The sequence below is a fragment of the Hirsutella rhossiliensis genome, assembly GCF_020360975.1.
Source record: "Hirsutella rhossiliensis strain HR02 chromosome Unknown scaffold00001, whole genome shotgun sequence".
Taxonomy (NCBI): domain Eukaryota; kingdom Fungi; phylum Ascomycota; class Sordariomycetes; order Hypocreales; family Ophiocordycipitaceae; genus Hirsutella; species Hirsutella rhossiliensis.
The window spans coordinates 4,936,499-5,078,196 of NW_025408667.1; the positions used below are offsets into that span (position 1 = coordinate 4,936,499).

Sequence of the window (141,698 nt, forward strand, 5' to 3'; positions counted from 1 at the left end):
ATTGCCCTTTAAAGATTTAAATAACTTTACCCTACTTATCCGACCCCTTACTTCTAAGCTTACCTTTATGCAATTTATATATACTTCTTATATCTCTCTTCGCGAGAGTTCTAGCGTCATTCCTCGCGTCTAACTCGTCGATTGCCACGGGCTGGTTGGTTATAGCCCCACCTTCACCAGAGTCGCCGCTTCAGACTCTGCTATGGCGCTGATTCGGGCACCGGCCAGGTATGTCGCTATTCCGCATACGAATTCAACCAAGCTACTTAGACTGACAACCCCCTTCCACTTCCCTTTAAACATGATTACGCATAGCTAGAAATCCTTACCAGGGCATAGTGCGATTAGTGCGGGTTACTGCGCTAGACTACGGTAGACTACTAGTTTACGCCCTAAACAGACCTGGAAGATCGACCGTGGAGATATGTCTGTCATATCTGACCACTGCACCATGCAGGCAAGACTGGAATGAGCATTCCAGCAATCAGAGCTGCAAATGGCGCACATAGCCTCAGTTCGACATAAATGCCGGTGTACGTTCCAAGCAAACCCGTTTCGCATTCAAACGCATCTTAGCATGTTCAGCCCTACGTAGTGCGCTGGTGCGATGACAAGCGAATAGTGGCCAGGTCGGCATGGTGTCAGATGACCCGTGAGCTTGAGTTGTTATGCATCAGTGTCTCGAATGACCATCATTATCATTCGTTGTTTCTCTTTTTTTCCTTTAAAGGGAAGGGGGGGGGGGGGTGGGCAAGCTTTCGGCAGAGTACACGATCCAGCAAAATGGGTTCTAGAAGTGTACTCATACTCATGGTGCATGTATCAAGGAATGCGATACTGGGTGAGATCGGCAGCTCGCTTAGTAGCTGGCCGTTATAAGGAACGTTATAATTTTGAAAAAAAATTAATATATGCTTACCAGTTATACCTACATAGATCAAGGAGTCAGCTCGAGGAATATGATAGCTCGGAACTAAGAAAATAGTTAAAACATATTTATTACCTACCGGAATCTTAGAAAGGTTTACGGAGCACACCGGCGGATTTATCTAATATAAACACTATTCTCCGGTACATCGCTGACCCCTTAATAAATCAGAACTCTCTCTCTTTAACGGGATTTAATTTCCTCTATATATTATAGGCAAAAAAGCTACTATTCTCACTTCGATCATCTTTGCAATGCAGTCGAAGACTTTAACCTTTCTTTTAGCTATTGCAGCTGCTATTATCGTCCAGGGCCAACCTAGAATATTAAGCACAGTTGGCAAATCGAAATTATACGGCTGCTACGAAGATCATCGTGATAAGCGGACATTCCGTTATCTGAAATATGGGTTTCATTATAATACCATGACACCGGATAAATGCGTTAATATGTGTAGTAGCGTTGGTTACCAGTATGCTGGCTTAGAGGCTAGCCATGAGTGTTTTTGCGGCAACAAACATGATTTTGAGAAGTCCGGTGCGAAGAAGCTTGACCAGTCAAAATGCCTAGGTGAATGCCCTAAGGATAAGTCAATTAGTTGTGGCGCTGGTAATTCCTTGCTAGTATATATATCTGGGTAGTTAAGGGCAGTCTATAGAGTATAAAATCCTATATATGTCGCGAAACGTGGCCTGATTTCGCAGTTCTCGGAGATATCCCTTAGTAAGAGGGACCTAGGAAGCTAAAAAACCGGTTTAGAAGAAGGAGCTAAAAGGAGGTATAGATAGGAGGGTAGGGGCAAGAGGGGAAGCAGAAGTAGCGATAGCTTCTTATAGAGGTAGTAAGAGATAAGACGGATATACTAGCAACGGCTAGAAAGGAGGGGAAAAGCAAGTAAAAAGCTCGGTAGTTAAGAGGATATTAGTAGCTTCTTTAAGTAGGATCTTCTTTATTAACTAAAATACTAGATAGGTATAAAGAGGGGCGTTAGATAAAAGAAAGAAGGAAAATAAAGGTAATATAATAATTACTCCCTTACTATAATTGCTGCCCCTATAAGAATTAAATATCTCTGCCTTACTTATCCGACCCCTTAGTTTTAATTTTACCTTTATATATTTTATATATACTTCCTATATCTCTCTTTATAAGAGTTATAAGCCTAGGAGGAATATAATTCCTATACCTTCCGGCTACTATAAAAAGGCACCTTTCTTATATCCCTTATAGCCCCTTCCTTTATACCTCTTACTAGAAATGCCGATTTTTAACCGAATTTTCTACCTTTCTTTTATAATAATATCGAAAAACGTTTCCTTTACTACCCCTACGATCTATAGGACGATTCTTATAAAGCCTTAAGATTAGGATAAGTAGGTAAAGGAGCTATAGGCTTATATAGATAGAACTATTTATAATTTAGTCTTCTTTAATAAGTAGGACCCTCTTAAGCCCCCTTTTTATCTTAAGGTAATAGAATTTATAAAGGGAGCTTCCCTCTTCTTTAAGCTAACCTCTATATAGTAGAGAGCTTTTTTTACTACCTTAGGTAACTACGAGGGTTACTATAAGGAATACCTTTATAAGATAAAGCTACTAACCGCTATATATATAGCGATAACGGAATCCGTTAATACTATAAAGCTAATCTCTCTTTAAGAAAAAAAGACTCTTAGGTAGTAGCCTTTAAAGCTTAAGACCTTAATAGCTCCCTTAAGGGGCTATATAACTAACTATATTAAGAAGACTTATATAATATACTTAGGAGCCTTTTCTACTAAGAACTTACTAGCTTTTTTATAGCTAGCTAAGTAGGAAGAAATACTTAAGGAAGCTAACTAATACTTCTTAATAAAAGCTCTTTCTAGCTAGTAGCTATAAGATATATCTCTACTAATAAAGCCTATTAGTAACGGTTACTTAACTATCTTTTAAGAAGCTAGCTAAGAACTAAATAAAGAAGCTACTAAAGTATAATAATAAGTAGTCTTATTCCTTTATAGCTAGCACTTAACCTAGATAGCTCGACCTACTACCCCTATAGCTAATATAGCCCCTCTTACTATAGCCCCCGCTGCTGCTGTTACTACTGCCCCTCTGGATCCTCCTCCCTCGAGAGCGTTAATACTATCTTTAACGGCTGCTCTAGTCCCGGCCCCGGCTCCGCTTACTGCTCCGGGCCCGGTCCTATTAGTCCGTCCGACCTAACTAGTCCCCTAATAGACCTTTTAGTCCGTTAGTTAAAAAATTAAGGAACTAGTTAAAATTATACCTCCTTATTAAAATTAGTAATAAGGGGTAAAAAAGAAGGGTTTTTAAGTAAACCTTTTAGACTAAGACAAGGATTCCTCGAAGAAATAAAAGACTAAATAAAACAGCTGCCTAGCCTATAAATCCCTAGGCTATAAGTTATTATAATACTAGTAGGTCTTTAAGGAAAACCGACCTAAAGGATTTAACCCTTTAAAGAGGCTATAAGAAACGATATAATAGTCTCTTAAGGAGGACCCCTTATTATAAAAGAAGATAGATAAGATTTAGGTTACTAAGAAATAATAACTAGCGCCGCTACTAGTATTTAAGCCGTATATTTAAGGAAATATTATTAGTATAGTAAATCCGGCCTTTATCTTCCCTATAGATTAGTAAGACCGCCCGTTAGGACCCTCCGATTATCCCCTACGAAAATTAAGTATCCTTAATTCCGGTACTTCTCTTAATATCTATAATATACTCTTATAATTCCGGTCCTTTAAGAAGGTATAAAAGGAATACCTTATTACTAGGGAATTAACCGTATAGATAGAGGGATATTAAAGGGTAAATTTTACGATAAAATTACCTAATAAGTTTATATAAATTCTTCGACGAAAAAGGGTAGTTTTTTACCCTTAATTCTTAATAAGTTTAATTTCCTTCTACTTTCTTTAAGAGGAAGGAATCTTTTAAGATACGACTTCTAAGCCTATAAGGCTAGTTTAGAAGAATTAAACAACTAAGCTTATCGAGGAAAAATTCGGTTAATTTATTCTTAAATTCTAACCTATCCTTAGGAAGGAACTACTTAAAAAGTTAGCGTTCCTTACTTAAAGGAGGGTAGGTTTAAAGGACCCTCTTTTAGTAGCCTAAAGAGATAGTCTTCTTTAGTACGTATAACTTAGTAACCTAGGCCCCCTAGCTTTATATAAGCTAAGCTAATAATAGGGCGTATAAATAAGGGGCCTAAAGACTATAGAATATAAATACTATAGGTAAGGAAAGGCTAAGAGACGAATTTCTAGACGAACTACTTTATAGCTAGACTAGCTATATAAGGAAATTTAAGTCGACTAAACTAACGTCTTAAAGGACTAAGAAAGCTTCGTTAGGGTAATGTTTTTTATAGACGCTTTTTTAGGGATAGTTTTCCCTTATTTCTTATAGACCTACCTAAGTAAGTATAACTAATCTACCCTTTAATACTTTATTACCTAAATAAAATCCTATTTTAGCTATAAGGTAAAGAAGATATAGTTTAATAGAGAGCTATTTATAAAGGATGTCTTAAATTAGCTTTAAAAAAGAGGTATTTTACCCTTCTTATTAGCACTAAATACCTAGGCTTAAAATAAAGGGGTAGAAAGATTAAGGGGTGCTATAATAGAAAGGGCCTATATAATAAGACTTACTATAAGGCTTCTATATAACCTTAAGAGGAAAGTTATTAAGACCGCCTATTACCTTTAGAACCGGACCCCTAGGGACCTTATAGACCCTAGGGAACTAAACTAAGAAATAAACTAAAAATCCCCCCTCGATCTCTTTATAAAGAAGAGGGCCTTACTAGCTTACCTTCGTAGCTATAGCTATAAGGCATACGCTATAACTACTAATATATAGCTAAAAAGGAAGAAGAAAAGAAAGCTTAATCTTAGAGCCTTTATTAGTTACCTTATTAGTTATAATTCTATAAATGTCTTTTAGATCTAGATTCCTCTTTTATAAAAGGTTATTTTAACTAAGGATATAATTTTAGAAAAATCTAACTTTTTCGATAGAAAGAGTAATAAATAGCCCCTCTTACTCTTATAACGTTAGCTAATTTAAAAGATCTAGATCCTTATAAGGGAATATATATTATAGTACGATTAGTTCGGTAGTAGAGATAGCTAGAGGTACTATACTATATATATTATATTCTCCTCGTTATAAGACTAAAGCTTACTAGAAGATAGATTTTTCCTCTTTAGTTAAAGTAGTAAGTAATTTATAACTTATAAGTAAGGTATATATAATTCCCTACTAATACCCTACTAATATATTAGTACTATATACCTAAATATTGATTAGCCTATACCTCTTAGTAGCGCTCTTATAATCCCCTTATCTTAATAGTCTTAAGAAGAGGTCTTAGATAAGGAAATAGAAGAAGAACCTAACGTTAAAGTAGTTAAGGATAATACTAACTTTAAAGAAAAAGAGGAAGCTACTAGATTAAATAATATAAATAAAGAAGGAGACTATAAGAAAGCGGTAGAGCTAGAATACGCCTACCTCCCTATGCCTCCTCTTATATAATAAGAAGATCTAAAAGTAGCTTTTTCTATTAGTCTTCCTATCTTAACCCCTAAGGGGGTAGGAAAGGCACCTCTTTTAAAGGATTACCTAGCTGCCTTTTTATCCTTACTTTAAGAAGTAAAGGAAGGTATAGGGCCCGATACGGTTACTAAAAAAGATTAACTACTCCCTTATTTTGATCGTTTTTCTAACTTCTATCTAACGCTTATAAAAGATAGTTCCTACGGAGTATTTATAGTAGGCTAGGTTTTTAAGCCTCTATTAGTAAGAAAGGTATATAAAAGAGTCCTCCTAGACCTACTAGTAAACTAAAAGTAGCTAGAAAAACACTCCTTTAAAAACTAGTTTTTCTAGGCCTAGAAAGACTACCTAGCCTTATATAAATAGATAAGGTCTTTTAAAGAGGTCCTTAAGAATAAAGTAAGAGGAAAATAGGTCCTTAGCTATAAGTAGGTCTTTATCTATAAGACTAATAAATATAGCTTCCTTTAAAAGTATAAAGCCTAGCTAGTTATTTATTAGAATTAATAGGAAAAAGGGGATCTACCTATTAAGGCAACTACCTTAGTAGAGATATCTTTTTAGACCCTTATAGCTATAGTAGTAGAATTTAACCTCGAACTTAATTAAATAGATACTATTAATACCTTTATTAACTACCCCTTAATAGAAAAAGAAGTTATTTATATACGCCTTCTACTTAGTTTCTAATAACTAAGAAAGATTCTATAGCTTAGGAAAGCTCTATATAGATTATAAAGATTACGTATTTTTTAGTAATAGTATTTAATAGGTTCTCTTAAAGCCCTAAGCTTTAAGAAAGTACCTTAGTAACTATATATAATATAAAAGGGTAAAATTATAGTCTTTTTCTACGTCGATAATATTTTCTAGGCCTACCTAAAAGAGGAAGAAGTAACTACTAAGGAGGCTATAAAAGGCCTATAATAAAGATATAAGATAACTAAGCTAGGGGAGCTAAAGTAGTTTCTAAGGATATAAATCCTTTAAAATAGGTCCTAATAGACTATTTAACTTACTTAGGACGCCTATATTAAAAAGGTCGCTTATAAATTCCTCCTTAATTCCCTTAATAAGAAGCTTCCTTCTACGCTTATATTAAATAAAGAGCTTTTACTTAATCCGTCCTTTTAAGCTAAGGAGTAAAAGAAACACTAATATTAATAGAAGGTAAGCTCCTTACTCTTTTTAGCTATTTTTACTAAACTAAATATCTCTTTTACGGTCTCTTAGCTAGCTAAGTATAACTAGAATCCTAGCCCTAGGCACTAAGAAGTAATAAACTAAGCTATCCTTTATCTTTATTTAACGAGATTATATAGTCTATGTCTAGGAAGGTATAGAAGGAAAATAGCTACTAAAATCTTCCTTTATTTAAGCGATTTATCCTTTATAGATAATTCCTTAAATAGAAAGAGCTTATAGGGGTATATAATATCCTTTTTTAAAGGAACTATTACTTAAAGAGCTTTAAAGTAAGCTACTATTATAACTTTAAGTATAGAGGTAGAGCTACTAGCTCTTTTAAAAGCGTTAAAAGAAGCGATTTTCCTTACCTAGCTACTTATATCTTTATAACTATAAATTCCGTCCCTATTAGTAATAGAATATAATACTATATAGACTATATAGATTCTTATAAAGGAAAATAGTAAGCTATTAACCTAGCTATAGTATATTAATATCTATTAGTATTAGCTATACTAAGAGGTTTAAAGGGGACTTATTTTTATTTAATAGGTTTTAATAGTAATAATAAAAGCTAACGGTCTTATAAAGCCCTTATTAAAGTAGAAGCTAGCTATCTTTTTATAGTAAATTATCTTAAGGTATATAAGTAAAAGCGGAATTTTAGGAAATTAAGGAATTATATAAGACTATATAATAAAGGGGAAGAAGGAGTATAAGGTAGGATTTTCAACGGAATTTATTAGTAGTATATTAGTATATAGAAGAGGTATTAAAGTTAATAATTCTCTCTCTATCTACTAGCGGACATACTATCTTATATAGATAATTATAGCTAAACGGAAGAACCTTTTAGGACTAGATTTAGGCTGCCGTATAGCCCTAAGACTAGGGAATTACGTAATACCTCGAGTAAATCTAGAAGTATCTTAGTTCCTTTAATATTTATATTTAAAGGAGGTTAGTCGTGCCGGTATTCTTAAGAGGTATAAGGGAATACGTATTATAGTACGATTAGTTAGGTAGTAGAGATAGCTAGAGGTACTACGCTATATATATTATATTCTCCTCGTTATAAGACTAAAGCTTATAAGAAGAGGGATTTTTCCTCTTTATTTAGAGTAGTAAGTAGTCTATAATATATAAGCGGGGTAGGCACGATTCCCTACTAATACCCTACTAATATATTAGTACTATATACCTAAGTGCTTTATTAGCCTATACCTCTTAGTAGCGCTCTTATAATTATCTCCCCTCCTATATAAACGTCTTAGCTATATCTTTAATATATATTACTTTTACTACGCTATATATATTTAGTTAAGAAGAGAGGTAGTTTCGGTTATATATCGCGTATATATACCTATATAAGTATACGTTAGTCTACGCTCTATAACGTTAATAGTTATTATACTAGCGGTTGCCGCTAAGTAATTATTATAGTATTACTTATATATCGGCCGTATAACTATAATATAAAGAGCGTGCGTATATATCTCTTACTTCTTTTATTTTCTTTTCTTCTTTAACTCTTCCGCTTACGATTACTATAAAGTTTTATACCTTTTTTTATTAATCCCTTATACCCTTTTTTATTATTTTTTATTAACGATTTATTAATAATAATACCTTCTATACTAAAGAAGATAAAGAACTATAACGCCGATTTCCTACGCTATATATAGGAGTAGGTAGCGGCGGGTTTACCCTTAAAGCGTAAGCGATCGGCTTAGAAGTCTTATAGTAACGCTAGTTCCCCCTTAGCGAAGAAAGCTAAGAAAGGTATAGGGGAATCTTAGTCCTAAGAGACTTTTAGTCTAGGACTTAACGTTAGCGAGGGTCGTGCCCCTATTACTCTACTAAATACCTTAACTCTAACTACTAATAAGCCTACCTCTATAGGCCTAGAAACTTATAAGTCTATTACCCCCGTTAGTAATATTAATACTAGCGAGGAGATCGTGCCTAGGCGCTCTTAAGTAAGTGCCGATAACCTAGCTACTCCGCCTCGATAGGGCGGCTCTAGCTAATAGGAGGTCGTCGCCTAGGCCGCTCCTTAGAATAAGTAGGCCGATATTAACGACGAGGCTTAGCTAAATAAGGGCTAAAACGATCTTAATACCTAGCTAAACGAGGGCTAAGATAACGATAACGGTAATAATAAAGACGGCCGCGATCTAACTCCTCCTACCGATAAACCTAAGAATAGCGGTACTAGAGATAAGGGCACCTAAGCGGCGGTATAAGGCGGTCGCGCTCCTACGAAGAAGCGTACCTAATCTAAGGCTAAAGCCCGCCTAGTTAGGGCCTATAAGGTTATCCCTTATAAGCTTTAGTATATATATTATTTTAGGATAGTCGTTAAGGAGTATAGTATAACTAAGCCTAAACCTATTAAGGTACTCTTAATTAGCTATATTTTCTTAAGGGTTTCCTTAACGTGCTATAAGTAGTACTATAGACGTGCTATAACCTATAACTAGGTAAGTTTCCCCTTAACTTTAAATATTACGATTAATAAGCTAATCTTTCTTAAGGCCGCTACTCTTATATCTAGTAACCGGGCCGATATAGTCGCTATCGTTAAGTACCTATATAAGCTTAATAAGCTAAAAACTAGTAATAAGGATACTAAGGACGATAGCTTAGATATAGGCGTGCTTGTTTTTAAGGAGGCTAATTAGCGCTATCTTACTATTATAGTATAGTATTTAGCTAAGGCTTTCGACGCCGCTAAGATAGCCTATCGTAAGTCCTTTAAGACTATAAGTATATAGAAGTCTACTATTATAAGTTTTATCTAACCCTTTTATTAGCGACCGCTTAACGATATACTAGGTCGAGCGTACTAACTACTATACGCTAATTAATAAGCGCCGCGAGCTTATTATTCGCCTTAACCCTACGCCCTTATTCGATATCGCCTATATAAGCCTAGAGTACTAGGCCTAGGAATCCTAGTTAAAACTCTGCCTTATCGACGGCGATATAGGCTATACTTTATAGTAATACGCCTTACTATTTACTAAGGCCGAGGTAAGTACTATACTAATAAAGATAGGTCTTAATATAGAGGATAAGGAAGGAGCGGAGGATAGGGTAGTTTTAGTATTTCTAGAGGTATTTAGTATAGTAAAAGGGGCGCCTTAATTAGTTCCCGCTACGCTAGTAAAGAAAAAGGGTAGTTAGAAGTAATAGATAGGTTTTATCTTTCTTTTATTTAGCTATAACTATCCTTCTCTCTTTTATTATTAGGGCCTTAATAGAGTTATAGTTTAGTTTTATTTTCCTTAATAATATTTAATAGGTAGTATAGATAGTTTTTCCTTATTCTCTTATTTTACTATTTTATATATAGTTATAGGACGTTTAGGCGTGCTAATACGTTAATAAGTCGGTAGTAATTTAGTAGGGATTCGTTACTAATTCGGTAGCGTCTCCCTACGCTAGTAGGTTTCCTTACCTTACTTAGTCTTATGCCTTTTTTTCCTAGTTAAGTAAGTAGTATATTCTTTAATAAGGTCTTAGCTATTCGCTATATCTTTAGTATCGACCTATTAGTTATACTTAGCTAGCTATCCTTTCTATTTAATAAGGAAAAAGGTATTGCCCTTAGATCTCTTTTAGTCTTTAATCTCTTAGACTTCCTATTCGCCTTCGTTATCCTTTAAGTCTTATATTAATAGGGTTTCGCTATCTTTATAAGTGCCTTTACGCTCTTTCTAAGGCTTTAAGAGACTAATATAGAAAACGTTATACAGGTATAAGTACTTCTTAGGGAGTATAAAACGATATACTTACTTTCTAATAGCTTATAGGACCTAAAATAGTCTAATATACTTAAGTAAGAGTTTTCTTTTTTCGTCCTTAAGGCATAAGTTCTTTATCGATAATACTATAAGGTCTCTTACTTTTAGTATAAGCGGTTCGTGCCTTAAATCGTAGTATTTCGCTTACGATTTAATAGCCTTTCCCTAGTATTCCTTAAGCCTCTTTTATAGCTCCTATAGCCTAGTAACTCTTACTCTTACTTTAGGTACCCCCCTTTAAATAATATCGTCCTTAGTATTAATATAGAAGTTTAGTTAATAACCTATTAACGCTTCGTTAAGTAATAACCTAGTTATCGCGTTCTTTATATTATTATATATAAATTAAGTAATACGTAGGAGTAATACCTAGTTAGTTTATTCTAAGTTAGTAAAGTATCTTAAGTAGTACTATATAGCTTAGTTTATTTATTCCGTTTACCCGTTAGTTTATAGGTAAAATACTATCGATAGCCTATATTTTACTTATAAGATAAAATAGAGATCTAACTAAAACTTACTTATAAATAGGGACCCTTTATCTAAGATAATGCCTTTCGGAGGTCTATATACTAATTTAACTTAGTAATAGAATAATTCTACTAGCTCTAAGGCTATTATTATCTTAAAGATAGGAAAGAAGAGGTAATACTTAGTATATCGGTCTATAATTACTAAGATCGTATTAACGTCTTATCTATTATACTATACTTTAGGTAGACCTATAGTAAAGTCTATTAATAATTCTTCCTATAGTTATATAGGATATAGTAACGATTATATAGTACTATAGGGGCGATGCCTCTTAGATACTATACCTTAATATACTAAGTATAACTAGATATATTTATTTACGTCTTTTATTATTCTATCCTAGTAGAAGTTCCTTACTAATAGTTCGCTAGTATATAAGGAGCTAAAGTATCCTACTAACGGATTATTATAGAAGAGCTATATTAGCTCTTACCGTAAGGCTACTTTTAAAGGTACTATAATATAACCCTTTTATAGTAGTAGTCTATCTAAGCGCACTAACTAGAAACCCTTCCCTTTTAAGAAGTCTTCGGTCTCCTTTAGCCTACTAATTACTACGTTAACTAACTAAGTACGTTTTAGTAACTCTAATAATAGTTCTAGAACTTCTACTATATAAACCTTTATATAGTAGGCCGCTTCTTTAGCGGTCTTCCTTAAGAGTAACTATTTATAACTAGCTCTCTCTTTAGCCTAATCGGCTAATCGTTTAAGTCTCGCGCTTAAATTATTATAGTTTCGCTATAGATAAGCTTATATATTTTCCTTATATAAAGGCACTTTACTATACTTATATTAACTCGAGGTTAAGTATCTCTTTACCTATAAAAACGCCTTATTATTTCTCTATATAGATATAGTATTAATAGTAGCTAGCTTTACTTATAGCTCCGGTAATAGTTTTATAGACGGGGGCTTCTCGCCCTTATATCTAAGTATTCTCGATAGCGCGTCCGCTAGGTTTAATTTACCTATATAATACTTAATTATAAAGTTAAATAGTACTAAATATATATATTATCTTACTTACCTCCTATTTAAGGAGGTCTAGTATATAAACGTTTAAAGGTTATAGTAGTCTAATAATACCTTTACTTTATACGCTGCCCCTTTAATATAATATCGCTAGTATTTAAATAACTTAACGATAGAGAATAGTTCTTAGTTTAAAATACTATAATTAAGTTCGGCTCTAGTAAACTTCCTTAACTAAAATATAATCGGATAGTAACGTCCTTTATTATTAAGTTAAGAGATAATCCCTACTATCGCGAATTACGATATATTTATTTCGATATAAATATATCTTTCTAGATTATAATATCGGAGAAGTAGGGCTTTTTAAAAAGCATCCTTAAGAGCCTAAAACGCTACCTTTTTAGTAAGGTTTAGCTCTATACTCCCTAGCTTCTTCCTATTCTTACTCCCCTTTAATAATATAGTTAGGGGCGCTATAACTCTTAAGTACCTATATATAAATCGTCGGTAAAAATTATAGAACCTAAGGAAAACCTAAATATTATAGTAGGTTATAGGTTTAGGCTATTAGGCTATTGCCTTTACCCGTTAAAGGTCTATTAATACCCTATCGATAGATAATATAAACCTAAGGAACTTAACTAACTATTAATAGAAGATATACTTTAATAGTTTTATATAGAGCTCTATAGCCCTTAGCCTTTCTATTACTTATCCTAAGTATTTAGTATATTCTTCTCTTATTTTAAAGTATATAAAGATATTATTAAGGTAGACTACGTAGATTATATCTATAAGCCCCTTAAGCGCTTAATAGATATAGCTTTAAAACATAGCTAGTACGTTAGTAAGTCTAAAGGGTATTACTAGGTATTCGAAATATCTATAATACGTTCGGAAAGCGGTCTTTTATTTATCTCCTTCCTAAATTCGAATATATTAATATATATTCTATATATTAATCTTAGAAAAATACTTAGCTCCTTAATAGCGGTTAATAATCTCTAAAATAAGGGGTAAAGGGTACCGATTCTTTTATATAACTTAGTTAAGTCCTTAGTAGTCTATATATAGCTATAAGGTGCTATCCTTTTTTAGAATAAAAAGGATAAGCGCTCTAGCTAGGCTCTTTAACTCCTAGATTATTTTCCTTTTTATTGCGTCTTAGATTTAGTCGCGTAATACTTAGAGTTCCCTTTATAATAGAGGGTAAATCGGTCTATAAGGAGGTTCTATATTAAGGATTAAATTAATTAAGTAATCCGTTCCTTTTCTAGCTAGGAATAAATCGGATTTATTAGCTAAGAAGGTATCTTTAAACTAGTAAAGAGTTAGTAGGATTTTAGCCTATTCTTCCTATAAAATCCCTTTATCCTTATCTTTATCTAGTAATAAGATTAGCTTAGGATTAAGCGCTATTATATATACCCTTACCTTATTTTTATATTCTTAAAGGAATCTATAGGGATTTTATAGGGTTTTACTACCTAGTTAATACTTAAACTACTACTATCGTTTCTATAAGATAATATAAATACGTTTATCCTTTAAGGTAGTAACTAATAAAAGGATTAGTACCTAATCGTTTAGCGTTAACTTATTAGTACTAATATAAAAATAAGTAATTATCTTTTCGGTGCCCTTTATATCTATTATTTAGAGCGGCACTAACTATACTCTATACTCCCTTACCTTACTATTATTAAGCCCTAATAACTTAGGGTATAATAGCGCTACTTATAATAATCCCTACTATTAAGTAAAGTATATATTTATAAGGTTAACGGTACCGTAAGTATCTAGGTATATAGGGACTTTAGTAGGGTTTCGCCTTAATATTATTATAGGAGTTTTAAGTAACTATCCTATAGGTATTAAGTTTATTAAGGGAGAGGCGTTTACCTTAATATCTTACCTTTTCCTTATTTTATAGTATTAAGTCTAAGAGTCTTTACTAGGGTTTCTACCTTTAAAGAATTAGTATATTCTATAAATAGGAATCCCGGCTTATTATATTAGAAATATATAATTCCCGATTAAGTAAAAGATCCTCTTCCTTAATAACGTCCTTTAGTTTAGCCCTTAGTAGGTATATCGCTAGCTTACTAGTTATTAGTCGAATCGGTAGTATTTCCTTAACGATTTAGCCTAGCTTATCGACCTCTTTAATTCCTTCCCTTATATATACCGCCTTAAGGTATAGCACTACTTTTATTCCTAGTTCCTTTAGGGGTAAAAGTAGTATTAATACGTTGCCTCTTATTAGTAGTAGTATCTTAATATCGTTAGGCGACTTATATAAGCTCTTCCCGTTAGTAGGTATAAATAGGTATTAAATAGAGGTTAATTTAGTCTCGAAGTTATAGCTCTAGCTTAGCGAAAAACGTAAGAGTACGCGCCTTTTCCGATAGGCGTTTAAAATACCTCTCTAAGGAGTTAAGGTATAAGCTAAACTTTAAGGGGAACTAGCCTTCTCGTTAGCGAGCCTCCTTTAATTATATTGCTAATAGTATCTCCCTATTTATAGTATCCTTAATTAGGATAAGTATCTATTCCTTAAAGTATACTTAATCCATGCTATATTTAGTTCGGTTAATTAGCGTCTATTCTTTAAGGTATCGGCGCTATCTCGCTTTATAGTCGCTATATATATAATCTACTACGTAAAGGATCTTTATTTCGTCGCAACGAAAGCGTCTAGGCGCTGCCCTAAAGGCGTCCTTTAGATCGTAAGTCTAGTCTAGACGTTTCTATGTATTAATAAGTTAGGATAATTAAGCGATATTTTTAATCTTAACCTCGCTACCGCGACTACCGTCTAATTTAGGGGAGTAGGACCGTCGACGCTTTCTTAAACGGATAGTAATAGCGCCGGCACGTTTAATAATTTCCTCCTCTAATTATATAACGCGGTCTTATAGGCGTTTTATCTCCTCTAGCTCTTTAATACGCGCTTATAGGGCTATAAGCTTTTCTTTATAAGTCGATAGTCTTACGCTTATAGGTAGCGATATCTTTAATATAGTTAGAATATCGTCTATAATAAGGGTCTATTCTAAGGATATATCTTTTAGTTCTTCGTCTCCTAAGTAGATACCTAATATATATAATAAAGAGGCCTCGACTAGTTAACTACTATATCGCGCTATAGGAGCGTTATATAGTCTTCTCTAAGTAGCTATCTTTACTAGGTAACTAAAAAGGGAAGCTTTAGAAATTATAAGGGAATACGTATTACGGTACGATTAGTTAGGTAGTAGAGATAGCTAGAGGTACTACGCTATATATATTATATTCTCCTCGTTATAAGACTAAAGCTTACGGGAAGAGGGATTTTTCCTCTTTATTTAGAGTAGCGAGTAGTCTATAATATACGAGCGGGGTAGGCACGATTCCCTACCGATACCCTACCGATATATTAGTGCTACGTACCCGAGTGCTTTATTAGCCCGTACCTCCTAGTAGCGCTCTTATAAGAGGTCTTAGCTAGTATTCTAAGCTAGCTCTGTTCCTTCGATTCCCGATTATACGATAACCGGCAACCCGTTTAATATATAATAACATATAAAATAACGAGCGATTCTTGCTCTATAGGATAAGATTTTGTCTATAATTAATATACTACTTATTAGCTTATATAATCGGGAGAGTATATTATAGCTGCTTTATTTATAGTAGGAACACCGTTCCTTATTCCTTATAAATTAAGCTAGAAAACGTTCGAGAGAAACTATCCTTAAAAGCCCGCCTTAAGAGTCTATAAGAGGAGCTAATAGTATATATAAGGAAGGAGACGTCTATAGCTAAAGAGAAGAACTAGGACTTATCTTAAAGGAGGGCCCTTAGCTTAATTAAGACTTATTTGTTTTAAAAAAGGAAGACCCCCTTTCTTATAAGACTTAATTCCTCCTTAGGCCCCTTTTCCTAAAGTAGGTCTAAAAGAGCCTAGGGCTAAAACCCGGATTTCTAAAGTAAGGGATAAGTATAAACTAAGACCTCCTTTATACGCTTACCGGCCTAATTATTTAGCTTTACCTTTTTTATAAGGGCAGGCTATAGCTAAGGGGGTATATTACGAAGCGTAGCTTAATTTTATAGTTCTTAGAGATATCCCTTAGTAAGAGGGACCTAGGAAGCTAAAAACCCGGTTTAAAAGAAAGAGCTAAAAGGGGGTATAAAGAGGAGGGTAGGGGTAAGAGGGGAAGTAAATATAGCGATAGCTTCTTATAAAGGTAGCGAGTAATAAGATAGATATACTAATAACGGCTAGAAAGGAGGGGAAAAACTAGTAAAAATCTTAGTAGCTAAGAGGATATTAGTAGCTTCTTTAAGTAGGATCTTCTTTATTAATTAAGATACTAGATAAGTATAAAGAGGGGTGTTAGATAGACGATAGAAGGAAAATTAAGGTAATATAATAATTACTCCCTTACTATAATTACTGCCCTTATAAGAATTAAATATCTCTACCTTACTTATCTAACGCCTTACTTTTACTTTTACCTTTATATATTTTATATATACTTCTTATATCTCTCTTTATAAGAATTATATCCCCTAAGTTTAATCTCTTCTTAGACTATATAGCCTTATTTAAAAAGAGCTTTAAATATATTAAGAGCTAGTATATACTTAGTATAATAATATAGGGCCGAATAATTATTTATTTAAAGCTTAGGAGAATAGAAGAAAACTCTATCTTAATCGCGCTAACTATTTATCTTCCTTAGTCTTTAGCTCGACCTATATTTAGGTGCTATTTAGCCTAAGTTTAGGTTAAGCTTTACCTATATATAGGTCTACTATAGGTTAACTTTAGCGCGGTTACTATTATATAACCTTAGCCCTTTATAAGCATTACCTATAATAATAATAAAGCTAAAAATAATTAAATACTTAAAGAGGTACTACTATACTTATTAAGTATAAAGAAGCTTATAATAGCTATAGATAAGCTTAACTTTATCTTAAATAATAAAAAGTATAAGAATAAAAAGTTAGTAAGAAAAGAGGTTAAGAAGATCTTATCTTTAAATAAAAAATAATAATATAATTAATTAGTACTAGACTTTTAGTTCTTTAATCTCTATAAATTTACTTAACTAAAAGTAACTTTAAATAGTAATCTACTAAGTTATTTTAGGCTAGTCTAGGTACCTAGCTTTACTTAAAGTATATACTAATAACCTATAAGTAATTATAGCCTTTTATCTTAAAATCTATTTCTACCTATAGACTAGACTAAAAGAATTAGGCGGCCTATAGGTAGCTACGGGCGCCTACTTTTAAAGTCTACTCCCGAGACGGTTAGACAGCTGCCGGGGTACCGGCAGCTATACTGTCTTCTAAGAACGGCCGCATAGCTGCCCAGACATAGCCTAGGCTTTCCGGCTCGAAGTGCTGTATAAGCTGAGCTTACGCTCTGCGCAGTAGATGCTGCATGGGGCCCGGACCACTGACGAGCGCGGCGATGCATTCGTTGGAAGCGGCATTGCTGGTAGGTTTGAAACTCTTCAAAGGGGAAGATAGTCAATAGATCGACTGCAAACGGCGCGGTGCGCAATCAGCTATCGTCGTCCCCATTTGCTGACGCCGCTTTTATAACCTTTCGACTGGAGGAGGCTCGCAAGGGTTTTCTGGCCCTGCGACGCTCTGGCAAGTGTCGACTGGTCCGTGATGGATTCAAAGTAGGTCTTCTGCGACGACATGGCTTCGGCGGGGTATGAGCTTGGGAGCTGAAGGGCTGATGGCTGGGGACTTTGGAGTGAAAGATGCAAGTCGAGTTGCGGGCCAGAGGCACAGGGGGTGGCCCGCCTAGCTTTTAAGCGAAGCTGTAAGCTGCTGAAATCCTCATCTGTCCGATTCGGCCAGATCCGAGATAATTACGTATCAATGTCCTTTGTTGTGGGCAAGTTCTGCAGTGTTGACTTGACTCGTTAAAGAAGGTAGGCCGCCCGTGGCACCGCAGGCAAACTGCAGGCAACAGTCCTCACAGGCACCCCTTGGAAATCACCTGTCCCTCTTAGGAGGATGAAACGGTTTGTCGCCAGCCAGATGGCCTCACAGCCACCTCACAGCCGCGCGCCAGTTGTGCATATGCAGGACGCGGTAAAAGTGTCTGTAGGGGCCCGCAGTCGAGGAGACCCAGCATTGTCGCGTCGATGCTTATTTGGCCAGTCAATCACCGCCACTTCCCGGCCTTCTGAGTTCTGCAGTCTCTGTGGGGGTTGGCGTCAGGCGAGCGTCGTGGCCCAGCAGGCTGCCCTTGTAGGCTTCTGCCACCGAGAGCAGAGCCGCTGGGGGCGTTCGCCGCGGCTGGCCCCGGAGCCCACCCACACTCACACGGCGCGCCCGGTGTCCAGGTCGCGCAACGAGATGCCCACGCCCTCCTTGACCAGGTCAAACGCCAGCTGGCCCGACGCGTCTCGGAAAGTGTCACCACCATGCTCTAGAAATGTCTTCCCGTTGTAAGGCTGCTGGACAATCTACTCATAATTTAGCTGTCTTCATATGAGCGTTACTTGCTATATACCAATATTTGCTGTTATGACTTTCTCTAAAAGCGAACTCGTTTTGCCATCGAAAGTGTTTGCTTCAAGCTCAAGGATATAGCACCCACCAACCTCTTCTGAAAGATTTGGAAATCGGTCAGCGTTCCCCATGAGCTTCAGAAACAATGACGGAATGGCTTTCCGTCGTTCGTTGATTGCCTCTTGAGCTTAATAGCCGAACGAGCACATAAAATCCGGTTCGCTTGCTATGACCGAATGAAGGGGAGGCTACAAATGTTCGGCACTCATACTGCCAGTCCCCTAATAGTTAACTAAACGGGCTCCCTGTAAGGATTGGCTTGGGGCTCCCAGGAGAATTTCTCACTGGCCCCATTTGACCAAAATCTTGATCGAGTTGCCCGCCCGGCAGTATTCCTGTTCCTGCTCGCCGTTTGCTTGCTCTTTCTCTGCTTAATCTTCGGGTTCGATATTCACCTACTTTTCCTCCTCTTTCCTGCTACATCGCTCGCATGCTTAGCGGCTGGCTTCAAAGGGGCAGGATTTGGTGTAAGTGGAACGTCGGGTTTTCCGCCTTCAGCATCATCCGCATGGGCCCGGCTGCGCTTTGCGGTCCTGCAGGCACTATCAGGGGATACGACCAAGCTTGAAGGCTTCAGGTCTTTGCGAGTGCTCTCACTGATCTGCATGAAGTTAGTCTGCAGGAAACCCCAAGGGCCGCAAGATTCCCCCGGGCTGACTTGTCAGATGATTCGCTCGGGCAATTCGGTTCTGCGATTGCTGGCCAAGTTGCGTCCTGAGAGGACTCCCTTGTTCTCCGACGTCTTCGCGCCGAGTAACGAATGATCGCCGGGGGTGCGCGGTGACTCTGTTCTCTAAGTAGGTGTGCGGACCTGGTGACAACACCAGACCAGACGCCGCGGGGATGCCTGCGTTTTGCCTTGCATGGGTTCGAGACAACGGATGAAAGAGGATGCCTGTACGGAGAAGTTCAGCTCATGCCTCGACCACAGCGGCAACGACCGGCTGCTGCTCCCTGGGGGTACTTTATTTGCCCGGGTGCTTGTTAGCTTGTTTCGGACTCCCGGTACTCAGCACTCAAACTTGGAAATACAAACCCATCAGTGGCAACCTTAACTATTGACAGGTCTAACTAGGTCTATGTAGAAGAGTCGGTCACTGGGGCAAGCCGTCTGTGGATTCGATATCGTTAAGAAAATTGGCCAGCTCATGCCCACCTATTATCGACATGGCAACCCCAACGGCACCGATGGCACCAACGCATGCTTTGCATCTTGCATTTCTATTGCTGTAGCGGATCCGTCCCTTGATGACAAGGTCTTTGATCGACATCACCCCTGCATCGGTCAACTAAGAATGTCTTGCTGTCTTACAATTAGGGTGAAAATCTAAGGCATCACGCCGATCACGCCAAGGAAAAGGTGGCTGTGCCATATCCCCATTTATCCCGGTCTGTCCAATTGATTTCTCATCCAAGACAGCCGTTGATTCGGTTACGCGCCCATGATGGAAAAAAGCAAAATTGAAGAAAGAAGAAATCTCACGGCCTGGCCTCGGGGCCCGTCAACCTGTGCCCGTTTCCGCCTGCCTCGACATGGGAGTTCTATAGACGAGACACTTTTTGCTCTAGGTTATTGACTGATGCTGGCTTCTTGGCCTAGCAGTCGCATCTCATGTCGGTGCGACCCCGAGTCTGGCTACGAATAGTATCGTAGTGAGGCCCTTGTCGAACACTTCCCCTCCTACACGCAACTTGGACTTTGCAGCCCCTTGAATCTCGCACATAGAAGCTATCTGGCCGCCGCATCCATGAAATATCAGGCTGTGACCCGAGGAACCTTGATTTTTGCAAACATGGCCGCGTCTCGTCTGACGCCGAGCGGACCAGCTTCTGTGAAACTTGCCTCCGCCGTCTTACGGTTGGCTGCCCCTTGAGGGTATCATGAGTACGGGCAGCCCCTGATCTGTTATCACTGCCGCCATGTTCCAGTAACTGGCACCAGCCAGGCTTTCAATACAAAAGATGGACTCTTCGCCATCCGGTCGACACTATGGGAGGAGGCATTCCCCATTGCCTACAAGAGCTGCGTCCGCTGGTCCCGGCTGCTATCCGTTTCGCCCAGACGAACTTCCTTCCGTTCCCTTCTCTTTCATCTCTTTTTCTATTCGAACTCTTCACAATGGTGATTTTGCGCTTTGCCGTGGTCGGCATCATGGCCCAGGCTACTATGGCTGGTACCATAGCGGTCAGGCGAGAACACACTTGCGCTACTAGAGACCCCAGCCCGGAGGAGCAGGGCCTCTGGAAGCGGCAGCAGAATGAGGTGGATAACGGCCGGAGCATCGAATTAGGTGCAGCTTTTCACTTTTGCTGTGTTTCAGAAACAGACTGCCCATCTGTAAGAGATGCCACCAAAAGACATTGCCCACCTCGCCCGCGAGTAACCGCCAGTTCTGACTTGACATCGTGTAGGACGGAATCGCCAAGAATGAAATCAACGTCATGAATGAATTCTACGCCCCAGCCCAGATCAACTTCAAACTGCAGAACACGAGTCGCATCATTGATGCCAGCTGTGGCCAGACGGATGTGACGGACCAGGCGACCATGGACAACTTGAAGATGAAGAGCCACCAAGGAGATGTGGGAACGCTCAACATCGTCTACGTGCCAACCAACGAAGGCCCTGGTGCCAAAGGTTATTGTGTTATCCCCCCTCCTTCCGACAACATCGGTCAGATATTCGGCCGCAAGGATGGCTGTGTCGTCGCCACAAGCACCCTCCCTGGTCAATCGAGATTCGGCGGCGATGATAAAGACGTGACTTCGGTCCATGAAGCTGGTCACTGGCTTGGACTTCAGCACTGGAATGAGGGGAACGGCGGTCCTGGGTTCAATCGCAGACAGACCGGCGGCACACGCAACATCATGGTCCCTTTTCAAATGTATGTCTTATCCTCACTTGGCATGCTTGGTGCAGTATGGTCAATGTCAATTTCTCCTAACATGTCGATATCAGTACGGGGCAAGGCATAAAGTACCAGTTCGACCAGAGCCAGATACCCAGTATGCGACAGATGGCGCTGAGACGCAAAAGCCAAGGTAACTCCGGTAGTCAGATTCCCAAAGGGGATGATGGCCAGGAACCCGGCCCTGGGGGTTCCGCCAATTTCCCGGGGGGTCCGAGATTTTCACAAGGTCCTACGGGCTCTGGAAATGGGCAAGATCCTACAGGCTTTGGCAACACGGGGGATCCTACTGGCTCTAGCAATAAGCAAGGTCGCCCTGCATCGCGATTCCCTCAAGACCCTGAAGACTTCGACAGCACGGGGGTTCTAGCCGGCTCGGGTAACGGGTATGGAGGCCCGGGGTTAATCGTCTCACAAGGTTCTACGGGCTCAAGCCCCCAACCACTAGGGGAAGACCCGAGTCTGGTTACTTCGCCCCAGCCCGCAGATGAAGATGCGAGTCTTGACACTGGGCTAGTCGATGAAGGGCTATCTAACCGGGACCTCGAGACGGGATTCGCCAAACGCGACGCATATTCTCTAGAGCCAGGTACTGCCGACAGCATGATGGGGCTGGTTCAAGGTGCTCGCCGCGGCACTGAGGCTGCTTCCCAATAGGCGGGTCTTGAAGACAAGGCAGCGAAGCTCTGACTTATGAGTCTCAGGCACCGCCACTACTCGAGATATGTACCGACTTGGTCTTGCCTTTTGTAGTTCGACTTATTCCCATGGTCTCGAAAAATGACCCGCCGGTGTACCCGGTTAGGCTATGTTTCGATGCTTGACTTTATTGGAGACGCTACTCATGGGCATGGCCATTGTTTCGTCAGTCAAGATGTCAGTTAGGAAGAGCGACATGTGTAGGAAAGTTCTATTATTATTTAGACGCTAACAATCGATTCTGCCGTCATCACATAAAGACACAACTCGAACGATATAACCATCTTCGTACTACTTCGGCGTTTATTTAGTCTCGGGATATATATCGTGATAGCCAAAGCTTGGCGTCTCTATATCCTACGTGGCTTTCCTAAACTTATTTGCTACTAGTTCTTTGGCCCCTTTAAGCCTTTACCTCCTCAGAGGTCTTCGACCGTTGCCTACATTGGTGCCTATAATGACTTATATTTGATTGACCTATTAGATTCTCGTCCTACATTTATTTCCCGTAGACGCTCGTATTTCTGCCTACCATAAGCTACATGGTTTCGATATTCGCCGTAGCATAACCGGCTATGCGGTCACAGATCACATGAGTCGATATAGTACGATAGCAAGCTGAAAAGAAGATCATCCCCTGTCATATGCGTCTGTGGATAAGTATCTAAAGAAAGTAATAGATGCAGTGGTGATAGAAGCCCGACAATGGTCGGCCGAGCTTTAACTCCAGTAAGAGAGAACTCTATACAAATAAAGCTCTATCTACTTTGGCTGTCGTCTATATGCTCGCTAAAGACTATAAGACAGAAATTTCGACTAAGAACCAATCCCAAGGCCGGCAAACCGATTTTTGGTGTCATCAGTAAGGTCGAAGTCATCCTTAACCGTCCCAGCCGCTTTCTTAATAGCATCCTCTTTAAAAAGACCCTCCTCGCCCTCAAACGTGAAATCCCCAAAACGTGGATCACCCTTGAACTGGTCCGGGTTAAAACGATCATTAGCATTCTGGAGTCACCCGTGGTATCAGCGCCCCGCTCCAACAACCTGGTTGTCTGTCAATGTTGGAAAGAAACCACTTACTCCTGGGCCGTGACCTTCATCAAACGCCGGAAGAAATTGTCCTCGGGAATTCTGTTCATCTGCCAGCGGACTAGCCATAGCCAGTCCGGTGAAAACAATGAGGACAGTTGTTGAGTCCTGCATTTTAGAAATAAGAGGCTGGCGAAGGACAAGTGAATAACAGGTGGACGAAGAATAGGTCAACAAGGTGCACTGCACTGATGAAATCAAGGTCGGATTGGATATCTAGGTGCCGTGGCACACGGCTCTTAAATATTTTAGTTCAATATATAAGAGAGACTTGAGCACGTGCAAGGATAAGGCTGCCTCTTCGAGCTTCTAAGAAAATCCCAAGGCTACGCGAGTCATCACTTCGACGATCGCAACTCCCCATAGTTACATAAGTCAGATAACTTTCTCTACAACGTGTTTTACGCCCAATGATAAAACTTAAATCTCCTACTTGGGATCATCCATCATCGTCCGTTCTTTTCGGCATTTGCTTTACCGGCCTGGGTCTGGTAAACTGTCCCGTCTGCTTTAAGAGCTAACAAGCTCCAAGACGAAAACAAGAAACAGAACCGAGACTGACAAAGCTAATGCCATCCGCCAGGCTACCTCGGAACAGCACACCGCCAAAGTTAATAAATCTATTTGGCCCTTGGTCAAGTACTTGGCAGATCAAAGTGCTTCCTTCACCAACGGCTATGTTGAAGACTCGAGTTCTTTATTAATGTCAGAATATTATAGGCAACAACCGTTGACCACTACGTATAACAATGACTCAACTTTGCTAGATGACACGATGACATCTGACCTGGCACCTCCTTCCGGGCATGTAGCTGTTGAGTGATTCAAGTGCATTACAAACGTTTGAATGACCTATCGTAAATATGGTGCGACACATCACCCCGAGGCGGTCATGCTGTAGGAAGCCGCAGGTGACTGTATCCACAATGCAGCTGGCTTGGCGTGTCACAGGGGGGGCGCACAAGGATAACACGGCTCGGGCCTCTATCCCCCGAGCGGATATAAGCAAGTGACTCGGCAGGCCTGCACCTCTTTGAGGCCTTCGGGCTGTCATAAGATGGCTCATATTTAGACGTGTGTTTGCGAAGCTATGGTCCCTATTGGATTTTACCACCATGTTTCCAGGAGCTTCCATCATGCACCATCGTGGAGATTGCTACAGGACTGAATGCATCTTTGAGGAAGACATAGACGGAATCCTTAAACTTGATCGCGCCGATCCTCGTTCCAGGGTACCAAGCCATGAGTTCCGTGACGCTCTCGTCGAATTCCACGATCACGAACTTATCTTGAGAATTCTTCGTCGCGTAGAATATATGCGGCTTTGCCCCGTTCGGCCATTGGCAAGCGGCAATGGGAGAATTGATAGCAACCTGATGGTTCGTCCGGACGACCTTCTTGTCTGTGACCGTGGTTAGGCCTTCACTACTCTTCGGCAAGGCAGGGAAATAGTACTCACTGCTCCATTTTTCGTAGCTCCCATCGTATCGTACAATGTTGCCTTCGTGATCTTGGAAGAACAGATAGGTGGTGATGTCCGTGAGACTCGCGGCAAGGCTCGTCCCCGGGAGCGCATCTGCTGGGCTTTCGGGCAGTACCTTTCGATAAACCCATTTCCATTTGTTTTCGTTGTGTTCATCTTTTTCACCCTTCCTAATCTCTGCCACGACCGTTTGGCCTTTATCGCCTAGCCTAGTTTCCCATACGATTAGCAACCGAGAACAAGAAAAGATGCCTGGGGCAAATTGGCTCACTGCGCGAAGAAAACCCATTGATGAGATTTGTCTTTAGTGTTATCGTGGCAGATGCCACTGGAAAGTCTCGAGGTTTGAATTGGTGCCGTGCTGATGTCGTCTGGGAACTTCATTGGCGTCCATGCGTCCTTCGAGATAATTCGAACCCGCTCTCGGAGTGTCTTTTTCTTGTCAAGGTAGACAACGTGGATCTTGGATTCGACGTGTTAGCGAGTGCGACCATCTAATATCTTGCACCGGGTCTTACAGTCGATTCCCAACCGCGCCCGCTGTCGAACTCGCCGTCATGGCGGATAAAGAAAGCTGTTATAGGCGATCCATTTCCATCCAGCTCATCGTTAGCGACCACTGGGCCCGACTTCCAAGTTTTTGCGTCTTTGGTAAAGGCCTCGTGGATGCTAGTGCCGTCTTGATAGTAGACATAGATCGTATCATCGGTGGCTATCGCAGCAAGATCGGTGCTAGTGATGGAAGGCATGGCTTCTGCGTGGGGTTCTCGTAGACTGTGAAGAGAAATGTCTTCTTTATCTCAACTTGGAAACATTCTAAAGGTGCGGCCTGCCAATTCTTATAGCTTTCCCGCCCAGTACTGCGCCACCTATTCCTCCAATGTCGAAGCTTCGGTGATTCTACGTGCGAGCCGAGAACATCGGTGTTAGAGCCAGCGTTCGCCTCCAGCATCCTGTGATACCAGTTCCTCATCTCAAGGTCTCCCGCCCTCACGCCACTTTGGGAGACCCGGGCTGCTCCTCGGCGCTATTGATGCATGACGTGCTTTTTGCAGTTACAGAAGCTCAGTCAGCAATCCAAGTTGCATTATGTGGCAAGGCTGATTGGGTTGTGTAATGTTTCGACTTCTGGCTTCGCCGAGAGTCAAGACTTGAAGCCGGTAGAGCGAACTCAGGCCACCACGGCTACGGGCTGACTGCTTGTTCAGCGGTGAGCGAACGTGGAAGTAGGTATGTGCATTTACGAGCTGAATATGCACAAGGCTGGCTGTATGTGTAACTTAAGCGCATAAGCTGGTACGGAGATGGTGACTCGAGCTGTGGGTCCGCGTTAATGGAACGCATAAGCGCATGCTGAATCGCCCAAGGTCTGCAGAGCGTGTCCCGATGCATTGCCCTATTATAGATCGGATCGACAGTACGAGGCGGCTGGTGATGGGGCGAGTGGGGCTTCAACGTCCTTCAGGTTGCCTTGTGATAAATCATATCGACAATTTACTGTACGAGCAGTCGGTCCGAATTGCTAGGGTACAGTACAGTACACTCAAACTCAAGGAACATGCTCAAACCCTCTCCATAACATGGTCATATTTCCCCCAGTTGATCAAACACGAGAGGATTGCCATCGTTCTCGCATCCTTGGCACGTCATGCTTCACTCGCCATTGGCAAGCAGCTATACAGACAAAACTCAGGCTGTTGGATACCTGGAAGCTGCCTCTGTTGATCGAACAGGACAGACTTCGAGCCGCAGCCGGATGATGGATATATTAGGCCGTAAGACTTCTCGCATGGCTTCCTGTTAGGTTCTCTCTAGGCTGATAGATGGGAGGCTTCTCTTCTCATCTGTATTAAAGAAGCAGGTCACCGGCTGACCACCTCTTTTACAAAGAGAGGAAGATAACAACCAACCGCCCGATTCACTTATTCTATGAGGCTTCCTCTCCGTGAGATTACTGCCCGTATTGCTGACAGTAGGGCAAAACAAAAAGGGGGCTTTCTGGGTGTTGAAGCCGAACGGGAAGAATCTGCAAACAGCTTAGTGTGGCGGCCCAGGGGATCACTCTTGGCGAGATGAAGTTGCATTGTGTTGCATTGACCCCCGGCCACATGACAGCCCGCCGATGTATCCGGCGATCCAGGAGCATCGGAGAATATATTGCGTAACTGCTCCACGTTTCGGCGCTATGCGGCACGCACGGGCATAGTCAGCCGCGGTACGATGCGTTTGGCCCCGGGCCAAAGGGATCTGTCACATATTGGCGTCACATCAGGGTTGTTTCCACGACGATCAAGACGGATGCGGCACTATGAGGCCGGCAACTGATTGATAGTCTTCGTATACCGCACCGATACTACAGTACAATTCCTAGAGCGCGTTCCACTTCCTGACGGTTCAGTGGGATTTTACCATCCGATAGTGAGAGTTCATGTAGTAACTAACCATACGGAGAATAAGAATTGCAACTTAAACGTATACAGACCTAATATTGCAGCATGCCGCCATCTATCCTTGCTCCTCGAGAATAAAGAGAGGAAAAACCGTGGCAAGTTCCAGGGGGCATTCTAGTAAGACGACACGCTCGGACTTGCCTTTGAAAAAAGAACATGAACATTAATAATGTCTTCTGGTGAACTGACTCTCTCCATGCAGGGGGGAGGGGGGGGCGAGAATTCAATAAACAATGTTTTCTACATGCTTGCCCATATGGCTTTGACGAAGGCAACAGTGTTACTCACCACCGCCATCAGGCTCCCGCTCGTAAATCCCGCTGCCTGGCTAGACTGCTTGGGTCCACAGTAGGAAGACAGCTGAGCATGCAACTAAAAATCGATAATTTTCTTTTCTTGCATTACCATGCAGCTTGAACTTGAACCCCTGGAGTAATTCGCCCAGCAAAGGTTAGTCCCGATGCTTCTACGAGAGGCGCTCTCTACTGGCTTCTCTTGGCGACCAGACAGCCCCAACATCACACTAATAAGCGAAGACTGCATTTGTTATCAGATGTAACGATCCTTCCAGATTCTAATCAGACAATTTGCTCAAGGTCTCTTCTTTGGGTCTCCTGACGCCAGCCATGTTGTAAGAGGCTCGCCTGTGGTTTATTCAAGCCGCAGGTGCCTTCACATTCTCTTCTCTAGAACAAAAGAAGGCAGAGGGTTGCAAACCTAGATCGGTTGGCTCTTGTCCATGGTTTTCAACGTTGTGGACCGTAGCCAAGGGCAACCGCTGTGCTGAAGCTGATACCCATCATTATTGAGCCCAGCCCGTGACATATGACACATGGGATCTTGTCGATGTACGCTTTCTGTTTCAGCCAGCCGTCTTATGTGGCGGTGGCAAGGCCCGCTCACCCGACGTCGCTGCCAAGCGATAAGAAAACATCACCGACAAGGGCTATAATAGGGGCGGATGTGACATGCACGACGAATCGCCGAGCATGTTCAGCTGGGACCCATCTCGGAAACGCCGAACGCTGTCGTCATGATCAAGTGCTCAGGGGTTTGCGAAGGCATAAATAGAGACCTGATTCTGCATGAACTGAGATGGAAGCCAGCAATCTTCACTCCTCTATCCAAAGCCAGAAGAAAGAAGAAGAAGAACAGCAACCATGCGATTCACAAGCGGCCTTGCGCTTTTTGCCTCCCTTTCCTCTGTGCTCTCTGCGACTGACACTCCACCTGATTCAATTGTGAGTGGGCATACTTGCATTTTGCTTCAAGAATCATATTGCTGACTTCTGGCAGACGCAAATCTGCAAGAAAAGAGGTACGCATGATAGCCAACATGATGCCATTGGGATATCATGCTCACAAAAATGCAGGTCAAGTCCCTCAGAAAGTAGGGAAGAGCTGGGGCTGCGCCTCGTCTTCGAGCATTTGCGACCCTGAACAGGATCAGAGCACCCTGCATGAGGACCGCAAGACAGGCGAATGGGCTTGTTGTCCTAGGGGACAGCCTTTGGTCGGCAGCTCTTGTGAGCAGCCCAAGCCTGATGGAAAGCCTGACCAAAGTGAGTACAATGTACAGTCAGTTTTGGCGACAAATGCTAAGACGCTGCAGCACCTATCAAGCGACCTGGAACCTGTGGAGCTCTCGTCAATGATGCCGGGCTGGAAAACCTCCTCCGAGTTCTTTTGCAGCAGTGTTACCCTCACGACCAGGTTTCTTTGAATGTCCTCATCAAGTACTTCATCACCATTCTTCACCAGAGTATCGATCTCATCGATATCTTCTACAAAAAGGACTGCGATACTCCCACTCCTGGCCCCGGGCCGAACCCCAAACCGAGCCCCGGACCTCATCATGATTGGTACGATTGCTCGTCGGGCTCGACTTGCAAATGGCTTCCATTGGAGAACAACAAGACCCCCAAGAACCTAGCGGTAGCCAACGAGCCCACGCTTTTGCCAAACCCCAACGCGGCCGTGGCGAGCTACAAGTATCCTTTTGATACATGGGTGACAAAGTTCGAAGGGGATGATTTGGACATTTACATCCAGGGTCGGAAGCTCCCTGTGCAGGAATCCGGGACGAGTTATTTGATTCCTGCTGGTACGTATTTATACACGAGGACCTGTCTAGAGAACACTTCTGATCGGTCAAAGGAACATCGGCCAGCGAGGTGTACTACAAATCCTCCAAGGGTGCTAAAATCCAGTTCTACGGGGCTTGTTCCGCGGATACACCATGCGTGAGCGAGGAGGTGAAAGACTGGGTGCAAGGCCCGGCGGTCCTAATAGCCCAGCCAGATGCGGATATCGACGTTAGCGGCTACGACTTCGATCTTGTTTTCACCATTGCGGATACGTCAGTCACCACGGAGCAGTACACAGTCCTCGCAGATGGCAAGGAAGTTGGTAAGACGCACGGCCGACTGTCCCTTGGTTGCGACAAATACAACACGAAGTACATCGCCAATGTTGATGTTGGTGTTGGTCCTTATGGCGCCCTCAGGAGCATCGCCAATGACGGGTTCTGGGGCTCATTCAAGATTCCTAAGGGTAAGTGACTCGACTGCAACGTTATTGAAGCGCCAGAGGTTCTAATATGATATACAGAAACCAAGAAAGTGACAGTTCATATGAACTATGAGAGCCCGAGCTACCCATACTTTCTCTTCGAGTATCGGATGGATAAGCTCTGTCAATGCTAGGTTATAAATCACTGGAAGAGCAACGTTGTGGCAGTCAATCGGATTCACGCAAGTGTCAGAAATAGCGACTGTTCCCTACCCAGCCGGAAGTCACAATTGAGCTGCAACACCATAGCCGACACGGTTATGTCGCGCCTGACCTAGTATAGCACCTTGGTTTCCATCGATTGAGTCTTCTTTTGAAGCCCAAAGCTAGATAGATAACGTCGGCATTTAAATCTGCAGTCTTACGCTAAACTGTCCTATCCTAGCCAACCCTTCATCGTCAAGGGTGAGAATGATTCAGTGTGCCCATGCTCCAAGTAAAGCTCTTAAGACCCTTGCTTTGATTAACTTGGTTTACTTGTCAAGAGAGGCTTGCTTTATGACTTGCTTGGTCCATGTTGCTCGGCTGGGCCGTGGCATTGCTGCTTCGGTTGTTCATGGTATTTACGTACCTACTCTCACTGTGCTAACATGCCCGATCGAAGAAGGTGCTTCTGGCACTCTATTTCCGCCACCGTATCCGAATTAATGCGGTTCTGTTCGTCCACGATGGCTTTTCGGTCGGCGGGGAAAAAGTCCACATTCAGCACTCATCGCCGGGCAGCGGAATAAATCGAAGGCCATCATCTTATATAGGACAGGGTAGTCAGATGCATGACGATCCCACCACTCCAGAGGATCCACAACTTCTAGATCGGCCTTGTTAGTCCTATTCGAAATTTATCTATAGGGGGCGAAGCGCGAGTACTGCTCGATAAACAGGTATTATGTCGGAATTGACGTGGTAGTCTTTAAGTTTCGCTTACCTATAGTCAATTCCCGACTTACAACAGAAGGCCTCCTTACATAGCGTTATCTCTGCGACCTACTTAAATTTTGGTAAACCGGTGCTTATAGTCTGCACCATCTCTTGAATAGTTCCTCTCAAGCAGGGGCTTGAGAGCACAGTGGAAGAAATAGGGGCACAGAAAGGTGAATTTAGTGATGCATGTCTTCGTCTATCTATTAGGACAAGGGAGGGGCTTATATAGGTACAGTGACCATATATAGCTAGCTAAAAGAGGGCATTAGGATGTTCCTATACCTAAGTTAGGCCTATATAATGTCCTTAGGCTAGGGGAGTTATATTAGTTAGGCAGGCTTCCTTGTGTATGACTATTGGGTCTACTAGGCATAACTATGGCCTCTTATGCCTACTCTCCTTAACACACCCCCTTACCACCCTAGCTTCTAGATAGTAGGGCAATAGGTAGAGGAGGGTTCGGTCTAATAAATATAAGGCTATTCCGATATTAAATTCGGCTACTTTACTATCTATTTAAGGAGGTTGTCTAAAAATAGGGGAGGCTCCTAATTATATCCTATAAAAAGGGAAGGTAAATATAGTAAAAGGCAAAAGCCGGGACCCGAGAGGATAGGATATAAGGAGAACCCTCCTCTATATATCCTATCTCCTCGGGCCCCTAAGTTCGTTAACCGCGCCCCCCCTAGGGCGTGGTTATATAACCTACTCTTCCGCCCTAGGGGGAGTCGAACTTACGATTAATAAGATTATATAACCTACTCTTACCGTTTAACTAGTAGTTATAAGTTATATTTATAACCTTCCTTATAAGGAGGGGTATAGCGGGGCATCCCTTTAGGTAGCCTAGGTACTATAGTACCTTTGCCGGCGACGTTATTATTTAGGATAAAAGTAATCTTAAAGGTAGGCTTTCTAATAATATATTCCTTATATTAATTAGTCTTAATTTAGTAAAGCTATTATAATTATTATAAGTTTAAGCGCTATAGTATTATACTAATTAAGGGGTAGTCTAGTAATAGCTTTACTTCTTAGTAGTAAATAGGGCTAACTTCTATCCCCTAGATCTTTATAGTTTCTTAACTAAATTAAGATCTAACTACGCTATTAAAATCCCTAAATCTTAGTATATATAGTAGTGCTTTTATTATTAGGATCTAGCGATTATTAAGTTCGCTATAGTAGGGAGATATTATACCTTAATATAGTAGTTAGGTATATTATCTCTTAATATATCTTCCGGCTATATTACTAGTCTTAGTTACTTAATAAAGCTCTAATACTTCTAGTATATAAGCGCCTTTATTATACTATTAGCTAGGTTATCTACTAATACGATCTAGCTAACTTATATCCGATCTTACTATACCTCCTAACGAAGCTAGTATCTATAAACGTTAACGTACTTAAGGTTCGTCTTAAGCTTCGCGCTTAATTTAGTTAAAAGCCTAATAGTCTAAAGGTTATTATACTAGAGCTCTATAGTCCCTTTAATACTAATGCTAAGCGCCTTAATTAGTCGGCTAAATACTACCTATTCCTTAGCTATCTATAAGAGTGCTAATAATTTAGCTTCTATAAAGGATATTATTATAGTAGCTTACTTAGTAGCTTTTTAGTTAATTAGCTTACTAAGGAGTAGGAATATATATCCTTATAAGGACTTCCTAGTCTCTAGGTTATCGGCGTATAAAGAGTTAGATATATATATTAGCCGCCTTATTAGGTTTATCGCCGTAAAGTAGATATAGCGGTTTCTTATATAATAGAGGTAAGCTAGGCACTTACGTGCTTCGTGCCTATAGCGCGGCCCGGGGTTATAATTATATTAGACTAGCTTTCTAGCTATAAATACGATATCTAGCTTAGTATAAATTGCTAGATAAATAAGCGACCTAATTAAAGAGATATATTTATATATCTCTTCCTTTAAGGCCTACTTTTTATAGGGGACGAGCTCTTCTATTATTAGCGGGATCTTAGGCTTACGAAGGATATTATTATTAAGGATATAATATTTCTTCGCGGTCTTAGAGATATAGGAAGCTTACGAGAGCTATATCTTCTTAAGATCCCTATCCTTAATAATCTCGATACTAAGGAACTAGCGTAGCTCTCCTATATATATAATAGTATATTTCTTCGTAATAGCCTTATATAGCTCTTCCTAATCTTATTTTTACCCTTAAGGATATATTATAACGATATTATTTACGAAGATAAAGATAATAACGCCCTTATAGACTAGTACGTAGGCGTCTTTTACTAGCTACTAGGCTCTAAGTTTAGTAAAGAAACTAGATATCTCTTTAAACTATAGCTTTAAGGAGATATAGAGCCTATATAGTACTTTTAATAGCTTTAGGCATAGCCTAGGTATTAAGAATCCTAGTAGAGGCTAGTAATAGACTTCTTAGCGTAGGATTATATATAGAAATATTATTTTTACGTTATATTATTCTATCTTAAAGTCCTTAAGGTAGTAGAAGGCTATTAGTAGTTAAAATATTTATACTTATAATATAGCTATATATATATCCTCGTTACCTTTAGGTTATAGGTCTCTACGAACTATAATATATACTTTAAAGCGTATAATATACCCTTATTTATCGGTCTTATATATAAAGACCTAATATAAGGGGATTAGGAAGTAACCTTTCTATTTAATAATAGCTTTTAGGATAGTCTTCTACGTGCCCCTTACTAGGTTTTCCTTTATTTCGTAGTCTATAGCTTCCTTTTACTTATATACGAATTCTAAAGCTATTACCGCGTTAAAGGAGGTAGGGGGAGGCGGTATATTTTTAATATAAAGCTTATACTTACTTACCTTTACGATAATATTATTAATAAGGGATTTCTTAGGCCTATAAGCCCGTTTTCCTTTAATAACGTTACTTAGGTTAATCCCTTATAACGTATCCTTTTATCTACGTTATTCTTATATTTATAATATTCTTAAGCCGGCCCTACTAACCGCTAGGTTAAGGGTATAGGGTTCGGACTAAGGGTTATCTTCTTAAACCAATACTATAATTGTTCCTTTACCCCCTAGGTTAAGAGGTATATTATTACGTTTATCTTAAGGAGACGAGTTAATTAATATAGGTATTATATCTTTAAGCTATCTCCTTAACGAGATATAGGAGGGGTTGCTAGCTATAGTATCTATTACGGGTATAGGAGGCATAGAGCTTAGTAACTCTATATTAAATATAGTATTAAGTAGAAGGGGTAATATTAAAATCTCTATCCCTAGGCCTACTATTTCTAGAGGGGAAAGATATATATATTTATATAATCCCTATAAGGGCGTCTTTAATCCCTAATCTTCTAGAGTATATAGGGGTAATAGGTCCTATAGGAGGGTAATTACTTCTTCTAGCGTCTAACCGTTATCTATATTATCGTCGGATAAACTTAGTACCCTAAAGGTTTTAGGTTCCCTACTATCTATAACGTCGGTTACGGCTATATCTCTAAGGATATCGAAGCTATATATTTAGACTAGCTAGGCTTACGCTTCTCTTTTTATATTATAGCTTATAGACTCGTTAAACTATATATTAGCTAATACTATTAGTTTATTCTATCTAATTAACGGTATCTATATAACGTATTATTAAGTAGACCTATAGCCTACTAGGTAGCCGATATAAGCTCTCTACTTAAGGGGTAATTACGTCTTATATAACTTAATATATTCTAATACTATAATTATTATTAGGAACGCTATATAGCTAAATACCCTTAAATATATAATATCTAGTTTAATATCTTTAATATAGTAATATAGTAGATTATTTTCTTTTATCTAGGTCTAGTAACGCTTATATAGGCTCTACTAGCTATAATTATATAATTCGAAGGGTATTATATTAAGTAGGTATACCGCTATATAGTATATCTCTAGCTATAGCTCTTCTAGAAGTTTTAAGTTAAGCCTTATAACCCTTACTTTTTCCTTTACTATTGCCCTTAATCTCTCTACGTAACTATTTTATATAGGCGTTAAAGGGGCTAACTATATAACTTATATCCCTTTATTAGTTATATAATCTATTTATTCTATTATTAAAAGAGCCCTTTCCCTATTAATAACTAATATAGTTATTTTAACTCTATATTAGGTCTTAAGTAACGCTATAAAGTTATTAAAGATATCCTTAATACCCGTTTTTCTTTTTATTAGGTAATAGAACCTTATAGATATATCTATATAGGTAAATAGGGCGAAGTTCTTTTCCCCGTTATATACTATTATAGGGCTAGGGTAAAGGTCGAAGCTAACTTATACCCCCGGACCTTTAGGCCTTAGGGATAGTGTTTTTCTCGAGACTTCCCTCTTAGCTTTCCCTATTACGTATATCTAATAGCTATATATTATAGGGCCTTAAAGCTTAGTGCCTAGGTAGGCTTCTAATAGCTTCTCTAGTAATCTTAGACTAGGATACCTAAGGCGGCGATACTATAAGTTACCTACCCCCCTAGTTAGCGGCTTAGGCGCTTATATAACTACGAATACCCGCTTATACTACGGGAGTATTCCTATTACGAATTAACCTTCGAAGTCGGTTAGTTTAATATAAACCTCCTTCGTAGGTTCCGAATAGAGGTATCCTAGGAGCTAGTTCTAGAATATCCCTACTATTATCCCTAGCCTAGCTAAGAAGATACTAATTAGTATTTCTAGGATAAAGTAGGCATTTAATAGGGTTATCTTTCTATAGTTAATTATAGGGATAATTGCTATTCCTATTCCTTATACCCTAAAGGCTTAGTCTCTAACCTAGACTTTATTATTAGAACCCTACTTAAAGGTTCCTTCCTAGAACTAACCTAGGTTATTAAAGAGGTTAATATCGGCCCTTAAGTCGTATATTAATTTATTAGTAAGTAACGGCGTTCCCTTAATAGCCGTGTTTACCCTAGATAGAGTGACCGTATTAATAGTCTTTCCTAGCCCGTTATTACTAATAATAATATCTACTAGTTCTCTTCCTTTAGGGTAGGAATTAAGGGTCTAGGCTATATATTTTACTTTCTTATCTAGATAGTCCTTTAGCCGTTTTTCGATATTCTATTTAGCTAGATTACTATATTTCTAGCCTAATAGGGGCTTCTTATTATATATTACCTATAGTAAGTAGTAATTTTCCTACTAGCTTATTAAGCTATTAACGTGCTACTTATAGCTAGCGTATTTAACTTAGGTATTTAATTTCCTAGAGATTTAATTAGCGCTTCCCCTTTTTATAGGTAGTTACGACTTCTTCCTATAGGTATATTCTTATTTAAAGTTAGCGATTAAGTTCCTTAAGGGAAGTTAATCTTTACTATATCTTTCGTTATAGAGGTTAAGAGTACTTATTATTATAGACTAATATAGGTCCTACTCGTCTACCGCTATAAGAAAATCCTATCTAATTCTTATATTATTAAGTATATCGACCTTAAGGTCTCGTAAATCTATAATAATTTAGTCGAGCTATTCTACCTATACTTTCTAGTCTCGCGTGCGTTTTTTATTAATAGAGGTCGTATATCTCTCGTAAATTAGCTTTTTCTCCTTTACCCCTAAAGGCAGGGCTTACTTCTTTAATTCCCTAATTTTCTCTCTTAGGCTATTATATATTAAGGTTATCCCCTAAAGCCCTTTACTAATTGTTTTCTTAATTAATTCTTCGAGTACAATTAGGGCTTTCTACTAGACCTTATAGCGATCGAATTATAGCTAGAACCTTTTCTCGAGGTTATAAAAGGAGTCCTTTATATCCTAGTATCGTTCGTTATAGCCTATTCGCCTCGCTAGGAACGTAGCCTTAGTTTTATCTTCTTATTAGGAAGGTCTCCCTCTAAGGTTAATAATAAATTGCTCCTAGTCCGGCTATTAGGGTTATTTAAGCTCCTTTATACTATCTAGGTTAGTATATTCCTAAATCTTATAAGTCTAGGCCTATAATTTAATCCCCCTAATCTATAGGGTCTAATCGAGGCTTTCCTTTAGTCTTACGATATAATTATCCCCTCTTACTTCCTTTAACGTTATCTTAGGAAAATAAAGGGTTCTAGCTTAATACGTAATATCCTTTTTTAAGGGATATATAATTATAATTTATATAATTTATATATTTCTAGTAGTGCCCCTTAGTATAGCTAGGTTCCTTGCCTTAATACCACGATTTAAGCGTTATAACGGCGTTAATAGCTCGTAAATAGCTTTAAAGGTAATATCGGCGGGCAAAAGATAATCTAGCCGTGCAGGCCGAGCTTATAACTCTTAAGTAGGGGCTTAAGAGCATAGTAGAAGAAATAGGGGCATAGAAAGGTAAATTTAGTAATGCATATCTTCGTCTATCTATTAGGACAAGGGAGGGGCTTATATAGGTATAGTGACTATATATAGCTAGCTAAAAGAGGGCATTGGGATGTTCCTATACCTAAGTTAGGCCTACATAATGTCCTTAGGCTAGGGGAGTCATGTTAGTCAGGCAGGCTTCCTTGTGCATGACTATTGGGTCCACTGGGCATGACTGTGGCCTCTTATGCCCACTCTCCTCAACAGTTCCATAGCTACCCTCTATACTCGTCTTATTGGCGTTACCTTCTATCGTCTTTATTTAGACGTGAAACGGCTTTAGAACGTCAAAACGGCGTTCTAGTTCGGCCGAACCCTGAGACCAATTGGGTTACCTCGGCACCCAACAACCAACCACCCCTTTTCCCTCCACGTCCTCGCATCCATCATGCGCTCACTCCGACCGTTCTTCTCGTCGGAGCACCGCAGCTGTCCACCCCAGCCTCACTGATATGGTGCTATCCTATGAGCTCTACAATGAGGAGGCCTGGGACCACGGCTCGGCGATTTTCGGAGCCATAAAGGAAAAGCTCTACAACAAGGACCTTTGCTATGAGATCGCTAGGTTCGTCACTAAGCACCGAAGAGGCGGAAGTCTCATGAAGTTCTTCCCTCTTAGAAAGGGAGGTTTCAACTTCTACTACCGCATTTAGTATTCCGACGGACGCTTAGTTATTATCTGCTTCCCCCTTCCGAGCTTTTTCCAGGTGGCTGAGGAGGAGCTACGTGCCGAGGTTGCTGCAATGCGGCATAATCACTGATAATACGATTATCCCAGTACCTTTTCATCCTCCGTTACGGCATGGCAGACAAGAGCAATATACTAAGCGGTTTTACTACTTGAGTACAAGCATGAGCTTTATTTATATTAGTCTTGAGTGACGAGGCAGCCTCAGGGTGTTATGATATTAGCCATCGAGGCGATTCGGAGATATGCATCAAGCTCACCGAAACGGTATGAAACGTAATTGACCCATTTACCGCAACCACTCTCTTCATTATACGTCATGACAGCTTCAACTCGGTGGATTAGTGTCCATCCACTCCACTGCGCCGCCAGTGGACTTAGTGGACTGAGTTGCCACCCTGCCGGCTTGTGCTGAGCGTGGGCTATCGGACAAGGAGTCCATGCATGGACCCCTCGCGTCGCCAACGCTCCAGCACCTCCTCATACTCGATGATGCCCTGAGGGTAGTATGCGCCGCGGGCGCTCTTGGTCTGCTCCTCGGGCGAACTCTGGGCCGGGTCGCTCTCGTTGTTGAAGTAGCTGGGGCCACAGATGCCGAGCGGGGCCATCCAGGCGCTGCGGGTGAGAATACGCTCCGTCCACTCGGCCTCGCCCTGCTCAGTGGCCTCGACGACGGCGCGGGCCTGGTCAGGGGCGCGAGCGAGAGCCTCGGAGAGGACGTAGGCGACGTGCTTGGCGAGGTTGTCGAGGCCGTAGACGAAGTTGGCCGAGACGCCAACCTGGGCGGGCCCCATGAGGATGAGGTTGGGGAAGCCGTGGGTAAGAATGCCGTGGAGGGTGGTGGCGCCCTGGTACAGCCACTTGCTGGCGAGCTGGGCCCCGGCGCATCCCGTGATGGTGGCGTTGGACACGCCGCTTGGTTCGCCCATGTCGGTCGACGGGGAACGGTAGCCGGTGGCGAGAACGACGATGTCGAGTTCATGCTCTTGACCACCGACGACGACGCCGGTGCGGGTGAAGCGCTCGACACCCTTAGCCGCCGTGTCGACGAGGGTCACGTTGGAGCGGTTGAAGGTGGCAAGATAGTCGTCGTGGAAGCAGGGCCTCTTGCACCACGAGGGATACCACGCCTTGAGCGCCTCGGCCGTCGCGGCGTCCTTGGTGACGATGTCGTCGACGCGCCGGCGCAGGCGCTCCATGCGCGGGGCGTCAATGGCCAGGGCTCGCTGGATGAGGCCGACGACGCCCTGTAGACCGACGGGCTGCTCATGGGGCCCGCCGACGAGGTGTTTATAGGCGCCGATGGCGGACCAGGCGTCGTTGACTAGGTTGTCCTCGGCCGGGTAGCCGCAGATAATGCTGTTCCAGTTGTTATTGCGCGCCCTCCACCAGCCAGGCGAGGCCGTCATGGCCTGCCAGGCCTCTGGGTCTGTCTCGCGCTGGCCGCGCTCGTCGACGGCCGACGGGGTCCGCTGGAACACAAGGACGTGGCCGGCCCATTTGGCCAGCTCGGGCACGCACTGCACGGCCGTGGCGCCGGTGCCGATAATGCCAACGCGCTTGCCCTTAAAACCCATCAGGGAGGCATTATCAGGCGAGCCGCCGCTAATGCCATAGTCCCACCGGCCTGTATGCATCATGGGGCCGGCAAAGTCACCGATTCCGGGGATCTTAGGCGCCTTGGGGTGGTTAAGGACGCCATTGGCGAGGACAACAAACTGGGCGCATACATTCATGTTGACAACATCGCTCTTGGCCAGACCGCGGGCTTGGGCCAAGCAGACGCGCCACCGGCTGGCATCTTCATCCCACGCCAGAGAGCGGGCGTGGGTGCGGAAGACGGCCTTGTCGGCGAGACGCCAGTGGACGGCGATGGCCTCGGCATGACGCCTGATCTCGGGGCCATAGGAGAAGCGGTGCTTGGGCGTGTAGCCCATCTCCTCGAGCAGGGGCAGGTATATAGAGCTCTCGACGTCACACATAAGGCCCGGGTAGCGGTTCCAGTACCAAGTGCCGCCAAAGCCGCCGGCCGTGTCGACGATGCGCACGTCGCCGGGGGCGAAGCCGGCCTCAACGAGGCGGACGGCATGGAGCAGGCCGCCAAACCCGGCGCCGAGGATGAGGAGCTTGATGTCGTCGCCATCGGCAAGATTGGGCGCCTGCGCGTTGAGGGTCTCATGGTCGACCCATGGATCCTGGGCCAGGTTGCTGAGGGGACCCGCCGGCTCGAGCTCGAGGTCGATATACTGGGCGCTTCCATCCGCCCGCAGTCGCTTCTTCTTCTCTTCCTCGTACTTGCCCATGATGCAACCCAGATCAGGCATCTCGTGGCCATCGCTGGCACTGACTGCCATGGCGGTCGTCGGTCAGGGACGGAGGAAAGACGGCGGTGGTATGAGTCTCGCAAGAGAAGAGTAGCTGACGATAACGATCAAGTCAAAGCAAGGGTATGTCTGAGTGCAAGTCAATCAAGTCGAGGGGGGTTACAATGTATTTACAACAGAGAGATGGGCCTATTCGGCCGGAAAAGGAAAAAAAAGACTCCATTAACTCTGTCGAAAGTGACCTAAGATACGGATATTAAATTGGCGATGGAGTCAACCAGGCCTAACATCAAGGTTACGGCCCTGCTAGCGACTTTACAAGGCTCTCTCTAAGTCTAGGAGACTATGTATCCGTATATAAGCTTAGACCGGACGAAACTAAACGCTGCTTTCAAAATGCCGCTTAGGGATACAACAAAAGTGGCAAAATGTGGCAATAATTCTCTTCATGTCTCCAGATTAACGCAACATACAATTCCAACCGCTATGAAATGCCTTTGGTCACCGCTAGAAATACCGGTATCCTCAGAGACGACATCTATGTCTATCTGTTACGGTCTTCCCAGCAACAAATAAATTAGTACTGTTACGTGGATCCTTAGAAAGGTATCTAGATTCCAACCAGCAGGGGGGACATTAGCTCCTGTCATGCTGGTAAAATACCGCTACACCATGCAAAATAGGGGCACCCCCATTGGAGGTGTTATTAACGCGTATTATAAGTCCTTCTTTGCTCTGACAGCTCCCTAAGTGGCATTATCACGGATAAGCTCATGCAGTCGCACGCTGCAATACGGCCGATCTCTCCAATGCATAACTTTAGCAATATATATTTTATAACGATTTGGCACAAGCGATCCGATCATCTATTAAATGATGTTATAGTAGCCTGGTGTTGAGACTAGCTCCTGAGTGATACATGGCTGTCTCTGTTGACGCCGCGAATGTAGGTAGACGGGCCGAGAATCTTAAGCTTTTTTTTGGGGGGGAGGGGGGCGGGGGGGAGGAGGGCGTGTCTGGAACGTTCAATGGCAAGTACGGTACTTGGAGTTAAACACCCCCCCCCCCTTTCCCTCATGACCGCGCGTTTCCTTGAACCCCCCTGTTTATTCGAGAATGAAATTCCCGTCAAGCTGGGATGGAGATATATACGTTTCATAAGGGCGAAGGCGGAAGGCAGTAGGGTTTCATCGTCAGGCGGACGCACTCCGTAGACAGAAGCTCAAGAATATTCGGCTTGGATGAGGTTGTATGGAGGCGTGAAAAGGGGTTAGTTAGTGATGCCCTTGCCGGCGCTGGGTGTCTTCAGTGTATCTTCCTGCTGAGGACGTCTTTTCCTGTGTCTCAAGGGTCGCACGTAACCGGAACAGCCGTTGCCAATTAGCTTTGAACACGACCGACGCAAGATTAGGCTATAGTATTAGGGATATCCATTTTGCATACACATCGAGGCATATAGCGTCTGGGATAGGCTATATACCAAGAACAGTCACTTTATATACCATTATCACTAAGTATATTAAAATATTAAGCAGTAAGGAGTATACTGCGGCTAATATCGCCATTATAGTGGCTAGTCTTACGCGGAATTAAGTATGTAGTTAGATGTACTACTGGCATTTAAGAGGCAAACTAGTCGCAGTCCGCGCGGCGCTAAGTGTCGATAGTATCTCCTCGCTGCCGGAGATGTCTATTTCCTATGTCTCAAGGGCTGCAGGTTGCCGCAACAGCCGTTTCCAATTAGCCTTTGACACGACAGACGTAGTATTAGCCTATAGTGCTCCGGATCTGCATTTTGAGACTCAATGATAAATAAATACATACGGATAGTTTTAACATCTTCATGTATGTTGTTCAGTATATCCTCATCCATATCTCTTAATTTTATCAGTAATTACTAAATATAATCATAGCGAGTCAAGATGTCGTCGCCGTCTCTTGCCATATTATCATCTTGTCATCTACTGCAACGCAGATGTGTGCGGCTTAAGTCAAGCTTCATCTAGTTGCTCAGGCATTACAGCTTCTAGGGAGTCTCAAGATAGTCTCAACCGAAAGTCGTGCTCTGTCCCCAGAAATTGTGCGCCTTGCGATGACGACCCAGACGCGGTCGGTCGCTCTGCAGTCTAGTCGGACTGTACAGACGGTGTTTGTTAGCCACACTAGGCCGAACAAATAAGACCTCCCTCCACGGCTGATGCTTTGGTCTGCGCCCTGCCGTCAAAAAACCCATTCACCACGAAGCCATATCTTCAAGCCCCTGCAAATCTTCATAATGGCAAAGCACCTTCATTGCCTACCTCTCGCTAGACAGCCTTTTCGTGGTTCACGTTTGGGCAGGCAAGTGAACTCGCCTTGTTAGCCTTGGCAGTTGTTATGGTCCGAACGGGCCGCACAATTGTCAGGGCAGTTCTCCGGACTGGTAGGGAAGGCGTCTAAATTTTTCCCACCGGTTCCCGGTTCTGCTGACAGAGCCCGAATAAGGCAGATAGAGTCGATGACAACCTGGCAGCCAAAGGCAACAAGCGGAATCCAAAAAGCAACTGCACCGTTCCACGCCATAGGGCCGGTCTTGACGCAGTGCACGGCGGCGGCTAGCACATAGATAAAGGGGGCGACGATGTTGAGTATCGCCGTGGGCTTTGGGAAAAGAGGCTTGGGTCGTGAGTCTATGATAATAGCATAGGCAATTGTGAAACTCTGGGCCATAAAGGTCGGCCAGGGCAACAAGAAGGTGATCCAGAACATATCGTTGAGGGTTTGCGTGATTTCGACAGGACGGTCGAGGCGGTAGTTTGCGACGGCTAGCATCAAACCCGGCAATAGGAATGCAAATCCGCCGGCAGTGCCCAAGGCCAGCTGGAGAGCACTCACAGCGTAGTGCAGGTTGGGGATGCATTGCATCTGGGCCGAGATGGCCACCGTCAGGAGGATGTAGAACATGCCTGAAACGACTATTAGGGCCGCACCGGCCTGGATGCCCTTCTCGTGGTTGCGATAGTGTCTGGCGGTTTGTTCGGCATCTAATAAAGGTGAAATGGGAGGAAGGAATCCCGATACAATAAACGCCACGAGGGCAAGAACTAGGCCGAGAATTCCGCCAACTGCACACGTAAACTGGAAGTTCCGAGGGGACATGATGGGAGATCGTCCCCAGCGGTCGAGAAGACGATCTAACATGAGTGACATGCTTTGACGTTTTTCAAGAAAGCTTTAGGGATGTATAAAACAGGAGCATCTATTAACTATTTAAAACCTAATGGACGAAGCACCTAATTTATAGCTGTTGGCTGGGATGCGGGGCACTCAGCAAACGGAGTGGAACTACGGATGCAAAATTCTAGGGCAGCCAAAAAAAGGAAAGGGTCGGTTGAGGTAGCATTTCGTGCTGGTTTCTTCGTGGCCCTGGCTGTAGCGAAGTCTGGTTGTTGCCGCCCTGTTAGGCCTGCCAGTAGAGCAGCTGGAAAGCTTTCCCCAGCTGGTAGGGGGAGCAAGTTTCAACTCTTCAACCTGACAGAAAGTGCAGGGCCCTCAAGGCTTCTACCACCACGTCATCCCCCTCTTTGCAGAGTTATATAAAGGGGTGTATTGTAAACCAGCCTGTGTTACAGACTAATGTATAGGAATTACACGCAGGCTTAACACTATGGGGTGTGCTTACTAGTAAAGGAAGTAGACGAGGGCGTCAGGGATGCTTCTAGAGGCACTAAATGCAGTAGTCACCATGTAAGACATACAGGAAGTCACATATATAGTTCTAGATATCTGTTTTCAGCTTGTTTAGTAAGGAATCCTGTTGGTCCCTGTACATTATACATATTACACATAGTTACACCTGCAGACCCCTTCATTCAGGAAGGACAGCGCGACCTACGCACTCTCTCCTAATGCAAGGACTTAATTACTAGTAATAACAGAGAAATTGGTCTACGCATATTCTTAGGTTAACTTCCCTCCCTTCCCCACCCTTAAACGAAAGCTTAACATTCTCAGCCAACAGAGAAGAGCCACGTATTGATGCATTGTTTCTGCGCCTTGTCGATCGTTAACTTGCCTGGCATGGCTACGCGAATTTGAGTGGGATTAATGGGCACATGTTCCCAGTTAAGGCTCTAGCCAAGCGTGATCTATGGCGCAAATGGTACCCACAGCCACTGCAGAGGCAAAAATGTACCATAGGGCAAAAGAGAACAGAATTGGCTAATAAGCGGCAAGGCTTGCTATGGACGGAAGAACATAATACACGTAGTATTATACCCCCTAACGTCGTTCCTACCTGACTGATCGTACCATAATATGTATTTATATAAAAAAGCTAAGGAAAAAAACCCTAGCTATTTAAGAGCTAATATATATATATATATAATTACAATTTTTTACGCTATATTATATAAGTATATAGAGCTATTTTAATATATAATATATATTTTGCTTTTTACTTCCCTACCGGCTTAGGCTTTTACTAGGTTACTATAGCCCTATAATAATTGAGTAAAGCTATTTGTACAACGCCCTTTTACTATTAGTACAACAGATCCATTTTTTCGGTACGTACACCCGCTAGGCCGCCCCGCCTAAGATACCGCGCCCGGCCTAGTAAGTATCCGTATCTTTTAAATGCCCTCGTCCACACACATATACATTGCGCCCACCTACACCTACCTACTTATCTATACACATAAATTTAAAGCTATCCGGCAGCGGCGGCGGCAGCGGCGGCAGCTGTAGCCGGGTCAATTAGTGGGCTATTGCAATATCAACTTGAGGCTAGAAATGCGTTATTTGAGCGAATTGAGCGGACGCGTTGTGCGGCCGCAGCTGCGCCGGCGGAAGGGGCGCAAAGTGTGTGTGTATGTGTGGACGAGGGCATTTAGAAGGTACGGGTACTTGCCAGGGCGGACGCGGTACAAGTGGTGCGGGGGCCTGGCGCGGGTACGTACCGAAAAAATGGATCTATTGTACTAATAGTAAAAGGGCGTTGTACAAATAGCTTTACTCTAATAATTTACTAGCCTATAATAATAAGTTTTACTATTTCGCTAAGTAGAAATCTCTATTCGGCTAACACTAGCTATAAGGCAGGGTACCTTAATATCCCGTATTAGTACTATCCTTTTGCTATTCCTTTTAGCGAAAAATGTTTAAAATTTTCTAGATACCCGTTGATCTTGGTGTGGGGCCACAGCAGCCCAACTAAGTGTCTTCGCCACTTAGTTGGCCCAAAAAATCCGGCACAGCCCAAAAAATCCGGCACAGCAGGGTCCTCAATTTGGGGTGCAAAATCAAGGGAAATTCTACGCTTCGCTTCATGGTGCCGTCAATGCGACTTCAAATAGCTAAAATATACATGTGATCAATAGCTGCGGATCACCTAAAGACGCAAGTAACAACGAAAAGTGAAAAAATCACGTCTTTGGGCCTATTTAGGAGCTGCCGCCTTCCAGTCGAAGAGATAGGAAGACCGCGTTTGTGAGTCCAAATAGACGTATTATGTAGTAATTTCGCCTGTTGTGCGTCTCTGAGAGCTATTTTATCCATACCTGTGTTCCTGGAGCGTCTGCTGTATCTTGTTGGACGATCGGGTGCGCGGTCGAGGGCATGGTGTATCGACTACCGCTTCAACCGCTGCTAACGGCGGCGATGAGGGTATATTCTCTTGCGTGTCGAGTAAATTGTCCTCGTCTTCATCGTCGGCGCCATCCTCACTATGTTTGTCAAGATCGAGGCCTGTGAAATAGACGGTATCGTCACTGCCGGGCAACGACGACATATCTGTAAGTGGGCGAGGTCGGGTCGCTGCGCGCGCCCTGACATCTCTGGCGGAGTTATTTCTCTTCGTGGTATCATAGAAAAGGATTCCTTGGATGGCTCTTTGAGCTCCCGCATGAGGGTATCGCAACTTTGCTCCAGAGTGTAGAACTCAACGTCTCGTCCCGTAAACTCTAGCCAGGGCTTAAAGTTCAATGTCTTGACTCTGCCATTGACTAACTGCTTCTTCCCGACTTTATAGTCTTCTCGGATCTTCTGCATCTCTCCACGAACTCGTTTAAGATGCATCCTTATCTCCTGGCGCGTTTGAAGCCGGGTTTGCTTTGCCTGGAGCTCCTCATACTCCCGGGTGATGTCGGCCATGCTGGAGCTCGTGATAAACTCTCCGCGCGGCCTGACAATCTTGCCTCTCTTCATTCGATTCGCATACGCCTGGGTTCGGCTATTCTTATCGCTGACTATGCCCTGGGAATGTGACGCCATCGCGATAGACTCGGTGTTCACTTTCGCAAGAACCCGCAAGTTTTCTCGTGATGGCGAGCTCATGAGGGGCCCATACCGTTGCCGGATATCATTGAGGGCATCCGCGGCGACTTGGAAACGCGTCTCCGAGGGTAGGAGCGAGGCGTATGCAGGATTGATCGGCTGCTGTTGTCGTAGCTGCTCGTGGAGGATCTTGGTGATCACCGGCGCTGGGTCGACAGGAAAGAGGCCTGTTTTTCAAATGCCGCCATAATGTTATGCCGCGTGAAGCCAGCCTCATATACGTCCTGAAAAGCTGTGAGGAAGTTGACCCGCGAAAATGATATGTTGCCTTCTGCGAGCGACTTCCGAAGCGCTTTCTGATGTGCTGACTTTAGTGGCTGGAATACCCCAACATCAAGCGGCTGCATGAGGTGGGTGGAATGTGGAGGAAAATAGCAATGATGATATCAAACTTGATACAATACTCAGCAAAGTCAAGGGTGGTATGCCCTGTAAAGCCATCCACAACAAGCAATCGGTAGATCTTCTCGTCGTCAGGCCGTTGGTTTGGCGGCGCCTCCACGCGACTCATCCCCATGTTGGGGCGCCGAAGATGCTCGTCACAGCCGAACCACTCTTCCAGCGAATTTCCTGACTGTTTTGCTTGCGCTGACGATGCCCAAGACCAGCAGTTGAAATGCCTTGCCCACTCAAGGTGTATCTCTGCGTTGGAAAAGCCAGTTGGCGACTGGGCAAACCGTACGCCTGTCATGATGTCGATGCCGGCCCAGTTGGTGGTAGGGTAATGTTGGAAAACAAGCCAGGGTGGAAGAGAGTCCCCCACTGCGTTAACTGAGGCAATTACCGTGCAGGATTCTCGGTTTGCTGGGTCTAAAACTCGGGGCCGGGTGCTCTTGACTCTAGTGGTGCGCGTGATGAGAACTTGGATGCGTTCTCGCAGGCACCCAATGCGTATTCCGGCCTCGTCTTCATTCCAGATCTCTGAACTGCCAATACGGTAGCTGGTGATGATTTCTCGAAGCTTTGAGTAGAAAAATTCGACTTCTTCTACCCCGTGGGCTTCAAAGGACTTCCGGGCTCGTTCAACTGCTTTGAGATACGTCTTCGCGATCGCAGGATGACTTCCACGCCAATTGTCAAGCCAACTTGACGAGACCGGGCGGGCATTGGGATCTCGACGCATTCTTATTGCATTTGCAACAGCTTCAAGTTGCTCTCTCGTGGCGGGCATGCCGGTGCGTTCCATCCACTGTACATACGCAACCAGGGCGTCGTCTTCGTCCTCCGTCAGCGCCAATGGACGCCCTGGAGCACGGGAAAAGGGGTTTCTTATGAAATTAATGGCTCTCTGTACGGATGAGCTCTTCACATTGTAACGGATGGCCGCATCTCGCACGGAAAGAGGCGTTCTTTTTGGTGTTGTTGAGCGACGAACATCGGCTCTGGGGTCGCGACGAGACGCCAGAACGGCTTTGCTGCCTCCAGGGTAGCCATGTTATCTGTCATAATGTATTCCGGCAAAAAGATACGTAAATAAAGTCAAGTTGCGCGAGAAAACGCGGTTGAGATGCATAGGGTTGACGTTTTGGAGGTGGGCTGCTGTGCCGGATTTTTTGGGCTGTGCCGGATTTTTTGGGCCAACTAAGTGGCGAAGACACTTAGTTGGGCTGCTGTGGCCCCACACCAAGATCAACGGGTAGCTCTAACTACAAAGTAGCGTACTCGAGCGCCCGAGCTAGTAGGGGAGGGGTCCCCCTTAGGGAGGGGCCCTACTATGGGGGTTTACCCTCGCGCGAGGTGAGCGCGACGTATAAGACGAGTACTTTAAGATACTTAAGATTTTTCTTTAATAACTAAGGCGTATTTTAGCTAATTAAAAGAGGGGATTTTAAAAGACTCTTAGCTAAATAGCAATACTTATAATGATTTCTTATAATCTTTATTCCTTTATTAATAAACTAACTAATGTTTTTTCTACTTATGCTTAATATTTAGTTTAAAAGATAGTATAAGTAATTACTAGAAAGGAAACTACCTATTTTATTACCCTTTTAAATTAACTAAGGCATAATATAAAGGTTTTTAATATAGTATTTAGTTTTTATTTATATAGCTGCTTCCTTGCTTCTATTATAGCAAAATATATTAGCAATTGCTTTTAAGACCATCTTAGGACCCTAATTATTTCCTATAAGCTACTAGAGCTTAGCTCTGCATATAAGTATCGCTCTCTATTTAAGACGTAGCTACTTATTATACTGGTTCTAAACGAGACGTTCTATACTGCTTTTTTGCGCGCTGATGGTCAAGACGGAAGACACGTCACGTTATCCGGTACATGACGGGTGCTAGTCTACAAACAAATGCTCTTCCCGCAGCACTACCCGTACCACTTTCTACTTTACTAGATCGCAGACGCAAAAAGCGGTGTGAACAGCGTGTTTAAAACCACCATACTATAAGCAGCTATCTATCAAAGAGAGAAAGCCACCTGCAAATAGTGCAGGTCTCTTCTGGGACGGCAAGCAGATCTTACCACTTGTGTATAAGTATAATCAAAATTCCCGTTCACTTGCTAGACTGTCCAGCGGCTCTTCACATCCAGTCTCCTAGTACGTGTAGGAGAGTCATATTCACTGGTGTCTATAGGCCTCTCTTGTTCGCTCCTATCAAGGTAAACACCATGACTTCCAGTGCCTCCCGGATGCGAAATACTGTTTGCGTCGTTGGAACTGGCGTACTTGGTCTGGTTGCTATGAAGAATCTTAACGAGCAAGGTTTGAAAGTAACGGCATTTGAACAAAATGATCACATAGGCGGGCTGTGGAATTTCACCTTGGACAAAGCGCAACTTTCCGTTATGCCTGGAACAAGATCGAATAGCTCAAAACAAGTGGTGACTCGAATCCATCCCGCGCGCAGTGCAAATATTTGACTCATAGAGCTAATAATACTTGAATAGAACTCGTTTACGGACTTCCCAATGGCAAATAGTGAGTTATGCTATAACCTACCTTTGAGGACGTGAGAGTAACGACGAAACAGCGTTTCCAAACCATCCGTCAGCCACTGATCTAAAAGAATATCTTGAAGATTACGCAAAGCATTTCGGCCTCCATCAGTATATCGTTTATTCCACAAGAGTCCTCAAGCTCACATACAACGACGAAAGCAAGTCTTGGCGTGTATTTACTAAAAACGTCAAGGCAGATGAAGAAGCAATTAGCGTCTATGACCGTGTCGTCGTTGCCAAAGGCATGCTCAGCATCATTAAACAACCACAGTTCCGAGGAATCGAGAAATTCGCCGGAAACGCCCTTCACTCTTGTGAATTTAAAGACCCAAGCGAATTTTTGGGGAAAAATGTCCTTGTGGTGGGTGTTGGCTCAACAGGATCTGATGCATCTTGCTACTTAAAGGAGGCAGGTGCTAAGAAGGTCTATCTCAGCCATAGAAAGCAGTTCAATGTGGTAAGTCTGCCTTGGATGCTTGGAGATGATATTGTTAAGTGCCACAGCTTCCTCGAGAGCTTCATAGCCACGTGGTGGATCATTATGCTACTCGCCGGATTCGCATACTCATTCGTCACATTGCCAAAATTTCCCCACGTTTCGCTGGGTTCCTCCTCAATAAGGCTTATCGACTCATGCAAAATATCGCTTTCCCATTCCTCAAAGCGCACCCATCTTTCAATAAACCCCGTGCTATAGATAGCGCGCTCCATCGCTTTCCCCTTATTTCCGATGAATTACCACGTTATTTACGACACGGTGCCATTGAAACCGTGCATGGAGTTCAAGAAATTACTGGCCCCGACTCTGTTACCCTTACCGATGGAAGAGAACTGACGAACATCGACGCTATCATTACCTGCTCGGGCTACTGCTATGACTTTTCCCTCATTCAGGGATCTGGTAACCCAACCGATCCCATGTACGCAGACGACCGGTTTGAGAAATTAGACAGTGCACCATTTCGCGACCGCTCTGAACCATTTGCCCGGTTATACCACGGTATACTGTCCGAGAGTCACCCAGAGTCCCTCGCAGTGTTAGGTCACCTGTTCATTTTTATGCCACTGTTTCCACAATATGATCTGGCTACAATGGCAATTGCTAGCCTATGGTCTGGCGGCCACCCGTTGCCTTCTAAAGTGGAAATGAAGACGGCTATTGACGCGCACTACAACTATGTGGTTGATACGCTGCAACACGGCCCAATGCCAACGATGGGTTTCCGGCTAAAAGATGTGGCGGAGTACGAGTGGATGAATCGGGTGGCAGGCACAGGTGTCGCCGAGAGGGTTGGGAGTTGGGGCTGGGAAGGTTGGAAGTTTTGGTGGAATGAGAAGCGATTGTACAAGATGCTAATGGATGGGCCCGATTTACCGGCCATATATCGTCTGTTTGAGACCGGAGGGCCTCGGAAACAGTGGAAAGAGGCACTGGAATATATCGAAAAGGTGAACAGGGAGACCACCGTTAGTAAAACGCATGCATAAGTTAGTATTTAAGGAGAGGAAATGTCGTTAATGAATCACGATGGTCATAGTATATTAAAATACTTCGGAAAACCGTTGAGCTCCAAGGCAAGGGACCTAACGGCTAAGTATCTGGCCTAGAGGGTAAATACCATATGTCTAGAATCTAGCTCCCCTAGAGCCTGCTACCTATAGAGGGCAATGGCAGTGTATATGTATCTAGACGTCTTAAGGAACTCGTCGGCGAAGCAAAACCCCAGCACCTAAATAGCGTTCCGAATTAAAGGGCGTGGCGGCTGTTATGGTAGAAAAAGGGCCCTGACTAGCTAGTATACCGCTCTGCCTAGCCTGTATACCGAAAGCGGGGCAGCTATGGCGCTTAAAGTAGAGAGTACCTAGCAGTCTTACTATTTAGGGCCTAACTAACGCGCCTACTACTCTGACTATTTAGCCTACTAAAAAGTAGGTTAATGTAGCTAGTTAATGCGCAGCGCCGATACCGCATAATTAGGTGCGTATATTCCCCGCCTTAACTGCGCGGCAGCAGTAGCAGCTATAGCGCCGCCGCCGGCAGTATAACGAGGTTTATTTAAACGAAAGAACTATAGTATTAAAAGAACTATAGGAGCGATAGGATAGAGATAATTAAGCGATGAAACGGGCTGCTAGTAAGCTTGGGAGTGGACATGTACACGCCGGAGTTGCATAGAGAAGTTCGGATAGCGGCCCGACTGGAAGTCGCCGTCGGCCGAGAGTGGGGCCGATTTATGGGGTTCGGGCAGTGGATTGAGTGCGGAACGGGGGCCGGTGAATTAAGGCGCCTGTAGGGGTCAACCCCCGATCGACTCCGGAGCGCATATTTAGGAGAGCAGCCCAAGGGCAGCAGTAAAGAGAGCGAGCAGCTGCAGAAAGGTAGACATAAGGTGAGATAATCGAAGAGCGCATCAATGCATCATGTTTCCGTCACCATGGATAGATTCCTGAATACACGGTAGTGATATGCTAGTTATGCAGGTTTGAGTAGTAAATCGGCCATTTTACGAAACACGACCCCTTCTACGCCAAATCCCCCAGCGCAAAAGGTGAACCGGGGCGTGTTTTCTTTACACCGCATGCCCTCCTATTCACCTTTCTCCCGTCCAGATCTGTGACGTATTGCTGGGTACGAGTGGTCAAGAAAAGACGTGCCCTTTTATTTCTCTCTAAAACGGCGTGGTCCTAGGACTGTTACGTCTGACGATCCTGATGCCGTCCATGCATCGGACACTAAGCACAGCCATTAACAATGCCTTGAGGAACGAGGAACGACGTGACGAAAGGATCTTTCTTCCGCCTCTTTCCCCCGCAAACCTTCCACCCCCCCTACGCACGGACCGCATGCCGCTCCGTGCCCACCAGCCACTTTCACCGCCACCTGCGGCCCGCTCCGGGCCCACCTTCTTCCTGCTGCCCGCTCCGGTCCATATCTTCCTCGCCGGATTCTTACTCCCGGCCGGCCGCCGGTAACTGCTCCTTTTTTTTTGTCCCCGTGCACGATGCCGCGAGAACAGCCAGTCACGGTTTCGCCCGAAGAGGTTCGGCGCACCTTGGGGGATCTTGAATCGCACAGGTCCCGTCGGCGCCGTTCACCGCTTGTCAGAGTTCCCCACGACGAGATCCTCCGCGTCTTGCAAGATATCGACCGCCAGCGCGCTAAAGACCGAACCCGCCACCGTGAAGCTCAATACAAATATACCGCTCAAGCGCAACCGCCAACTAATCCATCCCCGAGACGACTCGGAGAAGAGCAAGCACCTTCCACTCCACCCCGAACGCAGCCAAGGCGCCCCCCTAAAAGACACACGCAGCCGCCGCCCACTCCATCACCGAAACGACCTAGAGAAGAGCAAGCACCTCCTACTCCGCCTCCGACGCAGCCAAGGCGGTCCCTCGAAAGGCACCCGCAGCAGCCAGCCTCCCCGTCGCCGAGTAGACCTAGAGCGGAGCAAACGGTTCGTTCTCCGCCGCCCACGCGGCCTAGGCGCCCCCCCACGAGGCCCCGACCCACGCGAGAATCCGTTCAAGATCAACGAGACTCTGTTAGGTCTACTCTATATTACTATAACGCCGCTTTCCGCGCTAAAGAGCAGGCGTCATTAATAAGATCCTAGTGCGACGAAGTTCCACTTGCCCTTTAGGTAGCGGCTACTAAATCGTTCTACTAAGCGTTCACGGACGAGAGGACGTTGCCGATTTCCTACTACGTCTTCTGCTATAGGAAGACCCCGCCTTGCGAGCTCTCGATTATGCCGTGGAGGGGTCGATTATCGCCCTCCCTGCTATAGGCGACCAGGACTATCTAGACGTATAACGCTTGCCTTCCGCCGCACGAGCGCGTAGGAGTTAACGTTTACCGCGAGTATCGCGTTAGCTTCGACCGTAGACGCCTGCCTAAGGCCTGCTCGGTCAACAATATAGCTATCGGTTGTAAGCATCGGTACCCCGACGAGCTTAATAACCTCTCTCCCGTCGAAGAGAGACTAATTGCCCTATATACGCCTTTTAGCTATATCACTAAGTTCACGGTCGATAATAAGACCTATTCGGGAATTAGTTACCGTAAGCACGTAAAGGGATATATCGTCGTCTTTCCGAATAAGGTTAACGATCTAGTAGCCACGGTTCTACCTTATCCCTTGCTATAGGCTATTAAGAACATCCACGTCTCTTAGAGCGGTTCGGGTAGGCCTAGCTCCGCAGACGTCAGACACCTGCTTTAGGTGCGTAAATCTCGAGTAGCAGCTGCCCTAGCATAGCTATAAAGGAATAACCCGCTTTACGAGGATATCGCAATTAACTAAGCAGAGATAGACGGCTAGTAGTATGCCGACGGCTTTACTATTCCGACCATTATTATAGACCGTATACGAAGGGAGGAACCGTCGACCGTTAAGAAGATATAAACAAACTATATAGTCCTAGACACTAATCGAGGCTTAGAGGAAAATAACTTTAGAAGTATCGATAAACTAGTAAACTCGATTAATCCTACTCTTACGGCTAAATCTTACGATTTAGACTATACTCTATCTACTAAGCAGACTTAACTATCCCCTAGTAAGCCGGCGACTCTTATCCCCGACTCGGCTATTATTGGCCTAGAAGTTAACACCGTCTATAAGACGTCTACGTCCGGTATATTTCCCCTCGACGGACCGGCTGCCTTCGCGGATACCGATAAGCTATCGTTTCTAGCTAATATCGTTAACGCTAATCCGGTTCGATATAGCAACTTTATACCGTGCGTTATATAGGTCTAAACTATGGGAGATTAGCTATTTATCCGAGTAGAGCGTAGTGCGGATTTCGTAGATAACCTATACGAAGATTTCTTCCCTCGAATATTTCTAAAGCTTTTTCCGTAGGGAAGGGGCGGCCCGAAATCGAAGTACGACTCGAGTTATAGCCGATAAAGCGATAGTGTCGACCGTCACCTAAATCACTCTCTTAATTACTAGGCTAGATATATATTATAACGGTATAGAGGCCGATTCGCTACCTATCCTATCTTTTATTTCTTAGTATTTAACACCCTCCTTCGCTCCTCTAACCGCCGTATTAGCATAGCCTATATCGCTAAAGATTCCTTTTATAGACTTAAGTAAGCCTATGCGAACTTAACCGAGGACCGACTAAAGAGAGCCGAGGCGGAGATATAGGAGACGAGGACTACGTTAGACCCCGACGTATCGGTCTTACTTCGCGAGCTATCGATTTTTGGCTATATATAGCCGCTCTCGAACGAATCCCGTTTACTTATACGGAGGAAGATATAAGCTCTAGATATCCGCGCCGGTATGCCTATAATCTAAATTACTATTAATCCTAACGATATTAATAATCCGGTAAAGATAAGGCTCGCTATTTATAGGCTCTACGATTATAAGTCTATAAAGGGACTTTTAGCCGATCTCCGTAAAAGGTATAATAGAATCGCCCTTAGCACTATAGATCCGGTTAGCTCGGCTATTTTCTTCTACTAAGAAATATCTCTATTCTTTAATAAATACGTAAACATAGGCTAGGAATCGATCTTCGGGAAGATTAGCTACTACTACGCTACGGTAGAAACGAACGAGCGAGGCAGCCTCTACTTATATAGACTCCTCTAGCTAGACGGCAATATACGACTGCCGAACCTAATAGACGACATAGCTAACCCCGCGGAAGAAGTATATCGTGCCTAAGTAATCCGATATATAGACTCTATATTTCACGAGTATCTAGATAAAGATGCCGGAAAAGCCGTGCGATAATAGAGGAAGCCTATCTATCCTATAAGGGAGGTCATAACCAGCACCTCGGCTCTTACTACGGCCTTCGAAGACGAATCTAACTTCGTCGCGTACTATTGCTAAGTGCACTCCTATACGTATACCTACCTTAAGTATTCTCTAAAGGGGGTTGCCGAATAGGGTGCGGATCTATAGGGACGGACGGCCTGCCGCTTTAAAGCACCGTAGAAGATCGTCGACGAGATAGGGTTTATAGAGGATAGCTTACTTTAGATCCGGCGCAACTATCCGCTCGTTAACCGGTATAATAAGTTACTAGCGGTCGGCCTTCGTTATAATCACGACGTCTCGATAATCTTAACTAAAACTAAGGGCCTAGCTATAGTATACTATATTACGAACTACGCTACTAAACTAGATACGCCGATATAGAAGCGCATTGCTCTTACCACCGAGGTTGCCCGCTAACTCCGCGAAGCCGGTAGTGCGAGGTATCGCGCGCTAGGTCCTACCCTGCCCGACGATAGGTAGTAGGGAGTTTTAAATAAGAGCCGTTAGTTCTTAATAAGAACGGTAAATCGTATCTTGTCCGAGCGATAACTCTTAGCCGTCGAGGTCTATTACTACCTCCTTAGATATAACACCGACTTTACTAACGTGCCGTATTAGTCGTTCCTAAACTTAACGGCCCTCTATTAGACAATCTTTCGGCTATAGGCATATCTCCGCTACTAGGCCGGCGAGCTAACGGACGCTAAATAGCCCCCGGAGACCATCCCTCTAAGGCAAGGAGGGCGAACGCTTCTATGCTTAGATGCGTACGCCTACCGGGGCCATGTTCTATGGGACTTATACCTATATAACTATATATTAATAGTTTACTTAGTGCGTCGAAAGGGTTAGAGTAAAGATAAATCTTATATTTTTCTCGATAGGTAGGATTCCGATTATAACGGCTAGATATAAAAGCTTCGACGGCCCGACTAGTACGCTGTCCCGATCTTTTAAGGATATATTAGCGACGACTATAACGACGATTACCTAGTATATATTAAGCGGTACTCTCTAACCCCCTAGTACCGTTTTAGCTCCGTCTAACGGCCTATATAGAAATTCTATCCTATATTTAGCGTTATTCGTCCCTTAGGAAAACTTTATTTCTAAGAGCTTAGGCGATATAACCGATATATAGACGACGCATCGAGCGCGGCTTTATCCCTGCCTCCGTTTCTATGTCTCTAATATTTATCTTTTAAGAAAGTCTACTAAGGATACGCGTAAAGACGCGAAGCTCTAGGCTAGTCGATCGGAGGGTAACGATATAATTAACGTCGAGTACCTACTTAACGATAGCCGCTACGAGGAGGAGCCTCTAGCGATAGCTTATCGTTAGGCCTATAGAGCTCTACTCTAGATTTTGCGAAATGCCGTATAGCACACGGACGCTACGAAAGACTTACCCGTCCTTAGAGGCTTAATACGCGATCTATGCGAGGAGAACCCGGCGGAAGAGGAGCAACCTTTAGTATAACGTTAGGAGGATTTATACCGGAATATACCCTATAATTAAGGTAATACCTTATGCTAATTTCTAATATCTCGAGACGATATCTAAGCAGCGGCTAAGGCCTAATAGCTAATATATCTTCGGATACTTAACGATATTAAGAGTAGTTCTTAGGGGACTATGCTTTCCGCGGATAGCGCCGACGTCGACGATACCCTAGCTCGCTACGGCGATACGGAGTCCGCTACTGCGCTCCCGGGCAGCGACCTTAATAAATAAGGCCCTCGGATACTTATCGATGTTAGTCTGGCAACTAGCTTCGCGGAGATAGGACACACTACCGCGGCTAGCTTTACACTAAACTATTTATAGACTATAGCCCTTTAACTCGTTTGCCTATTTCTAGATAAGTATACTACTAACCTAGACTTAGCCGGTTAGTATCTTTAATATACTAGCGGGCCGGGTAGCACGGGAAAGTCGAGGATTATCGATGCCCTAAAGGACGTATTCGCGGCGAGGAACTAGCTATATCTTCTATAGATAACCGGCATATCGGGCAGTTCGGCGGCCTAGATTAGCGGCACGACGATCTACTCGGCCTATAGGTTAGATTCCTATCGCGATCTAAATAAGCCGCCTCCCCCCTTCTCGGAGGCGAAGAAGTAGGTATAGAGATAGAAGCTAGTGCTCGTGATTGACGAGGTTAGTATGCTAGGAGGAGCTACTCTACACAACGTTAGTCGCCACCTATAGGCGCTCCGTGACTATCCGGACGAACCGTTTAGTGGCATGCCTATCGTTCTACTAATAGGAGACTTCTACCAGTTCGCCCCCGTGCGGGAGATAAGCCTACTAATTATTAGACCGCCGGACCGAACAGAGATATCCCTCCGATAAGCCACCATCTCTCACCACAGCGGCTATAGATTGTAGCATCTATTTAAAATCGTGGTGCTCCTCGAAGACTAAGTCCGCGCACGCAACGATCCCTAACTCCGTGCACTCCTAGATCGAGTTCGTAACGGGCGCCAGACCCATAAAGATCTAAGCTTACTCAATGCCAATATTATAGGACGCTCGCAAATCACCTTCCACGATGGTTTGCGCGCTATAACGCCGCTAAACCGCACCCGCTAGGCCCTTAATATAGAAGCTGTTGTGGGCTAGGCGCGCTTTAACTAGCGGCATATCCGTATCTTTATCTCGACTTATACCTAGCGTAGCGGCGCGCTTTCTCTAGACATCGTAGCGCGAACTATCGGACAAGGCGACGACTCTGCCTGCAAAGTCCCCGGCGTCTTCTTCTACGCCTAGGGCATGCCCGTGGTTGTGAACAAGAATATCTATACTGGCCTAAAGGTTGTGAATAGGGCCGACTTTACCGCCGTAGACGTAATAATCGATCCCAATTACCCGGGATACTGCTTAGCAGATAACGTGACCATCTACTTCGGGCCACCGCTCGGCATTCTTCTATAGTCCGAGGAGACGAAGACCTTGGCGATACTATCCCTCCCGGTCGGGACAGTGCTTATCCGACCTATGTCGCATACGCTCGATTCGACTAGCTCTTACTTTAAATTCTTATCGGCAAGATGCACACGACGTAGATTACCCGTTGCGCTAGCGTTCGTCCTTACTAACTATAAATCTTAGGGTAAAACGTTTATAGAAGTACTCTTAGAGCTGCGTAGAAATCGTCTAACTAATAGCGAACCCTCTAAATACGATTTTACGAGCCTCTATATTTAACTATCTAGGTATACTACGCTCTATAGCATTAAACTCCTTAGTCCCGTGAGATACTAGGATTTTATTAATAATACGCTAGATCGAGCTATGCTTAATAGAATGCGTAGACTTATAAACTTAGCGGCGTAAACGAGACGGGCATATAAGGGTAGCGATTTAGAAAAGCAGTAACACTAGTTAATCCGATCGTTTATATACGCTTTTTCGTGCGTAGAAGAGTTATACCTAATAAGGTAACCGGGCCGCACGCTAATTATCCGGATCTCGCTCCCCTCCCTTCCTAGGATATAAGCGCTTTTACTCCTTATAATAATTTACCTACTATTTCTCGAATGCCTAGTGGCTATAAAGCCATCTCGGCGGCCCTTCTCCTTCCCCGAATAGGTCGAGGATATAGTCGCAGAACATCCACACTCCTTTAAGATACTGCGGATAAAATGGCCTCCTGTCCTTGCGCGCGACCACGACGGTGCCAACTTATGACTGCCATTCTAGAGGTGCAAACCCGGAGTCGGCATCAATATTAAGGTACGTAGCAATCTGGTTATCGAGGTCTGCCTCGTTAACGGACTGAGTCCCCGTCCGATAGAGGACCAGCGGGACCTCGATGAGCGCTGGGACGGAGGGCACCGACTGCGAAAACATATTATGATTCGCAGGGATTATAGTGGCAGACCAGAGGGGAAACTTGCGTTTCTCGGCCTCGCATCGGACAATGACAGCTTCGACATGCCCCGACTTGCTGTGCGTTTCCCTCAAACCTGACGTACCCATCGGCGGCGAGGCATGCGTGGCCGGCGGGGTGGGTTTTGCCGCTGGCGCTTGCTGGGGCGATGTCTCTGGCTCCGAATCGGTGTCGATGTTGTCCCACTTTGAGTAATCAATCGGAGGCATTGGGTCGATTCTTGACAAATTGTTACCCTTCACTGCATAATTCGCAACGGTTCGGACTCCTTCGACCTTCAAGATGATGGCTCCTGAAAAGGCTCCATTACGTCCTTACCCCGCCCTAAGCCTATCGTGTTGTGGCGGGTAAAACGGCGTCAAGCAGCCACACTATCGGGAGCAAGCCTCATCTTTCCTTTCAACAGACTTGTCAGTGTCAAACCAAGCCGAATGCTTCAGTCCCGTTCCTCAAGGCATTGGCGGACCCTGCAAGGGGCCGGTCTCCTGTTTTGGGGTGGGCCATAGTCCTTTCATTGATTTAGCTCATTGTAACCTGGAATGGCGGTGTGGCAGGAAGCCACACCAGCCTTTAGCACATGGTGATCGACAGATATAGCGGCCGTCGAATCAAGGCAGCCACTGTGTTATACTCGTTTTTCTTTCCGGCTCGGGGGGTCGTGGGAGCAAACTCCGTAGGCACGACTTTGACCATCCGGATATAACTAGGCTTCTAACAGTTAGATACGCGGTACTCCGTACATACTTCAAACATACGGCTGTAAGCGAGCAGCACTTTTTCAGGGCCGCGATGGTCGTCGTACACTTAATGGCATGCAGGTTTGCACAATCATCACAAGCCTGCTACATTTCGGGTTTACAATCTCTTAACTCATCATTTGGGATCTAGGTCGGCTCGGCCGGATGGAAGCCATTCGTAAACGAGATATCAAATTTAGCGACTCCTCGGACACCATGATAACCTGAGGCTGGGTATTGGAGGGCGTAGGGTGAGAAAGTTTCCCACCCAAAAGTAGCTGCCAGAAACACGAGCGAGAATATCACGGAGAACGGGGTCTATGTTCGGGTGAGCAGTTATTGTCATGCTTTTCAAAAGTGACAGTCTGCTTCTTTAATAAGCGTGAGAAGAGAAGTCTCTTACCTGTGGGCTTGGCTGAGGGTCTAACAGAAAGTATTGCGAGAAGCCTTGTTACGCAATCTACTCAAGATCATCCAGAAAGCGGTTTTATGTCCGCCTTATTCGATCAACAGAGACAGCTTCTAGGTGACTAACAGCATGCTACAGTCCATCAGGAAGACGCATAATCAAGAGGATCAAGCAATAGAATTATTAATTCCGGCCTCATTATCTGCTATACTGACCCCACCGTGCATTTAAAATACATATCGCGTTATACAACAAAAGCCTACACCGCTATTCTCTGGCGAAATAACGACACCCAACCGCAGGTCTGACCTTAAGCCCGAAAGGGTTTGTATCATTAAGCTCTTTCATTAAAGGAAGCAACTAGAACATCCTCGTATTGCGTTAGAATGCTCTTACGCCGTGGCTGAGACTTGTGTCACGCGCCGAATGGACCTAAAATACGGCATCTAGACCCGCATGGCAATATTTAGAATAGAAACAGCACATCATGCAGATATCTTCTAGCTATGTAGCCCTCTTGCGAACGTGGTAAACTCTAATTGGAACCGCGGAGCCAGACCGAAGTGGGGATCGCAATGCACTAGCAGGAGCTATCTTTATGTTATTGGGTAAAGAAGTAGGGATAACTACGATCTCCGGAAGAGTCCTTTCGAGATTAATGATTAAATCGTTGGCTCCCCTGCTTGGTACTCTCTAGTTTATTGTGCTTGAGCTTCTTCCGCTCTACTTCCAGGCTCGTCCGATTTCTATCGTCCAGGAAACTCTGGCTCGCAACGCCTACAGAGCGAACATCTCAAATGGATACGAAAATCTTCAAACACCAGTACGAGGGTATCCTTCGGCACTATCTTCATGACATCTCATTTCAGATACCACCCTCCGCGTACGACCTGTCCATAGAGAATGCCGTTATCAAGTACTTTCACACACGAGCCTTTGCCGCCGATTTCCTCCGGCGCACTATGCCGATTATCCAAGCCGGTGCTTGGATAGCCACAAGTACCTACCCTTTCACGCCACCAAAAGTCCAGGAGGCAATTGCAATATATACCGCCCTAGCAGTTATGATAGAAGATACGAGTAAAGAAAATCTTGATGAACTCAAAGCCTTTCAGCGTCGACTGTTTCGCCGGGAGTCGCAGCCTAACCAACTCCTGGAGGCCATGGCTCATTTTACTGGTACTTTATATGAAATCTACGGACCCTTTATTTGCGATATGATTGCGAAATCGACCGCGGAATTTATTAGCGTATGCGCCTTTGAGCAAGAATATGAGGGAAAGCTAGCTCTCACGCCGAGCACTCCCGACTTCCCGTACTATCTACGACTCAAAACAGGAATAGGGGAAGTGTACTCCTTTTTCGCCTTCCCGCAAATCCTATACCCTGAGGACTCTTTCTTACATATATACCTTCCGGTCATCCCTGACCTGGTTCGATATTTCAATTTCGGAAACGACTTCTTATCCTTCTATAAAGAATCTGTGGTCTCGAATGAGCGTCTAAATTATATATATAACCACTCACGAACCAATAACATTACACCGCTCCAGTCATTACAGCATACACGCTTATCTTTGGTTAATTGTGTTCGAAACGTTCGAAAAACTCTTTCGATCAATCCACAGATACGGCATGATCTTGACCAGCTCTTTAATGGTTATGCGATGTATCACTTCGGTGCATCAAGATATAGGCTCTCAGATCTAGGTATTCAAGAAGTTGACGAAGTAAGGGCAAGAGTCTGCTGTCCGATTACGATTGACAGCGCAGTCGATATCAGTGAGTATTACATGTTAGCGCCAACTGTTTTCAGATTGATTAAGACGCCTAGATCCTCCTGCTTTTCCAGACAATAAAAGCCAACATTCGGTGGACGTTGAAGGCTTCGCGTGAGGCTCGCGTAAGATGAAGTCGGATTCTACAGTAGATATTTACTTGATATTTATCAATATCACTCATTTAACTACCCATTTTAACGTCTTCGAGGCACAGGCAAAGGACACTTGGCCGCCTCCATCAACTCCCCGGACCAAAGATTCCCTAATCATTGCCGCCACCACGGCAAGCTCTACTGCTAAACCCTCTACGGCAACTGCTACGCCTACCTGGCAGGCCCTCCAATGTTACAAGGACCTCCTCCTGGTCAACGACCACACACACTCAAGGACGTCAAGGAGGGAGGAAACGGTAACTGTGAAGCTGATTAGATACCGCTACGCCAGGAAAAGTAGGGGCACCCCCGTTAGAGGTGTTATTAGCGCGTATTATAAGTCCCTTCTCTGCTCTGACAGTAACCTAGCCATCACGGGCTGACAGGCAACAGGAACAAGTCCAGTTATATAACCGTGTAACTGCTCCCGGTGGGAGAGATTATTCCTACCGCTCAAGTCTCATATGGTAAAGTCCCGTCCCCTGCTGTGAGGGATCGACTCCACGTCGAGCCCAGATGAAGGATTCATCGTGACGGCTTGCCCGAGTTTCGGGAAAGCAGCGTCGTCTTTCCGTAGGCGTCGATGCCAACTAGCATCCCTTATGATCCTCCTCGTCCCGAAGCAGCAACCGATTTCTTTTCCCGTATCTCAATACCTGCAAACGGCAAAGTCGGAGGCGGTAAGCAGGGTTGGACTATCGCTTCGTAGCCTTCGTCCAGAAAACATCTACTTGCAGTAGAAAGCGAAGCTACTTCTGATAGACAGAAACTTCACTTATCTTTAAACTGATGACCATAAATATGCTCGGCTAGAGCAGTGATATGAAACGTGGCTCTTCCCATAACAGTTGGTGCTTGCACTGCTTGGACACTACCCCATGCAACTTCCCCTCACTTTTATGGTGGTGACGAGGGGCTTGGAACTGGCAGTGTCTATTCCCCGATTTAAAGTTATTGCTTCTCTCGAACCTGGGCTCTTGGCTGTGTTTGCTAGCTTTGAGCATGCATCTTTGGTCCAAAGCGACTCCAGAATATTTACCAACTACACTCTTCGACCACAGCATGCAGTTACGCAGAAACACCACGACAATGTGGGTGTAAAAATTCCAACTATAGCAGTGAGGCGCTTTAAACATGTAGATGCTTGGAACCCTCAAGGTGTATACTGTGAAGTACGGTCGTGAAGAGTCACCAAGTCAGGTATCTCTTTGGTTCCATGGATGATGGCGTTAATACTTGCAAGCGACAAGTCCAATCAGGATAAGGGATAATGGGTCAGCGGTGACATTGTCTGCCTGGCACTTGCCAAATCTACCCACTTCTTTCCCCAGGACCCAGGCCAGGTTTTCGTACTCACCTTACCCTTTTCGGACTAGAGGGAGAATCCAGACTGCCCGTATCTCTCCGCACCAGTGCAGTGGCTCGGTACTTCAATCCGCCGGGCAACCACCCCACAATCCATAGCCTCGAGAAAGCGATCTTCCAACCTCACCTCTTGCACCTCTGCCTCCTCCCTCTGGCACCCACGCCTCCCTGGCCGCATGTAGCCCAGGACGCTCGCCCGGCGCAGCCATGGCTTCTCAACAGGCCGACAACACCCCGCCGGCCGACGCTGCCGCCGCCGCCCCTCCGCCGCAAGCGTCGTCCGAGGTCCGCAGCGAGGTGCGCAAGCCCAAGAAGAAAAAGGTGCTGCTCATGGGCAAGTCGGGCTCGGGAAAGTCGAGCATGCGCAGCATCATCTTTAGCAACTACATTGCCCGCGACACTCGCCGCCTGTGGGTGCTCCTTCCTCCCGTCGTCGCCTGTGCGGTGCTAACCTGGGCATAGAGGCGCCACCATCGACATTGACCTCTCCCACGTCAAATTCCTTGGAAACCTTACCCTCAACCTCTGGGACTGCGGCGGCCAGGAAGCCTTTATGGAAAACTACCTGTCCCAGCAGCGTGTACACGTCTTCTCAAACGTCGGCGTCCTCATCTACGTCTTTGACATTGAGTCGCGCGACGTCGACCGCGACCTCGCCACCTACGTTTCCATCCTCTCCGCCCTGTTGCAGTTCTCCCCTGCCGCAAACATCTACATCCTCATCCACAAGATGGACCTCGTCGTCCCTACCGCCCGCGAGTCCGTCTACGACGAGCGCGTCCGCCTCGTCCGCCAAAAGACGGTCGAGTACGCGGCTTCTGTCACTGGCGATGCGGCCTCGGTCGACTTGACGCCCTTTGCCACCTCCATCTGGGATCAGAGCCTCTACAAGGCCTGGGCCTCCATCATCCACGACCTGGTTCCCAACCTCGCAGTCATTGAGCGCAATCTTGCCAACCTCGGCCTGGCCATCGAGGCCGAGGAGCTGCTCCTGTTTGAGCGAACGTCCTTCCTCGCCGTCTCCTCCTGGACTTCTCAAGAAGGCCACCGGAACCCCACAGAGGACCGCCTCGAGCGCATGTCCAACATCATGAAGCACTTCAAGCAGAGCATCTCGCGCTTCACCGGCACGCCCCGCAACGCCGAGCAATTCATCCGCATGGAGCACAAGGCAGGCATGCGTTTCAATCTCTTTATCCTCAAGTTCACCACAAACACCTACCTCATGGTCGTCCTCCCTCCGGGAGAGGCTCGCTTCAACGCCGCCATGCTCAACTGCCAGATTGCCATTGAGCACTTCAAGTTCTTGGACGGGCCGGCCGGGTAGGCGGGCGTCGCTTTGTGTCGGCAGCAAACCCCGCAGTGCATCAGAGCGGCTTCGCATCGCCTGCTTCGAGTTACGTGTCATGTTGCGCTTGGGCGTTTGTCGTTTCACGATACCATTCTTGGTCGGAGTCTGCGGCGTTGAGAATGATCAAGATGACATTGGCAAGGCTAAGGTTTGGCAGCTTTCTGTGGTTTCAGCTACCTGCTCGTTTCCTTGGTGCAAACTGGTCTAGCCATGGTTGTCCTCGAGGTGCGATTGGCCCGCCTGCCAGAGTCAACCTAATCTACTGATTACATGGCAGTATCTATGGCGTCGCCGCCCGACTCCGCCGATTCCCTCTGCCTTCAAAGTCGTGTCATGGCTACGGTCTACGCCCACTTGACCACAGCAGTCCCTCCCTTTTTGAACTCGGGCATCTCGCCCAAGACTAGGTTCTTATCCGTGTGCTCTTTGTTCGGGAATGTCGTTACCAAGACCCACGCCCGGCTGCGCGTCTCCGGCGACGCGCCCTGGACGAATCCGTAGACCTCTCCGACCGTGTTTGTAGTGTTGAAACGGGCGGGCAGCCGCGTTCCGTCGGGCATCTGAATCCGCAGCATGATTGTAGGCTGAGAAGTGTCGATCGACGGTTCGGCGTTCGACGATGACGAGGCAGCCGCTGTTGAGGTGGTTCCAGCTGCCGGCGTAGTTGTAGCGGAAGTGCTGGCGCTTGTTCCTGCACCCGCACCAGGTACAGGACTGCCGAGGCGGTGACCAGCGCCGGAGAAGGGCTTGTACGACTTTGGCGGAGGCGCGTACGGGGTGTCGTGTTGGTGCAGCTTGACGTCGATGGGCTGGTCGTGCTGCACGTTCATAAGGTGCAGCGGAGCTCGTCCTGAGCGAATCATCTGCAGATCGGCCTGGTTGGCCGGGTCGTCGAAGCGGCGCAGCTCGCCGTCGTCGATGCTGAATCCATCTTGCCAGATGTGCAACACGCGCTCTTGAGGCTGCGAGCTGGCGGGCCGGGCTAGGCCCAGAGGATCGGGGATGGCGCGGCTTTCTACTCCCTCCCCACCCAGTGTCATGCCAGTGCCACGGAAGCGGGACAAACGGGATGGGCCGGCGTCCGATGCAGTGTCTGGCCGAGAGGCGTTGCTACTGTCGGTTAGTGTGCGATGTCAAAGAATGACGCGCAAGATGGGAACTCACGCTCGGGCCTTGGCCAGGATGTCGTTGATTATGCCTTTTGATCCGCCCTCCTTTTGCGGATCCTGCACAGCGAGGCCCGACTTTTCTCCTCCAGCAAACAGGTTGCCACGACCGTCATCAGCTCCGTCGCCATCAAAGTCGTCGTCCTCGTCATCATCGCCGTCACCGTGCTGGTGCGAGCCTGCCCCGAGGGAGCCCAGGGTGGCAACACCCTTCTTCTTCGGCTGCGATGCCGGAGCGCGGTTCCGGCGGTAGACCTGGGGAGCTGGCCGGCCGTCGAGGGTGCGGGGGCCAGTGTAGGGCTCGTCTGGGTTGAGGCTGGGAAGCGTGCCGTCGGCGGTATCGTCCTCATCTGCGAAGTAGCTGTTGCATGCGGCCACCAGGTCCCAATCGTGGGCCTCGAGATACTGCAGGGCCTGTGATTTCGGGCACGTCAGCGCTTTGAAGCCGGCGACGAGAAGCGAACAGGAGGCGCGGGCCGACGTACCATCTCTTCGCTAGCCGAGCACATTTCGCAAAAGTCCCTGAGCCGCTTCTCTCGGTCCTGGGGCTCTTGGTCGGCCATGGTGAATGCCGCGTGAGGGGCGAGCGGAGAACGCAGCCTGATTCGGGGGGGGTTGGGTACGTAAACGAGAGAAGAAGCTGTTGGGATGATGGACCAGGGCCGGAAGTCGGGGGTTAGGAGCTTTGGAGATGGTTCTGTAGCTTCTCGAGATGGCAGCTTGTCGACGGTCCAAGTGCAGGCAGCGACGCCCACCTCGTCATGAGGCCCCTGCAAGTGGTCCTGCAAGTGGTAAGCGGTGGAGGCCGACCCCACCGGAACAGCGATTCACCGATGCCGTGCGGACCTCGAATGCTTACGTAACTCGAGCTCACGCGCTCCCTCGTCAACCCCAGCTTGCCGGGTCCACCAGCGATGCGCAACCAGAGATGCGCTGCACATTGGCCCTGCCGCGACGCAAGACACTGCCCCTCGACTCAAGCGCCGTGTAGGGATCCGACGAGGCCTCTCTCTGCGGGCGGGCTGCGGCCATGGCATCCGAAGACTCGACCAACCACGGCCTCGCCGAGTCGGGCATCACGATGCACTCTGACAGCGAGCAATACTCGCCGCGCGAGGATCTGTCCACGTCGCCGCCGTCATCCTCCAACTCGCCCGTCATCCTGTACAAGCCCCCCACGGTGTGGTCGTTGATACGCGGCGCCGCCATCAACCTGCTCCTGCCATTTATTAACGGCATGATGCTGGGTTTCGGAGAACTCTTTGCCCACGAAGCGGCTTTCAGGTTAGGATGGGGCGGCACAAAGGTTCGTTCTCTCCAAATGCCGGAACTTCTTCTCGTGACTGCTGCTCTGAAGAAACCCCTCACGGCAAAGAGCCCGGCCATGGGTGGATGATTGCTGACACGCGGCAGGTCTTCCCGCTCTCTCGGCGGAGAGCGCATCCCATCGGCCCCGGCATCGAAGTTCGTGAGCGGCGTCGAACTCCCGGCGTGTCACTAGAAGACTACGCGAGCTTGGAGTAGTCGAACGGAGAGACGTGAGTACGTACGACGTGTCTGGGAGGCATGAGCTGCATTGCACGGGGATATAGAACGCCACACATTCAGCCTGGGTCAAGAGAAGGGGAGGGGGAAGGGCGGTAACAGTTGGTGCGGCTTGGACTCCGGCTTCGGATCACGAGGCCTTGTGGATATGGTAAACACATGATACAAAGGGTTTTGAGTGAATAGGATCTCGGCTTAGACGGTTCCTGCAAAGTGACTCCATGTCCGACCGCATGGCCTGTACCGTATTCGGAAGAGACAGGTTCACCATCCCCAACTCTCCACTACACTCCCAGCCCAGTCCAAAAGGCCTCGGAGTCCGAAGACTGGACCCTGATGACCAGGTCCCGGAACCGATGTTTACCCGGTGCCTGACCGCAGCTCCAGTGAGCAAACAAAAAAAAAAGGTCGAAGAAAGCTTCTGGAGCATTGAGCAACGAGCTTTCTCTATTCCTCCGCGTGCGCAACTCCCCTATCGCAACCGGCCGCCATGCTCCCAAGCAGGGGATTCGCGCGCTCCCTACCCTCTGCCGGGGTCGGGCGGCGACTCCAAGGCCGACGGGCCACGACGGTGAGAACCATTTCTCTCGCGCCCGGCATGCGCTCAACTGAAAATGCTCGGCTGGTACTGACGCTCCATATGCGCAGGGCCCTGCCCCTTCGAGTGTCCTTTCCGCGCGACATGGGTCTGGTCGCCAGTTCGGTACCTTGCTTCGGAGCGCCAACGGCGGTTGCTCGCCGCTCTTCACAAGACGGCATGCCGTCGCGGCGCCCGTCTTCCTCGGCGGAGTGTCGACGCCCCGGGCCTTTTCTCTCTGGGGATACGGCAAATCGAACACACCTCCCGCGCCAGCAGACGCGGCAGCAACGGCAACAGCCACAGCCACAGCCAAGGACACCAACGCCCAAGCACCGGCCGTCCGCCCCGTCGACCCGACGCCCGAAACCCCCGTTCCCGGCGCGCCCCCGACGGAGCCGCCCGTGCCCGCCTCCGACGTCGACCTCTCGTCCATTGCCGACCTCGTCAACGCGCAGGACATCCTCGGCATGCCCGAGCAGCTGGGCTACCTGCACGCCATCGGGCTCGACTACGGCTGGGGCCCGACGTCGCTGATGCAGTGGGCGCTCGAGCACGTGCACGTCTGGACGGGGTTCGGCTGGGCCGCCTCGATTGTCGTCACGGCCGTCGCCCTGCGCTGCGTCATGTTCTACCCCCAGGTCCGCGCGCTGCAGTTTGGCGCCGTCATGCACAAGATGAAGCAGGATCCTCGCTCCAGCGAGGCCATGAAGCTTATCCAGCAGGGCTTTCAGGACCGTGATACCGAGATGCGGCAGCGGGGCCAGATCCTGAACAAGATGCTGCGCGAGCAGTACGGCGCCAGCAACTGGGGCATCGTGTGGTCCCTCATGCAGATCCCCTTTACCTTTGGCATGTTTCGCATCGTCAGCGGCATGACGTACATCCCCGTGCCGTCCATGGAGACGGGCGGCTACCTTTGGTTCCCAGACCTGACGGCCACGGACCCCTACTTCATCCTTCCCGCCATCGGAACCGGCCTCATGGTCGTCTCCGTCTTGGTATGTCTCGATTCCCCTGCTCACGCCACTCAGCGCTCTGTCTCACCGATCCGTCTTGGTAGCTCAACGCCAGACATGGCCCCCCCTCGCAACAAAAGCTGCTCAAGCCCATGATGTACATATTTGGCGTCGTCGGCTTCTTCGGCACTACCTTCCTCTCCGCCGCCGTTAACCTCATGACGGTCGCCGTCGGCGCCTCGACCCTCGTCAGCGCCGTTATCCTCAGCAGCGGCCGCCTCCGCCGCGCCTTTGGCCTCCCCACCTACCATGACAAGGCCCCCTCGAAACCCGCCGTGTCTGTCTACTCGGCCCCGCGAGCCGCCCCCGCGCCCGAGCCCGCCGCCCCCACAGGCCTTCGCGAGCGCCTCACCAACAATCTCGACGATGTTAAAAAGGGCCTTTCCGAGCAGGTGACCAACTTGACGGGCACGTACACCGGCACGGACCAGGAAAAGGCCGAGAGAAAGCGCAAAGACCTGCTACGGAAGCTGGAGGATACGCGCAAGTCCCAGGAGCGCGAGGAGTTTGCAAAGAAGTACAAGAAGAAGCAGTAATGGGGCGGAGAGGGGAGAAACATGTAAAAGTAAGTTGCAACCTGCCATGGACCAATTTTTGCCAGAAAGGCAAACGGCAAGCAAGGGCCGAAAGGAACAAGGAAGGGGAAGAGGAAACATCCCGGGGTGGAGATGACCTCTGTACACTAGACGTTATAAAGCGCGTATTCACGGGTCCAGTGGTTTGGGCCCGACACCCAAAAGGGCTCGATGTTGCAATGAAAACTGTAGTAATAGAACACGCCCCGCTCATGCCCAACGGTGGCTCAATGGGGTATGGCCATGTTATATGCTGGTCCCCCCCCAGGCCGAGGTATTCTCCTGCCAAGCAAACCCCGTCTGACAATTGATGCCTGCCTGCCGCCAATTGCGTGCTCCACCGCCTTGAGAAAAGTGTCCCATAGCCTTTAGAAAACAGTCCCGTCACTCTCAATCAGGATTGGGGGTTCCTTAGTGTTTGGCCGATGTATCTCGGCAAGCTCGCGCCCACCCTGCATTGATGACGGTCAGACCTCAAACCAGGCACGGCGTGGTAAGTCTGACTTTGGTTGGGATCATGTCTCTTACCTTCCAACTGCCAGCCTCGAGGAGCTGGGGCAGCGTCAACTCGTTGCCGGCCAGCTCAGCCTTGAGGGACTTGTTCACTTCCTCACACAGCTTGTCCAACAGCCCAACCGTAGCCCCGCGCCATTCAACCACAACGTCATCGCCAGGCTCAAACATGGGTGCCACCTCAACTTGCTTGGTGCCCGTTCGTAGGCAGTATTCGCTGTAGTTTTGCAGACCGCGCTCGTTATCGTCGGCTTTCAATGTCAAGACGCCCATGTCCACGAACAGGCCGCCGTTGCGATATTCGGGTAGGCCGGTGAGCAGCTCGGTCCCAGCGAAATGCATGTTGAGCAGAGATTGCATGGGCTGCATGAGCGAAAAGGTGAGCCACTGGGTCAGCTTGTGGAAGGGCAAGATGGATTCCCAGCGGGCGCCGTCAGAGCCCGACAAGGCCTTGCACGGCCACGCGTCCCCGAGGGAGACGCCATCCAGGGATGTCCGCGACGGTGGCCAGATGCTGACCAGGCCGTTCATGAGAACGTTCCACAGCACCGGCAGAGGAACAACCAGCATGGATGATGCCAGCGTTGACGGGTGCGACAAGAGGTGGTCTGGGCATTGAATGTTAGCCCACAGATTGTCGAATTGTCGACAACAGTATGCAAGCGTATGTACCTATCATGTTGCCGGGGCGGCCGTCGGCGCCAAAGAAATCTCTCTTCTCGTTAAGAGCACGGGCTAGCCTGATGAGGAGCGCGGTGCGACCGTCAAGGCCGGCGAGCTTGTTGCCTTGGCGAGACTGAAGGCCCGCTTCCAGCTTGTCGACGGTGAGCGCTTCGAGGCCCACCTTGTCAACCTGGGCCTTGTTGTCGGGATTGCCGGAGAAGACGCCCTAGATACGAATCAGTCTGGCGCTGGGAGGCCTCCAAGGTGGCGCCGTGATCATACCGCCTCAAACATCTCCAAGCTGGCAACGGCCAGGCCCTCGGAGCGTCGGTAGGTGCGGCCATCCTTGACACTCTTGTAGCTCCACTGGGTCCCGGCGCCGGCGTCGAGCAGGACGCTGACGAGGAAGAGGTCGATGAGACGGCGGCACCTCTCGGTGTTGTCGACGCTGTCGGGCCACGTGGCCAGCAAGTCGACGATGCGATCCTTGCCGCCGACGCAGAAATGCTGGTATCGGCCATGGCCGGGGATGGAGTTGAAGGGGGCGGGATAATCGCGCTGTGGAGGTTGTCAGTGGAGCAACAGAGTTGATTCGTTGCTTGCAGCATGTGGCACCTTTATCAAGCCCGAGACAAAGGTGACGACATCGGCAAGCTTGGTCAGGTCGACGTCGAAGTGATGGAGCTGGTTGGCGAGCAGCTTGTCCATGACAAGCCTGCTCCTGTCCCTGACGGCGCCCAAGCTCCGGAGGTAGCCGGTCGGGTCGAGCTGGGGGTCTGGGGGCCGCGGCAGGTCGACCTTGGGCAGCTTGACGGGCGACATGGGGGACAGGGGCGTTCTGGGGGAGATGGTGCCGGCAGAGGTGCGGGTTCCAACCAGTTTGGAGTTGGACGAGTTGAGGCTGGCCGAAGACTGAGAGATTGTGATTGACGAGGAATTGGCTTTGGCGGCCTTTGACTTGCGAGAGAAGAGGCCCATGGCGGCGAGGTCAGGCGAGGGCCGAGGGGGGGACGAGGGGGGCGGCGGGGTGCGGGGAAAAGAGTTGAATCTGTCTGGCCGCCGAGAGCCCGCAGTTGCAGGGGCGGGAGACACCGCCTGGCAGGATGAGTCTAGGGCGTACGTGTTGTGTATGTTGTTGCTTTCCGAGTCCCACAACGAGGGCAACGCGACGCTTCAAGGGCGGGCTCGGGCTGGCTCGGGCTGGCTGGCTGGCGACTTCTGGGCGTTGGAGGATTTTCTTTCGGCCTCGTCGAGAGTCGAGTCGGACGATGGCTCTCCGGACAGCCAGCACTGGCGGCGGCGCTCCGAGAGGTGGCCTTTGCTGCTGCTTGGGTAGGGCAAAGATGAAGACGAGCTCGGGCTTGGAAAAGGTTCGCTAAGGGAGGCAGGGGTTTGCAGGGCGCAGTTAAAAGTGGTATTGGTGTGGTGAGCACTGTGGCATCGGTCTATACAGGGGCAGCTGCAGCGGCAGCGAGCCCGAGAGGCCTGTCGATTGGTTCATGCAGCTACCGGGTCGCCAAGCGGCTTGGTTGAAGGAAGGATTCGCTTATTAAACCCGTGGGCAGCTGCATTCTTTTTCTTGGCAGACGTATGAGCAGAGAATGTAGGTAGATATTAGTATTTCTCCGTACTTGGTACCTCCCTCCCCGGCTGATCCAACGACACTCTCCTCAACACCACACACAATAGGCGTCGGCCACATTCAACATAACCCATTACCGTGAATGATGGGGCGAAGCGACGCCTGTGCCGAGGAGCCTGAGGCAGTGACCAGGTCGACCGCAGTGACTTGACGCCACAGCAATCATTGGCCACCCTTCGTCTCTTTCGATTTCTCAAGCTGCATCGTCAAGCTTCCGCGCCCCATGACAACGTTCCTCTCTTCAGCCGCCATGCCTCTAGCAAGGCTGTCCAAGCGCTAGCCAGAACGCGCTTCGAAATCCCGAGACAAGAGCGGCGCTACGGCTCCCAGGGTGAAAATAGAGGAACCTGCATCGAGTGAGTCTCTCGTCGCAATCTACCTTGCTTGCGCTATGCTCATACCGTTACCGCCTTATCGCAGATTCCGCAAGCGCGGCTCCAATCAGTTGCCCAGAGCCAGATCATCAGCTGCGCCTAAGAAAGGCACTTTCAACGCATACGCAAGCAACAGCAGACGAGCCGACCTGCACCAATCCTTCCAAAAGGCCAGAAAGTCGGCCAAGGCGGGAGCTTCTGCTTCCCTTCCCGTCGTCAACCACGTTTCCACCAAAATGCTTACCATCCTTGTCTCCGGCAATGGCAACAACGGCGAGCTCGGCCTTGGTCCCATGGGAGCAGGCAAAAGCCCGCCGGCCTCGCACCAATCCGCACCTTGACCCTCTCGACCCGTTCAAGCTCAGCTTATCTGCGGCAGATGGTACGCAATTAATTGCTTTGACAGTAGATAACAAGAACATTACTCGGGGTGTCAAAGACAACAACGCCCTTCGAAAAGACACGCGTTGGAGTGAGCAGTTGCATAACATAGACGCTGGCTCCGACGATAAATATGCAGAGCTGAATCCTCTCGAGAAGCTCCTATCGAGATTCCGGCGAACTGTTTCCCTTCAAACGCCCGATTTGTACAAATGGCCGCCGGGGACAGCTTGCGCTCAGCGATACTGGTCTCGTTTTTGGATGGGGCACATTTCGCGTACGTCTGTCCTCCCAGTCTTACCCGACCTCGATGCTCCCATCAACATTCATCCTAATAGTGGTGTTCCCCGTCGCCTGTAGCTCAAAAAAGGGGCGCCGTTGTTCGACAAATTGGCCACCTGATTATGTCTTTGGTGCTCATCTAATCGGCCCAGGGGCCCAAATTGCATTGTCAGCCGTAGACACTTGATTCACCCGATCCCGAGTATCCGCGGGAGGGAGGAAAGCAATAGACTACGAGTATGTCTGAGGCTCCCGGCGATACACGATTCGCACCACTTTCATTACATCATGGCTTGGAACTGGATATGTAGGGATCTGGTCATACGATGTCTTTTCCGTCAGCCACGCTTGCATTTGAATGTTTCAGCTAATAGTATCCTGCTCAGGCATTTCAGCGGCCATGGCGTAGAAAGTCATTACTCCACTTGCTAGCCCTGGGTAATAGTAGAGGGGGCTTAGAAATATCACGCCGCTGGAGGCTGCGCCGGGGAGACATCCTCGTCGGCGGCTCCCTGGCGCCAAACAAAATGACACCTACGGTCCAGACTGTATATTCCCATCTACTGAGGCCTGCCGCATTCATGCGGTTCAGGTCTCTAAGCCCTCTATTCTGCTCACATCGTTCTGCCTCCCAACGTGAACCACGTGTGCAATCTTTTGCTGCAGATTACGATCGCCTGAGCTCGTTTCTTCAGATACTTTTCAATTCTTGGACAAACAGACAGCCAGGCTCGCAGGTTAACAACGGCTAGTATCAAGTTCGCCAAACCGTCCCGGCAGCACAATCCAGACCGGACTCAGGGGACTCATTACCTTGGTGGAAGCGACATGAACCAGACTCATCAAGTGCCACTCGCTCCACTTGAAGCACGACACGGCTCGGCAGACCTCGCGATTTATTCTTTCCAACCACCCGCCGCGTCCCGTACGCTCGTTGAAATACTCGATGCCTCCGTCTTGGCCCACCCCGGGGCCGCGGCAGTGGACGACGGGACGGTGTGCCTGAGCTACTCCGAGCTGGCACACGAAGTGGAAGCCCGGGCCGAGCAGCTGCGAGCCACCGGTATCGGTATCGGCGACCGCGTAGGCGTGCGGGTGCGCTCTGGGACGGCCGAGCTGTACGTGAGCATACTCGCCGTGCTTACCACCGGCGCTGCGTACGTCCCAGTCGACGTCGACGACCCCGATGACCGGGCCCGACTAGTCTGGGCCGAGGCCGGGGTGTGCGCCGTGCTCACCGACGGCACCGAACTGACCCAGCACAAAGCCCCGCTGGGGGGCGGCCCACGGCGCCGGCCGGGCCCGGAGGACGACGCCTGGATCATTTTCACCTCTGGCTCGACCGGCAAGCCCAAGGGCGTGGCCGTCACCCACCGCAGCGCAGCCGCCCTGGTCGACGCCGAGGCTCGGCTATTCTCACCCATCGCACCAGGGGACCGCGTCCTCGCCGGGTTGTCGGTGGCGTTCGACGCCTCGTGCGAGGAGATGTGGCTGGCCTGGCGACACGGGGCCTGTCTCGTAGCCGCTCCGCGCTCCATGGTGAGGGCCGGCGCGGATCTGGGGGCTTTCCTCGTTGCGCAACGCATCTCGGTGGTGTCTACGGTCCCAACGCTCGCTGCTCTGTGGCCCGCCGAGGCGCTGCGTCGAGTCCGGCTACTCATCCTCGGCGGAGAGGCCTGCCCCCCGGAGCTGGCAAGCCGGTTGGCAGGCAGTGTCGGGGCGGCGTGGAACACATACGGCCCAACCGAGGCGACGGTGGTGTCTTGCGCCGCTCGGTTGGTTGCCGGACAGTCCGTACGCATCGGACTGCCCCTGGCCGGATGGAAACTGGCCGTCATCGGGCCTGACGGCCACCCCGTGCGCTGGGGTGAGACGGGGGAGCTGGTCATCGGCGGCGTCGGGCTGGCCCGCTACCTGGACACGGCCAAGGACGCGGCCAAGTTTGCCCCGTTGGACTCCCTCGACTGGCCGCGAGCCTATCGCAGCGGCGATGTTGTCCGCGCCGAGCCGGACGGGCTCGTCTTCGTCGGCCGGGGCGACGAGCAGGTCAAGCTGGGCGGGCGCCGCGTCGAGCTGGGAGAAATCGACGCCGCCTTGATGACGCTTCCCGGGATCCGCGCCGCAGCCAGCGCAGTCCGCCGCAGCGAGACGGGCACCCCGGTCCTTGTCGGCTATCTCGTCGGCGACGGCACCGCCGACGCTGACCATAGAGCTCTGCTCCGGCGCCTGCTGCCTGCGGCGCTGGTCCCGATGCTCGTCACGGTCGACAGCCTGCTGGTGCGCACGTCCGGCAAAGTAGACCGCGCTGCCTTGCCGTGGCCGCCGCCGGCGCAGCAGCAGCAGCTACGGACAAACCAACAAGCAGCCGAAGGCACCGTGGGCTGGCTCGCCGAGCAGTGGCGCCGCGTGCTCGGGGTGCCGGCCCGGCCAGATGAGCATTTCTTCGACCTCGGGGGCACCAGCCTGGCCGCGGCGCAGCTTGTATCGCAGCTGCGCCGGCGGTGTCCCGCGCTCTCGGTTGTTGACATCTACGAGAATCCCGTCATGACTGCCATGGCCGCGCGGATGGACCAACTGGTGCGCACAAAACACACGGTCCGCGTGGTGATGCCGACGCCTCGCCGGGCGGGACTGGTCCAGATGCCGATACTGCTTGCTTTACTCACCCTGCAGGGATTGCGATGGTTGATTGTCCTGGCTGTATATGTAAAGCTCGCTGCCTTGTTCTTCGGCCCCGTCCCCTGGGGTGAGGAGCTCCTGGCCCCGTGGTGGCAGATCATGGCCGGCTGGCTGCTGCTCAGCAGCATGCCCGGCCGGGTGTTGACCACGGCTGGAGGAGCCCGGCTTCTAACCACCGGCATCACGCCCGGCAGATACCGCCGGGGCGGATCGGCACACCTCCGGCTGTGGACGGCGGAGCGGTTGGTCGAGCTCGGCGCCATCGCCCCCATAGCCGGGACCCATTGGTGTCGGCGCTATGCCAGGCTGCTCGGCTGCCGGGTGGGCGCCAACGTGCAACTCCATACGCTGCCACCGGTGACAGGTCTGGCCAGCTTCGGCGCAGGCTGCGCAGTGGAGCCGGAAGCCGACGTGGCCGGATGGTGGCTCGACGGCGATACGCTGCACGTCGGAGCAACGGCCATCGGGGTTGGGGCCCGGGTCGGCACCCGCACCACGCTCATGCCCGGCACGGTGCTCGAGCCGTACGCCCAAGTCCAGCCGGGCATCTGCGTGAAAGGGACGGTGCAAAGAGGCGGCACCACATCCGCGGTCAAGCCAGGGACGGAGCCGGAGGGGACTAGCACCCGGATCCGGTACACGCTCTCGCTTCTCCTGCTCGAGACGCTGCCGGTACTGGCCGCCGCACCCGCGCTGGGCCTCGGCGTCCTGGTCATCGAAGATTACGGCAGTATCAGACAGCTGTTCATGGCCATGCTCGTGCTGGCGGTGCCCGTCGCCTTGCTGAGCGTGCTGTGTTATGCCGCCATGATCATCGCGCTGGTTCGATATGCCGCCCGCCATCTCCATCCAGGCCTCCACTCCTGGCACGGCGTCTCGGCCTGGGCAGCCTGGTTGACCAGCCGCCTCATGATGGATGCCCGCACCGGCCTCTTCCCGCTTTACGCCAGTCTCTTCACCCCGAGCTGGCTGCGCCTGTTGGGAGCCCGCGTCGGCCACGGAGTCGAGGCATCGACTGTACTGGCCCCCCCGGCTCTGCTCGAGGTCGACGATGGGGCCTTCCTGGCCGATGATGTCTTGGCCGCCCCGTATGAGCTCTCAGCTGGCCGGCTTCGGCTGGGCACCTCGTCGGTCGGCGCGAGGGCATTCATCGGCAACTCGGCCATGGTTGGGCTAGAGCACGCGGTTCTCGATGGCGCCCTGATTGGCGTGCTGGGCACATGTCCGGCCCCGGCCCAGATGAAGCCCGGCTCGTCGTGGCTGGGGCGGCCGGCAATGCCGATCTGCCGCCGCGCTGAGGAGCACGCTGACCCGGGCCGCACCTTTTACCCTCGGCGCCGGCTTGTGCTGGCCAGGGCGCTGGTCGAATCCTGGCGACTGCTGCCCCTGGTGTGCTCGTCGCTGCTGGCCGAACTGGTTGCCCTCGGCATGATCATCATGCTGGATATAGCAGGCTTCCGCTTTGCGGCCGTGACGGGCGGCGTGTTGCTCCTGGCCGCCGGGGTGGTCGCCTGCGCGCTCGCAACGGCGGCCAAGTGGCTGTTGACTCGCACAGTCCAAGGTGGCGAGCAGCATCCGCTCTGGAGCTCCTTCGTATGGCGCAACGAGCTTGCCGACGTCTTTGTCGAGTCCCTGGCCGCTCCGTGGCTGGCCAAACTTTGCTACGGCACCCCCTTGCTGCCCGTGTGGCTGCGCTCGCTGGGGGCCAAGATCGGGCCCGGGGTCTGGTTGGAGAGCCACCGGCTGCCCGAGGCCGACCTGGTCGACCTGGGGGCCGGTGCTACCGTCAACCGGGGATGCGTCCTGCAAACCCACCTGTTCCACGACCGCCTCATGCGTCTAGGCTCGGTCCGGCTGGAACCAGGGGCCACCCTCGGTCCACACGCCATTGCGCTGCCGGGCGTCGTCATTGGCGCAGGCACTACCATCGGCCCAGCTGCGCTTGTGATGCGCGGAGAGCACATCCCAGACGGCACCAGCTGGCTGGGAAACCCGTTGCGGCCGTGGGCCAGGGATGCGGTGAAAAGCATGCAGTGGGAACCAGCCCCGGTGTAGATGCAGATGGACTCAGCTGAGCACCCACATGAGAATGTCACCAGTTGCATAAAAAGACGCGTGAAAAGCACAACTCAGGTGTACGAATATATAGACCCCATTTCTTTATCTGGACCCACGAGAGGTATTCATATTGTAGAATAGAACTTGCATCACCGTTTTTCCTAGGTGTTGCCCGCTTTACCTTCCACTGTGCTCTCGAGCCCCTGTTCGAGAAGACTGTAAGTTATTTATTTGTTCAGGGATAGATGGCTTGCATGAGATGCTGCCCGATAATTGTTGCATGTTAAGCCAGCTTTCGATATATCTTAGTTCTCGAGTTACCTGCAACCTTTCTATATCATCTAGTTGCGAATTCACACTTTCCACATGATGCATATCGTCATGAACACCGTCAGACTAGCCCTCCTGTGCCTCGGACCGGTCGGCACTCGGAAAGTCCCGGCCAGAGACATAATGGATGAGCTGAGTGCAATGTAGTCTCTCGGCCTCACCGCGGAGGATGAGGTCCTCGTCTGCCGTTGGGCTCCGCTCGAGCTGGACAGCATGCCTAGTTTGCGACCCGCCTCAGATTTTCCCAGCATTCCAAGGTTTTGGATCGGCGCCCATAATAAAAGACTCACGCTTCCCTCCACGTCGCCATATCAAAACACGGACACGCAACGTATAGGTCTCAAAGCAAGACGATGAAGGAACACGCTCTTTTCCTGGCCTTGGCGGCAGTCGTCGCGGCCTCCCCCCAACTGCTTGTTCCCAACTTACAGCCCGCCTTGACCGAAAACTTTCAGCTCTCTGCCCACGCTTACCCTTCGCGGAAATCAGCCCTTGACCGCTCCATCGAGAGCTGGGAAGTCGTGTCTGAGCCTCGTGGCTGTAACTGTCCGCAGTCACTCACCCTGTCCAAGCCGCTGAGCAACGGCACCAGCGCAGCCGAAACCTTCTACTTCAACCCGGACTCCCTCACCGTCCAGTCCGGACCCGACGAGGCGCCGCGCGGAGTGGTCTTATCTCGCAAGGAGAACCGCTGGGCTTTGCGGCTTGTCCCCGGGGAAGAAGGCACCTCCAATCTGGGCGTCGCCCTTAAATCCGACGGGCCGCAGCTGGACTATCAACGAGGGAGGTTCTACGCGTGCGAGACCGGCACGCACTCGCACTCGACCGTCGAGCTCTTTTGGAGACATGAACATGACACGGAAGCACTGTCTCGTTCGTGTGTCGACGTTTCCCTCTACGCGACGCCAGCCGACGGCCCGTCCCATGGACCATCTTCCGTCGTCGTGGCCTGCATGGACGTCAGAGGCGGCACGTGTATTTTCCCTTTTCGCTAAAAGCTGGAGAAAAAAACGTCTCGAAATGCCAGATCGACTGAGCCTTGAGTACTCGGCTCTGTGAGGCGCGTGCGTGATCAAAATGGGTCTGACAAGTCCATATTTGGACATATCTAAGATGGGGCCTACAAGAGTGCGCATAGACTAATTTACGTTGTCTTAACTAACACGTTAACTCACTCGAGACTTGACGAACGACAGCAGGCTCGCAGAGAGCCGGGTTGTACTGAAATGATGACTTGCATGTCCTATATTGCCCAACAACATAATACAATACAGCCTCCCACGGGCTTACCCTGCTGAAATATCACCAGCCGTCACAGTCGACAGCCGATGGGGACTTCTGCGGCACTACAGCCGCTCGGACACTGGTGTACTTATTCGATTCGATACTATTATGGCTCTAGTGATTGGGATCGGCGTCGATGGTGTTCTCAACGTCTTTCCCGAATCTTTGCTGGACCTCTTTGTCGAGCCTCACCAACGACTCAAAAACGGAAGGCTTGCGGAAGCCGGATTTGACGACGAGCTTCTTCACTTGCTGCAGGAAATCCTTCTTGCCCGACCTGAGAGTCCTCAAGATGTCCTTGCGTCTTCTGTTAGGGCTGGGTGTATTTGCCAAGGGAATGGCGACACTTACAAGTCTGTCGCGCACAATACCATTGCTTGTGTGCTGCAAGATCTTCGGGTCAGGCTTCTGTGATTCCACGGCAAGATCAAGGACGTCATTGACACCGCAAGTGTAGGCCTTTGGCTTCCAGCCAAGATGAGCCGGGAGTCTCTCCTCTTCGAAGATGGACCTGATGTATTTGAGTTCCGCGCCCTCATGCTTGTCGCCCATGGTAAGGATCATCCGGGCCACTTCCACCGCACTGTGGCCGGCCGCCTTGTTGTCGTAATTGGTTGTCGGGTTTATTCTCATCTGATCCTTGACACGGGCGGCCCTTGCTTTGCCAAGGCATCGGGCGCTGATCTTGCCGTTTTCCTGGCAATGTTTCAACACCTTGAGAGCGACGTCCCAGTTGCGCTTATTGAAGTGAACATTGTCGCCCTCGGCGGCATCCTTGCGCGAGAAGCTGCAATCGTGCTCAATGCCCCACGACGTCCGGTCGACGTCTGGGAGGTCGAAAACCGTGTTGACGCTCAGCTTGGCTGCCAGCAACCCGCTCAGCGTGATGATCGAACACGTCTCGGGCGACATGCCCAAGCCGTGGAAGCATGCATTCACTATGCCGGTTGCAGTAAGCTTCTTGCCGTTGTGAGGCAGAAAGCTGTGGTTTGCAAGCGAATTCAGACCGGGGCACGCGCTGCGAGCTGGATATAGATTTCAGCATGACTCCGTTACCTCTTTGCAACCGGAAACGCACCGTCACCCTTTCCAGGTTTTTTAAAGAGTTTAAACCTCTTGTCGTGGACATCCAGCTTTGGACCATCTTTGGACTTTGAATGGCCGCCCTTCGATCTATGATGACTTTTGGACGGGTGATGCGGCTTGTGGCTCTCGTAGCCGGCACGCCGTTCATTGACCGGATGCTCTGGGTAGTCAGGCTGCGCCTGCGCCTCGTAACCCTTGTAACCAGCCGGATAGGCGGCGACCTCCTGCCCTTGACTTGAAGCCGTGACCAGCTGGAGACTCGACGCCAAGAGCGTAAGCGTGATCGCGGAACCGTTTGGGAGTCTCATTTTCACGTTGGTCAGGTCGACAAGAAGCTGACAGATACTCAAGGCGCTTGGTCGAGTGCGATTAGAAGCGTTGGCAAAGCTCATATAAACCAATTGAAGATGGGGCTCCCCGTTCATGTCATGACGGGCCTACGCAGGGGATGTGAAGAGTCGTCAAAAATGCCTATCGGTGTACCCATGTCTTGGGCCCCCCAGAGGACATCTAGAGACACACGAATGCCAATAATCGTTGCGAGAGCGCCGATTACCTGTGACTGGGTAAGAGTAAACGGTCGCATTTTTAGCCTGATCGATCTCACATGAGACATGCTATTTTGCATCGTGTCCCTCCTCTCCATCCTCTGGCATGACCCATCGAGATTCTGCAACGAGGTTAACCGCAAGGGGGTTAAATGGTTCGTTGCGTGGTGTAGTTGAAGACATCGAGGTTGACACACGGTCCTGCTGAGGGTTTTAGGCTGCCCAAGGTCAAAGAGGAGCCTCCAGCCTCGCTTTGGTCAGCGTATTAACATGATATTTGATAGGCCAAAGCGAGGGAGAATGACTCAAGCGTGCATGCACAAGCATGAGTTCCAGCCTTGGAACGCCCCCCAAGCTGGAACAAGCATGGCTCCCGGGTGCAGTCTCTTGGTGCCATGCGGCTGGGTGCCTGACTTTCCCTGCACGCTGCGGCCGGCCACGGGTAGGGACACGGGTAAGACACTTTACCAAAGACCCCATAAAGGCTCGGAATATGATGTCAGCCATTCGTACCCGTAGTCAACTCCAGCCATACTCTGACATTTCCATCACGCAATGATCTCGCAGCTTCGTTGTGTCGTTGTGCTCAAGTCTATAGGAGAGACCGTGGCCCAATGCACGCGTTGGCTACGGACCCGTGGAACGTGTTGCGGACTACCTCCATATCGTAGCTCTTTTGCCGTCATTGAATGCCCTTTTCGCGAACCATGCTCATCGTGTCACTTCGTACGGTGCGAGGTATTGTACGCTTTCAACTGGCCATGATCTTAAAGAGACCCTACAATCTCCAAATTCAGTCCCTGGCCACCGCCTCCCTCGAGGACCTCACTGTCGTGGACAGGACCAGTGGTTGAGACGGTGGCATAGAAGAATAGTGAGTAGAACTACCAAGTAGACGGCGAGCACTCTGCAACCAGCTCTCATGTACAATAGGCGAACATGCCCGACACTATATAGCACGTAGACGGGAAGGGACCGTGGAGGTCCCGACTCTATACCGGGCACCTCTAAAGATCACTCTTCAATCAGTTCGCTTGCTTCAAACCCTACTCCAACTTTCGAGGGTTTCTGGTATACACAAGTTGCCTATCCTGCCGGTCGGTACAAGGAGGCATTAAATAGTAGGGCTCATTCTGGCCTAGAACGTAGATAGTCTCATGCCTGAGTTGAAGGTAAGAGTTTCAGCAACCGTAAAGGGAGCGGAGGATGACCGGCAACGATGCCGAGTACAGACAAGCAGTTTCATTAGCTTCATGTTAACCACGAGTCTGGAACATTATCCAGGATTAGGCGGCCGCCAAGTGCACGTCAGATGTCCCAGTTTCAGACGCTCGAGAGAGCCAGCACATCCTGCCTTGCCGGATGCAGCCCCAATGACATCGGCACTGCGAAAGGCGTTCGGCCATCTCCCACGTGAGTGATCATTATTTCGGAATGTCTGAGATTCAGGGGTTTTCGAGCTTCATGGCTAGCACAATCCTCGGCCAGTCACGCATCGTCGTAATTGTCACCCACCTGCTTCTCTTGTTGCGGCTTCAGCACGTGGAATCCACGCGATATCCAGGGGAAAAGAGAACGACAGAGCCGACTGGATGCATGACTGAGAGGGGCGCTGGCTACAGCAAGGGCGGGGTAATGTGTTGTGGGCTCCAGCCGGTTGTTAGCCGTGCGAATCACATTTGATTGTGAACGCATGTCCGATACAATGGCATGATGGTCGGCAGATCACTGTCTACGTGGCTGTCGAGCAACAGGGTGCCTGTCTGGTGCTCGGCAGTGAAACCAGCAAGTTCATGGTGAATTCATTTCCATCTAGCGACGTCAACAAGAGCTATAGGGGCATTGACAGGTGCTCGTCTGCTTTCCCCAGCGGATCAGCTCAACCTCCATCCCGCGTACTTTCCTGCCTGTCACTGCCACAGTCCCTCGTTCGTGCCACTGTCGGGCCGGACTGTCAAGAACAATCTGCACCAATGACGCCAAACAGTCAGCCCATCAAATCCTCGCCAACAAGCAGGAACAAAAAATCTCACTTTTGATGAAGTCGTTCCCCTTTCCTCCGCTCATAAGACCTGACCTCCGTGCGTCCTTGATGCCATGACTCGTCACTGAACCTTGCGAACCCTCGCATGGTAGACTGTCGCCGAGACTAAGCGATAAGATCGGCGACATTCATAGGCATTTCATCAATCTGAGTCGAATAGTATACTGGCGGCATGTCAGCGACGAAAATGAGCAGAGTAGTTGGTGTCGGGGAACCCACGTTCGATATCTCGCAAAATGCGCACGTCCTCGCTGGTGACAAAGTTGATTGCAACACCCTTGCGGCCAAAGCGCCCGCTTCTACCGATGCGGTGGATGTAGTTTTCTCGGTTGCTGGGCAAGTCGTAGTTGATGACCAGGCTGACTTGCTGCACATCGATGCCGCGAGCCCAGACATCAGTCGAAATCAGAACGCGGCTGTTACCCTGTCGGAAGTCGTGCATGATGCTATCTCGCTCCTTCTGCGGCATATCGCCGTGCATGCTGCTGACGGTGAAGTTGGCCTCACGCATCTTGTCCGTGAGCCAGTCCACCTTGCGACGCGTGTTGCAGAAAATGACGGCTTGCGTGATGGTCAGGGTATCGTATAGGTCACAGAGCGTGTCAAACTTCCAGTCTTCCCTCTCCACAGCAATAAAGTACTGCTTCAGGCCTTCGAGGGTCAGCTCGTCACGCTTGACGAGGATGCGCACCGGGTCGGTCATGAACTTTGTCGTCATGTCGAGCACGTCGTAGGGCAGAGTGGCGCTGACGACCACCACCTGGGTCGCGGGTGGGAGGTAGCGATAGACGTCATAGATTTGCTCGCGGAATCCCTTGTTGAGCAGCTCGTCGGCCTCGTCCAGCACAAGCATCTTGATGTGTCTGGTCCGCAGGTGGCGTCGCCTGATCATATCAGCGACACGACCAGGCGTGCCAGACACAATGTGCTGCCCGTAGTCGAGCTTGCGAATGTCCTCGCCCACGTTGGTGCCTCCTATGCACGCGTGGCATTGAACGTTCATGTACTCTCCCAGTGCCATGACGACGGACTGGATCTGAGTCGCCAGCTCGCGAGTAGGCGATAGCACCAAGGCCTGCGTCTCGCGCACAGCCGTGTCGATGACCTGCAGCATGCTGATGGAAAAGGTTGCCGTCTTGCCGGTACCCGACTGGGCTTGTGCGATGGTATCGCGTCCCTTGCAGATTTGCACAATGGCCCGGGACTGCACAGCAGAAGGCGTCTCGTAGCCGTAGCCGTAGACACCACGAATGAGATTGTCTTTGCAGCAAGTGTTAACAGGTCAGTCGTGACGAGCAGTCGTCAGAGAAGTCTTGCCTTTCAGTGACATGGATTCGAAGGTCGGATGGACTGTCACCTCCTTTGAGGTGGAGAACTCCATCCGCTCATCCGCCTTGCGGTCGATGCCTTCAGCCATGGTTACGAAAATGAGCTGTGTTCTGGCGTGAGTAGGTGTTTCTGGCGTGAGTGAGGGTGTTGAAGCCAAGACGATGGATGGGGTGAGAGGGAAAAAAAAGATGGGGCTTAGGTTTCTAGCGGGTAAACTTCGGTAAGAAGCTCGCAGCTGGCAACAGCTGCCGACCGAAATTCGCGGGTTGCTAGGCCAGGCATTGACGCGACTCTTCTTTTCACTAATTCAACAACGCAACTCTCTATTTTCTCTTCAGCAACCTCCAAGAACCGACCACCGAACCTTGCCCGAGTCACACAAGCCTAGCCTTTTTCACACGAGCCTTCTCGTGGAGTCGTTTCATGTCCGTTCGCATCGAGAGCGGCGTCACGCCTCGTTCCTAACTCCGAGATGCCGTTGGATCTGGAGGAGGAACGGTACATCCACGAGGACTTGGAGCGTCTTGAGCAGGGCATCGCAGACCGACTGCGCGATGATCCCAAGCACGTGAGTATACCGGAAGCTATGCGTCTTGACCAATCCAACGCAGCGGTTGACCATTTCACGAAAATGATACAGATCCGAAATCGCCTCAACCGGGACCATGAGATTGCACAGTTGCTGGAGCAAATGCAGCAGCAGTCTAGAAACCTAGCTCGAATCTACAAGGATGGTGCCAAGACAAAGGAGCGCGAGCTCGAGCAGTTGCAGACGGGCGATCCGTTTGCCCAGTTCTACAGCCAGCTCAACGAGCTGCGAGAGCACCATTCCAGATACCCCAATGAGCAGGCAGAAAACTCGGAGATGCGCTACAAGCCAAAGCAGTCTGGCGATGGCACAGGGCAGATGCCGTCCATTGTCGAAACGCTCTTCTCTGGAGAGGAAGCGTACGGCCGGTTTTTCGACCTGAATATCTGCCACGAGGCGTTTCTCAATCTGCCCAACGTCAAACGACTCTCCTATCTGCAGTACCTCGAAAGCTTTGACAACTTTGGTCCCGGCTACGGTGGCCTCAAGAGAGTCGAGAAACTCACGGATCAGTACTTCAAGTATGTTGGTGATCTCGCCGACTATCTTAGGTCGTTTCGGGAACGAACCCGCCCCCTGGAGGATACCAAAAAAGTCTTGGCCGAGTTTGACCAAGAGTTCGAGACGGCTTGGAACAAGGACGAGGTTCAAGGCTGGCAGCTGGAAACACCCTCGACGACCGGGGCATCCAAAGACCCAAACAATGTCACGGGTGTGTGGTGTGCCGACTGCGAAAAGGTGTTTACGAACAAAAACGTGTACAAAGGTCACCTTACCGGAAGAAAGCACAAAAGGGCTGCCGAGCAGAGAAAGAACCGGCAAGAAGCCGATGGCGAGGAGACTTCTGGGCAGGGTAGACCCGCTGTCTCCACGACACGGATCAAAGAGCGCGCCATCGCGGAGCGCGAGTATCGTGTCAAGCGTCTTGCAGCTTCGATGAGCACTGAGCGAAGTGACACTCGTGTCAACGTGGAGCGCAAGCAAGGAATGACGGAGCGCGAGCGCCAGCAGGAACTCGATAACCTCCTCAACGTCTCCGAGGCGCCCAAGGCAGGAGCTCAAGGCGAGGAGGAGGACGGCGAAGACGGCGAAGAGAAGATTTACAACCCCCTCAAGCTGCCCCTGGCGTGGGATGGCAAGCCCATTCCGTTCTGGCTCTACCGACTGCACGGGTTGGGCGTGGAGTTCCACTGTGAAGTATGCGGCAACTTTGTCTACATGGGACGGCGGGCCTTTGACAAGCACTTTGGCGAGCCCCGACACATCTACGGCCTCAAATGTCTGGGAATCACCAATGTGACCCTGTTCAGAGACATCACCAAGATCGAAGAGGCACTGAAGCTGTGGGACAGGCTCAAGCAGGAGGAGCAGAAGTCCAAGGTGGACGAGGGAAGTATCGTGCAGATGGAGGATGGCGAGGGCAATGTCATGCCGGAGAAGGTCTACAACGACTTGCAGAAGCAGGGCTTGCTTTGAGCGAAGCGAACAGATGGGGGCGACGATTTGTGACGCATGAGATCAGAGTCGACAGCTGGCAGGGGCGAGGATTCGTGGAGTGCGAGAGGAGAGAGCCGGCTGTGGGTGGAGGAGGAATTATCTGTCGCCGAGTAAGGAAATGAAATCAAACAAGTAAAACCCATAGCTGAGCGTCCCAGTGATGCCCGTGCTGTGGCCATGGCCTCATCCAGACTCAATCCTAATTACACGATACGTCGCTTGGGACACGCTGAGTCAGCCAGGGCGGATCATTCCCAACTGTACTCGGTACGACGCGCCCGGACGACGACCTGCGAGCCGCATCTTGCGGGCTTTGTTTACAAGCATGTCGCAAATGGCCCCGAAGCCGCTGCCTGCTTTCTATACAGTGTACGTCTTGCGTTCTACCGTTAGGCACGCATCACTCTACATCGGCTCCACTCCCAACCCGCCGCGAAGGCTGAAGCAACACAATGGCGCGGCCAAGGGCGGCGCCGCGCGCACCTCGCGACAGAGCTTGCGGCCGTGGGAAATGATTGTTTTGGTCTCGGGGTTCCCCAGCATGGTTGCGGCGCTCAAATTTGAGTAAGTTTCGTGCTGCTGGTGCGGACGCTGCCTGGTGACTAACTGCCAAGATGGGCGCTCACGAACCCGCATCTTTCGCTGCACATCCCCGAGGAATCGCGTCTGGCCATGTCGACGCAGCGCAAGAGGAATGGCAAGCCGAAGAGACCGGCCCATAGCCTCAAGTCTGTCATGTCGAACTTGCATCTGCTTACGGTTGTCCCGAGCTTTGCACGGTGGCCGCTGAAGCTGCATTTTCTCGCACGAGAGGCCTATGCAGCGTGGGAGAAGTGGACCCAGTCCTCGTCATGCCCTCGCCGGCCAGGCCTGATGATCATGACGGATTTCGATGCGTCTGCAAATGTCGACGAGGATGCGGCGAATGGCATTCATGCATTGCCGCTCGACTACCAACCGTTGAAGGACTACGTCCAAAAGGCTTACGACGTTGTCTCGTTTGAGCGCGAAGGGGACTGTTTGCACTGCGGCGAAGAGCTGGAGTCTGGGAGGGGACTGCACGCAATGTGTCCCAATGAGGAGTGTACGGGCATGGGACACCTCGACTGCTGGAGCCGGCATGCTCTCAAGGGCGACGACGACATGCACGTGATGCCGGACGTCTGCAAATGTCCATCGTGCGGGGGAGACGTGCGGTGGGGAGACATGGTCAAAGAGCTGAGCCTTCGCGTCCGCGGCGCAAGAGAAGTCGAAAGGCTCTTGAAGAAGAAGAGGGCGAAGAAGGACAAGGCGGAGACGAGTTGATGCGGCGGGATTCGCGTTGGCGCTGCGGCGGTAAGATGGGCTGCTTTGGAGTTTTGGAGTTTTGGAGTTTTGGTAGCGCTGAGTGGCTTGAGGCGAAGATGCCGTACAATTTTGTGGCCATGTATTGCTCAAGTGAGGCATTGTAGGGAGCTCCGCATCTGATGCAAAATTCTAGGCTTTTGTTGGCGTTGAGGATTAGGTGGCGTCGGCTTGGGTAGGTACGACGTACGACATGAAGTAGATGAAAATTGCCTGCTCTAATGCGCAACCAAGAGGTCGTCTAAGCGTCCATTGTCCAAGTATTTTGTAATTTCGAAGTCGCGACACTGCAGTCTTTGGCCTCGAGGGTGAAGTGGAGGAGGGCGGGCAAGCAGCAATCGAGATAAACTTTGGCATGTCCTGCAAAGAAGAGCCTGGATGCCATGTGGGATGACGCTTGGCCGGGGTGCCCCGCCCGATCCTTCCTGGAGGGCGCAGCTTTTGCCGACTTCATCGGCACCTGATTGGCCCGGAACATCCCTAACATTGACGAGCCCCTGTAGGTGCGGCGGCGGATATCAGAGCTGGTGCATCTACGGCGACTGTGAGCCCCTGAGCATCCATCTGGCACGGCCTGCCGCATTCGGACAAGAATGCGGAAGCGGGCATTGGCTGCGAGAGACGGGCTTGGCGCCTTTACTGCGACCGCTACATTCGCCTCGTACTGCAAAGATTTGATCTCGCAACAGCCACCATGGTCGTGAGGTTTTATTGGGGCTGCATTCTGGGGAAATGTCTTGGCCATCAGGTTTCGTGCGTGCTGCATAACCCAAGGTCACGTGGAGCTCTCTCAGCATTGACCTGAACGGTAAAGAGATTTTGCTCGCCCACTGGATCAACTGCTGGGAAAAGTCGACGTGCTGTTGGTCAGCCAAATAGCGACTTAGTCTTGGGGCAAATAGTATCGTCAACTTTGCGCGCAGCCAACCATCGACCCGCCACATTGAGCGACCATGCACGCGTTTGTACGGAGTATAGTGTACATTTTCCTACTGCTTCGGAGGTGTTTCAGCTCATCCGAAGAGAATCTACGTACATGTAGTGTGTACATGCAAGGTGCGCAGCTCCGTCAGATGATTTCGAAGCAAAGCATACCCCAGGCGCGCATCTGTGGTTTATGTGCGTTTCGCATTCGAGAGGCCAAAGGAAGATATCCATGTGATGCCTCATGTTTTCTATGTTTTCTCGGCACCTTGAGCTAGCCTTGGTCGCCCTGGGCCGATCGTCTGCACTGGGAATCGGCATGGGCGGGTCTGCAAATCCGCCGGGCCTGCCGCATGTGTGCCATTTTTGTTCCGAGCAAAGTACGTACTCTGCGCGGAGCACAAATCGGGGTTTTCAGTCTGTGCCCGGGTACCTCTACTTGCGCGACGCATCATGTACAGGCCCGTTGCCGGGCTGAGAGAAGAATTGCCTAGACTCTGCTGCACCGAATAATGTCGTGGGTACAGTACCTTGCCTTGAAGATGAAGCACCTACGGATACGGTACCAATTACCTACCTAGGTAGATACCTTACTACCTAGTACTGTAGGTCATCCGCTCAAGCGCTTTCGGCGAGGCAGGTGGCAGGGTGCAGTGCTAGTCTCAATATGTCTGCTGGAGCCAAGGTGTCTTCCTCCCAGACAGGGGACGGCGGTACCTCAGTCTTCTCGCAGCGGTACAGCCAGCACCGCCAGTCCGCTACCTCCACCGCTGTACCTCCTGCAAGTCCACCACCCGGGACCGCCTGCCGCACCTCCTACAGTGCACTCGCATCGGCGACCGCGACCCCATCCATTCCGCCCTCGCCCGCTCCCTCTCTTCTTCTCTCTCCCTCACACCCTACTCCCAATTCCTCCCGCCCTCCGTCCTCTTCTCCCTACACAACGGCCGCCGCCCTAACCGTCATTGCATGGCTTGCAGCTCCCGGATATCGACCGCCCGATCGATACTGGAGCCTTCCCCGCGTTCCTTTTTTTTTTCTCGCTGCAATCCTCCGGCGCATGCGTTTCCCCCGGTGAGTCGACCTCGGGGCGTATTAGTCGCCATCGTGGTCGGTTTAAGCTTTTACTCGCTCATACGCATGTAGGCAGCCGCACTCCAAGCCTTCTCGTGACAAACTCGACTAGCGCCTGCACCAGAATACCTCTCCTCGAGCCGACCGTTCTCTGATCCTCAATCCTGCACCAACTCTCCTTGGACCGGCCCTCGTCGACTGCCCCCGTGCCCGCTACGATGCGACGAGTTCCCTAGCCGCTGCTTTCTCTCCCGGGTGACGAGCCCCTTTCCAACACACACTTTTATTCGAACCCGCCGAGTTCATACCGCCTCGAGGCGCTTCAACACGCGATTGCCCTTCGCCTTCGCTCGAACCCCTCTGCTCGCGTCATGGTACCGGCTCAAACTGCCAGAGCCGCAACAGCGGCCACCGCCAACAGCGCCAATGCGAGTACTCGCAGCTCGCCTGCCGCCGGTACCCCGAGCCAGACCTCGTCGAGACCAAAGCCCAAGGTCAACACAAACGGCTACCACCCTGCCAACCCTCAGATCCCCTTGAGCGCCATGGTCAGTTCTGGCTTGGATTTGACCTCGGTCGAGCGCCGCGGTCAGCCCACGGCAGTTCGCGAGCCTCTGAAGAAGAAGACTCGTCCGCATGGCATTTCCGAAGCGCCGACGTTTTGTCCGAGCGACGACGAATGGAGGGATCCACTAGAGTACATCAAGAAGATTGCCCCAGAGGCTTCGCAGTACGGCATGTGCAAGATTATCCCGCCCGACTCGTGGAACCCAGACTTTGCCATCGACACCGAGGTATGTCTATTCAGTCATGCTCCGTCTCCTTACGCCCAAGAGGACATCGTGCAAATTCGCCCATACTTAGCTGTCTGTTTGCCCGACCTTGACTGACGCAACACCGCAGAAGTTTCACTTTCGGACTCGGAAACAGGAGCTCAATTCGGTTGAAGGAAGTGGGTTATCCTGTTCCATTTACGCCGCGCGGTACCTTCGAGGCTGACCACTCGCTCCAGGCACTCGGGCGAACCTGACCTATCTTGATGGCCTGGCCAAGTTCCACAAGCAGCAGGGCAACAACCTGCATCGCTTACCCTACGTTGACAAGAAACCGCTGGACTTGTACCGCCTCAAAAAGGCAGTCGAGTCACGGGGCGGCTTCGACAAAGTCTGCAAGCTGAAGAAATGGGCGGAGATCGGTCGAGACCTGGGCTACAGCGGCAAGATCATGTCTTCGCTGTCCACGTCCCTCAAGAACTCGTACCAGCGATGGCTCTGTCCATACGAAGAGTATCTGCGCCTCGCCAAACCAGGCGTGCACCAACAGCTTGAGCAAGAGTACGGGGGACCTCTGACTCCGAGCCCCGTGCCGACTCCAATCAAACAGTCGAGCGTCGACACGCCCTCTAGCGCAAAAGGCGGTTCGCCTGCTCGACAGGCGTCGGATGCCTTGCAGTCCAGCTTGGGTGCCCTGAAGAAAGAATCGGATCGGGATACGCCGATGGATGATGCCCCACCGGCGCCCACATCCGGAAGCTTCACTGCCATCAACGCCAATGGGTTTACCGCAGTAAACTCGGCATCCAGCAACGCCAATCGACCCACCACCGCCGAGAACAAGAGCTACACTCCTGACCCGAAGCGATTCGACAGTCCCACCTCGTCCGCAAAGAATACCCCAGAGGCTCGGTCGTCGGGCCCGGGTACGGCTACCGCGCTGAAGCGCCAGCTCAGCTGTGGCAGTCTGTCAGATTCGGCCAAGAAAGAGGCCGACTGCGACAGGGATGATGGCGAAGGCAACAGTCGCCGCAGCAAGCGGCTGAAAAAGGGCAAGTGACGCCCGAGATGTCCATCTCCGTCACCACACTCTAACCTTCGTGTCTTCTAGATGCCGTCCCGACAGTTGCTGGCTCGCACATGACGCCATTCCGCCCATCTGTCCCCCGCATCCCGCGCGAGGAGACTTTGCCCAGTGGAGAGGCAAGTATCCGGGCCGGTGACGGGGGGCCGACGGCTGACGAGAGCCAGAGATGCGAGAACTGTGGAAGAGGCGAAGAAGCAGGCTTTTTGGTGGTCTGCGAATCGTGCGACAATGCGTATCACGGGCCTTGCCTCGACCCCCCGCTGAAGCGCAGGCCAGAGGCCGAATGGAACTGCCCGCGTTGCCTCGTTGGCGATGGACAGTTTGGGTTTGAAGAGGGCGGCCTATACTCGCTGAAACAGTTCCAACAAAAGGCAAACGACTTCAAGCAAGGCTACTTCGAAAACAAGATGCCTTTTGACCATGCGTTGAACTGCCATCGGCCGGTCACCGAGCAGGACGTCGAAACCGAGTTCTGGCGCCTCGTTGCCGATTTGGAGGAGACTGTCGAGGTGGAGTACGGCGCCGACATCCATTGTACCACGCATGGCTCTGGGTTTCCGACCGTGGAGAAGAACCCGAGCAATCCGTACGCGACCGACCCTTGGAATCTCAACGTGCTCCCGTTCCATCCCGAGAGCCTCTTCCGGCACATCAAGTCGGATATTTCGGGCATGACGGTGCCTTGGGTCTATGTCGGCATGATCTTCTCGACGTTTTGCTGGCACAACGAAGATCACTACGCCTATTCCGCCAACTACCAGCATTTCGGCGCGACAAAGACGTGGTACGGAATCCCAGGGGAAGACGCTGAGAAGTTTGAGGCCGCCATGAAGGAAGCGGTGCCCGAGCTCTTTGAAACGCAGCCAGATCTACTGTTTCAGCTCGTCACCCTGCTCACACCCGAGCAACTCAAGAAAGCTGGCGTGCGTGTCCACGCTTTGGATCAGCGGGCCGGTCAGTTCGTCATTACCTTCCCCCAGGCCTACCACGCTGGCTTCAACCATGGCTTCAACTTCAACGAGGCTGTCAACTTTGCACCTTGCGATTGGGAGCCTTTTGGATCGGCCGGTGTGGGAAGGCTTCAGGCCTTTCGGCGGCAGCCCTGCTTTTCTCACGACGAACTGCTCTGGACCGCCGCAGAAGGGAGCGCAGCCTCTGGGCTCACGATCCAGACCGCTAAATGGCTTGCTCCCGCGCTCGGGCGCATCCACAAGCACGAAATGACACAGCGGGAAAGCTTCACGGCCAAACATGTCGAGTACTCGCGCCACCGGTGCGAGCTGTCTGGCGGACACGAGGACAGTGGCTGCCCGCTTACCTTCAAGGTCGAAGACGAGGACGTACAAGACGAGGACGAGCAATGCTGCAGCTACTGCAAGACTTTTGCATACCTGTCTCGGTTCAAATGCCTTCGGTCCGGCAAAGTCTTGTGCATACTGCACGCAGGTCACCACGCTTGCTGCGACCAGACCGAGGCGGAGCGGTTTGCCGGAAACGAACACATTCTGTACTACCGAAAGGCAGACGAGGTGATGACATCGGTCCGTGACAAAGTCGTAGACAAGGCTCGGACTCCGGAGGCATGGGAGGAAAAGTACTCGAAGATACTGGATGAGGAAGCCACGCCATCTCTCAAGTCACTCCGCACTCTGCTTCACGAGGGCGAGCGTATTCCTTACGAGCTCACATCGTTGCCCATCTTGAAGGAATTCGTCGAGAGATGCAATGACTGGGTTGACGAGGCCACCAACTACATTGTCCGCAAGCAGCAGAACCGTCGAAAAAGCGACAAAGTCTGGCAAAGCGGGTCGCGAAAGTCGGTTGGCAACTCATTCCACGACCAGAAGGAGCGCGAGTCGCGCAATGTGTCCAACATCTATCGACTCCTGAGGGACGCAGAACACATTGGCTTCGACTGTCCCGAAATTGCCCAGCTGCAGGAGCGCGCTGGTGCGGTCAAAGAGTTTCAAATGAATGCCGCCCGAGCTCTGGAAAACACGGCAACGATACCCGTGGAGACGATTGAGGAGCTCCTCGAGGAAGGGCGTAGCTTTAATGTCGATACGCCCGAGGTTGATCGCCTGTCACGAGTTCTCGAGCAGATGCGCTGGAACCAGAAAGCCCGATCAAGCCGCGGCGTGTTCCTGTCTCTGAAGGAGGTCCAGGATCTCATCGAGGAAGGCAAACGGCTGGAAATCCCGAGCTACAACGACCACCTGAAATACTACCGCGATCAGATGCTGGCCGGTGAGGGCTGGGAGAGGAAGGCAAGAGAACTCATCGATGCCGAGATTGTGCATTACCCTCAGCTCGAGGCACTGTCGAACCAGGTACAGGTCAACGCACTCCCGGTCTCTCAAGAAACACTGGCCATTGTGGACCAGATCTTGCACAAGCAGCGAGAGGCTCATCGCCAAATTCTCGACATCACTGGGCGATGCCGTGATGCGGATTTCCGCAAACGGCCGAGGTACGCCGAGGTGGTCGAAATCTCGAAGAAGCTCGAAGATCTCAACTCCAAGCCGAATGGCACGTTGGATCTCGAGAACGAGAGAAAGCGACATGAGGACTGGATGCGCAAAGGCAAGAAACTGTTTGGGAAATCGAACGCACCCCTCCACATTCTCAAGAGCCATCTCGAGTATGTACTGGAGCGCAACACGGACTGCTTCGACGTTGAGCACGACACTCCGCGGATGCCCGGAGAGCCGGTCTCGAGAGAGGCCACCCCGGAGCAGGGCGCGAGCCGCTGGGAGGACCCCCGCTCCAGACAGGTGTTTTGCATCTGCAGAAAAATCGAGGCTGGCATGATGATCGAGTGCGAGCTCTGCCACGAGTGGTGAGTTGGAAGTGCGACGGGATTTTTCGTTGCGTGCCTGACATCAGACTCTAGGTATCACTACAAATGCCTGAAGATTGCCCGCGGCAAGGTCAAGGAAGACGACAAGTACACCTGCCCGATATGCGACTGGCGGATAAAGATTCCTCGCGATGCCGCTCGGCCCAAACTGGAAGACCTAGTGGCGCTGTCGGATGAGATATTGTCATTGCCCTTCCAGCCCGATGAGGAAGAGATTTTGTCCCGCATCATCGACAACGCGCAGACTTTCCGAGACCACATTGCCCGATACTGCAACCCTCTTCTGTCTACAGAGGCCGAGGCCGAGACGCAGCGATTCTATTTGCGAAAGCTCGAAGGCGCCGAGGTGCTCTTGGCTTTTGAGACGAATTTCTTCCGGCAGGAGCTTCACAAGTGGTGCCCGGCCGCCCCCGAAGCGCCGCCCATCCTGGAGGTGTCCTTGAGCACTCGCAAACCCCGGCCGACAAAGTTGCAGAAGATGTTGGCGGAATACGGAGTCGACAACCCCGACGACCTGCCGGAACACGCAAAGGGCAAAGCAAACAGCTTGCGACGCAAGGCGGCGAATGCAGAGGCGGCGGCCGCGGCGGCGCAGTCGACCGCGTCAGGCATCATCATGCCACCGACCAGCAATGCCGTATACGGCAGTCCGACGTTCTTTGCGCCCCCGTCCCAGTCGCGACCGGCGGGCCCTGCACCCACCCATGGCCACGCAGCAAAACCTTGCCCGGCGTCGCACAAGGATCGGCCCAAGGCCGGGGCGCCAGAGGCCAACAGCGGCTTGCATCTCGGGTTCCTCGGGGCAGGCGGGCCACAGCTGCTCGCCGACAACTCGGCCTTGACGCTGGAGGAGCGACTGCTGCAAGGCCAAGAGGACGGGATCAACTTGCAAACGGAGGCCGGGAAGAGTAAGGCTCTCGAAATACTCGGTCGCACAGAAGTGGGCAGGAAGCAAGCGGAAAACATATGGGGACCAGACGTCTGGCGTCCAAGCCGCCGGTCTATGAGCGACGCGGACGGGTCGATGACTCCGGTGGAGATGGATGGCATGATTAGGCATGACGAGGGCAACGTGGATCAAATGTTCAAGGAGATGACGAACCAGGAGGACGACGAGGACCAGAAGAAGAAAGAAAGCGTCGCAAACGGCCCCGTCACGGCGGAATCTCTCGAGAGCGAGAGGAACGGCCTGGACGCTCTGTTGGACGGCGAATAGGGAGTGTCTTTAGGAGTTGACAAAACGGGGACAGGCTGGGAGGGGCGTTTGCGGGCCAGCGTTGGCAGAAGGGAGCAGAGGCTGTCCCGTTCCATGTAACATTACACGATACCTCCCCTCGCCGCCAGAGCTGTATTTTGGTGGCAACAAGACGGCGGCGCCTACACACACGGGATATGGGAGTCTGTATATTGGGGCCATTCAGTTTTCTCTAGGTGCAGAAGAAGAAACGTACGTTGTAGAAAAGTTGTGGTGCATGGCCGAGGCCACAATAGGTCGTGCAGACGGGCCCTTGGCATGCTCGGAGAAGATATGGGAATTGGTTTGGGCTGGCGCGTAGCCATTCACTCGCCCAGGATTTATTTGCCTCTCTCTCTCTCTCTCTTTTTGTCTCGACTGGCCTCTAGCCTCATGCCTCATCATATGCTGTTCCCACAATCTTCGTGGCGTTGAGCCTTGGAAGTCTATGTGTATACCTCGTGTATCGTTTTGTTCCCTCGTAGCCAATTGTTGAAAACATGGGCTCGCAGACGCGCCGCGCGGAACCACCTCCCCCCGGGGATCTACACTCGTGCAAGCCGCTGTTGAAAAAAGACCGGTCCCGATAACGCCGTCGACAAGATGAGAGGGGGAAATGGAAAGAAGATGAAAGGGGAGAATACAAGAAACGAAAGGGATGTAGACATCAAGACCTGTTGATGCCGACGAGGCTGAGAAACTCGTTGCGCGTCTTGGACTTGCGCTCAAAGCAACCGAGGACGCAGCTGGTGATTGTGGAGCTCGATGTCTGCTGGACGCCGCGCATGACCATGCACAGGTGGCTCGACTCCATGACGACGGCGACGCCCTGGGGCTTGAGGATCTCCATGATGGCGTGGGCGACCTCTTTTGTGAGGCGCTCCTGGATCTGGAGGCGGCGGGCGTACATTTCGGCAATGCGGGGGAGCTTGGAGAGGCCGATGACGGTGTCGGAGGGGATGTAGCCAATGTGCATCTGGGCATGTATGATTAGTCTTGGGATTGAGAAGGTGTACCACGGGGGGGATGGGCGTACCTTGCCGATGAATGGAACGAGGTGGTGCTCGCAGAGGCTCTGGACCTCAATGTCTTTGACAATGACCATTTCGTTGTGGCCCTCGTGGAAGAGGGCGTTGTTGACGAGGTCGGCGACGTTTACGTGGTAGCCCTTTGTGAGGAAGAGCAGGGCCTTTGCGTAGCGCGAGGGGGTGTCGAGAAGGCCCTCGCGGTCCGGGTCCTCGCCGACGCACTCGAGCAGGGTGCGGACGGCGCCGCGCATGCGCTCGAGACGGTCATCGGCGTGGGCGGCGTCTTCTTGGAGGCGGTCGCGCGTGCCTCGGCCTGGGGGCATCAGCACTCAGCACAAGGATTTGTTCGGGTGAAGGTATGGAGGGTGAGGGTACCCGGGCGGCTCAGGCCATCGTCGTCGATGACGGGGCTCGGAGGCCGAACGCGCTGGCCCTGTCCGGCGACGACGGCACGCTTCCGGGTGGGCGGCTGGTCGCGAGGGTCGCGGGCGGCCTTGCCGAGGCTATTGCGGCGCTGGTCAAAGGCGGCGGCGGGTGGGCGAGGGTGGTGATGTCCATTGGTGCCGTTGACGAGCAGCTGTTTGTGGCGATGGCGACGCGAGCGCCTGCGGCGGGCGTCGTGGTCGTTGTCGGGGCTGGGCGAGAGGCCGCCGGGGCCGCGCGTGTCGTCGCTGCCGTTGTCGTCATCGCTGGCCGAGGACTCGAGGGAGCGCTTGCGGGAGGAGGAGGAGGCGGCGGCGGCGACGGGGGGTGCGGCGGGCGCGAGGTCGAGGGTGTCGCGCTGCGCCATGGCTATGGGAGGGTGAGGGTGCGAGACGGCGAGTTCCGGAAGAAGGAAGAGGTTGAAAAGAAGAGAGATGTTGGATGGATGATTGGTTGGTTGAGTTTTGAGAGGGAAAAAGAGGTTCGTCGCAGACCTCCTGGTTAGGCGCATATGCCGAGGTACAAGGTACACACAAAGTGTATGTGTTCGCGGGGTCGGAGTGGGGGATCGATTTGCCCCGATAGGCAACTTGCTTTTCCAGGGTACGTACCGCGAGTACGGATACCCGCGGGTCTAGAAACTCGAGGCAATTATTAAGTTACTGTAATTACCTCGCACGTGCAAAGGCTATACCCTTTGGCTGCGGAGGGAAGGAGCAAGCACACGTCACTTGCATTTGTAGCGTCGTCTGTTATCTGATGGGCGGTACTTTGAATCTGCTTGCTAAAACTCACTACAGTACCTGGATAAGACTCACGCTGTTTAGCCCCCTGCCACTGGGCTATGTAGTGGACGTGTCTTACAGGTCGAATCACGGTCATGAATGGCCATAGATCATGACTTTTCAGTCGTCATCGCCACCGGCCTAGCAGATGGGACAAGCCCATTGGCAGTGAACTTGGGCCCCGGGATTTTGCGCGCGAACTTGTCGAAAACGCGGTTCAGAAGTTGGTCGGCCGGGCATGCACGGATCCGCTGCTGCGAAGAGGTCCCGCGTGGCCTTTAGGGAGCCGTGACGGCGCAGGCAGCTGACCAGGAATCGACGTTCAAGACGCCAGAAGCGACTGGGGACTTGCTCCTGTAATATGTTTCTGTTGAGGAGAGCGGGCATGAGAGGCTACAGTCATGCCCAGTGGACCCAATAGTCATGCACAAGGGAGCCTACCTGTGCAACATGACTCCCCTAGCCCAAGGTGATAATGTAGGCCTGACTTAGGTACAGGAACATCTCCATGCCCTCTTTTGGCTAGCTATGTGTGGTCACTATACCTGTATAAGCCCCTCCCTTGTCCCAATAGATAGACCAAGACATGAATCACAAAATTCACCTTTCTGTGCCCCTATTTCTTCCACTGTGCTCTCAAGCCTCTGCTTGAGAGTTTCCTTCCATTGTCGAACGCGCCACATTTGTGAGAGGCTGTCTCCTCGCTTATTTAACAGGCAAGAGCCTTCATATTGACCCTCTAGAGCTACTGCAGAAACAGAGAACAAAGCCTAGATTGCTGGCGGAGATATAGAGGCAGTCGGCGACATTTGTTTAGCATGGCGTATTAATTTGAACAGATTGGAAAGGTCTGAGGCCTAGAAGTGGGTACAAGTAGCTCATTAGGTTAAAGAACATAGTCGCCTTATAAAGCCGCCCACTCCCACTATCCGGCCACCTTCTAATTCCCGCTTAGTCTCTAAGAACCCCGAATTAGCAGAGCTGCGTTAGTAAAGCGACGCCATGACCGGGCGGCCTAGCATTAATAAAGCTAACCCGAGAATTGACCTGCCTAACTTTATAGTATACTAGGCAGCCTTAGAGAGTTAACTTTACTACTAGCCTCGTTCTAGGCGTACGCCTAGAAAGCTACCTCTCGACTAAGTAGACTTAAGTAGGCTTTATTTTCTTATATATATATTCCGTCTTATTTAAGGGGCCCGACTGCCTCTCCCTATCTGCTAGGTGCTCTAAATAAGCGAGCGATTCTATAGTATCGGAAGACTAGGTTTTAACCTCGCTTAACGCGAGGAACCTATAACCGCGCTCGCGACTAGAAGGTAACTAACCGCTTAACTATACTATAGTAGAAAGCCCCGACACCTAGCTATATAGGATAACCTCGCCGACTCGGGCTCTAACCTAGGAGCCTTAAGCTATATTAGGCCTTATATATAGCTCTTCCGCTTTCTTAAAAGCTTAGTAGCTATTATAAGGCCTAACTATAACTTAGAAAGAAGGGGAGCTAGCTAGGAGCCCTTAGAAGCCCTAGAGCCTAAGGCCTCTATTACGATAATAGAGGCCCTTAAGCCCTTAGCTAAGAAGTAGTACTAACGCTTCTTAGCTAGCCTAGCTAGCTTAGAAGACTTTAGGTTATAGCCCTAAGCCTTTTATACTAACGGCTTTAAGGGGTGCCTTAATTAAGAGGATAGCGTAGTAGTAGAAGCGCCTAAAAGACCTACTTCTTCTATAAAGTTATAGGTTTAAATCCCGCCCCCCCCCCTAGCTTATCTAGCTACTCTACCGCTATCCTTAACTAGCTAGCACTAATAGTCCCCGCTTATAGTGAGGTAGAAACGGCCTTAAGGCTATATAACGGAATAGCCTTTAGGCTATATAATAATAAGCTACTATAGCTATAATACTATAACGCCTCTTAACCTTAGTAACTACTTTAATCCTCGATATAAGAAAAATAAGGGGGGCCTAGGAACCTAGTAATAAAGGAAAAAACTATAGTATAGGACTAACTAAATTAACCTTTCCTTTATTATCTTTATATTTATATAAAGAAAAATCCTCCCTTACTAGTTATAGGCTATAAGGTTATATAATTAGCTAGGACTATTAGTAGGGGGCTTCCCTTTACTAGCCTTACTATAGCCTTAAAGGCTATATATAAGTAATAATAATAATAATAAAAAGGGGTGCCTTAAAGGGTCCCTTATAGAGACTAACGCTTACTCCTTCTATAAAATAAGCCTAGAAAATAGGCTTAATAAGGCGTACTATAAGAACTTAGGGCCCTTAATTAAAGTAGCTAATATAAAGCTATTTACGATACTAAGGGTCCTAGAAGACCTAGTTTAATAGGGATAAGGGTATACACCTAAAGTATATATAGTATATAGCTAAGGATTAATAAAGTAATTAACTATATAGTTATCTAATTATTAGTCCTATATATAGCTCTAAGGGTCTTAGGTTATTAATATAAGTCTTAGAGATTTCTTTACTTTATACCTCTTTATCTTTACTAAAGCCGTATAACTAGCGGCCTTTACTTTAAAGGGGAAAAATAAACGTTTAAATTAATTATAATTATAAAGGATACTTAATTAAATAATCTAGGCTTTTTTAAAGTCTTTAAGTATACTTTCTTTTATATTATTCCTTATATATAGCCTCTAAGGTTATAGTAAGGCTAGTAAGGGACTAGGCCCTTATTAGTAGTCCTAGCTAGCTATAGAGCCTAGGGGCTTATAACTAATTAAGGATAGGGTAGCTATAAAGGTAATAATAAAGGAAAGGTTAGTTTAGTTCCTCCCGCGCGGTAAATTTCCCTTTTAAGGGCCCTAGGGCCCCTAAGTTACTTCTTTTTAAGCTACTTAGCTATCCCTATCTTTATTTTAGCTAAGAAGGTTAAAAGGGCTTCCCTTCCTTCCTTAGAGCTATAGAGAATAGGTAGGCTAAGGGGCCCCTTCTATCTCTTAAAGGTCTAGTAAAGGACCTCTCTTTCCCTCCTATAGTTTAAGCACCTTAGGATAAGGTACTTAGCCGTATACCTTCCTTAGCTATAATAGTAGTTATCTCGGTCTACCTTATTAGTCTTTTTTAAGAAGGAAAATAAGAAGCTAGCCTTAAAGAGGAGCTAGTAAAAGGCTAAGAATATTAGCTTAGGCCTCCCTATAAGGTCCTTTTCTAGGCTAAGGGCTAAGTAAGGGGTCTTTTAGATAAATATATAGTACTTACCTCGGCCTTTAGCCCTAAGGCCTTTAGCCGCCTTAGTAGCCTAGAGTCCCTTTTAATAGTCCTTAGTAGCTTACTAGACCTTTCTTTATAAGTAGCTAATAAAGACTAAGGGGGTCCCTTAGGTAGGAGCCCTTAAGCCTTTTTTAGCTAGCTAGTTAGCTAGCTTATTACTAAAGATCCCTAGGTAGCTAGGGCACTAGTATAACTATATATTATAAAAGGCTTCTAAGCTAAATAAGAGCCTTTTAATATATATTACTAGGTCTAAGAAACTTATAACCTTTTTTATAGCGGCTTAGCTATCTATAAAAATATAGGTATTTATAAGGGGGTTAAAGGGGCTAAGCTTTAAAGGCCGAGGCCTCCTAGCTAGGTCCTCTAAGACCCTTAGTATCGTAAATAGCTCTATATTAGCTACTTCGATTAAGGGCCCTAGGTTCTTATAGTACGCTTTAATAGGCTTATTTTCTAAGCTTATTTTATAGAAAAAGTAAGCGTTAGTCTTTATAAAGGACCTATTAAGGCACCCTTTAAAGCTATTAGTATAAAAGGCTAAGGGCTATAACCTAAAGTCTTTTAAGCTAGCTAAGCTAGCTAAGAAGCGTTAATATTACTTCTTAGCTAAGGGCTTAAAAGCCTTTATTATTATAATAAAGGCCTTAGGCTCTAGGGCCTATAAGGGCTCTTAGCTAGCTTTCCTTATTTCTAAGTTATAATTAAGTCCTATAAGAGCTACTAGGCTTTTAAGGAGGTAGAAGAGCTATATATATAGCTTAATATAGCTTAAGGCCCTTAAGTTAAAGCTTAATTTAGCGAGGTTATCTTATATAGCTAAGTAGTAAGCTTACTTTATAGGGTAACTAGGTAAGAAGTATAGGGTTTAAAGGGTATAAGAGAGGTATACCCTTTTAAATTATACCTTTAGTAGTAGTAAGGCCGCTTTAGCTTTTAAAGCCTTAATAAGGGATCCTTTAAAGGCCCTTAAGACCTTTAAAAGAGCTTAGTTTTAGAGCCTTTAAAAAGGCTTTAAAAGGCTCTTAAGGGTCTTAGGCCTCTTATACTAAAGCTAGACCTTATAGTCTATTATAAAGGTTATATAAGCTAAGTAAAGCTATTTTAAGGCTTTAATAATAGGCCTTTTTATATAAAGGTTAAGTAAGATAGTCTTTTAAAGGTAGCTTATATAGAGGCTACCTTCTTCTTAATATATTATTTAAATAGGAGCTTAGAATTAAAGTAGACCCTTAGCTACTATACTAAGGGCTTTACCTTAAAAAATAAGCCTCCTACTATTATACCCTTTAAAATAAGCTACTATTACCTACTAAAGTAAATAAGTTTTATTTTTAAGGGGTTAAAGTTCTCGTAAAGAGAGATATAAGAAGTATATAAAAATATATAAAGGTAAATTTAAAAGTAAGGGGTTAGATAGGTAAGGCAGAGAGATTTAATTCTTATAAGGGCAGTAATTATAGTAGGGGAATAATTATTATATTACCTTAATTATCCTTCTTTTCTTTATCTAACGCCCTTCTTTATACCTATCTAGTATCTTAATTAATAAAGAAGATCCTACTTAAAGAAGCTACTAATATCCTTTTAACTACTAAGCTTTTTACTAGTTTTTCCCTTCCTTTCTAGCCGTTACTAGTATATCTATCTTATCTCTCGCTACTTATACTTTTACTTATACCCCCTACCCTCCTTTTAGAACCTCTTTTTAGCTCCTTCTTCCTTTTTCTATACTAGGTGTTTTTAGCTTCCTTAGTCCTTCTTACTAAGGGATATCTCTAAGAACTACGAAATTAAGCTATACTTCGCGATATACCCCCTTAGCTATAGCCTGCCCTTTAAGGGTATAGCTAATATAGCTTTAGGCTAGTAAGCGTATAAAGGAGGTTCTTAGTTTTATACTTCTCCTTTTACTTAAGGAAAGTAAGGGCCCTTTTAGGTCCCTAGGCTCTTTTAGACCTACTTAAGGAATAAGGGCTAAGCGCGTAGCTATATAAACTATATTTTCTTAGCTAACTTTTCGAAACTAAGCTTAAAATATAGAAAAGGTATACGCTTAGAACTATTATAAATAGCGTATTACGCCCCCTTAAGTATAGCCTTGTATAGCTATTAACGGGTACGTAATATACTACTAAAGATTACGAATTAAGTAAGGTTCTCCTTTATATAAGTAGAAAACTCTTCCCTACCCTTACTAACTAAGGGTATATACCCCCCCCCCGCTAATAAGACTAAGCCCGGACCCGACTTAGGACCCTAGCCTAGATATAAGGAGGGCCCCTTTAACTTTAACCCCCTTAACTTAAGGGTCGAAATAAGTACTTTAAAGGCTAAGGCCCGCTTAAAAGAAGCTCTAAAAGGCTAACGCCTTTTAAGGACCTTAGAAGAAAGGCCTAGGACCTAAGACTAAGACCTAGAAGATATTAAGATAGAAGATAATACTTAGCTTATACTAAAGACTAGCCTCTTTAGGCCTAGCTTAGCCCTACTTTAGGCTAGCTACTTTTAGCTTAACTAGCCCTTAAAGTAAGTAAAGGGGTAAAAGAGAGCTATACTTAGTAGCCTTATTAGCCCTATACCTATTTAACTTATATTTTAATACTTATAGTAAACCTAGCCTTAGCCCTAGCACCCCTTCCTTAAGGCCCTAGCTAAGGCCCTAGCTAAGGCTCTAGCGAAAGCCTTAGCTAAGACTATAGCTAAGGCCCTAGCTAAAAGGAACGTAAAAGAGGACTTTTAACTTATCTTAAAGCTAAAAAAGGAATCGCTAACGCTAACTATTAACCTTATTACGCTTTATAATAAGCTTAATAAGGCTATAGGGGAACTAGCTATATTAGCTCTATCGACCTTAAATAAAGGTAATATAGTTATAATAATAAAGGCCTTATATATAGTAAAGAAGCTTTTAAAGTAGCGAGAGAAGTAGTCCTTATACTTTAAGGAGCTACTTATTAAATCGGCCGACCTTCTTACTAGCTAAACTAAGCTAGTAGCCTAGAGCGTCCCTAACCTCTTAGAGACCCCTATCCTTAATATCTTTACTATAGAAGTTAAAACCTTTAGCGAGATCGATATCTTAAGGCAGCCTAAGTAGCTAGGCACCCTAGGCCTAATATAGAAGGTAGGATCGGTTATCTTTATAGTCCCTTTAAAGGCTATAAGGGCTAAATACTAGAAAAAAGGCCTTTATATAGTAGGTCTATAAATTTAAGTTAAGGCCTATAAAGAATATACTATATATATATAGTACTATAGGTGCCTTTCCTTAAGCTATAACTCTTAGACCTACTAGCAGCTTATTAAGTATACCTTTTATATAGAAAAGTACCTAACTAAGGACTATAACTACCTTAGCTATAAGGCTAGCTAAGGCTACTTTTATTTTAAGGTTTAATACTATAACTATAAGAGAGAGTACTTTATAACTAATAAAGTATAATATAAAGTTTATAAGGAAATAACTAATACTTAATAGCCCTAGCCCCCTTATACTTATAGGGCCCTTAAAGCCCCTTAGGCCCCCTAGGCCTAATTATAACCCTATTAGTATTATATAGTATAATACTAATAGGTAGGAAATAGCTAACCTATTAATCTTAGAGTAAGCCTTAAAAATAAAAGTAGACCTTATCTTATTATAAGAGCCTTACCTTTATAAGATCGATAATAGCTATATCCCTATATAGTATCTAGCTTATAATATTATAACCCTTATCCTTTTTACTAACTTTCCTAAGCTCGCTAAGAGGCCTAAGGTTATAGCTTATAAAAGAAAGGAAGCTTAAATAGAAGCTAGCCTTAGCTTTAACCTCTTTTATAATTTTAATATATAAGCTATAAAGGTAAAAGGCGCCGAGCCGTTTACCCTTATTAACTTATATAATAAAAAAGAGGTTAAAGGGGCCCTAGCTAGCTAAGGCTAGTAAGGGCCCCTTATAATAAAAAGGCTACTACTAATAGCCTAGCTCTTATAATAGCCCTTCCTACTAATAAAGGACTTTAACTTATACTACCCTTATTAAAACCCTTTTATAGAACCCTTTAAAGCCTATAAGGTAAAAGCCCTTATTAGCTAGCTTAACCGCTATAAGGCTTCCTTACTAATAGACCTTAAGGTAGCTATAAAAGGCACTTATTAAAGGAAAGGCTTAAAAGGGGCTTTAATTATAGACCTTACTTTTTATAGCTCTTTTAAATAGCTAACCTAAGCTAACTTCCGCTTCTTAAAGGCTATAGGCTTAGATTATAAGCCTATAGCCTTTAAAGCTAGCTTAAGGGGCCCTAATAAGCTACTACTAGCTAGGCCTACTACTTATAATTATAGGAAAGTAAACTAAAAGGTATTTTTAAAATACTTAGCTAAGAAGAAATAGGACCTCCTTATAGCTATAGAGAGGGCTATAAAAAGAAACGACTTAAAAGGGATAGCTTCCCTTTTAAAAAGAACCTTTATAAAGGCCTTAAATATAGCGATACTAAAAAAAAGGCCTTATAAAGGATCTAAGCCCTAGTGAACCGACGAGCTAACCTACCTTTAAAAAGCCCTAAGCCTAGCCTAATAAGCTTATAGGCTAGCTTAAGATAAAGAAAGCTAGAAGAGCTTTATAAAGGCCTAAAATAGCTTTAAGTATACTATTAAGGCTACTAAGAAGTAATACTAAGAGAGCTTCTTAATAAAAGTAATAAGAAAGGACGTCTTTATAGCCTTTTCCTATACTAAGGCTAAAGCTAACCCTACCTTCTTAGTATCTTATATATAAAAGAAGGAATAGAAGTAAAAGCTAATACCTTAATAGAAAAATATAAGGCTTTCTTAATAACCCTTTTTTTAACCCTAGACCCTAGCCCTAGCCCTCCTTTTAGCCCCTCTTAAAGCTTAGAAAAAGAAGAGCCCTTAGGCTATATAAGTAATAAGGGTATAGTTAAGTAAGACTAGCTAAAGCTAAAGGACCCTAAGATTAAGAGGGCTATTTTTAGCTCTTTTTAATAAGAAAGCCCTTAGCTTAGACTCTTTTATCTTCCTCCCTATTTAATATATATATAAAGCTATCCTTATAGTCTTTAATAGGGCCTATAAAGCTTTAGTTAACTAAGGATACTACCTTAAGGTATAGAAAGAAGCTATAAGAATTATACTTTCTAAGTAAAATAAGCTAAACTATACTATCCTTAAAGCCTATAAGGTTATAAGTCTACTTAACTACTTAGGAAAGGTCCTTAAAAAGCTATATACTACTTAGCTAAGCTATTTAGCTAATATAGCTAGGCTTTTAAACCTTACGTAGCTAAAAGGACGAAAATAGTAGTTAGCTATAAATACGGCCTTCCTCCTTTTATATTATATTTAAAAGAAGTAGGAGTCTAATAAGAAGGCTATTACTAATACCCTCTTATTAAATATAAAGAGCGCCTTCGATTTTATATTAAAGGAATAGCTTATAAGGGTCCTAAGGGAACTAAACCTCCCTAAGGCCCTTATAAGCTAGGTAGACTACTTCCTTACTAAAAGGAAGATCTAACTAGCCTTTAAAGGGTAAGTCTAGCCCCTTATAAACCTAGTAATAAGAGTGCCCTAAAGGTCCCTTATTAGCCTTATTTTATTTCTCTTATACGTAAGGGGGATACTAGTAGCTAAGGGATACTAGCTATCTTATATAGATAACTTTAGTATCTCTATAACGTTAACCTTAGCTAAGAAGAACGTTTAATAGCTAGAAGTAATAGCTACTAGCCTATTTAAATAAGCTAAAGACTAAGGGGTTTACTTTAACCCCTTAAAGATAGAACTTATTTACTTTAGTAAGTAACGGTAGATATTTTAAAGGGTATAATAGTAAGATACTTATTTTTTAAGGTAAATCCCTTAGTATAGTAGCTAAGGGTCTTCTTTAATTTTAAGCTCTTATTTAAATAATATATTAAGAAGAAGGTAGCCTTTATATAAGCTGCTTTTAAAGGACTATCCCGCTTAACCTCTATATAAAAAAGCCTATTATTTAAAGCCTTTAAATAGCTCTACTAGGCTTATATAACCTCTATAATAGACTATAGGGCCTAATATTAGTATAGGGGGCCTAAGACCTTTAAGAGCTTTATAAAGCCTTTTTAAAGGCTATAAAACTAGGCTCTTTTAAAGGTCTTAAGGGCCTTTAAAGGATCCTTAATTAAGGGTCTAGAAGCTAAAGTAGCCCTACTACTACTAAAGGTATAATTTAAAAGTATATACTTCTCTTATACCCTTTAGACCCTATACTTTTTACTTAGTTACCTTATAAGGTAAGCTTATAACCTAGCTATATAAGATAACCTCGCTAACTTAAGCTTTAACTAAGAGGCTATAAGCTATATTAGGCTATATATATAGCTCTTTTACCTCCTTAAAGGCCTAGTAGCCCTTATAAGACCTAATTATAACTTAGAAAGAAGGAAAGCTAGCTAAAAGCCCTTATAGGCCCTAAAGCCTAAGGCCTTTATTATAGTAATAAAAACCCTTAAGCCCTTAGCTATAAAGTAATACTAATACCTCTTAGCTAGCTTAGCTAGCTTAGAAGACCTTAGGTTATAGCCCTTAGCCTTCTATACTAATAGCTTTAAGGGGGGCCCTAAAGGGTCCCTTATAAAGACTAATACTTACTCCTTTAATAAAATAGGCCTAGAAAATAAGATTATTAAAGCGTACTATAAGAACCTAGGGCCCTTAATTAAAGTAGCTAATATAGAGCTATTCGCGATACTAAGGGTCTTAAAGGACCTAGCTAAGAAGCCTTAGCCCTTAAAGCTTAGCCCTCTTAACCCCCTTATAAATACCTATATCTTTATAAATAGCTAAGCCGCTATAAAAAAGGTTATAGGTTTCTTAGACCTAGCTATATATATTAAAAGGCTCTTATTTAGCTTAGAAGCCTTTTATAACGTATAGCTATACTAGTGCCCTAGCTACCTAAGGATCCTTAGTAACGAGCTAGCTAACTAGCTAGCTAAAAGAGGCTTAGGGGCCCTTACCTAAGGGACCCCCTTAGTCTCTATTAGCTACTTATAAAGAAAGGTCTAGTAAGCTACTAAGGACTATTAAAAAGGACTCTAGGATATTACATGGCAAAGGCCTTGTGCTAGGGCCCAGGTAAGTATAATATATCTATTTAAAAGACCCCGCCTAGCCCTTAGCTTAGAAAAGGACCTTATAGGGAGGCCTAAGCTAACCTTCTTAGCCTTTTACTAGCTCTTCTTTAAGGCCGGCTTCTTATTTTCCTTCTTAAAAAGGACTAATAAGGTAGACCGAGACGACTACTACTATAGCTAAGGAAGGTATATAGCTAGGTACCTTATTTTAAGGTGCCCGAACTATAAGAGGGAAAGAGAGGTCCTTAACTAAACCTTTAAGAGATAAAAAGGGGCCCTTAGCTTACTTATTCTCTATAGCTCTAAGGAAGGAAGGGAAGCCCTTTTAACCTTCTTAGCTAAAATAGAGATAAGGATAGCTAAGTAGCCTAAAAAGGAGTAACCTAGGGGCCCTAGGGCCCTTAGGTAGGAAAATTACTATATAAAAGGAACTAAACTAACCTTTCCTTTATTATTTACCTTTATAGCTACCCTTTCCTTAATTAGTTATAAGCCCCTAAGCTCTATAGCTAGCTAGAACTACTAATAAGGGCCTAGGCCCTTACTAGCCTTACTATAGCCCTAAAGGCTATATATAAGTAATAATATAAAAAAAAGGAATAAGGGCTTAAAGAGGGGAAAGTCTTATAAGAAAGGGGGCCTTCTTAAAAGGGAGTACCTTAATTAAAATAAAGGGCCCTTTAAAGGGAAAAACCTCTTCCTTTTCTTTAGCTATAAATATTACCTTCTTATATATACTATTAGCTCTTCTTATAGACTCTTAAGGCGGGCCTCTAAGGATAGCTTTTCTTAAACGTCTTCTAGCTTAATTTACTATAAAAAGATAGGTAGCTTATACTTTAGTAAGGGCTTTATAAGACCGTTAGCTTATATTAAAACTATTAGAACTTAACGGATAGAAATAAGTCCCTTTTAGACCCCTTAGTATAACTAATACTAGTAGATATTAATATACTATAGCTAGGTCGATAGCTTACTATTTTCCTTTATAAGAATTCGTATAGTCTATATATTATTATATTTTATAGCTAATAGGGACGGAATTTATAGTAATAGCGATATTAGTAGCCGGCTAAGGAAAATCGCTTCTTTTAACGATTTTAAAAAATCTAGTAGCTCTGCTTTTATACTAAAAGTCGTAATAGTAGCTTACTTCGAAGCTCTCTAAGTAATAGTTCCTTTAAAAAGGGATATAATATACCCTTATAAGCTCTTTCTATCTAAGGAATTATCTATAAAGAACGAATCGCTTAAATAAAGAAAGATTTTAGTAGCTAATTTCTTCCTTTCTTACCCTCTTAAGTATAGACTATATAATCTTATTAAATAGAGATAAAGGATAGCTTTATTTATTACTTCTTAATACTTAGGGCTAGGATTCTAGTTATACTTAGCTAGCTAAGAGACTATAAAAGAGATATCCGGTCTAATAAAAATAGCTAAAAAAGTAAGGAGCTTACCTTCTATTAATATTAGTATTTCTCTTACTCCCTAGCTTAAAAGGATAGATTAAGTAAAAGCTCTTCGTTTAATATAAGCGTAGAGGGTAGCTTTTATTAAGGGAATTAAGGAGGAATTTATAAGCGACCTTATCGATATAAGCGTCTTAGGTAAGCTAGATAGTTTATTAGGACCTATTTTAAAGGATTTATATCCTTAGGAACTACTTTAGCTTCCTTAGCTTAATTATCTTATACTTTTATTATAGGCCTTATATAGCCTCCTTAGCTATAGCCTTTTCCTCTTTTAGGTAGGCCTAGATAATATTATCGATATAAAAGAAAACTATAATTTTACCCTTTTATATTATATACGGTTCTTAAGGGACTTTCTTAAAGCCTAGGGCTTTAAGGGAACCTATTAAATACTATTGCTAAAGAAGAGGTAATCTTTATAGTTTATATAAAGCTTTCCTAAGCTATAGAACCTTTCCTAGTTATTAGAAACTAAGAGGAAGCTTTATATAAATAACTTCTTCTTCCTTAAGTAGGTAGTTAATAAAGGCGTTAACTATATCTATCTAATTAAGTTTAAGGTTAAATTCTAACTATAGCTATAAAGGTTTAAAAAGATATCCTTACTAAGGTAGTTACCTTAGTAAGTAGATCCCCCTTTTCCTATTAATTCTTATAGATAACTAACTAAGCTTTATACTTTTAAAAGAAGCTATATTTATTAGTCTTATAAATAAAGACCTACTTATAGCTAAGGACCTATTTTCCTCTTACCTTTTCCTTAAGGACCTCTTTAAAAGACCCTATCTCTTTATATAAGGCTAGGTAGTCTTTCTAGGCCTAGAAAAACTAGTCTTTAAAGGGGTGTCTTTCTAGCTACTTTTAGTTTACTAGTAGGTCCGGGAGGTCTCTTTTATATACCTTCCTTACTAATAGTAGCTTAAAAAGCTAGCTTACTATAAACGCTTTATAAGAACTATCTTTTATTAGCGTTAGATAGAAGTCGGAAAAATAATTAAAATAAAGGAGATATTAGTCTTCTTTTATATCGGGCCCTATACCTTCCTTTACTTCTTAAAGTAGGGATAAAAAGGCAGCTAAGTAATCCTTTAAAAGAGGTGCCTTTCCTACCCTTTTAAGGGTCGAGATAGGAAGACTAACTAAAAAAACTACTTTTAGATCTTCTTCTTATATAGGAGGAGGCATAGGTAGGTAAGCGTATTTTAGCTCTACCGCTTTCCTATAGTCTCTTTCTTTATCTAGATTATCTAATTTAGTAGCTTCCTCTTCTTTAAAGTTGTCACGACCCTGGGCGCCAGCGTAGAGCCGCCAGCGCAGAACCTCACCAGTGTCACGTGCCCAAGCAGCATCACGTGCCCACGCGCGACCTCGTGTCTATATAAGGGCCCGCTCGGTCGTGTAGTCTAGTCTTCCTTTCTTGCTCCTTAGCTTTGAGTCTTTGTTCATAGTGCCAATACATCTTTATAGCCGTCAAGGCTCGTATGTGCCTGGCCGTAACACTACTCAAAGCTCAATAAGATCGCTTGCCAGCGATTAAGCAAATAGGCACCGAGCTTTCACGTCACACGCGCCTGACGTAAATCCAGCGCATCCGTTCTGACCGTTCCGACCAAGACCTGACCACCGACCAAGTGATCCTCAAGGCTGAGATCACGTCCGTTCCGACCAAGACTACGCGTGTGTAGTCGTCCGACCAACCGTTCCGACCAAGGGATTCGTCCCGTCTGACCTCCGACCGTCCCTGCTCGTGCAGGCATCTGACCGTGATTCCGCGTGGTATCATTTCCGACCCCAGACTCTGACCTCGAGACTATGATATCTGAGGAAGCCCTGCCATCGGATCAGCCTCGCCGTTCCACCCGGCTTGCTGGCCAAGCCACTGAATCCGAAATAGTAGCCATGGCTGCCCTGAGCCCCAAGACGCCTCATCCGCGAGATGAGAGAACAGATTGCGGCCTTAACGGCCCGTCTAAATGAACGCTCTCCGTCTGTTGAATCAAATCGACAGCACCGGGAGCCCTCGACTGCTTTTTGCCGGCCCAAATGGCCCGGCCTTCCGACCAACAGGCAAAGCTGCCTGGCCTATTTTTGCCCCTTCCCAGAGGGCAAGAACCCCGAGTACAGCGACGCCGCCAAATCGCGCATCAAGGTCTCCGACGTTCTCAGGAAGAAGGACGAGTTCCATTCCTTCATCCTGAGCATAAAGAACAAATTTGACGAAGACGTGCGAACCTTCCGGACTGAGAACAGCCGGATGGTCTGTCTGTATAACCTGCTCGAGGGAAAAGCCCGCCGAGCACTTGAAACCCGCTTCTCCTCTGACACTCGACCCTTCTCTGGAGTGGCAGAGATGATCCAAGCCCTTGAGTCCGCCTATGGCAATCCGAATGAGCTTTCCGAGGCTCTTGACCGCCTGCAACGCCTCCAGTTTACCGTGAATGGGAAGACCGACATTGTGGACTTTCTTGCGGAATTTGACTACTTAACTGCGACCGGTCGTGTGCCTGAGGACCAGATGAAGCATACCCTGTGGCAGCACATCCCGGCCAACCTAGATAACAGCCTCTTGACCAAGACCCGCGACGAGTCCGTGACCTACGAGGTTTTCGGGTTCATTAAAGACGCTGTCCACTGCCAGAAGAGGAGTATGAGGCAGACACAGGACTCCCGCTCTTCCGACCGATCTCGCCGCGCGCCGACTAAGACTGCTCCGACTACCGCCAAGACTCCGAACAAGACCGGCTCGACCCCTATCACCTCGCGTGATGCTGGCAGAGCCTTGACCGACGATGAGAAAAGGGTCCATTGGGATAATGGCACCTGCTTTATTTGTGGAAAACAGGGCACCTCTCTCGCGAGTGTCCCGACTGCACCCATGCTGTCTCCCGTGTCGCCTCCGTCCCTGTCCCTGCCAACGACTCTGATCAAGATTCGGGAAACGAATAGGACCATCACAAGACTCCTTGATGGTCCCTAAGGTGTCACAGACAGCGAGTAGGTCTAGCAAGTCATTCACTCTGCCAAGTCAAGTCCAAGTGGATGGTGAGCCTACCTGCCCGCTCCTCTGTGATACCGGAGCCGAAACCCGTTTGCTGGTTAGCCCAACCTTCGCCCAGTCCGCCGCCCAAAGACTCGGAGCCCAGATTAAGGAGCTCCCGAGTCGGATTCTCCAAGACTTCCGTGGAAAGCCAGCCGGCTATATCCAGAAACAGCTGGTCGCCACTTTCGTCATCGATGGCCGTTCGTTCGCAAACGAGACATTTGATATAGCTGAGTGTGGCCATGATATCTTTATCGGTCTTTTCTGGATGCGGGAGAAGCGCCTCCTGCTTGACTGCGCCGCCCGACAGATCATCTGGCCAGATGATCTTCCTGCCCTCGCCAAGTTCTCCCCGACGATCCAGCTCTCGTCAAGCCCCGCTCTCGGGTCGGATCGACCCTAAGATCCAGGCCGACGCTGAGAGGCGGAACCGCCTGCTCGAGAAAGAGGAGAAACGCTACCGGATCCTCCACAAGAACTGGGGCCGCTCTGATCAAACCTCCGGCCTCTGTCCCGACCTCGTTACCGACTCCGTCTCCGTCGTTTCAGTCCAAGTCTCCGTCTGCCAAGAAGTCTGTCCGTTTTCAGCTCACGACCGCCCCTGCTACCGACTTCTGTCTCCGTCGCCTCGATCCAAGCCTCCGAAGATCAAGCCCTGATTAACGCCCTGGTCTGCCAAGTAGAGTCTCACGAGAGATTCGAACAGTGGAACGAACTCGAACCGTTGATGCCCTGGGATCCAGTCCAGCTCGAGCCAAGCTCCGGCCTTGACCAGACCGTCCCTAGTGCTCGAACCGTTGCTAAAGTCTCCCGGATCAAAAGACCTACCAGGGACAAAGCATTCCGTTCCTCAGGAGAAGACCCTGAGCATGTTGCTTGTGTCCGTAGTCGTCTACCGCCCCAGCTCACCCATCTAGAGGGATTCTTCTCGAAGAAAGAGGCCCACACCCTACCTTCGAGCCGACCCGGTCACGATGTAGTCCTAGAGCTTGAGAAGCCTCTTTCGCCGACAGGACCCCATCGTACCGCACGCCCGTTAAGTATCTGCCTCTAGAGAAAGAGACTGTCGATCACCTCCGGAGATAGACTTCATCGAGCCCGATCCGAGTCCGCACGCCGCTTCTGTCCTCTTCGCCCGAAACCGAACACGACCGCCCGCCGCTTCTGCATCGACTACCGTTGATGAACGATCATCTTAAAAGTCGCATCACGCCCGCTCCGTCCCTCGAAGGTACTGCTTGGTTGCCGTGAAGCTCAACGCTTCACTAAGATCGATGTGATCCAGGCCTTCCACCGTCTCCGCATGGACCCTGACTCCGAGTATTTGACCGCCTTCGCACCTGTTTCGGAACTTTCCGCTGGAAAGTCCTCCCGTTCGGTCTGAAGGTAGGTCCCGCCTGGTTCCAGCAGTTTATCAACGCGCAGCTTCACGATCTCCTCGACCGGTGCGCCAGCGCCTACGCAGATGACGTCCTGATCTACTCGGATAAAGAAGAGACCACTGAAAGACTGTCAAGAAGTGATCTGGCGACTCCATCAGGCAAACTCCAGGGAGACATCAAGAAGTCTAGATTTAACGTGACCAAGGTTGACTACCTCGGCGTTCTGCTTGAAGCCGGTGTGGGCCTTAGTGTCGACCCTCGGAAAGTTCGATCGATACAAGACTGGAAGTTTGAGGACCTCCGAGACCGCACCGCGATCCGATCATTCGTTGGCCTATGCAACTTCATCCGTGTTTTCTGCTACCACGCCTCTGGAGTGGCAGAACCCTGAACCGGTTGCTTAAGAAGGATGTTGCCTTTGTGATGGGCCCGGAGCAACGCGAAGCATTTGATCAACTCAAGCGCCTGGCTATCGAGCCCCGGTCCTCGCCTTCTTTAGACCAGAACTGCCGACCCGACTGGAGACCGATGCCTCCCGGAATGCCACAGCTGGTGTTCTATGGCAGGAACAGCCTGATCAGACCTGGAAGCCCGTTGGATTCTTCTCTAAGACCATGACCCCGGCCGAGCGAGCCTACCCAATCCAAGATCGAGAGCTCGCCGTCGTACAGAGTCTAGAGCACTTCTACCCAGAGCTCTTAGGCCAGAAGTTCGATGTGATCACCGATCACGAAGCCTTAGTCCATTTCTCTACGAAGCGCCTGCTCGGTACGACAGATCAGATGGTCCGACTTTCTCGCCCAGTTCGACATCCGTTTCTCTACCGCCCCGGTCGACTGAACGTAGTCGCCGATGCCCTCTCCAGGAAGACAGCGGAGCCCCACCGTAAAGGCCCGGGCCGAGGAACGCACGGTGACCCTGATCCTCCGGAAAGGCTAGGCTTCGCGACCGACTCTCTAGACCCTACGGCCGCCGGCAACCTGCCCTCGAACTTTAGTCCCGAACCTAAGCCTACTAGACCATTAGTCTGAGGGCCACGAGTGCCCTACAGACCCCAGAAGACCGAGGATACAGCAGACGCCCGATCAAGACCGCCCAGAACTAGACTCCTAACTCGGTCCCGAAGGGAGCCGAACTCGTTTCGTTGATCCGCCAAGAGAACCTCCTCCAAGACCTCGGTACCCATGGAACACACCTGGTCGTACCAGCCCAGACCTCAGACAAGCAGACGTTTCTTCAGACCGCGCTCATTCGCGAAGCCCACGAACCCCAGATCTTCGCTCACGCCGGACAGAACAAGGTGATCAAGCTGCTCCAACGAGACTTCTACTGGCCAAGGATGAAGGAGGATATCCGTCGTTATATTCGAACTGCCACGACTGCCGCCGCAACAAAACCCTCGAGACAAGACCCTGGACTGCTCCATCCACTGCCCGTACCGACCTCTGTTTGGGAGCACGTCGAATGTGACGGAAGGATATGCCGAAAGACCGTTACGGATATGACTATGTTTGGACCTTCGTCTGCAAGCTGCCGGATTATCGCCACGCTCCCAGGAAAGAAAACGATACGGCAGAAGTCTTAGCTAGCCGCTACTTCCGCTACCTCTATCGTTTCTTCGGTATGCCCTCGTATGGATTTCTGACAACGCTGGACAGTTTATTTCGCCTTCCTCGCAGAGATTAACCGGCTCACGGGAACGAAGCATCGTCATGGAAGCCCCTACACCTCAGACCCAAGGGGTAGAAGTCACAAATCAATACCTAGATCAAAAGCTACGATTCTACGTGACGAAGCATCAAGATAACTGGAGTTCTGCTGCCCGCCCTCGACTTCGCCCATAACTCGTCTTGGCACTCTTCCATCGACATGGCACCGTTAAAAGTAGCCCTAGGCCGAGATATCCGGAACCCCTGTCACTGCCCCCGACTGAAAAGCCCGCTGCCACCGGCCCCGCCGCCAGAGCTAGGAAACTTGTGCAGACCGCCCAGGAAACCCAGGAAGACGCCAGGAATGCTGCCACCGCCGCTCAAGAACGTCAGAAGGAACAGGCTAATAGGAAACGACGACCAACCGACTTTGCCATCGGTGACCGAGTTTTTCTCAGCAGGAAAGGCTTCGCCACGAACGCTCCGACTACTCGGCTAGATAACCAATGGTCAGGTCCGTTCGTAATCCTGGAAGAACGCGGTCATAGCTACGCTGCCCGAGTCGTACAAAATGAAGAACCTATTCCACGCCGACCGTCTTCGAAAAGCAGCCGATAACCCCTTGCCCCAGCAGATCCAGTCACCTCCGCCACCCGAGGAGATCAACGGAGAACCCGAGTGGAGGTTGATCAAGTCCAGCAGTCTCGAGTAACCGGTAGGAGTCGACGACTGGAATACCAGGTCTTATGGAAGGGATGTGACCCTGATGAGACCTGGTACCCGGCTAGGAATTTCCGTAACGCACCAATGGCATTGAAGATTTTCCACGATGAACATCGGACGCAGCAGGCCCACCCGTCAACCTGCAATACTGGATCGAATGTGCTGCAGCGGAGGAGGGCTGCGAGGAACGAGACGATGACGACACAGCAGAAAGCCGTGAAACCAAGAACCCGCCGCCACGACTGACTACCTTGATACGCATATCAAGGCCTTAGACGGGGGCAGTGTCACGACCCTGGGCGCCAGCGTAGAGCCGCCAGCGCAGAACCTCACCAGTGTCACGTGCCCAAGCAGCATCACGTGCCCACGCGCGACCTCGTGTCTATATAAGGGCCCGCTCGGTCGTGTAGTCTAGTCTTCCTTTCTTGCTCCTTAGCTTTGAGTCTTTGTTCATAGTGCCAATACATCTTTATAGCCGTCAAGGCTCGTATGTGCCTGGCCGTAACAAAAGTTAGCGTTATCCTTAACTACTTTAACGTCGGTTTCTTCTTTTATTTCCTTATCTAAGACCTCTTCTTAAGACTATTAAGAAGGGGGGATTTAAATCTTCTAAATTAGCTAAGGTTATAAGAGTAAGAAGGGCTATTAATCCCTCTTTCTATTAAAGAAGCTATATTTATTAAAAGTTATATCCTTAGTTAAAATAACCTTTTATAAAAGAGGAATCTAGATTTAAAAGATATTTATAGAATTATAACTAACGAGGTAACTAATAAAGGCTCTAGGATTAAGCTTTTTTTTCTTCTTCCTTTTTAGCTATATATTAGTAGTTATTACGTATACTTTATAGCTATAGGTATAAAGGTAAGCTAGTAAGGCCCTCCTTTTTATAAAGAGCTTAAGGGGAGATTTCTAGTCTATTCCTTAAGTCTTAAAAAGGGTCTCTAGGTCCCTATAGTCCCTTAGTCCCCTAGGGTCCCTTAGGGTCCGGTTCTAAAGGTAATAGGCGGTCTTAACGACTTCCCTTTAAAGGACGTATAAAAGCCTTATAGTAAGTCTTATTATATAGGCTATTTCTATTATAGTACCCCTTAATCTTTCTACCCCTTTATTCTAGGCCTAGGTATTCGGTATTAATAGGAGGGGTAAAATACACTGTTTTTAAAGCTAATTTAAGATATCTTTTATAAATAGCTCTCCGTTAAACTATATCTTCTTTACCTTATAGCTAAATTAGGATTTTATCTAGTTAACGAAGTCTTAAAGGGTAAACTAGTTATACTTACTTAGGTAGGTCTATAAGAAATAAGGGAAAACTATCCTTAAAAAAGCGTCTATAAAAATATTACCTTAACGAAGCTTTCTTAGTCCTTAGAGACGTTAGTCTAGTCGACCTAAATTTCCTTATATAGCTAGTCCGGCTATAAAGGCGTTCGTTTAGAAAATCGTCTCTTAGTCTTTCCTTAGCTATAGTATTTATATTTAATAGTCTTTAGGCCCTTTATTTATACGCCTTATTATTAACCTTGCTTATATAAAGCTAGGGGGCCTAAGTAACTAAGTTATATATATTAAAGAAGACTATCTTCTTAGGCTACTAAAAGAGGGTCCTTTATAATAGACCTATTCCTCTTAGTAAGGAAAGCTAACTTCTTAAGTAGTTCTTTCCTATAAATAGGTTAGAATTTAAGAATAAATTAACCGAATTTTTCCTTTATAAGCTTAATAGTCTAATTCTTTTAGACTAGCCTCGTAGGTTTAGACATCGTATCTTAAAAGATTCCTTCCTTTTAAAGAAAGCGGAAGGAAATTAAGCTTATTAAAAATTAAGGGTAAAAAGCTACTCTTTTTCTTTAAAGAATTTATATAGACCTATTAGGTAATTTTATTATAAAATTAACCCTTTTATATCCCTCTATCTATATAGTTAATTCCCTAGTAATAAGGTATTCCCTTTATACCTTTTTAAAGGACCGGAACTATAAGAGTATATTATAGATATTAAGGGAAGTACTAAAGTTAAGGATAGCTAATTTTTATAAGGGATAGTCGGAGGGTCCTAATAGTTAGTCTTAGCCTTATTAATTTATAGGGAAGACGACTACTAGATTTACTATACTAATAATTCTTCCTTAAATTTACGGCTTAAATAAGGGCAGCGGCGTTATTAGTTGCTATTTCTTAATAACCTAAATCTCGTTTATCTTCTTCTATAATAAGGGGTCCTCCTTAAGAGACTATTATACTATTTCTTATAGCCTCTTTAAAGGGTTAACTCCTTTAAGTCGGTTTTCCTTAAAGACCTATTAGTAGTCTTCTAGCTAATAGGGCTTTTTATATACTTAGTAGGTAGGTTAATTCCTCCTTATATATTATCTCTTTAAGGAATCCTTATCTTAGTATAGAAGGTCTACTTAAAAACCCCCCCTTTTTACCCCTTATTACTAACTTTAACGAGGTTCGATTTTAACTAGTTCCTTAATTTTTTAACTAATAGACTAAAAGGTCTATTAAGGGACTAGTTAGGCCGGTCTAACTAATAGGATCGGGCCTAGAGTAGAAAGCAGAGCTAGGGCTAGGACTAAAGTAGCTGTTAAAGATAGTATTAATACTCTTAAGGGAGGAGGAGCTAAAGGAGCAATAGCTATAGTAGTAGTAATAGGAGCCGTAGTAATAGGGGCTATAGGTTAAACCGTCTAGGTTAAGTACTAGCTATAAAGGAATAAGACTACTTACTATTATACTCTAGTAGCCTCTTTATTTAGTTCCTAGCTAGCTTCTTAAAAGATAGTTAAGTAACCGTTACTAAAAGGCTTTATTAATAGAGATATATCCTATAGCTACTAGCTAGAAAGAGCTTTTATAAGGAAGTATTAGTTAGCTTTCTTAAGGATTTCTTCTTACTTAGCTAGCTATAAAGAAGCTAGTAAGTTCCTAGTAAAAAAGGCTCCTAGGTATACCGTATAAGTCTTCTTAATACGGTTAGTTATATAGCCCTTTAAGGGAGCTATTAAGGTCTTAAGCTTGAAAAGCTACTACCTAGGAGTCTCTTCCTCTTAAAGAGAAATTAGCTTTATAGTATTAATAAATTCCGTTATTACTATATAAGTAGTAGTTAGTAGCTTTATCTTATAAAGGTATTCTTTTCGGTAACTCTTATAGTCGCCTAAGGTAGTAAAAAAAGCTCTTTACTATATAGAGGTTAGCTTAAAAAAGAAGGAAGCTCCTTCTATAAATTCTATTACCTTAGGATAAAGAGGGGGCTTAAGAGGGTCCTACTTATTAGAGAAGATTAAATTATAGATAGTCCTATCTATATAAGCTTATAGCTCCTTTACCTACTTATCTTAATCTTAGGGCTTTATAAGAATCGTTTTATAAACTATAGGGGTAGTAAAGGAGTCGTTTTTTAATATCGTTATAAGAGAAGGGGTTAAAAAGTTAAGTAAAAATCAGCTTTTCTAGTAAGAGCAGTAAAAGAGAGCTATAAGGGATATAAGAAAGGTGCCTTTTATAGTAGCTAGAAGGTATAAGAATTCTATTCCTCCTAGGCTTATAACTCTTATAAAGAGAGATATAAGAAGTATATAAAAATATATAAAGGTAAAATTAAAAGTAAGGGGTTAGATAGGTAAGGTAGAGAGATTTAATTCTTATAAGGGTAGTAATTATAGTAAGGGAATAATTATTATATTACCTTAATTATCCTTCTTTCCTTTATTTAACGCCCCTCTTTATACCTACTTAGTATCTTAATTAATAAAGAAGATCTAACTAAAAGAAGCTATTAATATCCTTTTAACTACTAAGCTTTTTACTAGCTTTTCCCTTCCTTTCTAGCTGTTACTAGTATATCTATTTTATCTCTCGCTACTTATACTTCCCTTTATACCCCCTACCCTCCTTTATATACTTCTTTTTAGCTCCTTCTTCCTTTTTTTATACTAGGTGTTTTTAGCTTCCTTAGTCCCTCTTACTAAGGGATATCTCTAAGAACTATAAAATTAAGCTATGCTTTATAATAAAAGTAAACCCCTTAGTTTTTAGCTTATTTAAGTAGATTAATAGCTATTAATTCTAGCTACTAAACGTTCTTCTTAGCTAAGGTTAATATTATAAAGATACTAAAGTTATCTATATAAAATAGCTAGTATCTCTTAGCCGCTAATATCCCTTTTATATATAAGAGGAATAAAATAGGGCTAATAAGGGACCCTTAAGGCACCCTTATTACTAGGTTTATAAGGGGCTAAGCTTACCCTTTAAAGGCTAGCTAGATTTTCTTTTTAGTAAGGAAGTAGTCTACCTAGCTTATAAGGGCCTTAAAGAGGTTTAATTCCCTTAGGACCCTTATAAGCTATTTCTTTAATATAAAATTAAAGGCGCCCTTTATATTTAATAAAAAGGTACTAGTAATAGCCTTTTTATTAAACTCTTACTTTTTTTAGATATAGTATAGAAAGAGGAAGGCTATATTTATAACTAATTACTATATTTATCTTCTTAGCTATATAAAGTTTAGAAGCCTAGCTATATTAGCTAAATAGCTTAGCTAGGTAGTATATAGCTTTTTAAGGACCTTTTCTAAGTAAGTAAGTAAACTTATAACCTTATAGGCTTTAGGGATAGTATAGTTTAGCTTATTTTACTTAGGAAGTATAATTCCTATAGATTCCTTTTATACCTTAAGGTAGTATCCTTAGTTAAATAAAGCTTTATAGGCCTTATTAAAGACTATAAAGATAGCCTTATATATATATTAAATAGGGAGGAAGCTAAGGGAGTCTAGGCTAAGGGCTTTTTTATTTAAATAGCTAAAAATAGCCCTTTTAATCTTAGGGTCCTTTAGCTTTAGTTAGTCCTACTTAACTATACTCTTACTACTTATATAGCCTAAGGGCTCTTTTTTTTAGTCTTTAAGGGGGGCTAAAAAAGGGGCTAGGGCTTTAGCTTTTACCTCTATCCCTTCTTTTATATATAAGATACTAAGAAGGGTAAGGTTAGCTCTAGCCTTAGTATAAGAAAAGGCTATAAAGCTATCCTTTCTTATTACTTTTATTAAGAAACTCTCTTAGTATTACTTTTTAATAGCCTTAATAGTATACTTAAAGCTATTCTAAGCCTTTATAAAGCTCTTTTAGCTCTCTTTATCTTAGACTAACCTATAGGCTTATTAAGCTAAGCTTAGGGCTTTCTAAAAGTAAGTTAGCGTATTAGTTTACTAAGGCTTAGATCCCTTATAAGGCTTTATCTTTAGTATAGCTATATTTAAGGCCTCTATAAGTATTCTTATTAAAAGGAAAGCTATCCCTTTTAAGTCGTTTCTTTTTATAGCCCTCTTTATAACTATAAGGAGGTCTTATTCCTTCTTAGCTAAGTATTTTAAAAATACCTTTTAGTTTACTTTCCTATAATTATAGGTAGTAGGCCTAGCTAGTAAGGGCTTATTAAGGCCCCTTAAGTTAGCTTTAAAGGCTATAAGCTTATAATCTAAGCTTATAGCCTTTAGGAATTAAATATTAGCTTAGGTTAGCTATTTAAAAGGGCTATAAAAAGTAAGGTCTATAACTAAGGTCCCTTTTAAGCCTTTCCTTTAATAAGTACCTTTTATAACTACCTTAAGGTCTATTAGTAAGGAAGCTTTATAGCGGTCGAGCTAGCTAATAAGGGCTTTTACTTTATAGGCCTTAAAGGGCTTTATAAAAAGGTTTTAATAAAGGTAGTATAAGTTAAAGTCCCTTATTAAAAAAAAGGGCTATTATAAGAGTTAGGCTATTAATAGTAGCCTTTTTATTATAAGGGGCCCTAATTAGCCTTAGCTAGCTAAGGCCTTTTAACCTCTTTTTTATTATATAGGTTAATAAAGGTAAATAGTTTAATACCTTTTACTTTTATAGCTTATATATTAAGATTATAAAAGAAGTTAAAGCTAAGGCTAGCTTTTATTTAAGCTTCCTTCCTTTTATAAGCTATTACCCTAAGCTTTATAGTAAGCTTAGGAAAGTTAATAAAAGAGATAAGGGTTATAATACTTATTATAACTACGGCTACTAGGCCGCTAACGGTCGACCGCGTTAAGCACGTAATATAGTCTAACGGATAAATAGTTAGTATAACTATTTAATAGATATAGGATTAAGGGGATCGTAGAGATCTAAGTAATCTAAGATTAACGAGATTACTATACTCTATACGATCTAATATTAAGGATTATAGCTAGGCCTATAATCTAAGGATAGTCTCTATAGGTATATATAGCTACCTACTTTTACTCCTTTAGATAGATAGCTCTCTAGCTTTTAATATAAGTCTTTATTACGATTTATCTTTAATTTTAATTACCTAGTTATAGTCTATAGTCTACGACCTCTAACTTATTACTAATATAATATACTTATTATTACTTAGACTACGCCTTATTATATCTACTAATATAAACCCCTCGATAGGTTTATCCCTTAAAAATAACACCGGTTATTATATATTAAAAGCTCTTATTTAGTATAATACCGCGTTACTCTAAGTAATATCGTAACTATTAATATACCTATATAGTAAGCTAGATTAACTAACTCTAGAGCTACTATATCGCCTTAGGATATAATACGCGAGATTATTACCCTTTAATATAAGGTATAGTTACTTAGGAATAAAGGAGGCAATAGATAAGTTAGGGACCTTAGAGAAGTAGTTAAACTAAAATAGCTAGGACTATTCGATAGTACTTATAGCACGCTTTAAGACTTTCTTACCTAACTTAAAGCCTACTACCGGTTTTACCTTACTAAACTCTTAGACCTAGTTAAAAAGGTACTCTATATAGGAAATTATTTATTTAGAACGGTACTCGCTTAGTTTAGACCTATTATAAGGGACTTTCTCGATAACTAACTAGCGCGACGAGATAACGAAATAGATAACGTCTTTGCTAGTTTCTAAGGATTCGAAGAAGCTATTATAAAGGTATTTAGAATAACTAATAAGGAACGAGAAGCTAAATAAAAACTTTAAGAACTCCGATAAAGGATCTTAGTATTAGATTATACTATAAAGTTCCGTTAAGTTACCTTAAAACTTAATTAAGACGACGAACCCCTTATATTACGATTCTATAATAGGCTTAAAGAAGAAGTTAAGGACGAGCTCTATAAGGAAAATCGACCTAATAACCTCTTAGACTATATTACTATAGTAGTACGAATTAACGATAGATAGTATACGCGACGCTAAGAAAAGAAATAAGGAAGAGGAAACTAAAACCCTTCTTATAAAAATAACTTTAGCTAATACGCTAACTATAAGAAGAAGCGCGAAACTCCTATTACCTACGCCTATATAACTAACCTAGGTAAGATAGATCTAGATATAATATAAAAAGGTAAAGGAAAGTATTTTAATTATAGGAAACTTAGATATTACTTTAAAGAATATAGATAACCTTATAAGGAGAAGAAAACCTACTAGGCACTAGCCCTAGAAGGTAAGAAATACCTAAACGCTACTAATAGATAAGAACTAAAGTATAAACTCCTTAGTTAGACTATATACTATAATAACGAATATATAATATACTTAAGCGATAAAAATAGTACCGGATAGTTCCTAAAGCTATTAAAGAAGACCCTTATAATAATATAATAAAGGGATCCTAAAATATAGAAATAAGTTAAATTCGTAGAACCGGAATACCCCTATCTTAAAGGAGTCTCCTAAAACTAAATTAAGAAGAATAGTAAACAATTCTAGGAAGATATATAAAACAAAAATTAATAATAATAATAAGTAGTCTATAAATAATATAATAAAGAAAATATAGACGTAGCCCTTATACTTACGAAACTTAGATAATAACTTAAGGAGGAATAACGAAGTATCGACGATATAAGCTCTAAAGAATAAGAAATACCTAGAGAAACGGAAGACGAGAATAAACTTATATTACTACCCTTGCTACTAAGAGAAAATACTACGATTAAAGAATACGCTCTATACTTTAAAGAATTTAAAGAAATACTTAAAATTAGAACCTAATAAATACCTTAAATTCTTATAGAAAACTAATAAGCTATATTAATTCGATATTAACCGGCACTATATAAAGGAGACTACGCTATAGCTATCGCTATAGTTAATACCTTTATAGCTCTATAACGAGAATAGTAACTATAAGGAGAATTTAAAGACGATCTATAAATACTACTTACTTATAAGCACTATAAGTATATTTTATAGATACTATACGTCTACCTAGATTATATAATATACTTTTAAATAAAGGTATAATATAACGCCTTCTTTGTTAAGTTTAAAGGATAAGTACTTTTAAAACCTTACCTAAGTATAGAACTAGACTACTAAAAAATCGATTAACGCTACCTAAATAACTAAGTTATATTATTAAAACCTAATTATAGTACGCTACTTAAATACTATAATAATTACGGTTTATTAATAAGATATCTTTTAGAGATATATAAAATCTATAAATACGCTAAAATAAAGGAATAGTATAACGCTACTCGCTCTAAGATATTTAAACCCTTAATCTTTTAAAGACTTACGTAATAAGTTAAATATAATAAAGAAAATTATAATAAATATATATACTTAAACTATAGAATTTATAAATATAAAAAAGCATAAGTATAGTATAAATAATATAACGGTATACTAAAAGATTATTAGTAATATATATAAAGGCTATAAGCTATATTCGACTAAGGAAGAATTAATATAGAAATACTATATAAAAAATAGAAAGACGCTAAATAAAAACTTAACCTTTAGTATAAAAATAAATAGAATTATAAAGTATAGTATATAATTAACTACGAAGTAGTATAATATAAACGATATAGCGTTAAGAAATAAGAAATCTTTGATTAGCTATAAGAAATTAGTCTCTTAAGCCCCGATATAATACTACGCGATAAAAATATAAAGAAACGATATTAATAATAAATCGAAGAAGAATACCTAAATAAAACGAATAAGGACTAAGTAAAAAACGAGGTATACTATCTATAAAAGGGCTATAAACTAGCACAATATAATAAGATCTAAGAACCTTATATATAGTAATAGTAAGCTATAGCAACTAAATAGTATTAGATATCTAAATCGCGGGATATTATATATATATACTTTTAGACTATAGTATAATAGGTAACTATATTTTACCTAGAGTTATTAATCGTTACCGACTTATATAAAGATATAAGATAGATCTATATAAACTTATAAATATTAAAGGAGAGGCCTTTAACTATAATAACGGAAATATTAATATAGAGATTAATTACCTTAATATTAATATCTAGGGCTACGACGAACGAGTTAACTTTAATATTATAGATATTAAAGAATACGACCTTATATTAAGACTTCTATAGCTATAGGAGAGCAACCTACTAATTAACTAGAAAACTAGCTAGCTACGTTAGAACGAAAATATAAGTTTCTAAGACTAGTAGATTTAGAAGAAAGTAAAATTTTACGATAATTTAGCTACTAAATAGGATAAAAAGGATAACCGTTTAAGTAAATTATTATAGGCTTTAGTAATATAAACGAAAGTAGTAACTAAACTAGCGGATATAATAAAATTAATTAATAAGACCTATATACTAACTAATATAGCTATATAACCTAGTATCTAATATAAATAGAATAAAGGATATAATATAAAGATCTAAAGAGTTATTACTACTTTAAGGAAAGACCTTAAATAAATTAATAAAGAGCTTAAGTTAAGAGAAACTAGCTCTTAAGAGAAAGAATAAAGCTTATAAGATAGAATAAAGAATATCCCCTAAGAATACCGGAAATATAATAAACTCTTTAAAGAAGAACTTAAGATAGGGTTACCTAAATATAGCTAATAGGACTACGAAATTTATCTTAAGGATAGAATAACGCCGACGTTCTATAAAATCTATAACTTAAACGAAAAGTAACTATAAACGCTATACGACTACCTTTATAAGAATCTACGAAAAGGATATATATAAATATTAATATCTAAAGTAAGCTATTTAGTTATATTTATTTTAAAGAAAAATAGTAAGCTACGATTAGTTATTAACTATAAACGCTTAAACGATATTATAATAAAGGACTGAATACTATTACCGCTTATATCGGAACTATAAGATCGACTATATAGTAAAAAATAGTTTATAGCCCTTAACCTTAAAGGCGCTTATAACTTAATACGTATAAAAAAGGAACGTAAATAAATAATAGCTTTTAAAACGAAATTTAGACTATTCGAATATCTAGTAATACTATTTAGACTTATAAATATACTAGCTACCTTCTAATAAATAATTAATAATATCCTACGCGAATACTTAGATATCTTTATAGTAGTATACCTAGATAATATCTTAATCTTCTTAGATACCTTAGAAGAATATAAGGAATATATCTATAAGGTACTCCGCGTACTTTAGAATACGAAGTTACTAGTTAAACTAAAGAAAAGTAAGTTCTATATATAAGAAGTAGACTTCCTTAAATATACGATCTTACTAAGAGAGATATAAATATAATAAGATAAGATTAACTTAGTTAAAGAATAGCTAACGCTAAAGAACGTTAAGGACGTATAAAGTTTCCTAGGATTTATAAATTACTACCGACGATTTATTAAAGATTTCGGAAAGATTATAATATTACTATATAACTTAATAAAGAAGGAAAAAGAATTTATATAGGACGATAAAGCTAACGAAGCTTTCGAATATATTAAGACTACGATTATATAAGAACTAGTCTTAACTACCTTTAATCTAAAATAATAAATCGAACTTAAAACTAATATATTAGACTTTACTTTAAGAGTATAAATCGGATAAAAAGATAATAAAGGAAGACTATAACTAATTATATTTTACTCGAAAAAGCTATATAGCGTAGAACTTAATTACCCTATCTATAATAAAGAATTCCTTATAATTATTTAAGCTTTTAAGGAATTTTAATACTACCTTCTCGGAAGTAAATATAAAGTTAAGGTCTATATAGACTATAAGAATATCTTATATTTTATAATAACGTAATAGTTAAACGGACGATAGATCCGATAGGCTAAATACTTATTAGAATTCGACTATAAAATAATCTATAAAAAAGGAATAGAAAACGGTCTAGCTAATACCTTTAGTCGACGAAGTAACTACGATATAAGGGCACTTATAGTAAAAGGATAGCTCCTAGAAATCAACGAAAACGGGAACTACTAATAATAATAGCTAAATATAATATTTAAAGTATAACCTAACGACTCGACTTACTAAAAGATCTTAAAATAGATAAAAGAATATAAAGTACTAAACGGATATAATATAGGATATTTAAAAGTTCTAATATATAAAAATAAAATCTAAATACTATTAGAATTATAAGATAAAGTTATATAAAATATATATAAATATCTAATATATAGATACTAGGGAATCTAAAGAATAATAAAATAAATTAAACGATAATATAACTTCTTATAGCTTAAAGAAGTAGTACTAAGTTATTAAAGAATATAAACTTTATATACGAAGTAAAGTTAAATAATATAAACTATATAGAGAATTATAACCGCTATTAGTACTAGAGAAACCATAGGATTTAATAGCTTTCGACTATATTATAAAGCTACTACCGTTAAAAGAACCTATAACTAACGTTAAGTACGATAGTATATTCGTTATTACTAATAGATTAACGAAGTATAGATACTTTTTACCGTATAAAGAAGTAAGTAATATAAAAGAGCTAGTATATATATTCCTATAAATAATTATTAGTAATTACGGACTACTAAATAAGATTATCTTTAATAAAGGAAGTATATTTATAGCTAAGTTTTAATAAGCTCTTATAGTATAATTAGGGACGAAATATAAGCTTAGTATAGCTTATTACTTATAAATAGATAAATAAATAGAACGACTTAATTAAACGCTTAAATAATATTTATAATACTATATTAGCTACGAATAAAACGATTAAGTTAAATAGCTATTAATAGCGTAACTAGCTTATAATAGCTTAGTTATAGAAATAACTAAGCTATTACTAGTATACGCTAATTACGGATATAACCTAGAAGTATTTAAGGTTACTTAATAAGGACTATAAGCGGAATAAGCGATACTATAAGTAGATTAGCTACGAAAATTATATAAAGATATATAATAAGAACTTTAATTCGTTAAAGAACGAATATCTACTTACTATAATCGGAAAAGATTATAGGGACTAATATTTTAAGAGGGAGATATAGTCTACCTCGTATAATAAAATATTAAAATAAAACGACTAAATAATAAATTAGATTTTAAGAAACTTAGACCGTTTAAGGTTAAGGAAACTATTTTAAAATTTAACTATAAACTTTCGCTACTAATAATAATACGGATATACTTAATATTTTATATCTTATTATTAAAACTAGCGCTATAAAACGCTAAACTATAGGAAAAAATTAAAGTTAATAACGATTAAGAATATAAAGTAGAATAAATACTAGATATAAGAAAATAAGGTTAGTAATAAGAATACCTTATTAAGTAAAAGGGATACGGACTAAAGGAAAATACCTAAGAACTACTTAAGCACTTAACCTACTATAGCTCTTTACTTCGATAATTTTACTAAAAGGTTTAGGAGGGATTAAAGGACTAAGATCTATAAACTCCTTACTAATACTAAACGAGGACTAATTTACCTTATTAAGAACGCCTAACGATTATAAGTTATTTACTACCTAATACTTATATATATTAAGTATAGGCAAAACGCTATCCTTAGTATCTACTTCTTAGATACTATAACGAAATAACTTAGAACTCTTTTCCTTTATATAATTCTAAATCTTCTAGATATAAGCTAAATAATTAATAGCGATAGATATTTACGACTAAAGATTCGTAAGCTATACCTAAAGCTCTAATAAGGCTTCCCTAGCTTCTTTCTTTTTAGAATATAGCCTACGCTACTCTACTAATAATTTAGTTACTAAAAGAAATACGTTAGCTACTACGCGTAGAAAGAATTAAAAGATACTTATAAGAAGAGGCTACTAAAACACTATTATAATAAGGATAACTACTAGTAATATAATTATTATAGCGTAAAGAATTTTCGGCTATTTAATAATTCGTCTTCTTTGCCTTAAAGTATTAAGTGCACGGTATATTAGTAGGATCTCTACTTAAGTCGATATATTCGGTAAAAGTAGCGCGCTTAAAGGCTTTTCGGGAACGATTTTTTAATATATAACTAAATATACTATTAGTAGTATATCCTAAAAAGATAAAGAGATAAGGAACGATATACTTACGTATAACGCGATAAGGGTATATTTATATATAGCGGCTAAGGTAGCTATAGTAGGTCTTATAGATAAGACTAAAAGGAGGGGAGATATCGTATTACGACTACGGCTACTAGGCCGCTAACGGTCGACCGCGTTAAGCACGTAATATAGTCTAACGGATAAATAATCGGTATAACTATCTAATAGATATAGGATTAAAGGGATCGTAGAGATCTAAGTAATTTAAGATTAACGAGATTACTACGCTTTATATAATCTAACGTTAGGGATTATAGCTAGGCCTATAATCTAAGGATAGTCTCTATAGGTATATATAGCTACCTACTTTTACTCCTTTAAATAGATAGCTCTCTAGCTTTTAATATAGATCTTTATTATAATTTATCTTTAATTCTAATTACCTAGTTATAGTCTATAGTCTACGACCTCCGACTTATTATTAACGTAATATACTTATTATTGCTTAGACCACGCCCTATTATATCTACTAATATAAACCCCTCGATAGGTTTATCCCTTAGGAATAATACCGGTCGTTATAATACTATAAGCTAGATACTATATAAGGATATAGCTAAGTTAGTATACCTAGCTTTTAATACCCCTTACTTTTAATACCTCCTTATATTACTATTATATTAACTACTTACTATATTATAACTATATTTTCTTATATATCTCTTATTTAATAATTATAAAATAAATATTATTCGAATTAGTATTACCTTATCTTTTTAAATATATTAAAAACTAGCTCTAAGAAGCGCTTAAAGCTATTAATAATAATATACCTTAGCTCTAAGCTAGTTATAAGTAAGATATTCTAAGAATAACCTTTTAAACGCGTTTTAAAGGAGCCTTACTTATAAAGGAGGCAAAAAAGGCATCTTAAAAGCTTAGTTAAGAGTAGGAAAAACACCTTTATAAATAGGTTCTTACCTAAGCGGCCCTTAGGCTACCTTTAATATATTATTAACTTAGGGAATTCGCCGGCTATATTATTATAGCTAGTAAAGACCCTTACTTACTTAGAAAATACTAGGTTTTAAGCTTTTTAGCTTAAAACTTAAAGATTAGTACGATTAAAGGTAAATCTCTTAATTCTACTTATATTAACGGCGCCTTTATTAAAGGGGTTAAGGAATAGTTTTAATTACTTAAGCTACTAGCTATATAAGTATTCCTACTAAAATCACGCTTTAATATAAATAAAATTAGTATCGTTAAGGGCCTTAGCTAAAACGAGCTAGTACTAAGGAGCTTAAAAAAGAAGGAGGCTATTAAGAAGCGGCTTAGATTATATTATTAGACTATAATTATTAAATATATCTTTATAATAAGCTAGGCCTTAACCCCTCTTATAATCTTTAAGGGCTAGGACCTTTAATAATAATAGTTCCTTAATAAACTCGATTTTCTAAAGGATTAAGACTTTATTACTTCCTTAAAGGGCTAGATAAGCGATTCTATTACTATTTAATAGCTTAAGTAAGTATTTATCCCTTAAATAAAGCGCTATTTTATAAGAGAACGTTCTCTTTATCGTTAATAGCTATAAGAGCTATTAGACCAACGATTTTATATATAAATACTTTAAGAATTATATTTATCTTTTTTTTCTATTAGTATATTCTTCCTATATCCTTTAACCTCTTAATATCTTAGTTTTCTCGCTAATTAAAGCTACCTACTAATATTAACTTAAAAAGATTATATCTTTCGATAATATAGCGCTAATTAATAAGGCTACCTTCCTCTAAGTATATTATTAAGCTTAGTAAGCCGGTTTAACTAAAAAGAATATTAAGGGTAGGTAGCGTAAGTTAAGACTATAGCTAGTTAATATAGTAAAGCCCTTATTAAGCTAGTTTATCTTACTATAGGTATTAACGCTATTAACGCTATTAAAAAGAAGGAATTCTAATACCCTAGCTATTTATAATACCCTTAAAACGCTTAAACGATTATAAGAAGTCCGTTACTTTATTATAAGGCTAGAAAACTATAGTTAAGTTAACTATATAATCTAACTACTATATAGTAAGGTTAGCTATAGCCTTAATAAGTAAAATTAGTAGCTTATAGCCTCCTATCTTTAAATATAGTAGCTAAAGTATTAATTATATTATCTATAGCTTTAAAAATAAAAAGGTCTCTTAGGACCTTAATAAGCGGTTTATATAAATTAAATAAGTTATAAAGATAAAGAAAAAGCTTAAATATATACTTAAGCTAGGTACTACTACTATAGTTAATTATAATATAGGATTTAAAGCTCTTTATAATAGCTAGTAGCTAGAGTAGCTAGAAATACTAAATTTAATTATTATAATATTAAAATATAGCTTTTATTATATTTAAAATATACCTACCTTAGTACTATAAAGGGTATTAAAAGTAAAGGGTATTAAAAGCTAAGTATATTAACTTATTATAGATCTTATAAAGGTAAGGCTCTTATAATAAAATAAGGTTTACTTTTATTTTTAAAGCTTACTTTAAGATTAATAAGTTAGCTATTTCCTACCTATTAATATTATACTATATAATATTAATAAGGTTATAGTTAAGCTTAAAGGGCTTAAAGGGCTTTAAGGACCCTATAAGTATAAGGGGGCTAAGGCTATTAAGTATTAGTTATTTTTTTATAAACTCTATATTATACCTTATTAGTTATAAAGTAATTTCCTTTATAGTTATAGTATTAAGCCTTAAAGTAAGAGTAGCTTTAGCTAGCCTTATAGCTAAGGTAGGTATAATCTTTAGTTAAGTACTTTTCTAAGTAAAAAGTATACTTAATAAGCTATTAATAGGTCTAAGGGTTATAGCTAAAGGAAAAGTACTTATAGTACTATATATATATATAGAATATTCCTTATAAGCCTTAACTTAAATTTATAGACTTATTATATAATAGCTTTTTTTTAATATTTAGCCTTTATAGCCTTTAAAAGAACTATAAAGATAATAAATCCTACTTTTTATATTAGGCCTAAGGTACTTAGCTACCTAAGCTACCTTAAGATATCGATCTTATTAAAGGCTCTAGCTTTTATAGTAAAGATATTAAAGATAAGGGTCTTTAAAAGGTTAAGGATACTTTAAGCTACTACCTTAATCTAACTAATAAAAAGGTCGGCTAATTTTATAGGTAGCTTCTTAAGGTATAAGGACTACTTCTCTTATTACTTTAAAAGATTCTTTATTATATATAAGACCTTTATTATTATAACTATATTACCTTTATTTAAAGTTAATAAAGCTAATATAGCTAGTTCCCTTATAGCTTTATTAAGCTTATTATAAAGAGTAATAAGGTTAATAGTTAGCGTTAGTAAATCTTTTTTTAGCTTTAAGATAAGTTAAAAGTCCTCTTTTATATTTTTCTTAGCTAGAGCCTTAATTAAGGCTTTTACTAGGGCTTTTACTTATTATAGAGTAGGTAAAGGTATATATATAGGTACTATTTATAGGATAATATTAATAAGCTATATAGAGCTCTCTTATATATAGCTAGCCTATATATATATATATAGGATCTAGCCCTTTATATATAACTATATAGCTTAGGCTATAGCTTAAGCCTATAACTTATAATAGTTAAAGACTCTTATATAATACCCTCCTTTAAGCGCGGCGCGGCGCTACTTTATTAATAGCTTTTATATTATTAAGCCTATAACGCTAGCTCTACCTTACTCTTTCTTATTAATCGTACTAGCCTTACTAGCCTTATTATCCCTATACCTATTAGCCTAAGCGGCCGGAACTAAGCTCTATACTTATTAGCCGGCTAGCTATTTAAATAAGGCTATAACCTATTATATACGCCCTTAGGTAGCTAGCGGCCGGCCTAGACCTATATAAGCCTTAGGTTGCCCGTCCTCTTAGCCTTAAGTAGCTTCCTTTACCTAAGGGTATATAAAGTAATATCCCCCTCTTTTTCTTTCTTTTCCTTTTTTTTCCTCTTTAACTATAATAATAGTAGTAATAAATAGGTTTTACTCTACCTAAGGTATTAGTTTATTCCTAGCTATATAGGCCGCTCTATTAATATATATTTATAGTAATTACTATAGTAGTAATAATAGCCTTAATAATAATAACTTTAACTAATAAGTTCCTTACCTTATAAAGTAAGAGGCTATAATCCGTAATACTATCTTCCGCGATAGATATATCTACCTCTCCCTCCCCCGCCTCTTCCTTCTTAGAGCGTATAGAGTCGTTTATCGACGCCGTGCTAAGCACGGCTAACGATAGCTCCGCCGCTACCGCTACTCCTACCTATGCCCCCGCGACCGCGCCTACCGCCGCCGCCTCTACCTCTACTACGCTAGCCGCCCTTACTTCGCCCTTTTAAGTAACGACGCTATCCCCGCCGCCGCCTATAACGCCCGGCCCCTTTACCCCCGCCTCTACCTCTATTACCCTTATAGGTCTACTACCTAGCGAGCGTAATAGCTATTTTCCGCTAACTTCTTAAAGTATAAGCGCTAGGTATAAGCTAGAGCCGCTTACGCGGCCCCTTATATATAGTATATATTATAGGAGCTCCCTTATATTAACTAAGTTAGGCGCTATTATAGTAGTAGTTATTAGTAGTACGCGTATACTAGCCGCGCCTATAAAGTAGCGCCTCTTATCTTACTTACTATAGCGTTAGCTTAAAAGGCTAGCGCGTATAGGTAAGTATAGGGGGCTACTAAGAAGCGCCTTACCGCCGCCGCCGCTACTTACTATAATCTTTATACCTTTAAGCGCTAAGGCCTTATCCTTAAGTAAGTTCTTCTTCTTTAGCTCTTTTACTTTTACTACTAACTCTCTTAGTACTAAGGATACTACCTTTATCGCCTTATTAGCGGTCCCTTTATTTATACCAGCCGCTGCCCCCGCCGCTACTACTAGCCGGGCCCCCCTTACCCTTAGAGCCCTTAAAGCCGCCGCTACCGCCGACTAGCTCGCGGGCTTAGAGGGCTACTTAAGTACCTTAGAAAGCGCCGCCGCCGCTAAAAAGGTAGAGGAGGATAATAAGAAAGAGGATAAGGATAATAATAAAGATAAGGAGTAAGTCTAAGTAGTTTAAGGGCTTAACCTTAAAATAAACGCTATTTTTATCTCCGCTTATATTATTACGCTTATATTATTATAACTACCTACTTTACTTTACTTACTTTATAGTCTTAGCTTAAGCTATTATTAATAGTCTATTAGTTTATTATTTTCGTTTACTATCTTAAATAAGGCCTTAAACTTATTAAGGGCTATAGCTCTTATAAACTTATATATAGGTTTTTATATAGGGTCGAGATACCTATACTACTTAATAAGGACCTCTTAGCGTTTCCCCCTACTAACCTTTTTTTAGCGCGCGGCTTATATCTCTTTAACCTTAAACTTATCTTCTCCCTCTACTTTAATTATAAGCGGTTAAGCGTCTACTACTTCTTATTTAGGTAGCAGGTTAAAGGAGGCTCTATAAAAAAGGTCTATATTAATCTTATTATAGACCTTTATTAAGAGACTATTAAGCTCTATAACCTATAAGCTAATAACCCTTTATACTATAAACTTTATATATAGCTAGTTAAGCTTTTTCTTTAGCTATATTAACCTATAGTTATAGAGGTTTAGCTATACCTTATCTCTTACTATAAACCTATTTATTAGAGCCTTAGTCTTATTAGCGTACTACTATTAATCTTATACCGCGGCGGCTATTATAAATTAATAATAATCTATGATCTCTTATAGCTTTTATATAAATATAAAGGCGCGGCCTTTTAGTAATAAATTACTATACTACTTTATTACTATATCTATAGTAAAGGGAACTAATAAGGGTAGTTTAAAGCTATATATTATAAAGAAAGTAGCTATCTTAATAAAGGTATATAGCTTACTATTTAACGTAAGTTAAGCTATAGGGAGCTACCGGTCTTAGTTTACTTAGTTACGGGCTATAATAGCTTATAAGTAAGCCTATACCTCTTAGTTAACCCTCTTAGGCCCTCTATTAGTTTATAAGTAATATACTATATTAAGTAGCTATATAATCTAAAGTAGCTAGTATAAGTACTACTAAAAGTAGCTAGTTTAATTCGATCCCTTATTACTTATAATAAAGGCTAGCTAGCTATATAAGTAGGCCTAGTACTATAAGAAGCGCTCTATATAAGACTTTATATTAATAAATAGTATTAGCTTTAATACTATAAACTTATTAAGTCGGTCCTTAATTACTTATATATAGCGGTTACTACCCTTTATAAGTAAGAGGTCTATTATAAAGTCTATATATATATATATATAGAACTAGTCGGGTACTAAAAGCTACTTAAGTAGCCCCTTAAGCTATACCCTTTAAATCTTAGTATAGCTATAAATATAATAGTTATAAAGGAAGTAGTAAATATAGTACTATAAGAGGGGCTAGTAAAAATCCCTTATAAGGCTTACTATTATACCCTACTAACTTAAGTAGCCTATAATACTAAAGTTATAAATAAGCTAAACTAGCTTCCCTTAAAGCTTATTTTATTTATCTAGCTTTAGTAGTCTATCCTTTTCCTTAGCTTTTATAGTATACGGCGCGCCTAGTACTTATAGTCTCCCCCGCTAACGTAAATGCCCTTATAGGTTAATATAATAGTTAACTACTTATACCTTTAGCTTTAGCTTTAGATTAAAGCGTTAAGCGCTAGACTTAATAGTATAGCGTACGCTCTTATAAGTATAGTCTAGAAATAATATCCTATCCTATAAGTATTAAAGGACCTTATCTTAAAATACCTATACTATATACGCCCTTAGGCCGGTCTATCCCTCCTCGCTAAAGTAAGGTAAAGGTATAAAGAAGAGCTTATTTATTAGTGCCGCGCCTCCCTTTACTAAGGAAGCTCCTATATAAGTCTATAGCGCCTCTTATAGGATAAGCTATAGATCCTAGGCCTTAATATCCGCTCCTATTAGCTAGTCTTAATCCCTTTAAGAAAGTATATCTAGGACTATAGAGTTCTACCTTAGCTAGTACTTAATCGAGAAGTTAAAGTATAAGAGATACTCTACTTAATAGGCTTACTACTTTAAGAGGTACTAGTAAGTTATAAAGTACTTAAGGTTCCTATAGTCTATAAGAACCTTAAAGCTCTTATAGCTTTAGAGCTCCGCTTACTATTACTTAAGGTAGCTAATAATCGCTAGTATCTTTTTATTATAAATAGTATAATTCTACTTTACTAAGGTTAGCTTATAGGAGTAGAACGCTATTAGTTACTTCTACCTATCTACTTCCTAAGAGAGCGTTCTTTTAAGTACCTAGCTATTATAGTCCGCTTTAACTAACGTAGACTAGTTAAAGTCCTACTAAAGTAGTATTAAGGCTTAAGAGAATAAGCCCTTAAGCGTATAAAACGCTCCTTCTTATATAGGCCCTTAATAAAAGGCGGTCCGCTTTCTAGTAATCTTATTTAAGGGTATTATAATATAAAAGAAGCCTTTAATAAATATCCTATAATAGTTCGTAAACCTAAGAAAGCTCTATATACTTATTTATATAGTTAAGGCCGCTTAGTCTTAAATCGCTTAGATCTTTCTAGGATCCGCCTATATACCTATACTTATATAGATAATAAAGCCTAGGTACTTAACCTTCTTAACCTTAAATTCGTACTTATCTAGGTTAAGGTAGAGCCTATAAAGTTAAAGGCGCTCTAAGACCTTTTATACTTTCTATATATAGTCCTTATAAGAGCCGCTTATATAAATAAGGATATTATTTATATATATAAAGGCGAACTTATTAAAGAAGTCTTAAAGTATATTATTAATATAATACTAAAAGGTAGCGGGCGCTTTTAAGAGGCTAAAGGGCATTATAAGCTACTTAAATAAGCTATAGTATATATAGAACGCTGTTTTTTACTTATTACCCTTTAAGATCTATACCTTATAAAATGCCTATTTTATATCTATCTTTATAAACTACTTTACCTTTAAAAGGTTATAAAGTATATCTAAGATTAAGGGTAAGGGGTAACGGTCTAGCTTTATATTTACGTTTAAAGCCCTATAGTTATAGTAAAACTATATCCCGCCTCTTAGTTTATATATAAATAAGACTAGCGCTCTTACTTTAAAGCTACTTACTTAAATAAAACCCTTATTTAAGAGGTCCTTTAGCGTCTTCTTTAATACTAATAGCTCTATATATAATATACTATATAGTAGTTTAAATAGTATAGGTAGTTCTTACCCTTTTTTATTAATATAAAGTACGATCTTATAGTTTACCCCTAGCTTATATAAGTTAAGCTTATCCCTTTCCTAGGACTTAAATAGTAGTAAAATTTTATAACCTATTAATACTAAGATATTATTATATCTTCTTAGCTAACTTTTCGAAACTAAGCCTAAAATATAAAAGAAGTATATACCTAGAACCGTCGCGAATAGTATATTACGCCCCCTTAAGTATAGCCTCGTATAGCTACTAGCGGGTATATAATATACTACTAAAGATTGCGAATTAAGCGAGGTTCTCCCTTATATAAGTAGAAAACTCTTCCCCGCCCTTACTAACTAAGGGTATATACCCCCCCCCGCTAATAGGACTAAGCCCGGACCTAACTTAGGACCCCGGCCTGGATATAAGGAGGGCCCCTTTAACTTTAACCCCCTTAACTTAAGGGTCGAAATAAGTACTTTAAAGGCTAGGGCCCGCTTAAAAGAAGCTTTAAAAGGCTAACGCCTTCTAAGGACCCTAGAAGAAAGGCCTAGGACCTAAGACTAGGACTTAAAGGATATTAAGATAAAAGATAATACCTAGCCTATACTAAAGACTAGCCTCTTTAGGCCTAGCCTAGCCCTACCTTAGGCTAGCTACTTCTAGCTTAACTAGCCCTTAAAGTGAGTAAAGGGGTAAAAGAGAGCTACGCTTAGTAGCCTTATTAGCCTTATACCTATCCGACTTACGTTCTAACGCTTATAGTAGACCTAGCCCCGGCCCTAGTACTATTTCCTTAAGGACCGGGCCTAGGGCTTCCTTTAGCAGGCCCTCTAGGCCCTTAAGGAAGCCTAAAAAATCGAACCCTTTTATAAGACCCTTATAAAGGGACTCGAAAAGGCAGCTATAAGGACCCTAGACCGCTAATAGCCCCCGTAATAGCCCCTATACTAGCCTAAGGCTACTTAGTAGCCTAGGGCTACCTAAGGAAACCTTAAAGCGAGCTTATAGGCTAAGGTTACTATAAAGAAGGCGCTTAATACCCTAGCTAAGGCCTTAGCTAAGGCTCTAGTAAAAGCCCTAGCTAAGACCCTAGCTAAGGCCCTAGCTAAGAAGAATATAAAAAAGGACTTTTAACTTATCTTAAAGCTAAAGAAGGAATCGCTAACGCTAACTATTAACCCTATTACGCTTTATAATAAGCTTAATAAGGCTATAAGGGAACTAGCTATATTAGCTTTATTAACCTTAAATAAAGGTAATATAGTTATAATAATAAAGGCCCTATATATAGTAAAGAAGCTTCTAGAGTAGCGGGAGAAGTAGTCCCTATACCTTAAGGAGCTACCTATTAAATCGGCCGACCTTCTTACTAGCTAGACTAAGCTAGTAGCCCGGAGCGTTCCTAACCTCCTAGAAACCCTTATCCTTAATATCTTCGCTATAGAAGCTAAAACCTTTAGCGGGATTAATATCTTAGGGCAGCCTAGGTAGCTAGGCACCCTAGGCCTAACGTAGAAAGTAGGATCGGTCGTCTTTATAGTCCCTTTAAAGGCTATAAGGGCCGAATACTAAAAAAAAGGCCTCTATATAGTAGGTCTATAGATTTAAGTTAAGGCCTAAAAGGAATATACTATATATACGTAGTACTATAGGTGCCTTTCCTTTAGCTATAACCCTTAGACTTACTAGTAGCTTATTAAGTATACTTTTTACCTAAAAAAGCACCTAACTAAGGACTATAACTACCTTAGCTATAAGGCTAGCTAAGGCTGCTCTTACTTTAAGGTCTAATACTATAACTATAAGGGAGAGCACTTTATAACTAATAAAGTATAATATAAAGTCTATAAGGGAATAACTAATACTTAATAGCCTTAGCCCCCTTATACTTATAAGGCCCCTAAAGCCCCTTAGGCCGCCTAGGCCTAACTATAACCCTATTAATATTATATAGTATAATACTAATAGGTAGGAAATAGCTAACCTATCGATCTTAGAGTAGGCCCTAGAAATAAAAGTAAACGTTATCTTATTATAAGAGCCTTACCTCTATAAGATCGATAATAGCTATATCCTTATATAGTATCCGGCCTATAACGTTATAACTCTTATCCCCTTTATTAACTTTCCTAAGCTTACTAGGAGGCTTAGGGTTATAGCTTATAAAAGGAAAGAAGCTTAAATAGAAGCTAGCCCTAGCTTTAACCTCTTTTACGATCTTAATATATAGGCTATAAGGGTAAAAAGCGCTGAGCTATTTACCCTTATTAACCTATATAACGAAAAAGAGGTTAAAAGGGCCCTAGCTAGCTAAGGCTAGTAAGGGCCCTTTACGATAAAAAGGCTACTATTAATAGCCTAGCTCCTATAGTAGCCCTTCCTACTAATAAGGGACTTTAACCTATACTACCTTTATTAAAACCCTTTTATAGAACCTTTTAAGGCCCGTAAAGTAAAAGCCCTTATTAGCTAGCTCGACCGCTATAAGGCTTCTTTACTAATACACCTTAAGGTAGCTATAGAAAGCACCTATTAAAGGAAAGGCTTAAAAGGGGCCTTAGTTATAAACCTTACTTTCTATAGCCCTTTTAAATAGCTAACCTAAGCTAACTTCCGCTTCTTAAAGGCTACGGGCTTAAATTATAAGCCTATAGCTTTTAAAGCTAGCTTAAGGGGCCTTAATAAGCTACTACTAGCTAGGCCTACTACCTATAATTATAGGAAAGTAGACTAAAAGGTATTTTTAGAATACTTAGCTAAGAAGGAATAGGACCTCCTTATAGCTATAGAGAGGGCTATAAAAAGAAACGACTTAAAAGGGATAGCTTCCCTTTTAATAAGAACCTTTATAGAGGCCTCGAACGTAGCAATACTAAAAAAGAGGCCTTATAAGGGATCTAAGCCCTAGTAGACTAATAAGCTAACCT

At 45.0% G+C, this 141,698-nt stretch overlaps 19 protein-coding genes across 19 annotated transcripts; 10 read left to right on the forward strand and 9 right to left on the reverse strand.

The window, feature by feature from the left end:
* Positions 1-20,725: 20,725 nt before the first annotated feature.
* On the forward strand, positions 20,726-21,885 carry HRG_00632 (uncharacterized protein; the record flags this gene model as incomplete). Its single annotated transcript, XM_044859103.1, has 4 exons — positions 20,726-20,944; positions 21,019-21,491; positions 21,566-21,612; positions 21,662-21,885. The coding sequence occupies 4 exons, from the start codon at positions 20,726-20,728 to the stop codon at positions 21,883-21,885; spliced, it is 963 nt and encodes a 320-aa protein (XP_044725503.1).
* Positions 21,886-24,400: 2,515 nt separating this feature from the next.
* HRG_00633 (uncharacterized protein) lies at positions 24,401-25,535 on the reverse strand (the record flags this gene model as incomplete). Its single annotated transcript, XM_044859104.1, has 4 exons — positions 24,401-24,705; positions 24,763-24,995; positions 25,058-25,248; positions 25,305-25,535. 4 exons carry the CDS (start codon positions 25,533-25,535, stop codon positions 24,401-24,403), a joined length of 960 nt encoding a protein of 319 aa, XP_044725504.1.
* Positions 25,536-28,396: 2,861 nt separating this feature from the next.
* HRG_00634 (uncharacterized protein) lies at positions 28,397-29,941 on the forward strand (the record flags this gene model as incomplete). Its single annotated transcript, XM_044859105.1, has 6 exons — positions 28,397-28,477; positions 28,533-28,554; positions 28,610-28,798; positions 28,849-29,340; positions 29,394-29,789; positions 29,847-29,941. The coding sequence occupies 6 exons, from the start codon at positions 28,397-28,399 to the stop codon at positions 29,939-29,941; spliced, it is 1,275 nt and encodes a 424-aa protein (XP_044725505.1).
* Positions 29,942-38,202: 8,261 nt separating this feature from the next.
* On the reverse strand, positions 38,203-40,134 carry HRG_00635 (pyridine nucleotide-disulfide oxidoreductase domain-containing protein; the record flags this gene model as incomplete). Its single annotated transcript, XM_044859106.1, has 1 exon — positions 38,203-40,134. One exon carries the CDS (start codon positions 40,132-40,134, stop codon positions 38,203-38,205), a length of 1,932 nt encoding a protein of 643 aa, XP_044725506.1.
* A 2,328-nt stretch (positions 40,135-42,462) lies between these two features.
* HRG_00636 (putative integral membrane protein) lies at positions 42,463-43,242 on the reverse strand (the record flags this gene model as incomplete). Its single annotated transcript, XM_044859107.1, has 1 exon — positions 42,463-43,242. The coding sequence occupies one exon, from the start codon at positions 43,240-43,242 to the stop codon at positions 42,463-42,465; it is 780 nt and encodes a 259-aa protein (XP_044725507.1).
* A 15,610-nt stretch (positions 43,243-58,852) lies between these two features.
* HRG_00637 (uncharacterized protein) lies at positions 58,853-59,269 on the reverse strand (the record flags this gene model as incomplete). Its single annotated transcript, XM_044859108.1, has 1 exon — positions 58,853-59,269. The coding sequence occupies one exon, from the start codon at positions 59,267-59,269 to the stop codon at positions 58,853-58,855; it is 417 nt and encodes a 138-aa protein (XP_044725508.1).
* Positions 59,270-63,711: 4,442 nt separating this feature from the next.
* On the forward strand, positions 63,712-64,831 carry HRG_00638 (Gtr1/RagA G protein; the record flags this gene model as incomplete). Its single annotated transcript, XM_044859109.1, has 2 exons — positions 63,712-63,914; positions 63,967-64,831. The coding sequence occupies 2 exons, from the start codon at positions 63,712-63,714 to the stop codon at positions 64,829-64,831; spliced, it is 1,068 nt and encodes a 355-aa protein (XP_044725509.1).
* Positions 64,832-65,199: 368 nt separating this feature from the next.
* Positions 65,200-66,584, reverse strand: HRG_00639 (SEP domain-containing protein; the record flags this gene model as incomplete). The annotated part of the gene is made up of 4 exons (XM_044859110.1): positions 65,200-65,507; positions 65,559-65,968; positions 66,020-66,435; positions 66,507-66,584. The coding sequence occupies 4 exons, from the start codon at positions 66,582-66,584 to the stop codon at positions 65,200-65,202; spliced, it is 1,212 nt and encodes a 403-aa protein (XP_044725510.1).
* A 198-nt stretch (positions 66,585-66,782) lies between these two features.
* Positions 66,783-69,698, forward strand: HRG_00640 (outer membrane protein TOM13 domain-containing protein; the record flags this gene model as incomplete). The annotated part of the gene is made up of 8 exons (XM_044859111.1): positions 66,783-66,812; positions 67,013-67,327; positions 67,435-67,489; positions 67,911-67,952; positions 68,071-68,137; positions 68,215-68,269; positions 68,461-69,144; positions 69,207-69,698. The coding sequence occupies 8 exons, from the start codon at positions 66,783-66,785 to the stop codon at positions 69,696-69,698; spliced, it is 1,740 nt and encodes a 579-aa protein (XP_044725511.1).
* Positions 69,699-70,105: 407 nt separating this feature from the next.
* Positions 70,106-71,891, reverse strand: HRG_00641 (uracil catabolism protein 4; the record flags this gene model as incomplete). The annotated part of the gene is made up of 7 exons (XM_044859112.1): positions 70,106-70,189; positions 70,266-70,700; positions 70,770-70,858; positions 70,923-71,046; positions 71,095-71,139; positions 71,196-71,471; positions 71,529-71,891. 7 exons carry the CDS (start codon positions 71,889-71,891, stop codon positions 70,106-70,108), a joined length of 1,416 nt encoding a protein of 471 aa, XP_044725512.1.
* A 2,529-nt stretch (positions 71,892-74,420) lies between these two features.
* Positions 74,421-78,326, forward strand: HRG_00642 (AMP-binding enzyme domain-containing protein; the record flags this gene model as incomplete). Its single annotated transcript, XM_044859113.1, has 1 exon — positions 74,421-78,326. One exon carries the CDS (start codon positions 74,421-74,423, stop codon positions 78,324-78,326), a length of 3,906 nt encoding a protein of 1,301 aa, XP_044725513.1.
* A 686-nt stretch (positions 78,327-79,012) lies between these two features.
* HRG_00643 (uncharacterized protein) lies at positions 79,013-79,654 on the forward strand (the record flags this gene model as incomplete). The annotated part of the gene is made up of 1 exon (XM_044859114.1): positions 79,013-79,654. One exon carries the CDS (start codon positions 79,013-79,015, stop codon positions 79,652-79,654), a length of 642 nt encoding a protein of 213 aa, XP_044725514.1.
* Positions 79,655-80,057: 403 nt separating this feature from the next.
* HRG_00644 (peroxidase, family 2 domain-containing protein) lies at positions 80,058-81,337 on the reverse strand (the record flags this gene model as incomplete). The annotated part of the gene is made up of 3 exons (XM_044859115.1): positions 80,058-80,240; positions 80,295-80,968; positions 81,022-81,337. The coding sequence occupies 3 exons, from the start codon at positions 81,335-81,337 to the stop codon at positions 80,058-80,060; spliced, it is 1,173 nt and encodes a 390-aa protein (XP_044725515.1).
* Positions 81,338-83,726: 2,389 nt separating this feature from the next.
* On the reverse strand, positions 83,727-85,038 carry HRG_00645 (DEAD/DEAH box helicase domain-containing protein; the record flags this gene model as incomplete). The annotated part of the gene is made up of 3 exons (XM_044859116.1): positions 83,727-83,785; positions 83,841-84,881; positions 84,939-85,038. 3 exons carry the CDS (start codon positions 85,036-85,038, stop codon positions 83,727-83,729), a joined length of 1,200 nt encoding a protein of 399 aa, XP_044725516.1.
* A 384-nt stretch (positions 85,039-85,422) lies between these two features.
* Positions 85,423-87,015, forward strand: HRG_00646 (pre-mRNA-splicing factor SF3A3, of SF3a complex, prp9 domain-containing protein; the record flags this gene model as incomplete). The annotated part of the gene is made up of 3 exons (XM_044859117.1): positions 85,423-85,518; positions 85,591-86,371; positions 86,426-87,015. 3 exons carry the CDS (start codon positions 85,423-85,425, stop codon positions 87,013-87,015), a joined length of 1,467 nt encoding a protein of 488 aa, XP_044725517.1.
* A 355-nt stretch (positions 87,016-87,370) lies between these two features.
* Positions 87,371-88,341, forward strand: HRG_00647 (GIY-YIG catalytic domain-containing protein; the record flags this gene model as incomplete). The annotated part of the gene is made up of 2 exons (XM_044859118.1): positions 87,371-87,600; positions 87,651-88,341. The coding sequence occupies 2 exons, from the start codon at positions 87,371-87,373 to the stop codon at positions 88,339-88,341; spliced, it is 921 nt and encodes a 306-aa protein (XP_044725518.1).
* A 2,408-nt stretch (positions 88,342-90,749) lies between these two features.
* HRG_00648 (PLU-1-like protein) lies at positions 90,750-96,314 on the forward strand (the record flags this gene model as incomplete). Its single annotated transcript, XM_044859119.1, has 8 exons — positions 90,750-91,172; positions 91,282-91,330; positions 91,391-92,077; positions 92,141-92,203; positions 92,263-92,354; positions 92,403-92,447; positions 92,505-95,077; positions 95,132-96,314. 8 exons carry the CDS (start codon positions 90,750-90,752, stop codon positions 96,312-96,314), a joined length of 5,115 nt encoding a protein of 1,704 aa, XP_044725519.1.
* Positions 96,315-96,999: 685 nt separating this feature from the next.
* HRG_00649 (GTP cyclohydrolase I domain-containing protein) lies at positions 97,000-98,150 on the reverse strand (the record flags this gene model as incomplete). The annotated part of the gene is made up of 3 exons (XM_044859120.1): positions 97,000-97,308; positions 97,369-97,673; positions 97,736-98,150. 3 exons carry the CDS (start codon positions 98,148-98,150, stop codon positions 97,000-97,002), a joined length of 1,029 nt encoding a protein of 342 aa, XP_044725520.1.
* A 14,197-nt stretch (positions 98,151-112,347) lies between these two features.
* On the forward strand, positions 112,348-113,388 carry HRG_00650 (uncharacterized protein; the record flags this gene model as incomplete). Its single annotated transcript, XM_044859121.1, has 1 exon — positions 112,348-113,388. The coding sequence occupies one exon, from the start codon at positions 112,348-112,350 to the stop codon at positions 113,386-113,388; it is 1,041 nt and encodes a 346-aa protein (XP_044725521.1).
* Positions 113,389-141,698: the final 28,310 nt, after the last annotated feature.